This window comes from Apostichopus japonicus, chromosome 9 (assembly GCF_037975245.1).
Source record: "Apostichopus japonicus isolate 1M-3 chromosome 9, ASM3797524v1, whole genome shotgun sequence".
NCBI classification, from domain to species: Eukaryota; Metazoa; Echinodermata; class Holothuroidea; order Aspidochirotida; family Stichopodidae; genus Apostichopus; species Apostichopus japonicus.
This window is the reverse complement of record NC_092569.1, coordinates 32,623,461-32,740,677: the sequence shown is the minus strand read 5'-3', so window position 1 is coordinate 32,740,677 and position 117,217 is coordinate 32,623,461. Positions and strand designations below refer to the sequence as shown.

The window sequence follows — 117,217 nt, the reverse complement described above, 5'->3', positions numbered from 1 at the left end:
GCTCATCATGTTTGTTCATGTTTGCTACAAAATATAAATCTCGATGTTAATATTTATTTCAATCTATTTACGATCTACTCAAATAAGAGTTGTAAAATATATGACTCAGGTATATTTCATCGATAATAACAATAACTGCATAGTGAGTCTCTTTCATCCCAAATAAATTGGTATTTGTTATTGTTTCAATGTATAGATTCGCTTCGTTGTGATAATACTGGTTTTTCCACATCTACACCGGACGTATTTTCATCTCCGTGAATCGAAGGCCGCAGTCGTCTCCACTAATATCTTCCCAGAACATGTTCGTTCCGCGAGTAGAGCCGTCGTATTCTGCATTGAGGTGGGCATCTGCACAATGAACACAGTCGTCACTGGCGACGGGGAAAAACTCGCAATAATAAGAATAAGTAGGGCAGTTAGATCGACAGTAAGAGGAGGAATAATGATCTCTACAACGATGTTCCTTAGCAAACCACCAGGCTCCTCTGTGTACCTCCGCACAGTCGTAGCTGCTCCATTCATCGTAGTCCCGGTCTTTTGTACTGAATTGCTTATTGTTGCTAAAGGACATCGAGTCTTTACCTACAAAGAACAAATCAAATCAACATCGTTCAAAAAAAAAATCGATTTACTGAAACAAACTATAACACGCTGATTCAATTTAAGACATTCTTGTACAAATGCCCCAAATCTAATATATACCGTTCATGTTCTTCTATGTATTTTTGTTAGTTTAAACAATTAATTAAAATTCGACATTTCTATGTAGTTGATTCCATTTATTTCTACGTCATTTGTTTATATATATATATATATATATATATATATATATATATATATATATATATATATATATATATATATATATATATATATATATATATATATATATATATATAGCATCGTCCATAGCTGTATTATCCTCTCTGTGTATTGTTACCTACAGTGGATTTTGTTTAAATCTTTTTCGTGGGTTATCTACTAGTTACTATTTCTTCGTAGGTTATCACAGTCCAAGAAACATTACATTCATGTTATAATGACAATGATGCTCCTCTTCTGTTTTACGTCTCATAAAGGAAGTGAGTCTTAAACTTCTTTGTCAATTAATTTATTCACAATCGGAGGGTATTTGTGGACTGTGAGTATATTCTCTATAGGGTTGATTTATATGATGCAGGAACACATAATTAATGAGTTGGATGTTGAAGTGGGACGTGCTTTTTAACCAATGCTTGGGACATTTTTTTCTCTTGGGCTATTATATCATAATACCAACCTGCTTGATTATTTCACTTATTCCAGGTATACTTCTAGATCCCTTGTGGTAAAACTATATTCCGAATTTAGCATTTATAAAATATGTTCTAAAAATTACTTTAGTAACCGGTAATGTGTATTATTCAATGTTACAACTAAAGAAATGAACAATGCAGAAAGCGTTTCTGCCAGTGACGAATGTTTAAAAATCATTTGATACCATTTAGGCCGATTCAAGGTGGCAAGAGTAATAATTTAAAGCTTTCTATACTTGTTTTATATATCTGACAGTGCAAAACGTTTCATTAAAGAGGCAAGGCATTTCGTTCGTACATATTATTAATCCCTCTGATGAGCAGACAGATACCCTGCCCTCAAACGACTGTAACTATCTGACTAATGTGTAGAATAACATCAGACGCATATCGGAAGTTTTTATAAATGCTAGTGTGGCCTTCCATACCCAACAACGACTGGGTGAGGCATTCTGTTTTAATTCGAACAGTACAACCCAAAGTATCACTGGCATCCGTTCACCACATTGACATATTCCTGTACAGTGCCACACGTTAGTTGACGTCCCGTGGTCGCATGTTAAAGGTTAATAAATCACAATGAAGGATAAAGGTTAGCTGAGAAATGTTATTTGTCTCATTTATCAAAGCTGCGTTAAATACCGTTTGGTTCCAATCAATTACATAGACACTTAATCTATCCATACGTTTTGTTGGACCCTTTTTTTGTAATACAAGTGTTAAAGGACTGAAATATAGAGAAATAAAGCGTAATACAAACCAGCATCTCCACTGTATGATCCAATGGACAGACGATACTTGTCCGAGTTGTCACTGATACTGAAGGAAGAATAGAGGGCGTAGTATGGTGTAGATCCTGAATTTCTTAAATCAATACGTAGCTCGTATGTCTTCTGGTTTGTTATGTCGTGAATGTATTTATTTCCAAGCCAATGGTCTTCACTAGGATTACCGAAACCATTTTCATACTCAGACCAACCACGATAAAAAGGAACTGCTGCGCTGGATCGTCGTTGAAAAACCTAAAAAAGAAAATATGAAATAATCACTCTGTGACATTTTGAGGTACACCTAATGAAGAATTTGATTCAAGAATAGAGAAAATGGCCCCTGACCCCCCCTCCTCTACTCCCTCCATCACCCCTTGCTCTAACAGTTAGTACTGAAATTTAACATGAAAATGATACGACTATGAACTAGAAAATACTCAAAAAATAAAAAAGTATTTGTCACTTATAATATTCATGTTAGGATGCTTGAAGAGTCGCATGTTATTTCCAGGGCAGGCATTGTTCACTCTGACACTTATTGTCTTCATTATTCCGACTGGGAGAAGTTTGCCAACGTGCCTCTTCTCTCTTAATTTGTATCTGGACAATCAATTTGAATTCTATAGAAGGGCAACCACCAAGATAGATTGTCACCTCAGTCGTTTCACTTCCAGTAAGTAAAGATGTTAACATTCAGGATGCGCTCCTGCTTTGATCAACTCACCGTCCATCCTCCTCCGTTACTTTCCATCTCGCAGTAAACCTGAATGCCGTTGGGCCAATTATCAGGGTAAACGGTGTAAACTCCATCACGGGTATCATCAGTAAGAAGATCTTTGCAATCTTTTGGTATCATCTCACGTGTACACTCTACCCCGTCCCCTTCGTAGCCATCATTACAGTAACATCTACGGATGCCGTTCCTCTCATCACAGGTTGCGTCGTCGCTACACTGGTAATTCTCTTCTAAAGTAACTTGGTTATTACTACAGTTTGATCTTCTTGTACAGTCTGAATTAATGAAAGACTCGCCGTTCTGGTTTTCAAATAACAATAGAAAAATGTATTTAACAAACGAAGGAGAAGATACTATAGCATCATTATTAACTCTTAAGGACAAAATAGTCAAGCATTTCTAAATAAGTAATTCAAAGAGTGATAAATAATCAAGGGTCTTGACCTATTGAAATAAGCAATGATGAAAGAGAAAGAAAAAGTTAGAGAAAGAATAAAATATTAAAGACATGTTAGAGAAAGAATGTGAACAATATTGACCGTAGTCACAGTACTGACCCTTAAGACACCTTCCTTGTCAGCAGCAAAACATCCGCATTGTTTCTGAGGAATGCAATTTCCTTCATGAATCATATATTCACCGACACAAGCACATCTCTCTGGTTTTGCAAGAGAGGTTGAAGAGACGCAGGTCTCAGGGTCCTGGCACGTCCTCTCACATGTTTCGTTGGTGAATATTTCGTTAGTCGGACACCATTCAATGTTTGAATCTGTATAAAGAAATCGTTTTTAATGAATATGCGGTATAAAAGTTGTATTTCTATCATGTGAAAGAAAACATTGCTCAAAAAATCAAAAGATTAAACAAGCAAAAGCGAAAATAATTATAGCAAGTCAGGCAATAAATCTTCTACTACTATAGTTACGACCTCCTTATAGTGTAAATCTCTGTTTAGTTTTGATGAAGTCACTTTAGAAAATATATTATTTCTTTCCTCGGCATAATTATTATCACTATGTTTTCTCCTTTCCTAACCTTCATGTCTGCGTCAACAAAGTAACGACAAAATTTGCCTATAAATATTATTCAGTTAGTTCATGCTCTGGTCATATTACTTTGCTCACGCAGTAAAACGGATATACAGAATAGGGTAATTGTAGATACCACCTTCTATCTATGCCAAGATGACTTACAAATACAAATGTAGTTTGGTGAGAAACAAGCAAAACGGAACAAATCAAAGCCATATATATTGACCGTATGATCAAATTCAACGCTATTAAAAGAGAAAATGTGCTTTAAGTAACCTCGAAATGAAAGAGTCGGGTCAAATTGTAGTTTATTTTATTTTGACTTACTTGGTGTTCCTCGGTATGAACCTAAACTTGACAGTGCATATTGCCCCCATTCATCAGAAATACGAAAGTTGTCATATGTTACGTAGTAAGACTGTCCCGCAGCATTCTGAAACTCCAGTCGTAGTTGATACTGTTTTTGGTTCGTTAGAAAAGCTACTTTCTCATTTCCAAGCCAAACCTCACTTCGTGGAAACCCGAAGCCGTTTCTGAAGTCCTCCCATGTTCGATTGAAGTTTATAGATTCCATTAGTCGTCTTTGCAAAACCTGTTATATTTATGAATGGAAATACAGGTGAAATAAATAAACACAATAAACTCTTGTCTTGTATAAGGATTCCTTTGTTATTCCTTGTCTTGAAGTCTTCAAGCACTTCCAAATACGTAAAAAACATTTACCAAATGACGAGAATTGTCGTTGGTTTAATTAAAACCATGAAGTAACATTAAACTTCTGACTTTCACAAATTTAATGATTTTTCTTCTTCCCATAGATTTTCTTAAATGTGAAATGGTGAACAATTGATTCGCATGCACATCTCTCCCGGCTTTCTTCGGTAATGTGATTCTATGAATTATAAGTGATCTAGACCGTTGCCACAGAAAAGTGTTAACTTTGATAATAACTTCTCAATTTAAATCTTACCGTCCATCCTCCATTTTCAAGATCATTATCACAGTAGGCTTCAAATGGTTCAGAGTAGCCATCTGGTTTAATAAGGTACACCCCAGATATATTGTGGGTAGAGGAGCAGGCATTCAATACTTCTTTGCAATCCCTCGGGTACTCGGGTTGTTGAAAAACGAAGTATGAAGAACCTATGTGTAAATTGAAGTAAACATGTCTAATTGTCCACTGAAATGAAGGTTTGTGCATACATATTTCTGCCTGCACATGCGTTAGTATGTTAGATAGGTATTTAGAAGGCCTCAAATGTTTTTCATCTCAAATGTAAATGAGGATATTTTAAATCTACCGGAAGTCAATGGCTTCATGTAACGGTAGCTTACAACAGTTACTCGACGACTACTTCAGTATTAGATATCAACAAACACAAATATGTTTGTAATATTTCTCTGTCAATTAAAAATAATATTTACAGTCCAGCTTTTATAATTGACTGCATGGGTTTGTGAATAACTAAGGACTGGGTAGAAATAACCGCTGACGTACACCTGGTAAGAGAAGGCAAACATAGGTTTGAAACACTGCTGCAAGATTGTATACAGGTGAAAAATTGCTGTTGCAATTGTGATTTAGATTACAACAAAACAAAGAATACATCGTTCAGTAGTAAAGATTCCCGTCACAACATGTTTGGGAATTTGTTATTATTGTAACAAAACCAATCAATCCATCAATGATACGTCAATTTTATCTGTCAAACCATATTAATTTAAATAGACTAACCTGATGATTGGCTCACGACGCTGGCGATGACCTGTTAAAGAATAGAACTGAAAATGTTACAAAAATAGGAAGAACGAAGCATCGCCGTAGTACGTATTATTTTACTTTAATCTACATTCCGTACACTGGAGATATTGATAATTTGATCTGTATTTCTCTTCATAATCTATTTTTATTTTTCAACCTTGTTTTGCTGCTTCAGAATTTACTGAAAAAGTTACGAAAATGGGGAACGAGAGGTATCTATTGCAACTATGTCACTGAATATACTATTAGGCAGAATGTCAATTGATCTAATAAAACAATATCATGACAAGAATATTAACCTCAGTTTCAAGCCTTCTTCGTACTTTACCGTGTTACTTGAAAAACAGTCCAGTACGTAATATTTAACTTACTTCAGCTTTCGCACACTGAAGAGCTCTTGTTTTTTCCTAATAATACTTTAATTGTATTTTCTAATCTCGTTTTGCTGCTTTTGGCAGCTAAGAATCGTTGAAATCACACAATGCTTGTAATATTCAATTACGATTTCTAAAGAGAAATTACCTTTGACCTACAAAGGCGTACATAAAGCTTGGCTTTTATATTTTCTACAAATTGATGAGCACAGCGTTTTGTTTGGACAGAGAAGCACAAAGAGAGACAAAAACGTTCTTTAAAAAAAACATAACCTAAATCTGTTAAATTGTTTCTTTGTAGACTGACTGCCTATTTACATAGCTTTTCCGCTTTCCTGCAGCGGGTTTTGGCTATTCTTAGGATCTCAGGTAATATGAATTAACAAAAAATGCAATTCGTAATATGGGCAACTGTTTGTTTGTGTGTTTAAACTGTGGATAAGACTATTTTTTAAGATGCGAGACGTCAATTGATAATTTAGGTGAGTATTTGAAACGCTGATTACTTTTATTAGCGATACAACATATTTTATCAAAAAGATGGGAAGAGCTGGCAGTTTTGAAGAAGATAAAACGAATTAAAACCTGAGATCAGACATATATTCTTTGATTGAATGTCTCAAATCTTGGTAACATATCACGGATGGAAATTGTCCATATTCTAGAATATCTATCAATTGAACGATTAAATTAAACTATTGTTAATGTCTATAATATTCATCATCTAATACTACTTATACGGGTAGTTCAAGAATCTATATTGCAGATTGCGGAACATGAAATATGGAGAGAGAAAGAAAATAAAGAATCAGTACATTTGGTGATTAAGTAAATGTTAGTATTGCTCATATCCTGAAGAGGTCTTTGTATCAATTATTAAACCGATTGCTAAACTTGACCAAGATGCAGATGTTGTAAATGTCTCTAATTCATTGAATGTGTTTTATTTGTTTGTGACTCTTACCATGGACTACCGTCACGTTATTTCATTTAGTTTAACAAAGTGATAAGTTCTGTAGCTTCATAAAATATTTATTAGAACAATCTTGTACCTGAGTTGGTCACATATTTTACTGTACACTGGGTTCTTATTTATCCAACCGAATTGTGGAATTATTGCGATAAAATAAGTTAAAAGCGAACATTTTGAGCAATCTATGTGAACTTGATCACAAAGTATTGGAATGTATTGGGAACAATTATCCAGTTTTTCTAGGTGGAGGCAACGATATTGCACAACAATTAGTTCTTAAAGATTATATTGTGTGATCCCAAATTAAAGATACTTCGGAACTTAAAATAATTTTCCCGTCGATGTCAATACATTAAATTACAACAACAAAGATCATTTTCTATTATGACGTAATTATTATAAAAAACACATATGAAATCAAATATGAAGTTGAACGAAATGAGCAGAATTTCAGGAGTCTGCGGAGTATGATATATTGTAGAACGATAATTGTAACTGAAATTGTGATAATTGTTGTTAATTCAAAAATAGATCAAAACGTCTGTATACACTTGTGTAAAACTTATTAATTTAAGAATTAGGTCCCTTTCATATCATGATACTTGAGGATCTGCATGAATGCAATATACTCATTTATCTTTGCAAATTATTTCTGTCTTTATTGTTACTATTAGTACATTTCGAATGAATTAAAATCTTCTATTTCAGAATTGTTGTGATGGCTACTGATCACGCAATCTTCTTTTTTACGTCCGATAAAATAATTGATCATTTGAAAGGTTCATATAGCTTGAATTAAAAAGCCACACTCTTTGGAATTCAACAGGGCTTATAACGAAACAGGAGATACTAAGTTCAAAGTTTGCCAACTGTCTTAAATTAAGGGTAACAAATAAGGATAGAGTGAGTTACTTTGTCGGATCACATTTTGTACCAAGTTCTAGTTTAGTTATTATGTAGCAATATCAAGTATCATGAGAAAACTATTGACAAAAATATCAAAAATATATTGTTTAGTAACTTACACAAACAACATATAAGTACACTACGGCTTTGATATATACAAGGATTAAACTTTTATTTAAATCTAAGACTACTTGATAAGTGTAGCATTTATGGCGGATTACGTTACAGTGTCGGCATATATAGAATAGTGTAAAATTCCAACCCCCTTGAGATTCCAATGCCTTGAGCGCAGGCCTTTCTCTCTATGTTAGGACGCTATAATGATGTGTGGACATTTAGATCTTTAACTTCAATCTTCACAATCATTCTATCGTCCGCTAACGATATACTTGTGTTCATGTAGTTCGTTAACTATGAATTATATAAAATGATGTCGAGACAAGAGAACCTACAAATTGGAGTGTTTTGGGATAACAGTTCTAGCAGAAAAACCCCCTGATAACAGCACTGAGTATACATATTTACGTGTTAACGTTACTATTCATAACTGCATTGGAAAAAAATCACACGAAAGTAAAAAAAAAAACTTGGCTCGCTGGTATTTATGTTGGAAATTCTATCCACAAAACAGGAACTGAGTAAAATGTTTTTGCTTACGTGAAAAGTGTATAATTATTCAGTGCAATGTAAATAAAGTAAGGGAAGATAATATAATATATAATTTAACTGTGTGTGTGTGTGTGTAATAGCTAAAAAATATTGAATCTTATATGGTATTACCATGACAGCTACGTTAAACATGGGCATTTTCATTGAAATTGTCATTGAAATCTGTATGAGTAAAGACAAGTCATGTGACTAGTAAATTAAATACGGGAAAACATAAGAAAGATGAAAGAAGGAAATTTGCATTTTCGCGATGAAGAAACTTTATAATGATGAACTTTTCTGATTATAGTTTAGCTATGTCTTGTAGTAGGGAGACGTGGAGTGAAGACGTCTCACCCTTCTGTGCCTCTTGGTACGTTAAGATTAAGATGTCTTGTACCAAGCATAATAAACAGATGATACATTTACTGGAAGTATATTCTTTGAGAAGTAAGATACAGGATTGGTTATTTGATACAGATAAGAGAAACATCCTGACATTTTTATGAAGTGTACTTATTTGTGTATCTTTCCTAAAATAGAGAATAATTATTGACTCAAAATTTTACGCAGTAAACCGACAAATATGGTATAAATTGGTAAGCATGTCCATGTCAGAGTTATTTTGCTATTTAAGCATCATACGCCATATTTATTCGAGAAGTAGTATAAAACTATTATTTAGCAATATTGATTACAGCATTGAAAAAGGAGGGGTAGAGAAATAATTTTTAAAACTGGAATTTTGGTTTGCACAATTGAACACGTTTTTCAAACCTCAAACATTAATAGCACATCTAATATAAATTCTTTTTTATTTATTTTTCTTCCTTTTCCCTCCACCCCCCCCCCCCCATTTTTTATTTATTTTTGCCTTGTAAGTTAAGTTAAGGTAATACGATTTCAAATTTACTCAAGCACTTTGAAAATGAGAGCGTGGTTTTGCTTCTGGAACAATGGTTGATTGAAGTTAGTAAAAACATCGATATTATTTTATAATATATTTTGTACAGTATACGTATATTGTTAAGATATTCTCTCTTCAGACTTTGACACAAGACACTTTTTAGAATGACATTTATAATTCCACTTTTAAACTGTTTATAGTTTCTTCATTTTCCCAAATAATGAAGTTCAACATAAGAGAAGGTAGGCAGTCCTGCTGCATATCGAAACTTAATGATTTTCTTCAGTAACAAAAGTAAGGAAAGAAATGGTCTAATATATAACCTTTGAAGTCGACTTCACAGTTATTAAAAATTTAAAATATTGTGACTTTCAAACATCATATGAAATTCAAACTATGAGAGCAAAAGTTGTATGTGAGAATCGAAGAATAAAAATTCTTGAAAGCTAACTTACCATGTTTAATTCAAGAAAACTCCATAACATCAAAACTGCCAAGACACTCTGCCAACATTTTCGTCCTCCAAGTTTTTCCATGATATTGAAAAAAATCTTGAGTTTAGATAACGAGGTTTAGCTGTTGACGAGGAATGAAACGACAATGAAATATAACATCTAGCCAACGTGATTCAATAAAGTTTGAAATAATTCTACTACGGACGTCAATGGAAGCAATTCGCTATCAAACTGTCACAATAATGACACTGCGCATGCTCTGATCCGTAGCGAATACATTTAATCAGTACGTTCCTTACAGTTATCGGTTGAAAGCTGTTCCGGATTAAGTTTATACAAAGGTCGTCTTATCGTGTGTCATGCTATACAATTATTAATGAATCATTGTGCAGAGTAGACTTCTTCCAGGATATCTAAGGAACGCGGAATTTGAATTCATCTGTCACTTTAATCGTCTAGAAGTTTACCAATTTAAATGTTGTTTTTGTTCAGTTGATAGTACATCCAGTTCTTTTCTTTCTAAAATGCATTCATCGTGTTCAATAATCAAAACATCTTAATTCTCAATCAATTTTGATCGTGTTTTAATTTCGTACTCTTAGAAGTTAATCCTAGATCTTTGAATTGTTTGTAGCCCATGTTTAATACATGTAATCTCTTTTAATATATATATGAAGTAATAATTCGTGTCATACCGGGTTTTATAATTTATGCAATATGCAATTTATTTTCTGATACATCTTTCAAGTTGCAAACGTCGCTAATGTGAGAAACTTAGAGAAGAAAAGAGTATGAAAAGGAAGGCAACCTGTTTAGTTAGAAGACGTGGAAATGTATAACCTCCAGGTATTTGTCAGACAATTACTATTTGGTAGAGGTGCGGATTTATGATAGCCAAAAAAAGTGTTACTTGCGACGTTTGTTTTCAATCTGACAAACAGTTTAATGTTTTGTTTCAAATGTGGCAAACAGGAGATCGAAACTTCACGACGAATTTAATGATGCTGACCAGAGCTTTTCAAAATGTTCGGTCTGTCACAGAATTAGGTTGGCAAAGTTTAAATTTTTTGACCTTGAACGAATCCTCCGGGCACTCCATCCCTTCCCCCGCAATCATACTACACCTTCCGTAATAACAGGAAGAAATGTTCATTTTTATTTCCCTAATCACTTTGATGTTATTTCAATAACATTGCAACTGACAAGAACTTTGATAATAAGGAGGTCACTGCGCATGATCTGTGGCTTAGCTGTCACTGAGTTCAGTTTGTCAATATGACCCTTGTAGATATCTATTAGTAGCTGTTTCAGTATGTATATCTTTCATGTCAAAATCATCTGAATGTGTCAACTTCTGTTCACTTAGTTGATAGCTTTGATTCAGAGACGAAGTTTTTAAACGACATTAATAAGCGGTGAATATCAATGTCCCTTCCTTAAGAAGAAATCACCTAATCGCCATCATTATCAACGCACCTTAAAAAGCTTAAGTGAATTTTACATTTACTATTTTGGGGAGTTGTAATATTTTCAGGGCTTTATGGTGGAGATTTAAACATGTCTAAGTGTGACATCACAGAGCCGTTCGTTTTGGTGTTTTTTGCTACATTTTCAAACTAGGAAGCTTTTTTTTTTAAATTTCATTTTCTAGTTGTAACATACTGTTTGAAATTCGATACTTATTTTGTCCCCCAATGTTCTACCTCATAGTCTTTTGGTTAAGAAGTATTCGTGGTGATGAAAAGAAGATATCAATCGTTAAATATAAAATCCTTCTAGCGATGCACGCGAAGGAAACAAGTATTCTGGATAAGAGTTGAATGTCCTACAATTTGGGACTACTCTCATGTAACTGCTAAGAATGTTTTGATATTGTTTGGACCATATTACCTCTCAGAGGTAGAATAATTAGAGTAATAAAGTGAACTGAGCTGAACCCACAATATTGAGATGTTTATCTTATTTACAGGAAGGAGCTATCTCAGAGTATGCGAGTTCATCGCTATCACAAATTTTCCTTAACGTTTATCCCTCAAATATTCCTGGAAGTTCTTATCATGTTTCATTAATTGCTAAACCAGTAAGCTTATTATATTGGGTTATATAATATATTGTTTTATTTGGCAAGATTTCCTCGATTCTGTTCGTTCCCTTTCGTTCCCTTTCGTTCCTTTTCGTTCCTTTGCCCCAAGCGGATGAGCAAAGTTGTCTGACGCCACTGTTTGGAGATCAACTAATATCAAGCTTTTGCAATTATAACGCATATTGCACAGACTGATCCAGCCTGTGCCAGAACAAAACAGAGAGTTCAAACAGAACTCTCTGAGCAAAGACATACGGTATCCATTGTAATTGCGAAATCCTAAAACACACAACAAAGTTGTACACCGACTATGACGTTACATGGTGTCATTGCAAGCTACACTTCAATCTAATTAGCTGCTCATCTCATTAAACATGTTCCTAGTTAGATTTTAAGAGCTCTAAAGTATTGTTTAATGTTATTAGCTGTATTTGATATATATGTTTTATAACTGTCTTATTAATGAACAATAAACATGAAGGTGTGCATTAATTCAAATAATCAACTTTCAGGTTTTCAATTAGGACATTTTCACATTGCATTTAGATCTACAAACAAATGTGACGGTTGGTCGGAAGTTGCTTGGACCCATTGTCTGATTGATTGAATATTTCAATTTAAAATTGTAAACTTATTAATCTATGATCGTTTTTACTGTGTTAGGGAAAGCTATAAAAACTCAATGAAATTTTCAAATGAAATATGTTAATATAGGAGGAAATTATGCAATTACTAATTATTTCATTGCAATAAAGTATATCGGGTTCTGTGGGGAAATTAATTAGTGGAACTTAAGCATGACAATTATTTGAATTTGTGTTCCTAATTAAGCATCCAAATGTATTTGATCGTTTGAATGTAGATATACTTTCATGTGAAAATTGAACAAGTTATTACTGCAAATTTTGTTTATTCATTTCCAATGATCTCCAAACATACCGAACGCGCAATGAACTATTTGTGACATGTAATTAGGCCGAAATACCTCCACAAAGTTTTTTTAAGTACAACGCCGACTTATAATTGTTAAAGATATATGGTAAGCCATTTAAGTTTTTATTTAAATAATATAAAAAAAGGTAATTAATTGATGTATTGATATCATCCAAAGTAAAAGTAAAACGCCATACTCATGCGAAATTGTCCACGTGTTCTGCCGTCAGATTTTGTTTATCATAATTGAAATAATATTCTTGTCCGATAGATATGTTTATATGTGGGATATTTTCAGGTCATGGATATTAAGCTGCATAATACCTCTATTAGAGAGATTATTGATAACCGGTGTCGTTGGTTATCGAAGTGTAACTTTTACATATTATAAAAATTGTAAGGACATTTATCCATTGTGTCTGTGGGAAGTGCTACGGCTCTGAGTACGTATAACCACCATGGGCTACACAGTATGTCCTGACTCTGTGACTAAACAAGGATCGGCCATGGGTACGAACAACCACCATAGGCTAAACAGTGTCTCCTGACTCTGTGACTACACAAGGATTAGGGGAGATTTAGGTCTGCCATATGATTGGATTATGTTTCACAATGTAAGCATTCAGTCTCAGTTAATAATCTAGGAGACGGCAACATTTGCAAGCTATGTTGGTGAAGTTTATCTCTTGACCATAAGGAGCAGTGTCAGTCACGTGACCTACATGGTGCAGTTTGTAACACCACAGCACATATGCTGGTATTCTCGCTTACATCAATAATTGTTGTAAAGTTCGAATCGGAAACGGCACCTCGTCAAGCGGGAAAGTTCGTTGATTTTGTTAACGTTATGTTACTTGTTCAGTTTGATAGAACATTTAGACTGACCTTTGTGTTAAAAAACAGACCATTGACTCCTTACTAAATAACTCAGTCTTTTAATGTTCTGTTATACTTGTTCTTTTCCAGCCACGATATTTTGATGCCGAACTTAAAATGACATAATACACACATATTACTGTCATGCAGTATTCATCATATACGTCGCCCTCTATTTCTGTAAGCTAAATGTCCCTGTTCGTAGTAAGTTTTACAGGTCACGTGACGTCTGCTCACCAGCTCAGTTGAATCAGATCTCGAGAATTGTGAATCAGTCTTCGCTCCCGTTCTGAATCGTTCGGTTCGGTAGTAGCTTTGAATGCCTTATTTGAGGTCTCGGTATTGAGTCCTCGTTTGTAAACATTTTCATTTACGTGCATGCTTTTCCATTTATTACCGAGGTCTTCATATATATGTTTTGTCTGTATCGTAGATGATTGTAGTTAAATAAAACGAAATTCAATCAGCGCTCGTTCTTTACTCGTTTATCTATGTGTTATATTATCCATGTAATAGTGAGATTCAAGGCATGTCTATCCTAACACACAATTATTCAAGCCACATTTGTTTCCACCAGCAGTCCTCAGTAGGGAATATTTGGGCGCCCCCGGAATCTTGTTACGTCATACACACATACTACATTAAATATGTTGTTACGTCATACTGATATAAAAATTAAAGTAGTTATGTCATAACTAAAACTAACTTCAGCTGGGACCAAACCATATGTGTGCAGTTGTTTCGCAACAGCTACTCCGTATTACAATAACCTCGCTCGTACGATCTTCGCTGCCACTTTTAAGAAAACCACTCAATAGTTTTTTTTCTTTCTGATAGACGCCTGCAGAAATACAACACGTAACGATAAATTTAATACAACATACATTCGATTGTATTCGTTATGGTTGCTGCAAAATTTAAATCTCGATGTTAATATTTATTTCAATCCATTTAACTACTAAAATAAGAATTGTAAAAAAAATGAACAGGAAAATTTCATCAATGATCTAGAATTAATAACAATAACTGCATAGTGAGTCTCTTTCATGCCAAATAGTTTGGTATTTGTAATTGGTTTAACGTTTCGTAGATTCGTTTCTTTGTGATTATACTGGTTTTTCCAGATCTAAACCGGACGTATTTTCATCTCCGTGAATCGAATGCCACAGTCGTCTCCACTAATAGCTTCCCAGAATATTTTCGCTCCCCGAGTAGAGCCGCCGTATGCTGCATTGAGGTGGGCATCTGCACAAACAACACAGTCGTCACTGGCGACGGCGAAAAAATCGCATTAATCAACATGAGTGGGACAGTAATCAGTTCGACATTTGAAAGAGTCATACAGATCTCTACAACGATATTGCTCAGCAAACCACCAGGCTCCTCCGTGTCCCTCCGCACAGTCATAGCTGCTCCATCCATCGTTGTCCCGGTCTTTTGTACTGAACTGTTTATTGTTGCTAAAAGACATCGCATCATTACCTACAAAGAACAAATCAAACATCAACATCATCATTATTGATTCAATTTAAAGCATTCTTGTACAAATGCCCCAAATCTAATATATACCGTTCATGTTCTTTTATTTTTGTTAGTTTACACAATCATTAAAATTTATTTGTGGACTGTGTGTAACATTCTCTATAGGGTTGACTTAGGTGATGCAGGAACACATACTTAATGAGTTGGATGTTGAAGAGGGGCGTGCTTTTAGCAATGCTGTTAGCAATGCTGGTGACATTTTTTTTTTTTTTTGCTCTTGGGCTATGATATGAAAATAGCAACTTGCTTGATTATTTCACTTATTCCAGATTTATTTCTAAATCCTCTGAGGTAAAACTATATTCCGAATTAGCATTTATGCTATATGTTCTAAAAATTGCTTGAATCACCGGTATTCAATGTTACATTTGAAGAAATGAACAATCCAGATAGCGTTTCTACCTGTGACGAATGTTTAAACATCTCTAATACCATTTGGGAATATTGAAGGAGTCAAGAGCAATAATTTAAAGTGTTCCGTACTTGAAAACGTTTCATAAAAGAGGCAAGACATTTCGTTCCGTACATATTATAATCCCTCTGATGAGCAGACAGATAGCCTGCCCTCAAAGGGATATAACTACCTGACTTTTGTGTAGAATAACATCAGACGCATATCGGAAGTTTTTTTGATAAATGCTTGTGTGGCCTTCCATACCCAACAACGACTGGGTGACGCCTTCTGTTTTAAGTCAAACAGTACAACCCAACGTATCACTGGCATCCGTTCACCACGTTGACATATTCCTGCACAGTTTCATACGTTAGTTGACGTCCCTAGATTGCATGGTAAAGGTTTGTGAATCACAAAGAACGATAAAGGTAAGCTGAGAAAAGTTATTTGTCTCAATTATCAAAGCTACGTTAATACCGTTTGGTTCCAATCAATCACATAGACACGATATGTATCCACATACTTTGTTAGAAGATTTATCACTAATACAAGTATTGGAGTGCTGAAATATAGAGAAATAAAGCGTAATACAAACCAGCATCTCCACTGTATGATCCAATAGACAGACGATACTTGTCCGAGTTGTCACTGATACTGAAGGAAGAATAGAGGGCGTAGTATGGTGTTGATCCTGAATTTCTTAAATCAATACGTAGCTCGTATCTCTTCTGGTTTGTTATGTCGTGAATATATTTATTTCCAAGCCAGTGATCTTGACCAGGATTACCGAAACCATTTTCATACTCAGACCAACCACGATAAAAATTAACTGATACGCTGGATCGTCGTTGAAAAACCTAAAAGAGAAAGAATGATAAAATCACTCTGTGGAAGTTTGACGTTAGTCTAACAACGAATCTGAATCAGGAATACACAACGGTCTCCTGATCACCTTTTCCATTGCTCCTTGCCCACACCTTCAATAATAGGAGACAAATTAAGAGAAGAAAATCTGTGAGATAACTATGAATTAGAAAAATCGTCAAACTTTAACATTATTTGTCACTTGGCTATTTATGCTACGATGCTTTAAGCGTCGTATAATGTTGTTGCTAGGGGTAGTTTCGTACACTCTGATATATTTTCATTATCTCCCACTGGGAGGAACTGTCCAACCTCTATCTTCTTCTCTTAATTAATATCTGGACAATCAATCTAATAGAAGACGAACCCCGAGATAAATTGTCACCTCAGTCGTTTCACTTCCACAAAGGAAAGATGATAAAATTCAAGATTCTCTCCTGATTTGATCAACTCACCGTCCATCCTCCTCCGTTACTTTCCATCTCACAGTAAACCTGAATACCGCTTGGCCAACCATCAGGGTAAATGGTGTAAACTCCGTCACTGTTAGTACCCTCAGCGTGTAGATCGTAGCAATCTTTTGGAACCACCTCACGTGTACACTCTACTCCGTCCCCTTGGTAACCATCATTGCAGTAACATTTACGGTCATTTTTCCTCGTATCACAGGTTGCATGATCACTACACTGGTAACTCTCATCTATCAGACGGTTGTTCCTACAAGTTGATTTTCGTGTACATCTTGAATTAGCGTAAAACTGGCCCTCCTAATTTAAGATATTCAGCGAAAAATAGATAAATAAATGAATTAGGCATTTGCGGTTGTCACAGTGGGAAGTGCATGATTTCAACGGGGGTAGCCAATGCTACCCACCATCGACTAATCTAGGTATGGGCATGAACCTTTATGAAGGTTTTAGGAGGTTTTTGAGCCAACTCCGAAGTAGGGACCTATGGATCCGCTGTATAAAAAGAAAGTCGTCAATTGTTGCATTAACAGGCTTATTGCGACTACACATTAGGCCTACAAATTTTTCTAACCGCAAGACTGTGGTACAAAGTATCCCAGACTGTTTATGTAAGGCTTATAAGGTATACACGTCCGTAGGAGTGGTCTTATGCTTCCTGACTAAATGTAATTCATCCCTCGACTGACAGTTTTGACTGGACTGGCGACGGAAGTGGGGTTCGTGGTCCCTGTCCAACCACGATGCGCAATGAATTTAGAATGAAGCGGTGAAAAGGCCCTGAAAGAACAGTACTGACCTTTAATACACTTCTTTTGGCAGCAACGAAGCAGTTGTGGGTGCACGTCACTCCGTCCCCTTGGTAGCCATCATTGCAGTAACATTTACGGATACTGTTCTTCGTATCACAGGTTGCGTGACTACTACACTGGTAACTCTCATCTACAAGCCGGTTGTTCATACAAGTTGATTTTCGTGTACATCTTGAATTAGCGTAAAATTGGCCCTCCTAATTTAAGATATTCATCGCAGAATAAATAAATAAATAAATGAATTATGAATTTTCGGTTGTCACAGTGGGAAGTGCAGGATTTCAACGGTGGGTGGCCAATGCAAAATTCACATCGAATGATCTAGGTATGGGTATGAACCTTTATGCAAGTTTTATGAAATATTTGAAGCCAACTGCGAAGTAGGAAGCAAAGGGATCCGCCATAAAATAACGTAGGTGCAAATATTGCATTGTACGGCTTATCGCGACTATACTTTAGGCCTACAAATAGTTCTAACCGCAAGACTGTGAAAAAAAAGTATCCATTGAATTTTTGTGTCAGGCATATAAGTGAATGCACACCCGTAGGAGTGGTCACGTGATATCCGACTAAACGTAATACATCCCTCGATTGACAGTTTTGACTGGACTGGCGACAAACACAAATGGGTCAATGGCCCCTGCCAAACACGATGCGCACGCTACTCGGTTATCTGTAAATGTAATGTGATTATCGACAATTATGAGTAGTAAAGGTTACCTTCTAATTATATGGACAATGATTAAGAACAAAGCATTATAAAAATGACCTGAAAGAACCGTACTGACCCCTAATACACTTCCTATGTCAGCAACAAAGCAGTTATGGCGGCACGTCACTCCGTCCCCTTGGTAGTTTGGATTGCAGTAACATTTACGGACACCGTTCCTCTCAGCACAGGTTGCGTGACTACTACACTGGTAACTCTCATCTACAAGCCGGCTGTTCTTACAAGTTGATTTTCGTGTACATCTTAAATCAATGTAAACGTGGCCCTCCTAATTTAAGATATTCAGCGAAAGGAAAAACAACAACTAATAAATGAATTATGAATTTGTGGTTGTCACAGTGGGAAGTGCAGGATTTCAACGGTGATCTCATCGACTAATCTAGGTATGGGCATGAACCTTTATGAAGGTTTTAGGTGGTTTTCGAAGCCAACTGCGATGTAGGGGCCTGTGGATCCGCTGTATAAAAAGAAAGTCGTCAATTGTTGCATTAACAGGCTTATTGCGACTACTCATTAGGCCTACAAATTTTTCTAACCTCAAGACTGTGGTACAAAGTATCCCAGACTGTTTATGTAAGGCTTATAAGGTATACACATCCGTAGGAGTGGTCTTATGCTTCCTGATTAAATGTAATTCATCCCTCGACTGACAGTTTTGACTGTCAGTCGAGATGTCAGTTAAAATGTCATCGCCACACTGATAATTCTCTACTAAAGTTACTTGGTTATTACTACAGTTTGATCTTCTTGTACAGTCTGGATTGATGAAAGACTCGCCGTTCTGGTTTTCAAATAACAATAGAAAATTTAGTTTAACAAACTAAGGACAGGGTACTAGAGTATCATTATTAATTCTTAGGAGAAAATAGTCAAGCATTTCTAAATGAGTAATTGATAAAGTATTAAGGGTCTTGACCTATTAAAATAAAAAGACATGAATGAAAGAAAAAGAAGAAAATGTTAGAAAAATAAGAATATGTTAGAGACATGTTAGAGAAAGAAGAAGATGTGAACAATATTGACCGTAGTCAAAGTACTGACCCTTAAGACACCTCCCTTGTCAGCAGCAAAACATCCGCATTGGTTCTGAGGAATGCAATTTCCTTCATGAATCATATATTCACCGACACAAGCACATCTCTCTGGTTTTACAAGAGAGGTTGAAGAGACGCAGGTCTCAGGGTCCTCACACCTCCTCTCACATGTTTCGTTGGTGAATATTTCGTTAGTCGGACACCATTCAATGTTTGAAGCTGTATGAAGGAATCGTTTTTAATGAATATGCGATATAAAAAGTTGTGCTTCTATCATGTGAAAGAAAACACTGCAACATTTGAATCGAATAAGAAACGATTATTTCCATCAACGGAGCTCATAAAATCAAAAGATTAAACAAGCAAAAGCGAACATAATTATAGCAAGTCAGGCAATAAATCTTCTGAAACTATAGTTACGACCTCTTTATAGTATAAATCTCTGTTTAGTTTTGATGAAGTCACTATAGAAAATATATTATTTCTTTCCTCGGCATAATTAATATCGCCTCATGTTTTCTACTTTCCAAACCATCATGTCTACGTCAACAAAGTAACGACAAACTTTGCCTATAAATATTATTCAGTTAGTTTATGCTTTGGTCATATTACTTTGCTCACGTTTATAAAACAGATATAGGGAATAGGGTTATTGTAGATACAACCTTCTATCTATGCGAAGATGACTTAAACATACAAATGTAGTCTGGTGAGAAACGAGACAAATCAAAGCCATATATATTGACCGTATGATCAAATTCAACGCTATTAAAAGAGAGCATGTGCTTTAAGTAACCTTGAATTGAAAGAGTCGGGTCACATTGTCGTTTATTTTATTTTGACTTACTTGGTGTTCCTCGGTATGAACCTAAACTTGACAGTGCATATTGCCCCCATTCATCTGAAATACGAAAGTTGTCATATGTTACGTAGTAAGACTGTCCCGCAGCGTTCTGAAACTCCAGTCGTAGTTGATACTGTTTTTGGTTCGTTAGAAAAGCTACTTTCTCATTTCCAAGCCAAACCTCATTTCGTGGAAACCCAAAGCCGTTTCTGAAGTCTTTCCATGTTCGATTGAAGTTGATAGATTCCATTAGTCGTCTTTGCAAAACCTGTTATATTTATAAATGAAAATACAGGTGAAATATATTAACACAATAAACTCTTGTCTTGTATAAAGATTCCTTTGTTATTCCTTGTCTTGAAGTCTTCGTTGTAGCACACTTCCAAATACGTAAAAAACATTTACCGAATGACGAGAATTGTCGTTGGTTTAATTAAAAACATGAAGTAACATTAAATTTCTGACTTTCACAAATTTAAAGATTTTTTTCTTTACTTGCCATAGATTTTCTGAAATGTGAAATGGAGCGCAATTGATTATAAGTATTCACAGATTCGCATGAACATCTCTCCCGGCTTTCTTCAGTAATGTGATTCTATTAGTTATAAAGTGATCTTGAACGTTGCTACATGAGAGCTTTTACTATGATAATAACTTCTCAATATAACTCTTACCGTCCATCCTCCATTTTCAAGATCATTATCACAGTAGACTTCAAATGGTTCAGGGTAGCCATCTGGTTTGATAAGGAACACCCCAGATGTATTGTGGGTAGAAGAGCAGGCATTCAATACTTCTTTGCAATCCCTCGGGTACTCGGGTTGTTGAAAAACAAAGTATGAAGAACCTATGGTAAATTGAAGTAAACCTGTATAATTGTCCACTGAAATGAAGGTTTGTGCATACATATTTCTGCCTGTTCGTGCAGCGTTAGTATGTTAGATAGGTATTTAGAAGACCTGCATAATATTTTCATCAATCAAATGTAATGAGGATATTTTAAATCTATCGGAAGTCAACGACTTCAGGTAACGGTAGCTTACAACAGTTACTCGACGACTAGTTTAATATTACATATCAACAACACGCAAATCTGTTTGTAATATATCTCTGTCAATTAAAATTAATATTTACAGTTCAGCTTCTATAATTGACTCCATGGGTTTGTGAATAACTAAGTGGGTAGAAATAACCGCTGACGTACACCTAATAAGAAAAGGCAAACATAGATTTGAAACACTGCTGCAAGATTCTACACAGGGGAAAAGTTGCTTTTGCAATTGTGATTTAGCGTACTCTAAGACAAAGAATATATCGTTCAAGAGTAAAGATTCCCACCACGACATGCTTAGCAATTTGTTATTACTGAAACAAAACCAATCAATCCATCAATGATACGTCTATTTTATCTGTCGAACCAAATTAATTTAAATAGACTAACCTGATGATTGGCTCACGACGCTGGCGATGACCTGTTAAAGAATAGAACTGAAAATGTTACAAAAATGGGAAGCACGAATTATCACCGTAGTACATAATATTTGACTTTACTCTACATACCGTACATTGGAGGTTTTGATAATTTGTTCTGTATTTCTCTTCATAATCTATTTTTATTTTCTAACCTAGTTTTGCTGCTTCAGAATTTACTGAAAAAGTTACGAAAATGAGGAACGAGAGGTATCTATTGCAACTATGTCACTGAATACGATTAGCAGAATGTCAATTGAGCTAATAAATCAGTATCATAACAAGAATATTAACCTAAGTTTCAAGTCTTCTTCGTACTGTACTGTATTACTTACACTGAAGAGCTCTTTTCCCCCCTAATAATACTTTTATTTTTTTTTTGTATTTTCTAATATTGTTTTGCTGCTTTTGGCAGCTAAGTATGGTTGAAATCACACAATGCTTGTAGCATTCAATTACGAGTTCTAATAGGAAATTATCTTTGACCTACAAAGGCGTACATAAAGCTTGGCTTTTATATTTTCTACAAATCGATAAACACAGCGTTTTGTTTGGACAGAGAAGCACAAAGAGAGACAAAAACGCTCTTTAATAAACATAACCTAAATCTGTTAAAATGTTTCTTTGTAGACTGACTGCCTATTTACATAGCTTTTCCGCTTTCCTGCAGCGGGTTTTGGCTATTCTTAGGATCTCAGGTAATATGAATTAACAAAAAATGCAATTCGTAATATGGGCAACTGTTTGTTTGTGTGTTTAAACTGTGGATAAGACTATTTTTTAAGATGCGAGACGTCAATTGATAATTTAAAGTATTTGAAACGCTGATTACTTTTATTAGCGATACAACATATTTTATCAAAAAGATGGGAAGAGCTGGCAGTTTTGAAGAAGATAAAATGAATTAAAGCCCGAGATCAGACATATATTCTCTGATTGAATGACTCAGATCTTCGTAACATACCACAGATAGAAATTGTCCCTATTTTAGAATATCTATCAATTGAAAGTTTAAATTGAACTATTGTTAATGCCTATAAAATTGATCATCTAATACTACTTATATGGGTTGTTCAAGAATCTATATTGCACATTGCGGAACATGAAATATGGAGAGAGAAAAAAAATAAAGAATCAGTACATTTGGTGATTAAGTAAATGTTAGTATTTGCTCATATCCTGAAGAGGTCTTTGTATCAATTATTAAACCGATTGCTAAACTTGACCAAAAGATGCAGATGCTGTAAATGTCTCTAATTCATTGAATGTATTTATCTGTTTATGACTTTTACCAAGGACTACAGTCACGTTATCTCATTTAGTTTAACAAATTGTTTAGTTTTGTAACTTCATAAAATATTTATCAGAACAATATAGTACCTGAGTTGGTCACATATTTTACTGTACACTGGGTTCTTATTTTTCCAACCTAATTGTGGAATTATTGTGATAAAATAAGTTAAAAGAGAACATTTTGAGCAATCTATGTGAACTTGATCACAAAGTATTGAAATGTATTGGAAACAATGTTCCAATTTCTCTAGGTGAAGGCAACGGTATTGCACAACAAATTAGTTCTTAAAGATTATATTGTGTGATCCAAAATTAAAGATGCTGAGGAAATTAAATTAATTATTCCCGTCAATAAATTAAATTACAACAAAAAAGATCATTTTCCATAATGTCGTAATTATTATGAAAATCCACATATGAAATCAAATTTGAAGTTGAACGAAATAAGCAGAATTTCAGAGTCTGCTGAGTATGATATATTGTAGAACGATAATTGTAACTGAAATTGTGATAATTGTTGTTGATTCAAAAGTAAATCAATACGTCTTTACACACTTGTGTAAAACTTATTAATTTAAGAATTAGGTCCCTTTCATATCATGATACTTGAGGATCTGCATAAATGGAATATACTCATTTATCTTTGCAAAATATTTCTGTCTTTATTGTTACTATTAGTATATTTCGAATGAATTAAGATCTTCTATTTCAGAATTGTTGTTGCTGCTGTTGATCACGCAATCTTCTTTTTCACATCCGATAGTATAATCGATCATTTGATAGGTTCATATAGCTTGAATTAAAAGCCACACTCTTTGGAATTCAACAGGGCTAATAACGAAACAGGAGATACTAAGTTCAAAGTTTGCCGACTGTCTTAAATTAAGGGTAACAATAAGGATAGAGTGAGTTACTTTGTCACTTTGTCGGATCACATTTTGTACCAAGTTCTAGTTTAGTTATTTTGTAGCAATATCAAGTATCATGAGCAAACTATTGACGAAAATATCAAAAATATATTGTTTAGTAACTTAAACAAACAACATATAAGTACACTACGGCTTTGATATATACAAGGGTTAAACTTTTATTTAAATCTAAGACTACTTGATAAGTGTAGCATTTATGGCGGATTACGTTACAGTGTCGGCATATATAGAATAGTGAAAAAAAATTCCAACCCCTTGAGAGATTCCAATGCCTTGAACGCAGGCCTGTCTCTCTATGTTAGGACGCTATAATGATGTGTGGATATTTAGATCTTTAACTTCAATCTTCACAATCATTCTATCTTCCGCTAACGATATACTTGTGTTCATGTAGTTCGTTAATTATGAATTATATAAATGATGTTCGAGATACGAGAACCTACAAATTGGAGTGTTTTTGGATAACAGTTCTAGCAGATCAACGCCCTGATAACAGCACTGAATATACATATTTATGTGTTATCGTTAGTATTCATAACTGCATTGGAAACAAATCACACGAAAGTAAAAAAAAACTTGGCTCGCTGGTATTTATGTTGGAAATTCTATCCACAAAACAGGAACTGAGTCAAATGTTTTTGCTTCGTGAAAAGTGTATAATTATTCAGTCCAATGTAAATAAAGTAAGGGAAGATAATATCATATATAATTTAACTGTGTGTGTCTAATAGCTAAAACAGAATATTGAATCTTATATGGTATTAACATAACAGCTACGTTAAACATGGGCATCTGCATTTGAAATCGTCATCGAAATCTGCATGAGTAAAGACAAGTTATGTGACTATTAAATTAAAGACGGGAAAACATAAGAAAGATCGAAGAAGGGGATTTGCATTTTCGCGATGAAGAAACTTTATACCGATGAACTTTTCTGATTATAGTTTAGCTATGTCTTGTAGTAGGAAGAAGTGGAGTGAAGACGTCTCATCCTTGCGTGCCTCCTGGTACAGATAGCGTTAAGATTAAGATGTCTTGTACCAAGCATAATAAACAGAGGATACATGTAATGGAAGTATATTCTTTGAGAAGTAAGATACAGGATTGGTTATTTGATACAGATAAGAGAAACGTCCTGAAATTTTTATGAAGTGAACTTATTTGTGTATCTTTCCTAAATATGAGAAATACTTGACTCAAAATTGTACGCAGTAGACCGAAAAATATGATATAAATTGATAAGCATGTCCATGTCAGAGTTATTTTGCTATTTAGGCATCATACGCCATATTTATTCGAGAAGTAGTATAAAGCTATTATTTAGCAATATTAATTACAGTTTTGAAAAAGGAGGGGTAGAGAAATCATATCTAAAAACTAGAATTTTGGTTCTCACAGTTGACCACGTTTTTCAAACCTCAAAAATTAATAGCACAATACATATAATTCTTTTTCATTCAATCTTTCCCTCCAACCCCACCCCACCCCCCTCCCATTTGTTTTGCCTTGTAAGTTAAGTTAGGTTAAAACGATTTCAAAATTATTGAAGCACTTTGAAAATGAGAGCGTGGTTTTGCTTCTGGAACAATGGTTGATTGAAGTTAGAAAGAAAAACATCGATATTATTTTATAATATATTTTGTACATTATCCGTATATTGTTAAGATATTCTCTCTCCAAACTTTGAAACAAGAGACTTTTTAGAATGAAATTTATAATTCCACTTTTAAACTGATTATAGTTTCTTCATCTTCTCAAAATAATGAAGTTCAACATAAGAGAATGCAGGCAGTCCTGATGCATATAGAAACTTAATGATTTTCTTCAGTAACAAAAGTAAGGAAAGAGATGGTCTAGTATATAACCTTTGAAGTCGACTTCACAGTTATCAAAACTTTAAAATATTGTGATTTTCAAACAACATATGAAATTCAAACTATGAGAGCAAAAGTTGTATGTGAGAATCGAAGAATAAAAATTCTTGAAAAGTAACTTACCGTGTTTAATTCAAGAAAACTCCATAACATCAAAACTGCCAAGACACTATGCCAACATTTTCGTCCTCCAAGTTTTTCCATGATATTGAAAAAAATCTTGAGTTTAGATAACGAGGTTTAGCTGTTGACGAGGAATGAAACGACAATGAAATATAAAACATCTAGACAACGTGATTCAATAACGATTGAAATTATTCTACTACGGATGCCAATGGAAGAAATTCGGTATCAAATTGTCACAATAATGTCACTACGCATGCTCTGATCCGTAGCGAATACATTTAATCAGTACGTTCCTTACAGTTATCGGTTGAAAGCTGTTTCGGATTAAGTTTATACAAAGGTCGTCTAATCTTATGTCATGCTATACACGTATTAATGAACTTTTGTGCAGAGAAAACTTCTCCCAGGATAACTAGGGATCGCGGAAGTTGGAACTCATCGGTCATTTCAATTCGTTTAGAAGTTTACTCATTTTAATGCTTTTCAGTAGATTAGAACACCACGCTCTTTTCCTTCTAAACTATTTCATCGTGTGCAATAATCAATACATCGTAATCATCAATACCTTTTGATTGTATATGAATTTCGTTTTCTCAGTAGAAGGAAATCATAGATCTTTCAATTATTTACTTTTCAACACACCTTTTGTGAAGTTATTGACGGTTGTATCCTCTATTTAATAAATATATTCCGTATCTCTTCGTGGCATACAGTGAGTATTCATTTTGGAATCGGCTTTTAAATTTATTCAATATGCACTATATTTCAGATACATTTCATTAGCAAATTGGAATAATAGCTTTCTACTGTAATGTGTTTCGTTTCTCACATATCGTCCAGTATATGTCGAAGAAACATAGATGTTGCTTACAGTTCCACGTCAGTCCATCAGTTGCAAACGTGGATATTGTGAGAAACGGGAAGAACCAAATCTTATTGGTCTATTATAAGTCTGAAACAAGAAGGCAAAATGTCGAATTTCATCTGGCGTCATAATTGTTCAGTTACGTATTTAGATAGTAGATTAGGAAATGTGTAACCTCCAGGTATGTGTCAAAAAATTACGATTTGGCAGAGGTGCAGATTAAAGGATAGCAAAAAAAAAACAATTAAATGTTACTTGCGATGTTGTTTTCACTCTGACAAATAGTTCAATGTTTTTTTTTAATTGGGCAAACAGGAGAGCGTAACTTTAAGACTGATTTAATGAAGATGACTAAGAGCTGTTCGAAATGTTCAGTTATTGAATTAGGTTAGCACAGTTTTTTTATTTGGACCTTGAATAAGTCCTCCAGACCCACTACCTCTTCACGCATTCATACTACATCTTACGTTATAACAGGAACAGACGTCGGTTAAATATCCTTATATCTTGTTGATGTGTTGAACGATTTCATCTACAACCCACCGCTAAAACTACATATTAGTGTTTCATATCATATTTGTTAAGTCATAGTTTCGACGATGATCTTAACTTTTCTAGCCATGATGTCTTGAACATGTAACTTTGAGTGGCGTCAAATTTGTATATACGTAACTAAATGACGATGGTTTACCCATATGTCACGCTGGATATTTGCATACATCACACTGAGTTCAATACTGTTAACGTTTCAAGTAGGTCAAAGGTCAGTTTAGGTCGGATGAGATGAAATGTGAAATCTCAAGAAAACCATATCAGACACGCTTTATCCTTATTTGAATTTTGTATTTATAGGCAATAGTTTTATATAAAATGAATAATGATGACCTCATATATTTTGGAATATATTAATATTGTTCTCTAGTTTTGATTTTAAATGGACGCAATGTGCATTAAAGATGAGGGTTAGTATATCCTTAGTTTTTTTTTAGGAATAGTGGCCTGAGAAATGTGTCTCGTTAAGTACGAAACCAAAATTGACTGAGGCTTCGAGGTCTATGTACCTTGTAGGAAAAAAGAAAATTTTGAGGAATTATGATACTTCGATATGATACCAGTTATGGGTATGAGTGACAGAGAGATGTTTGCTGCATCTTGAGTCGGAGAGTGCTTGACAAGAGAGCAGTTTCTATATTACTTAATTCACAGTTGATATAGCACAATTAGAGGGAGGCATGCATCTCTTCCTCTGAAACACCACCCCATCACAAATACAGTTGTTGGGATTTGTTGGGATTACACATATCCTCAGCTCTTACTGTAAACCTAATAGCACATGCTACCTATCAGATTTGTCAGCACAATCCAATATTTACTGTCACAGTGTTACAAAGTGTTAAGATTTACAGTAGTTACTGTAATCTATGTGTGAATCGATTGTGACATTACTCTAGTAGTCATATGATCTGCTACAACTTCTTTTATAACTAGAACAACTGTAGTTTTATACAAACATATGTCATTGTAGTGCGTGGTGAACGTCAAAGTTAGTCAGTATGTCATATTCAATGGACGGTTCTTTGTTACTGCAACCCCTTTGAATTTATTTCGTTCACGGAAAAAACAGTTCGGCGTTTGGTCTTTAACGCAGACTAAAGCTAGGCTATATTGTGAATTGTTTATAAACAGTACTCTAGGTAGCACGAGCCTGTAATATAATAAAGACTAAAAGCACCACAACCACAACCACGAAGTACACCTGTTTCGGAAGTGACAGAGAAAACACAGATCTCCTGGACACTGATTGGTCAAATTGATGTATCCTCGCCTAGTTAGCGACATTTTACAAACATAAGGTGCTTTGCAAAATTTGCAAATCTGAGCCTGGATTTTCTCCAATCTGTGAATTTGAGGTTGTAATGAAGAGTGCATGTTCAGCTGACCTTCACCATCCCGCCATGTAGGTGATGGATTGGGCTAGTATTCCCAATATTGTAGCTCGCATGTGCACTACAAAAGTAACATCTGATTGCTCACACCAAGAACGGTCTGTTTGTTTTTTGTTTTTTTTGGCACTGCATTAGCGGAAGTGCCCGGTGATTAAATTGGTCATGTGATTACACGAAACTAGTTTGTTTCTATTCATTCTTTGCCCCCTCACTCTTTGATAACTTCCTACATCACTGAACCGAATTTAATGATGTTACATGTTGTATAAGTAGTCGTTCCATTGACTTATACAATAAACTCGTCACATTCCAAGCCCAAGAAGCTTAGATATCTTTCGACTTGCATTCCTTACCCACAGTATTATAGCTGATTGGTTGATCTATAAATACACCTACAAATTTCCATATCATGACCGTTTAGATTTTGAGCTAGAAGAGAAGTAAATCGAGCCCACTGAACCCTAGTCCTTCCTACTTCTCGCTTGGGTTACTATCCACTTTCAACCAAACAATTTGTAATTTTTGAAATCAACTTTGATCCTCCTAATGTTCACACCACCTGTGCCTTGATTTAAACTCTTTATCTTTAAGGCACAAAAAAAGAAGAGTGATGATTGCTGAAATATGCCAAAGCAATAACTATTTTATTTTCGACGTTTAACCTTCGAGCAAATGTTCAATACTGTAATTGTGGTACGATACCCACAGAAAAAGATCTACTCCACGCGTTATCAGGAAGGATACATTAAATAACATTTAATATGTTCACCAGTGATTATATGCATTTATTTGCTATATGTCAACGGCTACAACTGATGGTGAGTGTTATGTAATTTTGTCCAGAACAATATCTTCCTTTATCTGTATAAAATATGTTATAAAGCCCTCCTTTGTATTTCAGGAATGTAATCCTGCCGAAGTATTAGGTTATGCAGCTTACTCGCCTCCTACCTTAATAATGTGTTGCTGCAAAGTGTTTTGGTTTCTTTATGTTACGTAACCACGACTTAGCAAGCTCCTTCTTTGGCATACTTAGAAAGGATGGCATACAGAGATATTAAACAAACATACGGATGCCACATACTGACTTGAATTAGGACAAAGTTTAGAACCGACTACCCATTTCCAATTGAAGAAGTTGGCCCTTTGAATGTTTAGAAAAGGGATGTCATTTTTATGATTTCTTTCATGTATTGGCCGTACAGGCATCAATATTAAAGTATAGCTCGTTCAAAATTATATTATATATTGAGGAGAGGAAATGAATACAAAGGTGCACATCTACAATTTAGTAACATGGACATGACATGAGCGCAAATACGACATAACTAAATTCCAGTCTATACGAGCAAAAACATATTAAAGGTATGAATATTTCAGTTTACTTATTTTTACAGAAGGTATATTGCATGCTTCAGGAAAGTAAGAAAGAATTGAGGAGAATAAAAGTATATTCTCTGTATGACATTGTGGATGTCAATACATAGTAAGAGATTGGCTATATCTTGGAAGAGAACGGCTGGAGGAAGTAATTGTTAACAGTTTTTATAAACATTGATTGTCTCGTGTTCTTGACCTTGAACTCCCAGTTGGAAAAGAAGAGAAAAAGAAGAGAAAAAGAAAAGAACACGATAGACAACTTTGCACTCGTCTAGCTCGTTAATATTTCTTTTATTTTTAACATCATATAACAAATTTGCATGAAATTCGAAATATTCTGTTTGAAGTGATAATCTAGAAATTTGACTTTCGATTTCAGAGTTATGAATTTGAGTTAACATTCAAATGCAAACTGAATGTTACTATTAATTGTACACTACATCGCATGTACTAAACAAATAAAATACTTGCGGTCGTAGTATTTTATATTTACCCAACTTTTTATTAGAAACTTTGCAAGTTGAGCTGCACGAATTTTTTTTTCATTTCAATAAATTATCTTCATGTTGGGTTGTGATTTGCCAATAAATAGTCGTTTGTTTAGTGATATCACTCGATTCTGCACATCTACACAGGTCGTATTTTCATTTCTGTGAACTGAAGGTTACAATCGTATCCAGGAAGACTTTGCCAGAACATGTTCGTTCCTCTAGTAGACCCGTCGTATTCTGCGTTCAGGTGAACATCTGCACAATCGGCACAGTCGTCACCACCGACAGGGAAACCATCGCAATAATAATCATAAGTGGGGCAGTAAGTTCTACAATAAGAAGAGGAATAATGATCTCTACAGCGATAGTCCTGTGTAAACCACCAGGCTCCTCGATGCCGTTCAGCACAGTCATAGCTGCTCCAGCCGTCGTTGTCCTGGTCTTTTGTACTAAATTGTTTATTGTTGCTATCGGCCATAGCATTATTACCTACAAAGAAAGAAAGTAAGATACACAATATCCGTTTTGCCACGGTTAACTGGAGCCACCAATCACATAATTCAACTTAATACAAGCTGAGAAGGAAGTAGAAATTATAATTTAGTTCATTTCTATCATTGTTCCTGTATTGTATGGTAATCAATAATCGTTTTCAACATATTTAATGTTATCTAAAAATTGTTCATAATGATAATGAAATGAACATTAAATGCAAACGTCAATTTATTACATTTACTTCTAAAAATCTTAAAGATTGTATTATGTGTCCAAAAAGCAAGTGAATCTAAAGTATTTTTCATCATCCGAGGCCATTTTTGCATAATTGTATCTGAAGCTGTCTCGGTCTACTCGAGTCAAGTATGTAACAATCAGAGTATAGGGCAGGTTTAGCTTTGAAATGAAATGTCTTGTTTTTGTCCAATTGCTTATCATAAATATACAATTGTATTATTAAGACAGTGTAAGTATGACCTGAAAATATCAATGTTTAGCAATTGCAATCTTTTTTCTCAAACACATTAAACGATTATTTATAGACAGTAAGTTGCATAAGTTTAGTAATTTGTAAATAAATCAATTATGTGTTTTCATTATATGTCGTGTGGTCGTAGTTTTGTTGAGTTAATGAGTTAAAATATTGTGTGATTAAATAGATGAGAATATGATATATAATATATATTATGAAAGTGTGACGTCAGATATTTTTTCTACTAGTTTGTGTGTTACATTAAACGAAAGAGACACGATTAATCCTCCCCGTTTCTTATAATCCTCTTCTTGTGTCATTTGTTGCACTCAGACATACACTAGCTCTGAAAGGAGTGTACTTGCTGTATAAACCTACACGCAACTATATAGATTATTAAATATATGCTAAATTGTCGTTTCTATTCAGCCTCTCAGTGCCTCAGATGTATGCTAATTCAAACAGAGGCACACTTTAAAGTTAGAAGTTAAACATTGATTGTTGGATGTCACTGCAAAGTTTCGTACCTTGTTGTACCAAATAAACATACATTTTCCTTGGAATAAAGTACTTTTAACCTTATCTTCAAAAATTATAAGACTGTCCGCCAAGATATCTAGGCACTTTTCCAATAGACAAAATGTATTTGTAGTGCTGACTTCCCGCCCAAATTATCCACACCCTCTCTGGGAAATTCCCACATTAAATGCTCGTTATTAAAAAGAATTTATTCGAAGGAAGTGTGTTCTTTTGATCGTGGCTGTGCACTTTCTATTTAATATGTCCTTACAATTAAGCTTAACTGGGATTATAAGATGGACTTCCTGCATTTGTAAGCCAAACGTGTTTATCAAATACAAAGAGCACAAACATTCTTGGTAAGGACCTTCAAGCTGGAGCAAGTAAGAGAAACTAAGGGAAGAGAACATTATCATATCTTATTGATACCCTAAACTTGGTTCAGCTAGATATCTACTAGCTTACAAAAAAGAAAATATTTATATCAACAGCACCGACACCAATTGTTGGCTACTTGGCAATTACTACTGACAGAGCCTGGACGACGGAGCGTTAAGAATTAAATCTAGTTCAACGTTTAACTACCTAACTTTCAGTTCGTAAAAAATGTGTAGCTTAAAGTATATTTTAATGGAAGTTGTTGTGAGGATGCGAAAAGATGGCATATACAAACCAGCATCTCCGCTGTATGATCCAATAGACAGACGATACTTGTCCGAGTTGTCACTGATACTGAAGGAAGAATAGAGGGCGTAGTATGGTGTAGATCCTGAATCTCTTAAATCAATACGTAGCTCGTATGTCTTCTGGTTTGTTATATCGTGAATGTATTTATTTCCAAGCCAGTGGTCTTGACTAAGATTACCGAAACCATTTTTATACTCAGACCAACCACGATAAAAAGGAACTGCTGCGCTGGATCGTCGTTGAAAAACCTAAGACAAAAAGTATGAAATAATCACTTTGAAACATCTTGACGTTATTCTAACAACGAATCTGAATCACAAAAACACAATCGCCTCCTGATCACCTTCTCCATCACTTCTTGCCCCACCTTCAGTAATAGGAAACAAATAAGGAGAAGTAAATCAGTGAGATAACTAATATGTAAAATCGTTAAAATTTAAATATCTTTGTCACCTTAATTTTTATGCTACGATGCCTAAAGAGCCGTATGTAATGTCGTTTCTAGAAGAGGTTTTGTACTCTCTGAAATATTATCTTATCTTATTATTCATATCTCCAACTTTAAGAAAGTGGCCAACGTTTCTTTTATTCTCTTAATTTCTATCTGGAAAGTCAATATAATCTCAACAGAAGGCGAACCACCAAGAGAGATTGTCAGTCGTTTCACTTCCACAAAGAAAAGATGTAACAAATTCAGGATGCGCTCCTGCTTTGATCAACTCACCGTCCATCCTCCTCCGTTACTTTCCATCTCACAGTAAACCTGAATACCGTTAGGCCAATTATCAGGGTAAATGGTGTAAACTCCATCCCTGGTACCCTCAGTAGGAAGATCGTTGCAATCTTTTGGGATCACCTCACGTGTGCACTCTACCCCGTCCCCTTCGTAACCATCATTGCAGTAACATCTATGGACACCGTTCCTCTCATCACAGGTTGCGTCATCACTACACTGGTAATTCTCTTCTAAAGTAAGTTGGTTATTACTACAGTTTGATCTTCTTGTACAGTCTGAATTGATGAAAGACTCGCCGTTCTGGTTTTAAAATAAAGATAGTAAAATGTCTTTAACAAACAAAGAAAAGGTACTAGAGTATCAGTATCAATTCTTATGAGAAAATAGTCAATCATTTCTAAAATTGTAATTGATAAAGTATAAGGGTCTTGACCTATTGAAATAAAAAGACATGAATGAAAAAAAAAATGTTAGAAAAATAAGAATATGTTAGAGACATGTTAGAGAAAGAATGTGAACAATATTGACCGTAGTCACAGTACTTACCCTTAAGACACCTCCCTTGTCAGCAGCAAAACATAAGCATTTGTTCTGAGGAATGCAATTTCCTTCTAGAATCATATAATCACCGACACAAGCACATCTCTCTGGTTTTGCAAGAGAGGTTGAAAAGACGCAGGTCTCAGGGTCCTCACACCTCCTCTCACATGTTTCGTTGGTGAATATTTCGTTAGTTGGACACCATTCAATGTTTGAATCTGTATGAAGGAATCGATTTTAATGGGTATGCGATGTATAAAAGTAGGTATTCTATCATGTAAAAGAAAAACAACAATACTTAAATCGAATAAGAAACGATTATTTCCAACGGAGCTCTTAAAATCAAAGGATTAAACGAGCAAAAGCGAAAATAATTATAGCAAGTCAGGCAATAAATCTTCTGATACTACAGTAAAGACCTTTTCATAGTATAAATCTCTGTTTGGTTTTGATGACGTCACTTTAGAAAGTATATTATTTCTTTCCTCGGCATAATTACTATCACCTCATGTTTTCTCCTTTCCAAACCATCATGTCTGCGTCAGCAAAATAACGACAAAATTTGCCTATAAATATTATTCAGTTAGTTTATGCTCTCTTCATATTACTTTGCTCACGTAGTGAAATAGATATACAGAATAGGGTAATTGTAGATACTACCTTCTATCTATGCCAAGATGACTTAAACATACAAATGTAGTCTGGTGGGAAACGAGCAAAAAGGAACAAATCAAAGCCATATATATTGACCGTATGATCAAATTCAACGCTATTAAAAGAGAACATGCTTTAAGAAGCCTTGAAATGAGAGAATCGGTCACATTGTCGTTTATTTTATTTTGACTTACTTGGTGTTCCTCGGTATGAACCTAAACTTGACAGTGAATATTGCCCCCATTCATCAGAAATACGAAAGTTGTCATATGTTACGTAGTAAGACTGTCCCGCAGCATTCTGAAACTCCAGTCGTAGTTGATACTGTTTTTGGTTCGTTAGAAAAGCAACTTTCTCATTTCCAAGCCAAACCTCACTTCGTGGGAACCCGAAGCCGTTTCTGAAGTCCTTCCATGTTCGATTGAAGTTAATAGATTCCATTAGTCGTCTTTGCAAAACCTGTTATATTTATGAATGAAAATACAGGTGAAATATATAAACACAATAAACTCTTGTCTTGTATAAGGATTCCTTTGTGATTCCATATCTTGAAGTCTTCGTTGTAGCACATTTCCAAAAACATCTAAACATTTACCGAATGACGAGAATAGACGTTGGTTTAATTAAAAACATGAAGTAACATTTATCTTTTGACTTTCACAAATTTAATGAGTTTTTACTGAAATTGCCATTGCTTTTCTGAAATGTGAAATGAAGAACAATTGATTATTAGTATTCACAGATTCGCATGAACATCTCTCCCGGCTTACTTCAGTAATGTGATTCTATAAGTTATAAAGTGATCTTGAACGTTGCTACAGGAAAGTGTTAACTATGATAATAACTTCTCATATAAATCTTACCGTCCATCCTCCATTTTCAAGATCATTATCACAGTAGGCTTCAAATGGTTCAGAGTAGCCATCTGGTTTAATTAGGTACACCCCAGATGTATTGTGGGTAGAAGAGCAGGCATTCAATACTTCTTTGCAATCCCTCGGGTACTCGGGTTGTTGAAAAACGAAGTATGAAGAACCTATGTGTAAATTGAAGTAAACATGTCTAATTGTCTACTGAAATGAAGGTTTGTGCATACATATTTCTGCTTGCACGTGCGTTAGTATGTTAGATAGGTATTTAGAAGGCCTGCATAATGTTTTTCATCAATCAAATGTACATGAGGATATTTTAAATCTACCGGAAGTCAGTGGCTTCAGGTAAAGGTAGCTTACAACAGTTACTCGACGAGTAGTTCAATATTACATATCAACAAACACAAATCTGTTTGTAATATTTCTCTGTCAATTAAAATTTTTAAGATTTACAGTTCAGCTTTTATAATTGACTGCATGGGTTTGTGAATAACTAAGAGGGTAGAAATAACCGCTGACGTACACCTGGTAAGAGAAGGCAAGCATAGGTTTGAAACACTGCTGCAAGATTGTACACAGGTGGAAATTTGCTGTTGCAATTGTGATTTAGATTACTACAAAACAAAGAATACGTCGTTCAGTAGTAAAGATTCCCTTCACGACATGGTTGGAAAGTTGTTATTATTGTAATAAAACCAATCAATCCACCAATGAAACGTCAATTTTATCTGTCGAACCATATTAATTTAAATACACTAACCGGATGATTGGCTCACGACGCTGGCGATGACCTGTTAAAGAATAGAACTGAAAATGTTACAAAAATAGGAAGAACGAAGTATCACCGTAGTACGTATTATTTTACTTTAATCTACATTCCGTACACTGGAGATTTTGAGAATTTGTCCTGTATTTCTCTTCATAATCTATTTTTATTTTTCAACCTTGTTTTGCTGCTTCACAATGTACTGAAGAAGTTACGAAAATGGGGAACGAGAAGTATCTATTGCAACTATGTCACTGAACATATGATTAGGCAGAATGTCAATTAATCTAATAAAACAATATCATGACAAGAATATGAACCTCAGTTTCAAGTCTTCTACGTACTATACCGTGTTACTTACAATACAATCCAGTACGTAATATTTTTCTTACTTCAGCTTTCGCACACTGAAGAGCTCTTGTTTTTTTTCCCCAATAATACTTTAATTGTATTTTCTAATCTCGTTTTGCTGCTTTTGGCAGCTAAGAATCGTTGAAATCACACAATGCTTGTAGCATTCAGTTACGATTACTAAAGGGAAATTAACCATGACCTAGTTTGGCTTTTATATTTTCTACAAATTGATAAATACAGCGTTTTGTTTGGACAAAGAAGCACAAAGAGAGACAAAAACGCTCTTTAAAAAAACATCAACAAAACTCTTAAAATGTTTCTTTGTAGACAAACTGCGTATTTACATAGTTTTTCCGCTTTCCTCTAGCGGTTTTTGGCTAGTCTTAGTGTCTCAGGTAATATGATTTAACAAAAAATTCAATTCGCAATACTGTGGATAGGCCTATTTTAAAGACGAACTAACCTTTTTAAGATGCGAAACGTCAATGAAATATTTAGGTTATTATTTGAAACTCTGATTACTTTTATCAGCGATACAACATATTTTATCAAAAAGATGGGAAGAGCTGGCAGTTTTGAAGAAGATAAAACGAATTAAAACCTGAGATCAGACATATATTCTCTGATTGAATAACTCAGATATTCGTAACATTCCACGAATGGAAATTGTCCATATTTTAGAATATCTATCAATTAAAAGTTTAAATTGAACTATTGGTTATGTCTATACTGTTTATCATCTAATACTACTTATACGGGTTGTTCAAGAATCTATATTGCAGATTGCGGAACATGAGAGAGAATATGGAGAGAGAAAGAAAATAAAGAATCAGTACATTTGGTGATTAAGTAAATGTAAGAATTTGCTCATATCCTGAAGAGGTCGTTGTATCAATTATTAAAGCGATTGCTAAACTTGATCAAACGAAGAAGATGTTGTAAATGTCTCTAATTCATTGAATGTGTTTTATTTGTTTATGACTCTTACCATGGTCTACCGTCACGTTATTTCATTTAGTTTAACAAATTGTTAAGTTTTGTAACTTCATAAAATATTTATTAGAACAATCTAGTACCTGAGTTGGTCACGTATTTACTGTACACTGGGTTCTTATTTATCCAACCGAATTGTGGAATTATTGCGATAAAATAAGTTAAAAGCGAACATTTTGAGCAATCTATGTGAACTTGATCACAAAGTATTGGAATGTATTGGAAACAATTTTCCAATTTCTCTAGGTGAAGGCAACGGTATTGCACAACAAATTAGTTCCTAAAGATAATATTGTGTGATCCCAAATTAAAGATACTGAGGAACTTAAAATAATTATTCCCGTTGATGTCGATAAATTAAATTACAACAACAAAGAACATTTTCCATTATGACGTAATTATAATAAAAAACCACATATGAAATCAAACTTGAAGTTGAACGAAATGAGCAGAATTTCAGGAGTCTGCTGAGTATGATATATTGTAGAACGATAATTGTAATTGAGATCATGATAATTGTTGTTGATTCAAAAATAAATCAATACGTCTGTATACACTTATGTAAAACTTATTAATTTAAGAATTAGTTCCCTTTCATATCATGATACTTGAGGATCTGTTAACTGAGGATTATTGTTACTACTAGTACATTTCGAATGAATTAAAATGTTCCATTTCAGAATTGTTGTGATTGCTGTTGATTACGCAATTTTCTTTTTCACATCCGATAGTATAATCGATCATTTGATAGGTTCATAAAGCTTTTGAATTAAACAGCCACACTCTTTGGAATTCAACAGGGCTTATAACGAAGCAGGAGATACTAAGTTCAAAGTTTGCCGACTGTCTTAAATTAAGGGTAACAATAAGGATAGAGTGAGTTACTTTGTCACTTTGTCGGATCACATTTTGTACCAAGTTCTAGTTTAGTTATTTTGTAGCAACATCAAGTATCATGAGAAAACTATTGACGAAAATATCAAAAATATATTGTTTAGTAACTTACACAAACAACATATAAGTACACTACGGCTTTGATATATACAAGGGTTAAACTTTTATTTAAATCTAAGACTACTTGATAAGTGTAGCATTTATGGCGGATTACGTTACAGTGTCGGCATATATAGAATAGTGAAAAAATTCCAACCCCTTGAGATTCCAATGCCTTGAACGCAGGCCTGTCTATCTATGTTAGGACGCTATAATGATGTGTGGACATTTAGATCTTTAACTTCAATCTTCACAATCATTCTATCTTCCGCTAACGCTATACTTGTGTTCATGTAGATCGTTAATTATGAATTATATAAATGATGTTCGAGATACGAGAACCTACAAATTGGAACGTTTTTGGATAACAGTTCTAGCACAACAACGCCCTGATAACAGCACTGAATATACATATTTACGTGTTAACGTTAGTATTCATAACTGCATTGGGAAAAAAATCACACGAGAAGTAAAAAAAAAGCTTGGCTCGCTGGTATTTATGTTGGAAATTCTATCCACAAAACAGGAACTGAGTAAAATGTTTGCTTTCGTGAAAATTGTATAATTATTCAGTGCAATGTAAATAAAGTAAGGGAAGAGAATATAATATATAATTTAACTGTGCGTGTCTAATAGCTAAAACAGAATATTGAATCTTATATGGTATTACCATGACAGCTACGTTAAACATGGGCATTTGCATTTGAAATTGTCATTGAAATCTGTACGAGTAAAGACAAGTCATGTGACAAGTAAATTAAATACGGGAAACATAAGAAAGATCAAAGAAGGAAATTTGCATTTTCGCGATGAAGAAACTTTATACTGATGAACTTTTCTGATTATAGTTTAGCTATGTCTTGTAGTAGGAAGAAGTGGAGTGAAGACGTCTCACCCTTCTGTGCCTCTTGGTACAGAGAGCGTTAAGATTAAGATGTCTTATACCAAGCATAATAAACAGAGGATACATTTAATGGAAGTATAGTCTTTGAGAAGTTAGATACAGGATTGGTTATTTGATACAGATAAGAGAAACATCCTGACATTTTTATGAAGTGTACTTATTTGCGTATCTTTCCTAAAAAAGAAAATAATTATTGACTCAAAATTTTACGCAGTAGACCGACAAATATGTTATAAATTGGTAAGCATGTCCATGTCATTTAGCAATATTAATTACAGTATTGAAAAAGGAGGGGTAGAGAAATAATATCTAAAGACTAGAATTTTGGTTCGCACCGTTGAACACGTTTTTCAAACCTCAAAAATGAATAGCACATTAGATATAATTCTTTTTCATAATTTTTTCCCCTTTTTCCTCCAACCCCCCCCCTCCATTTTTTTTTATTTGTTTTGCCTTGTAAGTTAAGTTAAGTTAAGTTAAGTTAAAACGATTTCAAATTTACTCAAGCACTTTGAAAATGAGAGCGTGTCATTCCCTTCTGGAACAATGGTTGACTGAAGTTAGAAAAAAACATCGATTTTATATTTTAATATATTTTGTACACTATACGTATATTGTATAGGATATTCTCTTTTCAGAGATTGAAAAAAGAAACTTTTTAGAATGACAGGCAGGCAGTCCTGATGCATATAGAAACTTAACGATAGTTTTCGGTTAGAAAAGTAAGGAAAGAGATGGTCTACTATAAAACCACTGAAATCGACTTCACAGTTATCAAAACTTTAAAATATTGTGATTTTCAAACCACATATGAAATTCAAACTATGAGAGCAAAAGTTGTATGTGAGAATCGAAGAAAAAATTATTGAAAAGTAACTTACCGTGTTTAATTCAAGAAAACTCCATAACATCAAAACTGCCAAGACACTCTGCCAACATTTGCGTCCTCCAAGTTTTTCCATAATATTGAAATAATTCTTGAGTTTATATAACGTGGTTTAGCAGTTGACGAGGGATGAAACGACAATGAAATACAACATCTAGCCAACGTGATTCAATAACGATTGAAATTATTCTACTACGGATGCCAATGGAAGCAATTCGGTATCAAATTGTCACAATAATGTCACTGCGCATGCTCTGATCCGTAGCGAATACATTTAATCAGTACGTTCCTTACAGTTATCGGTTAAAAGCTGCTTCGGATTAAGTTTATACAAAGGTCGTCTTATCGTGTGTCATGCTATACACTTATTAATGAATTATTGTGCAGAGAAGACTTCTCCCAGGATATCTAAGGAACGCGGAATTTGAATTCATACGTCACCTTAATCGTCTAGAAGTTTACCAATTTAAATGTTGTTTTTGTTCAGATGATAGCACATCACGTTCTTTTCTTTCTAAAATGCATTCATCGTGTTCAATAATCAATACATCTTCATTCTCAATCAGTTTTAATCGTAATTGAATTCGTTTTCTCAGCAGAAGTACATCCTAGATCTTTGAATTGTTTGTAGCCCAAGTTTAATACATGTAATCTCTTCTTTATTTATATATGAAGTAATAACTCGTGTCATACCCGGTTTTTAAATTTATGCAATATGCCATTTATTTACTGATACATTTCAAATGTAAGCAAATGCAATTAGAGCTTTCTACTATTATGTATTTCGTTTCTCACATATATTTAAATATATGTCAAAGTAAAATATATGTGATTATAGTTTCGTGTCAGTCCCAGTCATCTTGCAAGTTGCAAACGTCGCTAATGTGAGAAACTTAAAGAAGGCAATGTAATTGGTCCCGTCAAAGTATGAAAGGAAGGCAACCTGTTTAGTTAGTAGACGTGGAAATGTATAACCTTCAGGTGTGTGTCAGAAAATTACGATTTGATACAGGTGCGCATTTAGGATAGCCCCAAAAAAGTTTTACTTGTGATGTTTGTTTTCAATCTGACAAACAGTTTAATGTAGTTTTGTTTCACATGTGGCAAACAGGAGAGCGAAACTTCACGACGAATTTAATGATGATTACCAGAGCTTTTCAACATGTTCTGTCTGTCACAGAATTAGGTTGGCAAAGTTTATTTTTTTGTCCTTGAACGAATCCTCCGGGCCCTCCATTCCTTCCCCCGCAATCATACTACACCTTCAGTAATAACAGGAAAAAAATTTCATTTTTATTTCCCTATTCACTTTGATGTTATTTCAATAGCATTAAAACTGACAAGACACTTCGATAAAATGAAGGTCACTGCGCATGATCTATTGTTTAGCTGTCACTGAGCTCAGTTTGTCAATATGAATCTTGTAGATATCGATTAGTAGTTGTTTCAGTATGTATTTTTTTCATGTCAAAATCATCTGACTGTGCCAACTTTTGTTCACTTAATTGATAGCTTTGATTCAAAGACGAAGATTTTAAACGACATTAATAAGCGGTAAACATCAATGTCCCTTCCTAATCACCATCATTATAAACGCCCCTTAAAAAGCTTAAGTAAATTTGATATAACTATTTTGGGGAAATGTGACGTTTTAATGGCTTTATGGTGGAGATTTAAACATGTCTGAAATGTGACATCACAGAGCCATTCGTTTTGGGTTAAGTTTTTGTGCATTTTCAAATTAGGAAGGTTTTTTTTTAAATTTCATTTTCTAGTTGTAACATACTATTTGATTTTCGATAGTTATTTTGTCCCCCAATGTTCTACCTCATAGTCTTTTGGTTAAGAAGTATTCGTGGTGATGAAAAGAAGATATCAATCGTTAAATATAAAATCCTTCTAGCGATGCACGCGAAGGAAACAAGTATTCTGGATAAGAGTTGAATGTCCTACAATTTGGGACTACTCTCATGTAACTGCTGAGAATGTTTGATATTGTTTGGACTATATTACCTCTAAGACGTAGAATAATTAGAGTAAATAAAGTGAATCCTGAATTGATCCTGAATTTCTTAAATCAATACGTAGCTGGTAAGCTTTCTGGTTTGTTATGTCGTGAATATATTTATTTCCAAGCCAGTGGTCTTGACCAGGATTACCGAAACCATTTTCATACTCAGACCAACCACGATAAAAATTAACTGATACGCTGGATCGTCGTTGAAAAACCTAAAAGAGAAAGAATGATGTAATCACTCTGTGGAAGTTTGACGTTAGTCTAACAACGAATCTGAATCAGGAATACACAACGGTCTCCTGATCACCTTCTCCATCACTCCTTGCCCACACCTTCAATAATAGGAGACAAATTAAGAGAAGAAAATCTGTGAGATAACTATGAATTAGAAAAATCGTCAAACTTTAACATTATTTGTCACTTGGCTATTTATGCTACGATGCTTTAAGCGTCGTATAATGTTGTTGCTAGGGGTAGTTTCGTACACTCTGATATATTTTCATTATCTCCCACTGGGAGGAACTGTCCAACGTCTATCTTCTTCTCTTAATTAATATCTGGACAATCAATCTAATAGAAGACAAACCCCGAGATAAATTGTCACCTCAGTCGTTTCACTTCCACAAAGGAAAGATGATAATATTCACGATTCTCTGACTGATGTTTCTGGGATCGCGAGAAACTCCGTCGAGGCCCAGTGAATTTCGCGTTACAACGGACCGAGAATCGTCGTCGAGTCATTAAGGTCGTGGTCGCTGAGGAATATCGCCGTTGGAAGAGACCAGCGTGTTTTAAAGTGTTTCCTATTTCGTTAAGTTTGTGAGTAATTAACTATATATTTTTAATTACCACTTGTCGTTTTTAGTTCAAACTCCATTGTTCAATATAGTTTACGTTCTCATTCAATTTCTCTAGACTGGTCAATTTGTCTGTGTTTCTTCCAGAGGCGAACCCTGACCTGTGTCCCGTTAAAAATTACCCACCTAAAAATTATCGGGACCTCTCGCATTCCAACGTAAAATTATTGATATATATATATATATATATATTGATATATATATATATATATATTGATATATAAATATATATATCTATTGATATATATATTGATATATATATATATATATATATATATAGATATATATCTAGTGATATATATATATATTGATATATATCTAAAGACTATTGATATATATATATATATATATATATATATATATATATATATATTAATATATAAATGGTACCCAATGTTTTGTCAGTAGTTCCACGGCAACCCTGATAATGGCTTCATTTAAATATGTAAGTAAATAATATGTGAGTGTGTGCCCTAGAAACCAAGAACCATTACAAATCCATTTTTATAAAATTGTTAATTTCCATCCAACTAATGATATGTTTTTTTTGGGGGGGGGGGGTCAGTGTTGGCTACGAGATATTCAAAATATTAGGAAAAATGGTAAGTTTCATTTACTTTAATTGTTTATTCTTTTGTGAGACTTATACAATAATCAATTTGTAAAGTTTCAAACAACAGTAAGCTGGTTAACATAATAATAACATAACTTAATAACTTCGCATTCCCATAAAAATGAATTATTTGTCGAATCGTCCCGTTTGTAATTTGGTTGCATTTTCTTCTTTCTTGTCTATGGCACGTCCAGCTGTCCGATGCTTGAAGATCTGTATCGATCTTTTTTTTACTTTTCTTAGTAAAAACAGTTCTTTTGGACAGTGTGTTATTTATACAGTGTTTTGTCTACACAGGACGTATTTTCATATCTGTGTATTGTAGGCTGCATCCGTAACCGTTCAAACTATAACTATGCCAGAACATGTGCGTTCCTCGAGTAGAGCCGTCGTAGTCTCCGTTGAGATTTGAATATGTGCAACCACGACAGCAGTTGCCCTCAGGGTAATAATAGCAAGAGAAATCACTAGTACGGCAATAACTATAACAAATGTTATAATAATAACCGTACCACCAGGCTCCTCTGTGTCCTTCCGCACAGTCGTAACTACTGGATCCGTCGTTGTCCTGGTCTTTTGTACTGAATTGTTTATTGTTGATATAAGACAAACCATTATAACCTGCAAGAAACGAGAAAGAGTAAATAAACCGATCAATTTATAAACTTTGAAAGAATCCAACACCAGATACAAGGTAGAAGGCAGTGCGTTTTTGTCCTACCAAGATAAAAACGTTCGCTTTTGATTTCATATTTATTTATCGGCATTTATTTAAAATAGTATTTATTCATTTACTTATTTGATTGTTATTTCTAAGTTCACAACTGAGCAGTTTCCTACTCTTTCAAAACTCTAGTTATAAATTTCTTGTGTGTGTCGGTGTTAAATCTTATAATTTGTTGAATAATATTATGTTTAATTTAATTTGCATCACCAAATTTTCATTTCTCCTCTTTTTAGCCCATTGCTTATTTTTTTCTTGTACCATATATACATAGGGTAACTTAGGCTCTCTTCGAACCTGGACAAGGAGGGTAGGAGATGGGGGGGGGGGCTGTGTGATGCAGCTTCATATATCATTCAAATTAGGAAAACAAGGGTTTCATTGAAAGATCTAGTCCTGAGTAATCTAACTAATTTAACATGTTATTATTACGCACAAAATAATAATTGCATTTTGCTGCAAAAGCCATCTCCACAAAAAACAAAAATCAAATAGACGGCATAATTTTTTCTGTCCATAACATGTTTGCAATATAATATTTGGCCGGCTCCAAGTTCCCTGTTTTACTGTATACAGGGTATACAGGGTGTTATTGCCATCGATTGTTCAATTCTTTACCCTTTAACTATAGCACTTTGTAATCTTGTATCTTTCAACCTGAGCTGATGCGTTGGACTATGAACGTAGGCCTAGATTGAAATTACACTATACACAGATCATAAAATAAATACGTTTAAGTGAAGAATAGAACCGACATTGTATAAAGTGATTTGACTATAAATGAAGTAGCTAATATTTAAGGTTTCGACAAAGTAACCAAAATTCGATGTATTATATTTATGAAAATCTTGAATGATTATCGGCATTTTATTTTTTAGTTCTTTTCAACATGTACAATCTTGTCTCGTACGTATCACTTCTTCGGACAGACTGATTGATTGATCAAAATATCTCGAATCTATACAGACTAATATTTAAAAATACATATTTTCTAATTCCTCTGTTTCAATGTTCTAATATATATATATATATATATATATATATATATATATATATATATATATATATATATATATATATATATATATATATATATATATATATATATATATATATATATATATATATGCATCAATGATTAGAACATCAATTACTCACCTGTATTTCCACTGTGTGATCCAACTGATAGTCGATACTTGTCTGCCTCGTCAGTAATGCTAAAAGTCGAATAGACGGCATATTTCGATGATGAGCCGGAGTCCCTTAGATCAATACGAAGCTGGTACGTTTTCTGGTTGGTGATAGAGTATATATATTTGCTACCTAGCCAGTGGTCTTGATTTTTATTACCGAAACCGTTCTTGTAGTCTGACCAACCACGATAAAAGTCAGTGGAGGCACTCGATCGTCGCTGAAAAACCTATGAAATGGAAACAAAAAAGTAATCCAACTAAATAATCTACTAATCCTTAAGAGCAAGCAATCCTAAGCCATAAAATACTTTAAAAAGATATGCATTCTGTGAAGGTGAAATAATTCGCAATAGTATTTTGTTTCTTGATATTTTTTCCCTAAAATGGTCAATTTAATCTCAACGAGATCTGCAGTACATCAAAAGGGAAAAAAATGTTTTATGTGAGGAAGGGAAGAATTTAAATCATTAAATGTTTGAGAAACTCACCGTCCATCCTCCTCCGTTACTTTCCATCTCACAGTAAACCTGAATACCGCTTGGCCAACCATCAGGGTAAATGGTGTAAACACCATCACTGAGTGTACCGGAAACATAAAGCTCGTAGCAATCTTTTGGAGCCACCTCACGTGTACACTCTACTCCGTCCCCTTGGTAACCATCATTGCAGTAACATTTACGGTCATTGTTCCTCGTATCACAGGTTGCATGATCACTACACTGGTAACTCTCATCTATCAGACGGTTGTTCCTACAAGTTGATTTTCGTGTACATCTTGAATTAGCGTAAAACTGGCCCTCCTAATTTAAGATATTCAGCGAAAAATAGATAAATAAATGAATTAGGTATTTGCGGTTGTCACAGTGGGAAGTGAATGATTTCAACTGGGGTAGCCAATGCTACCCACCATCGACTAATCTAGGTATGGGCATGAACCTTTATGAAGGTTTTAGGAGGTTTTTGAGCCAACTCCGAAGTAGGGACCTATGGATCCGCGATATAAAAATATAGTCGTCAATTGTTGCATTAACAGGCTTATTGCAAATACACGTTAGGCCTACAAATTTTTCTTACCGCAAGACTGTGGTACAAAGTATCCCAGACTGTTTATGTAAGGCTTATAAGGTATACACATCCGTAGGAGTGGTCTTATGCTTCCTGACTAAATTTAATACATCTCTCGACTGACAGTTTTGACTGGACTGGCGACGGAAGTGGGGTTCGTGGTCCCTGTCCAACCACGATGCGCAATGAATTTAGAATAAAGCGGTGAAAAGGCCCTGAAAGAACAGAACTGACCCTTAATACACTTCTTTTGGCAGCAACGAAGCAGTTGTGGGTGCACGTCACTCCGTCCCCTTGGTAGCCATCATTGCAGTAACATTTACGGTTACTGTTCTTCGTATCACAGGTTGCGTGACTACTACACTGGTAACTCTCATCTACAAGACGGCTGTTCATACAAGTTGATTTTCGTGTACATCTTGAATTAGCGTAAAATTGGCCCTCCTAAATTAAGATATTCATCGCAAAATAAATAAATAAATGAATTATGAATTTGCGGTTGTCACGGTGGGAAGTGCAGGATTTCAACGGTAGGTGGCCAATGCAAAATTCACATCGAATGATCTAGGTATGTGTATGAACCTTTATGAAAGTTTTATAAAAAAAAAATTGAAGCCAACTGCGAAGAAGGAAGCAAAGGGACCCGCCATAAAAAAGGTAGCTGCAAATATTGCATTGTACGGCTTATCGCGACTATACTTTAGGCCTACAAATAGTTCTAACCGCAAGACTGTGAAAAAAAGTATCCATTAAATTTTTGTGTCAGGCATATAAGTGAATGCACACCCGTAGGAGTGGTCTCGTGATTCCCGACTAAACGTTATACATCCCTCGATTGACAGTTTTGACTGGACTGGCGACAAACACAAATGGGTCAATGGCCCCTGCCAAACACGATGCGCACGCTACTCGGTTATCTGTAAATGTTATGTGATTATCGACAATTATGAGTAGTAAAGGTTACCTTCTAATTATATGGACAATGATTAAGAACAAAGCATTATAAAAATGACCTGAAAGAACCGTACTGACCCTTAATACACTTCCTATGTCAGCAACAAAGCAGTTGTGGCGGCACGTCTCTCCGTCCCCTTGGTAGTTTGGATTGCAGTAACATTTACGGACACCGTTCCTCTCAGCACAGGTTGCGTCACTACTACACTGGTAACTCTCATCTACAAGCCGGTTGTTCCTACAAGTTGATTTTCGTGTACATCTTAAATCAATGTAAACGTGGCCCTCCTAATTTAAGATATTCAGCGAAAAGAAAAACAACAACTAATAAATGAATTATGAATTTGTGGTTGTCACAGTGGGAAGTGTAGGATTTCAACGGTGATCTCATCGACTAATCTAGGTATGGGCATGAACCTTTATGAAGGTTTTAGGAGGTTTTCGAAGCCAACTGCGATGTAGGGGCCTGTGGATCCGCTGTATAAAAAGAAAGTCGTCAATTGTTGCATTAACAGGCTTATTGCAAATACACGTTAGGCCTACAAATATTTCTAACCGCAAGACTGTGGTACAAAGTATCCCAGAAGACTGTTTATGTAAGGCTTATAAGGTATACACATCCGTAGGAGTGGTCTTATGCTTCCTGATTAAATGTAATTCATCCCTCGACTGACAGTTTTGACTGTCAGTCGAGATGTCAGTTAAAATGTCATCGCTACACTGATAATTCTCTACTAGAGTTACTTGGTTATTACTACAGTTTGATCTTCTTGTACAGTCTGGATTGATGAAAGACTCGCCGTTCTGGTTTTCAAATAACAATAGAAAATTTAATTTAACAAACTATGGACACGGTACTAGAGTATCATTATTAATTCTTAGGAGAAAATAGTCAAGCATTTCTAAATGAGTAATTGATAAAGTATTAAGGGTCTTGACCTATTAAAATAAAAAGACATGAATGAAAGAAAAAGAAGAAAATGTTAGAAAATAAGAATATGTTAGAGACATGTTAGAGAAAGAAGAAGATGTGAACAATATTGACCGTAGTCAAAGTACTGACCCTTAAGATACCTCCCTTGTCAGCAGCAAAACATCCGCATTGGTTCTGAGGAATGCAATTTCCCTCATGAATCATATATTCACCGACACAAGCACATCTCTCTGGTTTTGCAAGAGAGGTTGAAGAGACGCAGGTCTTAGGGTCCTCACACCTCCTCTCACATGTTTCGTTGGTGAATATTTCGTTAGTCGGACACCATTTAATGTTTGAATCTGTATGAAGGAATCGTTTTTAATCAATATGCGATATAAAAAGTTGTGCTTCTATCATGTGAAAGAAAACACTGCAATATTTGAATCGAATAAGAAACGATTATTTCCAACGGAGCTCATTAAATCAAAAGATTAAACAAGCAAAAGCGAAAATAATTATAGCAAGTCAGGCAATAAATCTTCTGAAACTATAGTTACGACCTCTTTATAGTATAAATCTCTGTTTAGTTTTGATGAAGTCACTATAGAAAATATATTATTTCTTTCCTCGGCATAATTACTATCTCCTTATGTTTTCTCCTTTCCAAACCATCATGTCTGCGTCAACAAAATAACGACAAAATTTGCCTATAAATTTATTCAGCTAAGTTTATGCTCTGGTCATATTACTTTGCTCACCTAGTGAAATATATATACAGAATATGGTAATTGTAGATACCTTCTATCTATTCCAAGATGACTTAAACATACAAATGTAGTCTGGTGAAAAACGAGACAAATCAAAGCTATATATATTGACCGTAGATCAAATTCAACGCTATTAAAAGAGAACATGTGCTTTAAGTAACCTAGAATTGAAAGAGTCGGGTCACATTGTCGTTTATTTTATTTTGACTTACTTGGTGTTCCTCGGCATGAACCTAAACTTGACAGTGAATATTGCCCCCATTCATCAGAAATACGAAAGTTGTCATATGTTACGTAGTAAGACTGTCCCGCAGCATTCTGAAACTCCAGTCGTAGTTGATACTGTTTCTGGTTGGTTAGAAAAGCAACTTTCTCATTTCCAAGCCAAACCTCACTTCGTGGAAACCCGAAGCCGTTTCTGAAGTCCTTCCATGTTCGATTGAAGTTAATAGATTCCCTTAATCGTCTTTGCAAAACCTGTTATATTTATGAATGAAATTACAAGTCAAATATGTAAACACAATAAACGTCTATGAATAAGGATTCCTTTGGTATTCATTGTCTTGAAGTCTTCGTTGTAGCACACTTCCAAATACATCTAAAACATTTACCGAATGACGAGAATTGTTGTTGGTTAAATAAAAAACATGAAGTAACATTAAACTTCTGACTTTCACAAATTTAAAGATTTTCTCCTTAACTTCCCATAGATTTTCTGAAATGTGAAATGGAGCGCAATTGATTATAAGTATTCACAGATTCGCATGAACATCTCTCCCGGCTTTCTTCAGTAATGTGATTCTATGAGTTATAAAGTGATCTTGAACGTTGCTACATGAGAGTGTTAACTATGATAATAACTTTTCAATATAAATCTTACCGTCCATCCTCCATTTTCAAGATCATTATCACAGTAGGCTTCAAATGGTTCAGGGTAGCCATCGGGTTTAATAAGGTACACCCCAGATGTATTGTGGGTAGAAGAGCAGGCATTCAATACTTCTTTGCAATCCCTCGGGTACTCGGGTTGTTGAAAAACAAAGTATGAAGAACCTATGTGTAAATTGAAGTAAACCTGTATAATTGTCCACTGAAATGAAGGTTTGTGCATACATATTTATGCCTGAACGTGCGTTAGTATGTTAGATAGGTATTTAGAAGGCCTGCATAATGTTTTCATCAATCAAATGTAATGAGGATATTTTAAATCTATCGGAAGTCAACGACTTCAGGTACCGGTAGCTTACAACAGTTACTCGACGACTAGTTCAATATTAGATATCAACAAACACAAATCTGTTTGTAATATTTCTCTGTCAATTAAAATTAATATTTACAGTTCAGCTTCTATAATTGACTACATGGGTTTGTGAATAACTAAGTGGGTATAGAAATATCCGCTGACGTACACCTGGTAAGAGAAGGCAAGCATAGATTTGAAACACTGCAATTGTGATTTAGCGTACTCTAAGACAAAGAAGACATCGTTCAAGAGTAAAGATTCCCACCACGACATGCTTAGCAATTTGTTACCGTTGTAACAAAACCAATCAATCCATCAATGATACGTCAATTTTATCTGTCAAACCATATTAATTTAAATAGACTAACCTGATGCTTGGCTCACGACGCTGGCGATGACCTGTTAAAGAATAGAACTGAAAATGTTACAAAAATGGGAAGCACGAAGTATCACCGTAGTACATAATATTTCACTTCACTCTACATACCGTACACTGGAGATTTTGATAATTTGCTCTGTATTTCTCTTCATAATCTATTTTTATTTTCTAACCTGGTTTTGCTGCTTCAGAATGTACTGCAAAAGTTACGAAAATGGGGAATGAGAAGTATCTATTGCAACTATGTCACTGAACAGATGATTAGGCAGGATGTCAATTGATCTAATAAAACAGTATCATGACAAGAATATAACCTAATTTTCAAGTCGTGTTGCTTGAAAAACAATCCAGTAAGTAATATTTACTTACCTCAGCTGTCGTACACTGAAGAGTTGTTGTTGTTTTTCTCATAATACTCTTTTTATATTTTCTAATCTCGTTTTGCTGCTTTTGGCAGCTAAGTATCGTTGAAATCACACAATGCTTGTAGCATTCAATTACGATTTCTAAAGGGAAATTACCTTGACCTACAAAGGCGTACATAAAGCTTGGCTTTTATATTTTCTACAAATTGATCGACACAGCGTTTTGTTTGGACAGAGAAGCACAAAGAGGCAAAAACGCTCTTTAAAAAACACAACCTAAATCTGTTAAAATGTTTCTTTGTAGACAAACTGCGTATTTACATAGCTTTTCCGCTTTCCTGCAGCGGGTTTTGGCTAGTCTTAGTGTCCCAGGTAATATGATTTAACAAAAAATGCAATTCGTAATATGGGCAACTGTTTATATGTGTGTTTATATTGTGGATAGGACTATTTTAGAGATACTCTAACTTTTTAAGATTCGAGACGTCAATTGATAATTTAGGTGAGTATTAGAAACGCTGATTACTTTTATTAGCGATACAACATATTTTATCCAAAGATGGGAAGAGCTGGCAGTTTTGAAGAAGATAAAACAAATTACAACCTGAGATCAGACATATATTCTCTGATTGAATGACTCAGATCTTCGTAACTTATACCACAGATAGAAATTGTCCATATTTTAGAATACCTATCAATTGAAAGTTTAAATTGAACTATTGTTAATGTCTATAATATTTATCATCTAATACTACCTATACGGGTTGTTCAAGAATCTATATTGCAGATGGCGGAACATGAAATATGGAGAGAAAAAAAAAATAAGAATCAGTACATTTGGTGATTAAGTAAATGTTAGTATTTACTCATATCATGAAGAGGTCTTTGTATCAATTATTAAACCGATTACTAAGCTTGACCAAACGATGCAGATGTTGAAAATGTCTCTAATTCATTGATTGTGTTTATCTGTTTATGACTCTTACCAAGGACTACAGTCACGTTATTTCATTTAGTTTAACAAATTGTTAAGTTTTGTAACTTCATAAAATATTTATTAGAACAATCCAGTACCTGAGTTGGTCACATATTTACTGTATACTGGGTTCTTATTTATCCAACCCAATTGTGGAATTATTGCGATAAAATAAGTTAAAAGCGAACATTTTGAGTAATCTATGTGAACTTGATCAAAAAGTATTGGAATGTATTGGAAACAATTTTCCAATTTCTCTAGGTGAAGGCAACGGTATTGCACAACAAATTAGTTCTTAAAGATAATATTGTGTGATCCCAAATTAAAGATACTGAGGAACTTAACATAATTATTCCCTTCGATGTCAATAAATTAAATTACAACAACAAAGAACATTTACCATGATGACGTAATTATTAAAAAAATTGCCGACTGTCTGAAATTAATGTTATCAATAAGGAAAGAGTGAGTTACTTTGTCGGATCACATTTTGTATCAACTTCTAGTTTAGTTAGTTTGTAGCAATACCAAGTATCATGGAAAACTAATGACGAAAATATTATAAAATATATGATTTAGCAACTTACACAAGCAACATGTAGGTGGCCTACAGCTATAATATATGCAAGGGATAAAATGTTATTCAAATCTAAGACTACTTGATAAATGTAGTATTTATTGCGGATTACGTTACGGTGTCGGCATATGTAGCATAGTGAAATATCCAATCTCCCTTGAGATTCTAATGCCTTAAATGCAGGCCTCTCTATGTTAGGACGTCATAATGATATATTTGGACATTACATCTTTAACTTCAACCTTCACAATTTTTTAATCTTCCGTTAGCGCTATACTTGTTTTAATGTAGATCGTTAATTATGAATTATATAAAATGATGTTCGAGATACGAGAACATACAACATTGGAGTGTTTTTGGATTGTTTATAGCAGAACAACGCCTTGATAACAGCACTGGAAATATATATTTACGTTTTAACGTATGTATTCATAACTGCATTGAAAAATTTAACCATATGTAGAAAAATTTAACTTGGCTCGATGATATTTATGTTGGATATTCTATCCGCAAAAAACAGGAACTGAGTAAAAACAAATCTTACTTGTGGAGTGTAGATTCAGTATCACGTAAATTAACATAAGGGAAGTGAAAAGAGTAAATGGTTTAGCTTTGAGTCTCTACTAGCTAAAACAGAATATTAAATCTGATACAATGTTAACATGGCAGCTACGTTAAACATTAGCATTTGCATTCGAAATTGTCATTGAAATCTGTACGAGTAAAGACAAGTCATGTGACTAGTAAATTAAAGACGGGAAATCATAAGAAAGATCAAAGAAGGAAATTGGCAATTTCACGATTAGGTAACATTATAATTATGAACTTTTCTGAATATAATTTAGCTATGTCTTGTACCAAGTAAAATGAACAGATGGTACATGTAATGGAAGTTTTTTCTTTGAAATTGAAGATAAAGGATTGAATATTTTATACAGATAACTGGAACAGAGTGAAATGTTATGAAGTTTACTTATTTGTTTATCTTTTCCTAGAGAAATGAATATGAACTAGAATTATTGACTCGAAATATCATGAAGTCAAACGATGAATATGAGATAAATTGGAAAGAATGTTCATGTCAGAGATATTTCGGTATATTCTCATAGTTTACTGGAGAAGTGAGATAAAAATATAATTGAATCAATTTGATAAATTCATTGAAAAAAGGAAAGTGAGAGATATACAAGGGAATCTTTTCCAATTATACTTCACTTTGAATATATGTGTTAAATAATGTCGTATTTAAGTTCGCACTATTAAACACGTGTTTCAAACTGCAATCTTTACTAGCAATTAGGAGATACTATTTTCGTCTTCCACCCCTCCCCCATCCCCCCTCCGTTCTTTGTGTTCAAATTTAGTTAATACGATAGCAAATTTACTCTAGTACTATGGAAATGAGAGCGTGTGATTTGCTTCTGGAACAAGAATTGATTCAAGTTAGAGAGAAACATTTCTCCTTTCAAACTTTAAAAAAAAAGCATAACTTATTAAAATGAACTTCATGCTTTTTCACTATTTTACACTATTTAACTGATGTTTGTTTCTTTGTCTTAAAACAAGGAACATGGGTGAAGGCAGGCAACTCGATAAATATAGAAGCTTAAGGATGTCTTCAAAGTCAGAAAAACGATTTAAATAAAACTCCTGAAATCAACTTGGCAGTATTCAAAAAGTTATCATAATATTATTTTCAACAACATATGAAATTGAAAATATCAGAGCAATATTTGCATGCGAGAGTCTCAGAAACAGTATTTATTTGAAAAGTGACTTACCATGTCTGATTCAAGAAAACTCCATAACATCAAAACTGCCAAGACACTTTGCCAACATTGTCGTCCTGGAAGATTTTCCATGATATCGAAATAATTTTTGAGTTGAGGTGAAAGTTGTGAACCGTCGACGAGGAATGAAACGACAATGAAATACAACATCTAGACAAGGTGATTCAATGAAAATTAAAATTATTCTACTACGGATGCCAATAGAAGCAATTCGGTATCAAATTTTCATCACAAGAATGTCACTACGCATGCTCTGTGGCTGACCTGATCCGTAGCGAATACATTTAATCAATGCGTTCCATTACAGGTTTTGGTTAATAGCTGTTTCAGCTTATCGTATCATGCTATACATTTATTTATGGATAATTGTGCGGAGAAGAATTATTCCAGGACATTTAAGGAACGCGGAAGTTGAACTCATATGTATTGGTTACATGTTTAGAAGTTTACTCATTTAAATGTATTTCGGTAGATAAGAGCAGTAGACTCTTTGCTTTCCCACACTCTCTCATCGTGTTCAATAATCGATACATCGTATAATTATCAAAACCTTTTGATCGTATCCTATTCGCATTTCGTCTTCCTAGTAGAAGTAAAGTCGTAGATCACTTGTCAATCCACCTTAGAAAGTCTTTTATTGACTCTTCAATTCCCGCATATGTAATACTTATATGACGCAATAATTCGTGTTATACCGGGAGTATTCATTTTAGTATCGGCTTTTAATATTATGCAATTTATTTTCAAGTTCATTTGCAGTGAGCAAAATGCAATAAGAGATTCCTACTATAATGTGTTTCGTTTCTCACATACCATTCATTATATTTCAAAAGTAACATAGATGTTGTTCATAGTTCCACGTCAGTCTAAGTCGTGTCGCAAGTTGTAAACGTATGAGAAACGAGAAAGAACCAAATTTAATTTTCATGTGGCGTCATAATGCTACATTTACCTATTTAGTTAGTAGACGGGCAAAATGTATAACTAGATATTACTGTTTTTATATCAATTTTTGGAACGTCATAGTTTCGACAATACTCAAAACTTTTCTAGCCATGAAAGCTTGAACATGTAATTCCATGCGACGCCAAATGTGTAAATACGATCAATTAATTACGATGATATACCCAAAAAATCACTCTGGACTTTTATACATATCCTACATAGTTTTTAGAGCTTCAAGAAGGTCAAAGATCAGCTCAAGTCAGTTCAGATCAAACGTGAAAAAATTTGAATGTTCAAAATCTCAATAAAACCAACGGATAGTGTAAGGAAGTAGATCCTAATGATTATGGGAAATGGTCGTGTCGAAGTCAACATAGATATAACGTGCCAATATATGAAATCTCAACAAACGGAGAAAGTTATTCAGTTATATTTCATTCCATGTTATTTTTAATCATATTTAAAAGGCAACAGTAACAAAATTAAATTCTCCGATCCTCCTATATTTTAATACATTTTATTTTTTCATATATTTTGTTACTTCAACTGGGCTCAATGGGCATTATTGATACGGGTAAATATATCTTTCAAAGTGTTTGTGTAATACCGGATACAAGAGATAAGTATGCGACCTGAGAAATGTGGGGTCTACGTGACAAAGACATCCCAATCTTTCGAGTCGTAGGTGTATCGTTAAGGACGCGAAACCAACATTGACTGGTTCAGTTGTTTCAATTTAACTGTCTGTCTTTATACCTTACAGGGAAAACGAATACCTTTGAGGGAATATGCTTACTCTATAGTTGTGGGTGTGAGTGAATGTTGGTATGTAGACAGAAAGGTATTTGCTGTATCTAAATTGGAGCAGAGCTGGAAAGAGAGCAGTTTCTTTACTATGTGTTTAACACCTGTCATGGCAATATAGAAAGGTGACCAGACGTCCCCGATTTTCGGGGACAGTCCCTGATTACAGTGTGCTGTCCCCGATGAACAAGTGTCCCAGGAAATGTCCCCGATTCGTCAAAATGTTCAGGAATTTCGAAAATATCCCACATTATAAGTAAAATAATTGTAAAAAAAAAACAAATTTATTCAAGTGTGCAGTCGCAGAACGGAACTAAACAGTATTTCAGGTGGGCTAGTGTAAAGTAGAATATGCTAGATCGATCTAGCTTAGCACTCTTTCGTAAAGTAAATAAATTTCATCTAAGAAAAGGCTACATTTTTGAAAATAAAATTGATTTAAAAAGTGCTTCTAAGTATCACCATTTTACATCTAAGCACCTTAGGCACTAGAAAATTTTCCAAAGGGGAGGGGGACACCCCCTCCCCTTAGACCCCTCTCCCATATCAGTTACGAAATAAATGTCCCTGATTCCAGTCAGGCAAATATGGTCACCTTACAATATAGGGGTCTCAAAACACACCCCACCCCACTCACCACCATATGCGTTGGCTGTTTCAACCACATTTACCAAACAAAATGGAAGAAAATTGTATAGTACAAGTTTTCTTGAAAACTAACAAATACATAAGTTTATTTCTAAAACTGATAAATTTCCTTCGAAATTCGAAATATTCCACTATTTAAGTTGTCGTCAAGCAATTAAAATTCTATGTTACCAACGGTTATATTTACATGTAAGCACTTCCACCGGGTAAAATTGCATTTTGGAGAGACAGCACTTCCTTTTCGGTTTTAAATGACACCTATGAAAAGACAGGTAGGTTCTTGACCACCAAGGCTTGATAATCCCAAAGTCTTTTCTAGCAACATGTTGAATAACTAAGTTACAAATTAATGTGTTGATCAGATAATCGAGGTATAAGACTTCAGATGTGAGACGCATTGCGTTTTACATCGTGAGACATTCACTGAGCAGTACTCCGCACCGTATGTTGCCAGATATACAATTAGGGAAATCCCTGGATAAACTGTGTCCGTCTTTGATGGTGGGGGGGGGGGTGCTGAAGGAGTTTAGCCTTATGTTTCATTTATTAAAGAGACTATAAGTCATAACGGATATAAGTTAAATCTTCTCGTTCGGCAAGACGTTCGAGAGCAGAGCTTTTTTTACTTGGGCCTTTCATAATGGGGTCATTAGGCATGTTCGCATCGCTTGACATTATTGTTACATATTCACTGAATGAATACTGTACACATTATTATAATTGCACTTTACAGTTTTTCAGAACAAGAGGTCAATTTCGATATTTAATCCTAAATTTTCCGGAATCTCACTCCCTGCAGATCTGTTTTGTCAGGAGGTTAATGCCATGTAAATAATTCATATAAGGTGTCAGGGGGTTATTGATATATATTTTGAGTCAATAATCATCAAGTCGAGGTATTTATACTGCAATCCGAACCACATCCAGTTAGGACAATTTGTTATTCTATACTGTACTGTCATGCCCCGATCCAAACGCTTGTATTGTCAGTATGAATACAATCTTCATACTGCCCATACGAGTGCTCTGGAGCATGATATTCGATGACCGTATATATAGTGGTATTAGCATCAAACAATTGTCTAAACTGGCTGGTCCTTACAGTAGTACAAAGCTGCCTATATTCACATATGCTCATGCACATGAATATTCATTCAAGTTCTTACGCCAGTAAGCTGCTACATATGCCCACATGTATCCATATTAATATTCATTCATGATATTACTTAGGATATTAAGTCATTATTTAGGAGTGTTAGCACAGTGGTTAGTAACGCCAGTGCCCTTCAATCATAAGGTCCCAAGTTCGAGTCACTCCAAGATTAATGTATGTCGTCCAGTTACAGATTTGTTGACAATTCATTATCATGGACGTTAAATATGACTTAGGTCAGCATGCGGCTTTGATAATCCAATGAGGCTTCTTCGCGAGTTCCTGCTTGCAGGAGGACCTAAAATACATACATATTACGACAGTATGCTGCCTATGTCCACATTTGCCCATATCAATATTCATTTCCGGCATGTTCTTACGCCAGTAATTAGCTGCTGCTTACCGTCGCCCATAATGTATGCATGTTATATTTATTAATGTGTTGACGACGTTATTGGTGCTTTATAAGCTTAAAACACTTGAAGCCCAAGAGTGTTAAGATTAATGTAGAAAAAAAGAATATATTGTCCTCTCTCCCACTAAAGTGTTAATTTGGTTTTGAGACGGTTAAATTATGGCTCAATGACTTGTACGATCATGGCCCTATAGCATCACGAAGGAAACATAAACATGAGGTGGAGGTGAAAATGACAGGTGCAGGAAAGATTTCCGAATACTTACTGTTAAAAGTGTCCTGGAAAGTAGTCCCAATAAAACGAGAGTAGCCTATTAATGCAGCTATTGGTCGCTAAGTGGTTCATATCAACCATATCACTGCAACATGTCAGTATTAAATATTTTGTAGCAACATGCTGCAAGTATTATATGTACAAGTTTTGAATGAATATAAGTAAAGGAACTCTGTAGTCCCTATATGGTTAAACTTATCATCAATTAATATATTTCAGTGTTGTGTTTCTCTCTCCTTCTCCCTCTCCCTCCTTCCCTCCTTCCCTCGATCCTTCCCCTCCCCCCTCTATCCTTAGTTTCCCCCTCCCCGTATCCCCCTATCATTCTAACATATCTGAGATAAAACGACAAGTAACAACCTATCGAAAATGGAGATAATAGAAAAAAGTAATAGGAACAGATTCATTTCTAATATTACACATTAATTGATAGTTGCTTTCTTGAGTTGTATTTACAACAAATATAATTCTAACTATATTTGGTTCGTACTTAATCCGAATGAGGGTAACTTGAAGAAATACAAAATGAGGAAATTGTTTTATGCTTTAGTAGGTCAAATCACATCCAAACAAGAGCCATTGTAAACTATCAATTGAGAGTTATTTATTTGCGACGTACAACAAATAAACATATTATAAGCATCTTGGTGAAGGTTGCTTCGAGTTCCAAAGTATAGGCCTATAGGCTACTGATCACCCGATATGCAGGGATAGAGTTATCTGTTAATGTACAAAGTGACTAATAGGCCGGTGTAACGTCCTGTAAATGGAAACCATCATACGTGTTAAGAATAACTAAAGATTGTTACACTTACAAATTTTGGTTTTGAACATATCTCTTTTGCCCCCGATATAAAAATGCCCGTGCAGAGCGACTGAAGCTAGGAAGTGTCACTCACTCAAGTTCATTTACAGAAAGTTATAACTTATGTGGCACGTGAATTAGGCCTACTATAGCTGTAGGTTAGTTATCCGTATCGGGTTAAGGTGGTGTTTTTTAGACCATTGAAATAGTATGTTTTGTGCCAATATTGAGTGTGTACGAGAAAAGTACAAGAACATGGTAACTTCTCTTCAAAATTCGCTTATTTAAATATGATGCGAATTTCTACGTTGTAATGCTTCATATAGGCCCAAGGTTACCATTAAATCATTTGTGTGATAGTTGTAAAATAAACAAAATATCCCGACTGAAGCATTTTTACTCGACTCATGTGGCGATCGCCGGAGGGGTTTATCCACCCCCCCCCCTCCAGTGGCGTCACCAGACTTTTCAGTCTGGGGGGGCACAGGGGGGGCACCAGCATTTGATGGGGGGGCACTTAGGTGGATACGGATCAACGTCCTGGGGAGGGGTCTAAGGAGAGGGGGTGCCCCTCCAGGCGCGGCGGAACGGGAAAATTATTGGGGGGGGGGGACTAATGTGTAGAGACTATCTAAGCGGAGCGCCACCATCGGTTGGCGCGGAGCGTACAAGAAAATTTTGGGTTTTTCAAACCCCCAGATGGCCGGAAACGGCTCTTCCCGAGTGTTTTATGCTGCGAATACCTAGCCCTAAAATATGGGTCTCAAGCCTGCAATTTTTCAGATTGCAAGCCCCCAAGCCCCCCCCGGTTCCGCCGCCACTGCCCCCCCTCCCCTTTGGAAAATTTTCGCATACGGAGGATGGGCTAGATGCAAAATGCTGCCACATTTGATGCTAAATTCGATCTGAAGATATCTCCAGAAATTGCTCTTTTTGAGGTAATGATTTTAACAAGGCGCAGAATTTTGCGGAGGATATGAACCACATGCTGTCGATATTATGCCTAACCCTATCAATAGAAGCTACATTTGTTGAATTAATGTGTGCATGACCCCGACTCCTTTCTTGTCCTTCTCGTTTTCGCCCATTATCTATTAAGATGTAACAGGTTCCAGCATCGTTATTGGCTCCTATCAGGGATCTCACCATGCAATCCAAAGTTTGATCACACATCGAGTATGGCTCAGTATGCAGGTGTGAACATTCGCCATTTGTTCCTACAAGCATCTGACCTCAAATGACCTCTGCACCCCTTACACAACAGGGTTAATATATGGGTCCACAAATATAGGCAAGTATGGAGCCTGCGGACCCTCACATTCTCACATTTCGTCAGCTCTTAACCTGTCAACCTCAGACCAAGGCAACATATTGCAGTACCCTCCCTTCTCACAGTCATGTAGCTCGCGAAGCGGACTTGTATATCCGCTGGTATGGCGTGAGCACTGACACATTCAGTGTAAATATCGACACCTGTTGTGATGGCGCGGGTTACGACTTCGATACCCGACGTTCAAGGATAAACTTGTTAATTTTTTCGTTTTTCGCAGCTCATTTGAAGAAAATACGAATTACTGTGCTTCTTTGTCCTTATGAAAAACCAACTCAGATGATGGGAGTTGAATATAACAAAATATATATATATTTTTTAACCAACCCAAATCTCAGATGGGGGGGCACCCGGGGGGGCACTAGGTTTTCCAGGGGGGGCACGTGCCCCCCCTGGCCCCCCCTTGGCGACGCCACTGCCCCCCTCCCTTCATTCACACTATACATAGCAGCTCCCTGATTGAACGAACATGGCCACGGTGATCTCTTGAAGACGTGTGTTGCGGCATGCCTCTTGGACGAAGCCGTTGAGAGAGTTAATTAATTGTTTCAGTTTTGATGCCCGTTTTCCTTTATTTTCCGAGCCCTTCAGTTCGGTTCGGAGAACGGTTGTAGAAAGATTCTGCTGAAATAGTCTGCTAGCTTCAAGCTTCATGGTCTGCACGGACATTTGCACTTTTGTCTATTTGTATCACCCATGTGGGTTGGGCATTACCGGTACACCTAGCGCTGTTCTACTTAATTGTAGTCTGCTCAAGTGAACCTGAAATTTGAAACAAGCACACAAACAGGAACGAATACTGAAATCAAAATGGCCTTCGACTACAGATACTTGTCGAAAGATCACCTGAAGGGGTTTGATAAGTATAAGGTACAGGCCTAATACTCACATTGAAAGCCTTTTTTTAGCTCGATTAGTGTTTGGTCGACAATCAACGTTGACTTCATCATTGATAGATCAGTGATGGCAACCAGGTCTAACGTTAGGCTAGGCTACGCTACTCTTAATGTTAGCCTTAACCGTTTTTTATAGGCTAGGCTTAGGTCTATGCCGAACGTAAATATTGGCTAGGGCCTATAGGCTATGCTATGCTTACAAAGTTAACTTAACATAGTAACTGGTTTTTAACCTAATTAAGGAACTCAGACTCATTCAGTCGTCAGGTAGTCGTAGCACAAACACTTGAACTTAGTTACTGAGTTAGGCTAGAAAGACAGTGAAGTTCAACAGGAAGACTTGGATAATTAGCAAATGGTCTGAAAGATGGCAACTTAGGTTCAACGTAGATAAGTGTGGTATTATGCATTATGGTAAAAAGGAAGTTAAGACAACGTACAGCATGGAAGGAGGAGGTATAAGAAAAAATCTAGATGTACCAGAAGAAGAAAAGGACCTTGGAGTGACCTTTGATCCATCCTTGAAATTCAGCAAACGTGAATATTATCGCCAACAAGGCCAACAGGATTGTTGGCGTGATCAAGAGAACATTTGACCATAAGGATGAAGAGATCTTTAAGCCACTCTACAAGACACTTGTACGTCCTCACTCAGAGTATGCCAACTGTGTGTGGAGTCCAGTTTTGGAAAGGGATATAACTACAATTGAAAAAATTCAACGACGCGCAACCAAGATGATTCCGTCACTGAAAGATTTACCGTATGAAACCCGTCTTCAACGGCTCAACCTACCTACTCTTGCATGTAGACGCCTCAGTGGTGATATGATACAGCTTTATTAAATCATGCATGGGTTGAATGATATTAGAAGAACACCCTGTTCACAATGGAGGATTTGAAAACTGATTTAAGAGGGCATAAAATGAGGATCCACAAGGAGCATGCACATCTCAACATCTGCAAGTATAGCTTCACCCACCGTGTCGTTGACACCTGGAACAAATTACCGATGTCAGCAATGAATGCACCAACCATTAACAGCTTCAAATAAGAGGTGGATGCATATCTTACTACATAGTTCAACAAGTTCAGTTATAGCCCCAGCAGGTGTTAATCCTGTTGAGTCTTCCCCCAGCCATCCAGCTAGTTTAAATCTATCAGCAAAATAAGCCATTGCAGTGGTGTTTTTGATAAGTTTTGGGTGGGCATGAAAAGACTTTGTCTTACCAAGGAGCCTGAAAAGGTCTACAGGTGAATGCTAGTTCTAGCCAAAAGTTAAACTGTAATAGCCAAAACTTAATAGTCACCATTTCAAGTTACAATTTACAACATGTTCATATCCTGTTATTAATTGACATGTTATGTTTGAAATTGAAAGAAATAATGCTTTTGGAGCCGCTTTATCATTTAGATAATAGACTTGGCCTAGACTAATGTTTCATTACTGGTCTACTTACTCCTGAGTCCTAGGCTTGGGCTACAGTGATAAGTAACCCTTTAAACCGACCCATTCACCACATTCATCAATCATAAGGCCTTTGGTGTGCACTGCTAACTCTCCTCTCAACTGTATGCACGTCAAAAATGGCCCAATGAAAGTCACCAGAAAGAATACACCCTTGGCCACTCACTCCCTTTGAACTAACTTGTTAAGAAAGAATTGGCAATATGTTACGGTTCCAGCCTACGTGAACCCACACGGATTTCAAAATTATGCCAATTAGCAAATTTATACTAGATCCTTGAAAGTGCAAATCAGCTTTTGATTGGAACAGCCCTTAAACAATGTTTGCAGAACATGTACAGTAGGGCAGCCAGCTACATACCCAATGTTTTTGACTGACCCTGCAAGCTATATTAGAAGGCCCATCTATTGGCATTTGCGCACAACTTCATATGTGTAAAGAATACAACAGAACAACAGATTTCGTGCATCCATGCTTGTTTTATTTCTTGAAGTTCTACTGTATACCATAATGCAATAGCCACAAATTCATTAACCAACATTTTCAAGGCGATATAAAATGTCATTTTGAATTGCAATGGGACGATGTAAGAAGGAGGTTGAATTTTGTTACGGGCAGGATGGTGGCAAGTGATAACTTAAATATCCTGTCAATGCTATGGAGTAATTGGATTACATTGTCGTTATTTAAAGCTTAGTTTTGTAGCTTTCAAAATATTTTCTCCTCTTTTCTTTCCAATGCTTTTCTACAAGTTTTGTAATTTTTTCTCCTGATCATTCTCTTCTCTCTGCAGTATAGTTCAATCGACAACTCCCCGTTGTCAATTTACATCATGCATCCATTTTGGAATAAATGTGTTCAGGTAGGTTCCACTTCAGGCCTGTTAATAATAGATTATATGTGTTGTCGTTAATGTACTAACATTGATTTCCCTAAAGGTTGAGAGAAATGTTGCTTTGTTCGCCAGGTATCATGATTTAGAAATGAGGGCTGCCATTTTGTCTAAATTGTTGAGCCACTCCAAGGTTGAACCTTGTTTCCCTTAGTTTCCATCAGCATCTTGTTATTGAAGCCATTGCCAATTGTAATGTACACGTAAAGGTACAGACTTTGACATTTTAACCAGTAACAAAGACAAATACTGTACCACATCTCTCAGAGATGACAAACAAAGAACAGTAATTAATAAAGTGATGAATCAAGAAAACATCACAGTTATAATTGCTTCATTGACGTGCACCGTAAATTCATCACTTTCCGAAACACTTTCGAAACTGTAGGAGACTCTTGACCATGTTCCAAGAATTCTGTAATACTGATTATTTCTGTGTTCTGCAGCTGCCATATAACTGCAATAAATAACCTTGGCATGATTTTGAAACATAGGGTAAGCTTAATGTAAAAAATGTATGATAGATTTTTAACACAGACTTTAAAGAGAGGATATTCATAATAAGACTAACCTTTCTTTTCAGTTTGTTCCTATGTGGGTTGCGCCAAATCTGTTGACATTCCTGGGTTTGCTGTTGATTCTCCTTCTCTACCTGATCCTTGCATACCTTGACTGGTGGTACTATGCCTCCAACAGAACAGTACTCGAGTACCCGGCCATTGCAACATCTGTCTGGTTCTTTTGCGCTGCTTGCCAGCTGGTTTCACATACCCTTGGTAAGTCGTAGTCATTCAGTACCCCGCACTTAATTCAGTCAATTATTTATCATATCGAGGTGCTAAGAAATAATGGTGAAGTCACAAAGATGTATAGTAACGTTTGTTCCATAACACCTCACTGGTATAATGAGGCTTGAAAATGGCAATTTACACAGAAGTAAAATAGTAAATTACTCCCTAATATTAATATTTATGATACTTTGCATTGTAATTGAGCAATCTACAGGTTCAACACAATATACAAGTAAAGCATATGGTGTCATTGTAAAGTGTAGCTTTATATCAGTATACAAATGATGCTAACATATCTTCAGTCTGAAAATACTACACTAGCTTACAAACATTTATCAAGATATTTTTTATTTAATATTCATAATTTAAGTCCATTTATATAATTTTGTTCTTATTAATACTGCATACTATTCACACAAAATAAGGTCATGATTTTGGCACTGCAGAGTTCAACAGGACATACTAAAATTGAGATTAAAAGTACCAGTCAATATTTAGTCATTTTAAGAAACAGTCATTTTAAGCGCATTGAGCAACCTTTAGGCTGGACTCTGCGCTATATATAAGACTAATTATTATTATTATTTCACAAATAAGGTGAGACATAGATTTCATGAAGTGGATACATTTTGACCTGCTCCAAATGCAACACATGTACAGTATACCTTATGTTAGCTTGCTCACCAGAATTTTGATGTGTATCGTAAGTGCTGCTTGTTCATTGTTTACCCATTGGCATGCAGATGTATGCAAGTATTGCTTGGTATAAACTGAAAAATTTATTGGAATTTTCTTTACTCAGTCCAGTATAGGTTTCTTCGGGTAGAATGATTTCTCACTGACTACTTTCATGACATATCTAAATGTAAGTAGTAACATGGGTGAAACAGGCACATGAAGACTTGATCAAGTCTATTTACTTCGCTCCTCTCTAACCTGTCTCCACTCCACATCTGCACTTTCCCATCTACCTAACTACACGTTAGAACGTTTTAGCGCTGCGCCCTCCCTCCCTGGGCACCGCCCACTTACACCTTCCAGATCTACTGTACCACCAGGAAGAAAACAACATGTTTTGTGAGAAAGATTTTCTTGGCATTATCCAGTAAGTTTGGGGGAATTCCTGTACTTTTTGACTGCAGTGAAGTACAACAGTAAATACCTACATGTCTAGCCTGCATATATGCAGGTGCACCATGGTATATATGATTCTGTTAGTTACTCATTTCACTGCCTACTTTCATGTCATCTAACTTCAAGATGGAATCGATGGTAAACAGGCCCGAAGAACTGGATCTAGTACACCACTGGGGGAGCTGTTTGATCATGGGAGTGACAGTGTGGTCGCTGGACTTCTGCCATTGGCCCTCTACTCAATCTTTGGAAAGGGCATGGAAGACTTTGGTGGTAACGGATGGATTTTCTTTGGGATTGCTTGGAACATCATCGGTCAGTTTGTCATTTCCCACTGGGAAAAATACTTGACCGGTGTCCTATTCCTGCCTTGGGGGTATGACTTTGCACAGCTTGTAAGTATCAGGAAATATCGTAAACAGTGCTCAGTGCCTGGAGAATTCTATCTTCCATTGTTTTATTTGTACATGTATTAGACTACATAATCAGAAAAAGAACCGTCAAGAAAAGTCAGTAGGAGTAAAATTATCTAATTTGTAAATATGGAGCATGGAAGATAATTAGAAAAGGGAAATATGTGTCTAAGCAACACTAGTGACTTGTAAGAAGCAAAACTTTCATATGTGTGCAAGGTGAAGTACTTCAAGAAGAAAACACAACTTATGTAAAGCAATTTCTCTCTTTCAAGATAGAAAATACCCTTTACCAGTGAATTTACCAAGTATAATTATCTAGCTACAGATTAATAATGTTCTTGTATCATTGTGTGCTCATAGATTGAGGACACAGTCTAACTCTCATATTTAGGGATTCATAATGTACAATTCAAAATGTACATCCAGATATCTGTATTTCATTTCTTTTCGTTTACAAGTAAACAAATGAAAACGGTGCGCAAAGTAAAAAGCTGTATGCAAAAAAATTAAGGTTGATATACAAATCCAAAGATTGTTTTTGATTTCCCAGGCCATGGGTATTGTCTACATGATGACTGGAGTCTTCAGCTAAGAGTTGTGGAAGGAATATACATACTTTGTACAATAAATGATTCTCTGATACATAACAAGTGTTTTTGATTTCCCAGGCCATGGGTATTGTCTACATTTTGACTGGAGCTTTCGGCTATGAGATCTGGAAGGGAAATACATACTTTGGCTTTCAGTTCAATTATTTATTCCTAGTAGCAGTATTTGGTGAGTGAGGGCTTAGCCCACAGTCATTTTCATCAATATAATAAATGGCTTAAGTAAAATTTGATGGAAAAAGTTATGTCTCTGTAACTCTTCAGTTTGTTGTGTTAGGTGGTTCTTTCATACTACCTATCAGCCAGAATAGTGAGTCATCAGAACAGGGTTTATTGCAGATTTTATAGAATTTATTCTAAGGAGACGAATTCTGATTTCTAGTTATGAAAGAAGCTTTCACCAAATGAAGATTCCCAAACGTGCTTCTTCCTTTAATAATTCAACAACAAACATCGTTAAGAATATAATTTTGTGGTTGTTATAAAATGTGAGCTTCAACTGTAATTATGTTTTGTAATGAATAGAAGAAATTCCTCAGGACTGGTTGATACCAAACACACAATTACCTGTGAGTACAATGTTAAGGACTGTCTTACAGTTGCATGTATAATACAGTCATCGATGTACACCAGTGTCAACATTTTGTCACTGCTGCGATTGTTGCAATGTTTTGACCTGTAGATGAGCTTTGGATTAGTGAAACATGGAATTTGTAACTTCAAATCTAAGTTGAGGACTGACTTGGTTTGCATTCTTGAATGTAATTCATCTATCTACAGTTTGTAGAATATTGCATCAGGGACATTTTAAGATACCTCATGAATGTTTTCTTTCACTATTTATTGAATCATGATCATTGTCATTCTTTCTCTTTGCAGTCGGTTTCTTCCTGCAAGCCCTACCACAAAGTATTTATAATATATACAAGTAAGATGCATTATTTGGCACTATTTTATTAGTTTAATTTTATGAAGCTCCTTAAAATCCTTTTCAGGGAATTATTTATCCAGTAGTAAATAGTTTGTAAGGCGATCCCGTCGACTCTCTTGCTCGTAGGTCATGTCAGGGAATTATTTAATATCCAGTAGTAAATAGCTTGTAAGGGGATCCCGTGGATTCTCTTGCTCGTAGGTCATGTCAGGGAATTATTTAATATCCAGTAGTAAATAGCTTGTAAGGTGATCATGTGGACTCTCTTGCTCGTAGGTCATATCAGGGAATTATTTAATATCCAGTAGTAAATAGCTTGTAAGGCGATCATGTGGACTCTCTTGCTCGTAGGTCATATCAGGGAATTATTTAATATCCAGTAGTAAATAGCTTGTAAGGCGATCCTGTCGACTCTCTTGCTCGTAGGTCATATCAGGGAATTATTTAATATCCAGTAGTAAATAGCTTGTAAGGCGATCCCGTGGACGCTCTTGCTCGTAGGTCATATCAGGGAATTATTTATCTAGTAGTAAATAGCTTGTAAGGCGATCCCGTGGATTCTCTTGCTCGTAGGTCATATCAGGGAATTATTTATCCAGTAGTAAATAGCTTGTAAGGCGATCCCGTGGATTCTCTTGCTCGTAGGTCATATCAGGGAATTATTTATCCAGTAGTAAATAGCTTGTAAGGCGATCCCGTGGATTCTCTTGCTCGTAGGTCATATCAGGGAATTATTTATCCAGTAGTAAATAGCTTGTAAGGCGATCCCGTGGACTCTCTTGCTCGTAGGTCATATCAGGGAATTATTTATCCAGTAGTAAATAGCTTGTAAGGCGATCCCGTCGACTCTCTTGCTCGTAGGTCATATCAGGGAATTATTTATCCAGTAGTAAATAGCTTGTAAGGCGATCCCGTGGATTCTCTTGCTCGTAGGTCATATCAGGGAATTATTTAATATCCAGTAGTAAATAGCTTGTAAGGCGATCCCGTGGATTCTCTTGCTCGTAGGTCATATCAGGGAATTATTTAATATCCAGTAGTAAATAGCTTGTAAGGCGATCCCGTGGATTCTCTTGCTCGTAGGTCATATCAGGGAATTATTTATCCAGTAGTAAATAGCTTGTAAGGCGATCCCGTGGATTCTCTTGCTCGTAGGTCATATCAGGGAATTATTTATCCAGTAGTAAATAGCTTGTAAGGCGATCCCGTGGACTCTCTTGCTCGTAGGTCATATCAGGGAATTATTTATCCAGTAGTAAATAGCTTGTAAGGCGATCCCGTGGACTCTCTTGCTCGTAGGTCATATCAGGGAATTATTTATCCAGTAGTAAATAGCTTGTAAGGCGATCCCGTGGACTCTCTTGCTCGTAGGTCATATCAGGGAATTATTTATCCAGTAGTAAATAGCTTGTAAGGCGATCCCGTGGACTCTCTTGCTCGTAGGTCATATCAGGGAATTATTTATCCAGTAGTAAATAGCTTGTAAGGCGATCCCGTGGACTCTCTTGCTCGTAGGTCATATCAGGGAATTATTTATCCAGTAGTAAATAGCTTGTAAGGCGATCCCGTGGATTCTCTTGCTCGTAGGTCATATCAGGGAATTATTTAATATCCAGTAGTAAATAGCTTGTAAGGCGATCCCGTGGATTCTCTTGCTCGTAGGTCATATCAGGGAATTATTTAATATCCAGTAGTAAATAGCTTGTAAGGCGATCCCGTGGACTCTCTTGCTCGTAGGTCATATCAGGGAATTATTTAATATCCAGTAGTAAATAGCTTGGAAGGCGATCCCGTGGATTCTCTTGCTCGTAGGTCATATCAGGGAATTATTTAATATCCAGTAGTAAAGAGCTTGTAAGGTGATCCTGTGGACTCTCTTGCTCGTAGGTCATATCAGGGAATTGTTTATCCAGTATTAGATAGGTTGTCCTGTGGACTCCCTTGCTCTTAGCTCATCCAGTAGTATCACCTTGCAAAATGCTATGAAACTTGGTCACACTGCCTGAATGCCATTGTACAAGGTGAAAGATGTATGTACAGCAGCTTTTCTACACAGACACCAAAGTATTTAGTATAAGACACAAAGTGCAGAGGCTCTCTTAAATGCTACACTGAATATGAACACTAAATCAAAGCATATCACAACTTCACAGGTTGTTCAGAAAGGTACTCCTCACGTGGCAAGCGCAGCTCAATTTCTCATCGCCAAATTGAAAGGTTCACTCGCCAAATTTTAAAATATAGAACAATATTAGATGAGATATTAATGACTTTTGAAGAACAAGATATTGCAGAAGTTTTTACTGTTTTTTGCATTTTTTTATGATGCTGGACTGATTGCCAAAACTTTGTTGTCAATCTTCAATCTATCTTTCAGGAGCTACAGAGATGGAACGGGCAAGGGCAGAAGCTTCTATGATGCAGCTGAACCTATGTTTCCTGTATTGCTGCTGTTTTTGACTTCCTTTGCGTGGGGACTCTTTTCACCTTCAGATGTTATGGAGAGAGATGTCCGGACATATTGTTTAACCTTCGCACTGGTGCTATCTAACATTACGGTATGAATCTTTGCTTTTAAAACCACAAACTATATTGCTCATCTGTGGATGAACTGTTGCAACAAGACAGGGACAATTGCCTTCTTTTGTTTAAATGTCTATAGGTTTGAGAAAGAGTCATCTAGTTTCATATTTCACAACATTTATAACCAATTTACATTCTACGATATTTGTTATCAGAATTTTTTCTACCGGTTTACTTTTAAAGGCCCCTCACCTTTTTCTAGTAATTGGAAAACATTCTTTAAAATCAGTATCATAATCATAAATTTTGAAGTTTCTTTTACTGCAGTTTCTTTCAAAATGGTAGTAACTCAAAGATAGTTACCTTAGTCCAAAAGCACGCTGCTTTTATTGAACGAAAACCCAACACAACTTGACTGCCTTGACATAGTTTATTCATGAAGACCCAGAGAGGTACAACTGACTCCCCCCACCCCCCCCCCACCCTCCAACACTGAGTAACTGATAAGCGTAAACACTTTCTGTTTCTGCTAAAGGCTGATGCTTGTTCAGGGCACATGCAAATATAATACTCAGAGATTAGTCTGAGATTTTTTAATTTCTGAGATATGTTAAAACTGCTGTACCCTTCCTCCCCCAGTCAGGAAAATGCTTCAAGTTGAGTTCTCCTGACTGAAGTTGACACAATGTCAAATTTGAAAAACCTTCAACAGCTGCCACAGTAACCAACAGTTTCCATGTTGAGACTGTAAAGCTGAGTTCTGTTACATAATAATGTGGGCAGTGTCTATTCAGTCTGTTATTATTGGTTGCTATGGTGAGTTGCCAGTGTGCATTCAGTCTGTTATCATTGGTTGCTATGGTGAGTTGCCAGTGTGAAGTCAGTCTGTTATCATTGTTGCTATGGTGAGTTGCCAGTGTGAAGTCAGTCTGTTATCATTGTTGCTATGGTGAGTTGCCAGTGTGAAGTCAGTCTGTTATCATTGGTTGCTATGGTGAGTTGCCAGTGTGAAGTCAGTCTGTTATCATTGTTGCTATGGTGAGTTGCCAGTGTGCATTCAGTCTGTTATCATTGGTTGCTATGGTGAGTTGCCAGTGTGAAGTCAGTCTGTTATCATTGGTTGCTATGGTGAGTTGCCAGTGTGCATTCAGTCTGTAATCATTGTTGCTATGGTGAGTTGCCAGTGTGAAGTCAGTCTGTTATCATTGGTTGCTATGGTGAGTTGCCAGTGTGCATTCAGTCTGTTATCATTGGTTGCTATGGTGAGTTGCCAGTGTGAAGTCAGTCTGTTATCATTGTTGCTATGGTGAGTTGCCAGTGTGAAGTCAGTCTGTTATCATTGGTTGCTATGGTGAGTTGCCAGTGTGAAGTCAGTCTGTTATTATTGGTTGCTATGGTGAGTTGCCAGTGTGAAGTCAGTCTGTTATCATTGTTGCTATGGTGAGTTGCCAGTGTGAAGTCAGTCTGTTATCATTGCTGCTATGGTGAGTTGCCAGTGTGAAGTCAGTCTGTTATCATTGGTTGCTATGGTGAGTTGCCAGTGTGAAGTCAGTCTGTTATCATTGGGTGCTATGGTGAGTTGCCAGTGTGAAGTCAGTCTGTTATCATTGGTTGCTATGGTGAGTTGCCAGTGTGAAGTCAGTCTGTTATCATTGGTTGCTATGGTGAGTTGCCAGTGTGCATTCAGTCTGTTATCATTGGTTGCTATGGTGAGTTGCCAGTGTGAAGTCAGTCTGTTATCATTGGTTGCTATGGTGAGTTGCCAGTGTGCATTCAGTCTGTTATCATTGTTGCTATGGTGAGTTGCCAGTGTGCATTCAGTCTGTTATCATTGGTTGCTATGGTGAGTTGCCAGTGTGCATTCAGTCTGTTATCATTGTTGCTATGGTGAGTTGCCAGTGTGCATTCAGTCTGTTATCATTGGTTGCTATGGTGAGTTGCCAGTGTGAAGTCAGTCTGTTATCATTGTTGCTATGGTGAGTTGCCAGTGTGAAGTCAGTCTGTTATCATTGTTGCTATGGTGAGTTGCCAGTGTGAAGTCAGTCTGTTATCATTGTTGCTATGGTGAGTTGCCAGTGTGAAGTCAGTCTGTTATCATTGGTTGCTATGGTGAGTTGCCAGTGTGAAGTCAGTCTGTTATCATTGTTGCTATGGTGAGTTGCCAGTGTGCATTCAGTCTGTTATCATTGGTTGCTATGGTGAGTTGCCAGTGTGAAGTCAGTCTGTTATCATTGGTTGCTATGGTGAGTTGCCAGTGTGCATTCAGTCTGTAATCATTGTTGCTATGGTGAGTTGCCAGTGTGAAGTCAGTCTGTTATCATTGGTTGCTATGGTGAGTTGCCAGTGTGCATTCAGTCTGTTATCATTGGTTGCTATGGTGAGTTGCCAGTGTGAAGTCAGTCTGTTATCATTGGTTGCTATGGTGAGTTGCCAGTGTGAAGTCAGTCTGTTATCATTGGTTGCTATGGTGAGTTGCCAGTGTGAAGTCAGTCTGTTATTATTGGTTGCTATGGTGAGTTGCCAGTGTGAAGTCAGTCTGTTATCATTGTTGCTATGGTGAGTTGCCAGTGTGAAGTCAGTCTGTTATCATTGCTGCTATGGTGAGTTGCCAGTGTGAAGTCAGTCTGTTATCATTGGTTGCTATGGTGAGTTGCCAGTGTGAAGTCAGTCTGTTATCATTGGGTGCTATGGTGAGTTGCCAGTGTGAAGTCAGTCTGTTATCATTGGTTGCTATGGTGAGTTGCCAGTGTGAAGTCAGTCTGTTATCATTGGTTGCTATGGTGAGTTGCCAGTGTGCATTCAGTCTGTTATCATTGGTTGCTATGGTGAGTTGCCAGTGTGAAGTCAGTCTGTTATCATTGGTTGCTATGGTGAGTTGCCAGTGTGCATTCAGTCTGTTATCATTGTTGCTATGGTGAGTTGCCAGTGTGCATTCAGTCTGTTATCATTGGTTGCTATGGTGAGTTGCCAGTGTGCATTCAGTCTGTTATCATTGTTGCTATGGTGAGTTGCCAGTGTGCATTCAGTCTGTTATCATTGGTTGCTATGGTGAGTTGCCAGTGTGAAGTCAGTCTGTTATCATTGGGTGCTATGGTGAGTTGCCAGTGTGAAGTCAGTCTGTTATCATTGTTGCTATGGTGAGTTGCCAGTGTGCATTCAGTCTGTTATCATTGGTTGCTATGGTGAGTTGCCAGTGTGAAGTCAGTCTGTTATCATTGGGTGCTATGGTGAGTTGCCAGTGTGAAGTCAGTCTGTTATCATTGGTTGCTATGGTGAGTTGCCAGTGTGAAGTCAGTCTGTTATCATTGGTTGCTATGGTGAGTTGCCAGTGTGCATTCAGTCTGTTATCATTGGTTGCTATGGTGAGTTGCCAGTGTGAAGTCAGTCTGTTATCATTGGTTGCTATGGTGAGTTGCCAGTGTGCATTCAGTCTGTTATCATTGTTGCTATGGTGAGTTGCCAGTGTGCATTCAGTCTGTTATCATTGGTTGCTATGGTGAGTTGCCAGTGTGCATTCAGTCTGTTATCATTGTTGCTATGGTGAGTTGCCAGTGTGCATTCAGTCTGTTATCATTGGTTGCTATGGTGAGTTGCCAGTGTGAAGTCAGTCTGTTATCATTGGGTGCTATGGTGAGTTGCCAGTGTGAAGTCAGTCTGTTATCATTGTTGCTATGGTGAGTTGCCAGTGTGCATTCAGTCTGTTATCATTGGTTGCTATGGTGAGTTGCCAGTGTGAAGTCAGTCTGTTATCATTGGGTGCTATGGTGAGTTGCCAGTGTGAAGTCAGTCTGTTATCATTGGTTGCTATGGTGAGTTGCCAGTGTGAAGTCAGTCTGTTATCATTGGTTGCTATGGTGAGTTGCCAGTGTGAAGTCAGTCTGTTATCATTGGTTGCTATGGTGAGTTGCCAGTGTGAAGTCAGTCTGTTATCATTGGTTGCTATGGTGAGTTGCCAGTGTGAAGTCAGTCTGTTATCATTGGTTGCTATGGTGAGTTGCCAGTGTGCATTCAGTCTGTTATCATTGTTGCTATGGTGAGTTGCCAGTGTGCATTCAGTCTGTTATCATTGGTTGCTATGGTTTCATTCACTTGTTTGTTGTGTTTTTACAGTGTCGACTTATCATCAGCCAAATGACAGATACGAGGGCGCCATCCTTTAATTGGCTGCTCCTGCTCTACACGGTTTCTGCCTTTGTCTGCTGCATAACGGATTTGGGTCATCAAGAACTCTACGTCCTGTACGCAGTATTTCTCCTAATATTAATCATTCACATGCATTATGGAATCTGTGTGGTAAGTTAATAACAACAGTACTGTTCCAAAGTTAAAAATTTTGTGAGGAGGTCAAATAAACATTATTTAAAAATGTCGATATTGGTTCTTTTCGAACTTGGAAGATTGTAGGAGAAGAAGCTTACATTTCAAGTACATCAACTTGCTATAAGTTTGATAACATTAAAGGAAATACTGGTCTTGTTTTAAAATGTTAGTTCAGAGAAAAATTTGTATTTTAGACTGATGGAAGTAGAACATGTTCTATGCATCCTGGGGATTTTGCAAGTTATTCAGACAGCATTAACAAGATATTGATAATTGAAATTGTCACAGATAGAACCAAATAATATTAAGCTGAAGCAAGCAGGTGTGTTGTAAGAAAGTTGCACACTAACAGCAAAATTTTGGTTTCTTCTTGCTTGTTTACTTTATTGTTCTGAGCTTTGGATTGGCTGGGATACCAACTGTACACAAAGAGGGTGTGAAGATAACAATATATAACATTGACTGAAGTGTGTTTATATTAAGATGGATTCAAATTTTGGAATGAGGAAATAGAAGTGATAGTTAAAGATAAATGTAAAAGAAATTTTTCAGTGTCCTGCTATGACACCACACCTGTTTGCTTCAAGTTCACTTCTGCTACAAAATGAGAGAGTTGATTGCAAATCTGACTATGCTAAGATCGGGCATGTTCATGAAGGATTCATGAAAATTAATTTTCCACAGTTCACCTGTGATGACTCTATTTTTCATTTAATTTGAGTTTCCCTATGCCTAGAGTTGGTTTACAGGTAGAGTGAAAGTGGTGCTGTGTCTTCAAGAAATTCAGAACACGGCAGAAAGGAATCTTCATTTGGTTAATATTTGTGTATCACTATTCACAATTGTATCAACAAAAGAAAGAATCAGTTAATTGTCGCTTCTGTTAAAATTAACACCCTGTTCGTTTTTCTTTTCTTCTTTTATCTCCTATTTCTCAACAGGTTCGCCAGTTGTGCGTTCACTTTGGGATTTATGCCTTCAGTTTACAGAAGAGGCCCAAGAGTCACGTCCAGTGAACGGACGATACCATCTTTCCCTAAAATGACAAATATAAAAAGTGCAATTTGAATATCTGGTTCGAGAAAAGACCGACGATGGACCGGGCCAGCATTATTGGCGGGACATCTCTTAACAGGACCTTGATTGATTTTGAAATTGTTGTAATATTTGTTTTATCTTTTGTTTTAAATGTATTGTTGTTGTCTTCCATTATTGTGCAACAGAAGCAAATGTCTTCAAAGACAGAAATCTTCCTTTTTGCAAAATGGTCAGTTCTTTTATAGTAGTTGTTAGATCACTTGCACATGTCTAGATCAGGAGACTGTAAAACTGAAAGGGGTCCTCCAACACCTAATCAGTGTATTTGAACAACACAGATGTCTCTAAGCAGGACTTGAACAAGAGTCATTGGTTGGTGTGATTTGGTTATGTTAGTGACTGGATTAGGAAATGGTTGGCCCCTCCTGAATCTGGCTAAATCCGCTACAGCCATCCTTTAAGATATTGAGAACAAAATCAGCTGAGCGCAGAAAATGTGACAGCAGTTGTCTGGACAAAAAGTGCTTTGTATTGCTTTTGGTAAAATCTGTGGAGGTATTTCGTGGTGAAACTCAAGCAAATGTAGTATATTTCGATAACTATAATTATTCTAGTTCCATTTCAAATAATTAAAAGAAAAAGATGTGCCAAATTTGCTCAAAGCTTGCACGCAATACTAGTATGAAATACGGAAAGAGAAATGCAGTAATTGATCCGTAATTATTTACATAACATTTTGATGACAAAGTATTAGATTTGGTGTATTAAAATCATGATTTGTTTTCTACTTTGGTATATTTTAAATAGCTGCAGTTTTATACTGAAATGGAAGCCAACCTGGAAAAATCATAGAGACTGCTACCAGAACAAATCGAGTAAAATTAGTGAGAAAAGCAAACCAACACCAACATTTACTCCATGACCTGTTAACTTGATAAAAAGTTCTGGAAGGTTAAGTTATTGAACAACATAGATTTATAATATGTCACCTATATATATATAGTTCTTCTACAGTAATGTTGTTTTTGTTATCAAGTTTCTTTTTGGAGAGTGATATTTACATTAAAACTGTCCACCGGACTTGACCATTGTTGACTACGATTCGAAACAGATCCAGGGGCTGTGTGGGTACAGATCCAGGGGCTGTGTGGGTACAGATCCAGGGGCTGTGTGGGTACAGATCCAGGGGCTGTGTGGGTACAGATCCAGGGGGGTGTGGGTACAGATCCAGGGGCTGTGTGGGTACAAATCCAGGGGCTGTGTGGGTACAGATCCAGGGGCTGTGTGGGTACAGATCCAGGGGCTGTGTGGGTACAGATGCAGGGGGGTGTGGGTACAGATCCAGGGGCTGTGTGGGTACAGATCCAGGGGCTGTGTGGGTACAGATCCAGGGGCTGTGTGGGTACAGATCCAGGGGGGTGTGGGTACAGATCCAGGGGCTGTGTGGGTACAGATCCAGGGGCTGTGTGGGTACAGGTCCAGGGGCTGTGTGGGTACAGATCCAGGGGGTGTGTGGGTACAGATCCAGGGGCTGTGTGGGTACAGATCCAGGGGGTGTGTGGGTACAGATCCAGATCCACAGGGTTTGTGGGCACAGATCCAGATGCAGGGGGTGTGTGGGTACAGATCCAGGGGGTGCGTGGGTTCAGATCCAGGGGGTGTTTGGGTACAGATCCAGGGGTGGAGTGGGTACAGATCAAGGGGATGTGTGGGGAATTTACACACTGCTTTTCTCCCCTATTCAATCTCACACAATGTTCATAAGACACACCTTGTGTTTAGACTTAATTATGACCTAATATATAGTCTAACTATGCCTCAAGAGTGCACCATATGACATTTACCTTTTATTTTGGGGACAGAGAGAATGCTCAGGATCCACCACCCCAACCCCACCCCCCAGAATAGGCCAAACTGGGTGTCTCCACTAACCCAAGTTTTATTTAAAAAGAGTGTTTGCATTTGATAATGCAGGTATCAAAAAGTGTCTGGGTGACAAAATGTTGAGAATTCAACTTATTTTTTGTTCTCATGAACTATTAGTTATTATGTCATTAACCATCACGTGATGCAAAAAGGTAAAAGGCTGGTGTATTTAGTTTGGTTGCTATGCAATCTTGTGTTGAGAAAAACTCTGTAGGTTACACAACATTGAATTCTACCGGTAGTGAATAGAGAATTACAGCATGTTCTATGGTAATTTATATTATGACCAAATAATATGGAAGTTTGATCTGAGATAATTCTCGTTAGATAATTGTAGGGATTGACTTATGTAGTGTATTTTGAATGTGAGAATGTTGACATTAATCTCTCATCATGTAGTGATATGATTCAACATGATGGGAATTGTTTTTTTTTTATTGGTAATGATGAGAAAAGATACTCATCATGTATTAATAACATCTAGGTTTGAAGTGTTTCATATTATGTATGATATTTGGCTCAGGTATATGTAGTGTCAATTGCATTGAAGATTGCAAGAGAGAGAAATATGTTAGATGCCAAAAAAATGCCACCAAAATATGGTTGCATGAGAAAAAATTGGTAGGGGAATGCGTGTCCACGAAGCTTGCTTAATTTTTCCACTATTTATCTCCTTTGGGCAAACTTATGCCTGCAGCTAATTTTTATTGACAAACAAAAAGAGGGACCTTATTTGGCACTCCTGGACCCCTCCCAGGATTCACCCTCGACATGAAGATATATTGGAAGGATGAATTAACAGTTAAAATTACAGGATTTTGTACCAGACCGAAATGGATTTTACTAATGTTCATATTCTATTTTAGTATCTAATTTGGTCATCTTATTTATTATATAAATTCACTCGAGTGGATTGCTTTTTCAATTCAGGTTTTCTTTTACAATTTGACATTAAGCCAATGCCATGGAGTAGTACCATTGGAATGACTAGACACATCTCAGAATTAAATCTTTTCCCTCAAGTCATAATTTTGTCGCTAATATTACAATATTAATTTGTAGAATCTGAAATGCATAGAGAGCTTCTCTATTGGATTGTGTGTATCTGTTGATATTTACAATGTTTTTTTTTATCTTTTTTCCATTTGTTATCTCTGTTTTTCTAGGATACTTACGTTTATGCTGCGATATGATTGTTATTGAATGTAACAGTATTTTATTTGTCATATATGTTCTCTGTGAGTAAAATTGAATGGAACATGAAAGTATCAATTGGGAGTCTATATTCACACTCCTTCTCGTTGATCAAATATGTTTTGTTTCTTCAGTATTGTGTCCTGTGCTTCGATCAGTTGTTTTTTTTTGTTTAGTTTTTTGGGCTCATTTTCTTCTATTTAATAGTATTTTTGTAGTCATTGATTGTTTGTGCAGTGGACAATACAGCCAAGTTGTGGGAATCAGCTTATATAACCAACTGACACTTTTATCCTGCATAGTGTTTATGGAAAGTAATATATATGCTGCGTGTGTGTATGGGGAGGGGGTGTATGTATGGGGAGGGGATTGGTAGGGGGGTAGTGAGGAATTTGGAAATCATGAGATTGCAATTTTGTATGGAATCATATTTCTTTTCACTATAACTCATTTCTTGCATAAATTGAATTCCAATAAGTTTGGGAAGTTTTGTCAGATATAGATCATACATCGTCTGGGGTGAAACAGAGACAATTCGGGTAAATTATTGGTGACTTCACTCCACTTTGGAATGGTTCCACTGGCTACAACTCAGGGAATACCATGTGCAATCTTTGAGCAGTAGAGATATATTGTATAGGTCTAACAAACCTTGACAAAGATTGAGGGGAAGGGGGGGGGGAATAGAAAACTTGTAGAATATGCAGAAAATATTGTAAATGGCAATGTGTTTTAATGGCAGAGTGTGTTTACCTTGGTAAGTGTTGAAATGTACCCTCTTTCTTGAACCTTTGTAAAATTATTATTATTTCATTCTAAAAACTATGTAGTTCATTATCTTCATGGGGGAGGGGTGGTATTGTGTACCAACATGTAACTTCAATGCAATCAAACATTTGTTTCAAGGAGTATGGTAAGCTGTTTTCCAATAACTTACCTGCAAATGGACTGGAGGATGATTGAAAATAAAATTGCAATTGATCAAAAACAGACAACCTTGTTTCAATGACTTTCAGAACCTTTATCAGCAGATAAATTAAAGAAATTCTTTCAATTATAAGCTTTGGTCTTCATTCTCACTTTCATCATGAATTGTGATATTAATCACATACAATTTAAGCAAGTTACGATTTTTTTTTTCAGCTTTGCCCAATATTTTAAATAAAACTTGCCTATCCCAAATTTGTACATCTTTCAATAATTTACTACGTTCAATGCAGAATAATAATAATATTCGAATTATATAGCGCTTTATACCAACCAATTGACTTTTCCCACACAAATAACAAAGTTTACCTTTTAAGTAGAAAATTTTCATATACCAATGATTGTCACATAGGCTAAACCCTCAACAAAATGAAAGGTAGGATTTCTGTATGCCAATGGGCACTGAAGCGATGTCAGTCCTGTCGCTATGGAGATTATACTGCGCTAGTTATCAGTGACAAGAGTGCAGATGGTTTGGAGACAGATATGGGAAGTAAAATCAATCATTCTTCCTATTTCAACTAGCTACATGTCTATTTACGACTGCAATATTCAACTTCTTAGAATTGTCTTCAAGATGCCCATTTTTAAAGCACAACATTTAAAATTACCACAATGTCAACATAATTGCTTAAAGCGCCTCACAGACGTTATATCACCCCTGGTAAATGATGATCTGTTCCATAGACAATCCCTCCAGTCGGCTGCAGTTATATACTGCCCCCATTAACAATTTACCTCACATGTACCCATTTAACCCCTAGGTGGAGAGAGGCAATCAGGGGCGGACTGGGTCTTAAAACCGGCCCAGGCATTTTTCACCTAGACCGGCATCATTGATATACTTACATAGTGATCGCCGTCCTGGGGAAGGGGTTTAAGGGGAGTGGGGGTCCCACTGAGATTTTTTGAAGTTAAGAAATGCCTAGATGCAAAATCATGCTATATTTCTCAATGTTGTAGGTTACAATAATCCTATAAAAAAGACCCAAAAATAATTTTCCAGAAGCAACACTTTATTAAACTGAGAAAATTTAAAAACGTAAACAAAAATATATGTTTTAGACTGGATTTTATTTAGTTTATCAAGCATTTTGTGACAACTCGCTTGAAAAAAAAAGGAAAAAGACCTTAATAAAATTCACTAAAACATATATGTTCAATAACACTAGCACGTGTCATGTATACGAGAGTAGGAGCCTACGCAGTTCGCTGCTCTGGCAGCCACACCATCAATGATATTTTTAGTGTCAAGTTTGGCCAAGATCCCTTTTTCCACAGACATCAACATGAACGCCTCAAGATGTTCTTGTGTCATTGTACAAACACCCTACTGTATGTGGGTCATTTTTATTCATACATAATCTCTCAGGACTTAGCTACTGAGTGATATCCAAATAATCTAATAATATTTTACCTTTTTTACTTCACTTTCTGGAGAACGAGGTGCAGATTTATAAAATATGTATTCTCTGCCAATGCTATGTAAATGTCAGAATGCATTGGTCACCGTTCTTGTATATCTTGTCGTAAAAATATTAGCACGGACGGGTTGCCAATAGCACGTTGTTACAAACTAACAGACTAACTAACATGGTGATATCATGAGCTGATTCCCACAGTTAAAAAAATATTTTTGACACAGCCTGTCTGTATTCTAATTACTACTGTGAAAATGGGCTGTAATTTTTACCAGGCTCCCCAGCCCACCGGGCATTGCCCAAATGCCCAGTCCGCCACTGGAGGCAATTGAGATCAAGTATCTTGCCCAAGGACACAACGTAATGAGCTAGGCAGCAATCGAACCAGCAATCCTTGGATCACAAGTCCGACACCTTAGCCAATTGGCCACCATGCTTCTTAAGAATACTATTTTTTCAAATTGTGAGACAGTCACAGAACCTTCATCTAAATTCTTTCCACGTTGTGCTTTTAACCTCACAGCCTTGGTGGAAATTTTTCATCTCATTGGTCTTTTCTCTTTGGACAGACATGCCCACAGATGCTTTATCTAGGTATGAATATCATGAATAAATGATTCTGAAGAATGGGCAAAGAACCATATCAATTGTTATATGCATGCTTAAGCATGTAATTGTTAAAACATTACCATTTTACCTTTTTCCTGTGCTGGATTGTACAATTGTGAGATTGAAGTAAGTTAAAGGGGCCTCTGTGAACATTGCCTGGCAAGATGTACCATATTTTAATGTTCTGGTTAAAAATGGGGGGGGGGGGGGGTGCAGTGCACATGCATGTGGTAACTTAAGTTTCCTGATGATGTTAATGGGATAATCTGGTGGCACAGGATGTAAACCTTAGATTGAGGTAAATATTCCATTGCTAGCTGAAAACTCCATCTCAATATGTTATCCCTAACTTGAGATACAGTTGATTGAATGTAACTTTTTTTGACTGGCTAAACCTTCAACTTCTCCAGGAAGTTGTATCACAGTCGAGGGTATGTGATATTATCTGGGCAAATGCTTTGTATCTATAACAATCGTATTATTGTTTTATCCTTGAAACCTGACACATGTAAAATTGTTGGCTTTGTTGTCAATATTAACTGTATTTACAACTTCATCAAAATGAATCTGTTTGTGATAAGTATTTTAATTTCTTTCCCTCCGTGGATTCATGGATTGAAATATTGTAAAGAAAAACAAAGAAACAACACAATGGAAGAGTTTTTAAAATCAGTTTGTAAAAGTGTTTATTGAATTGCAAATGGGAAAAAAAATTGTGTAAATGGATAACTGACAATGAGAATTTTATCCATATATATATATAATGTACAATAGAGTTATAAATATGTAACAGATTTTCAATAAATTCTCAAGCAATAAGTATTGTTCAGCTGGCAATGATCAACCCCAAACCACTCTCCCCCCCCCCCTCATCTTTCTGGCCCCCATTACCCAACTTTCATGCCAGCCATTATTGGTGACTGTCCAATCTGGATTATCACTTTCAGATACACATTCATCATTTATTCCTGACTTTAAACATTCAATCACTTCACCTTAAAGACATTCATTTCAAGTGAAGAACAGGTTTGCACTTGGTATTTGGCCGCATGGATGAGGCAACAGAAGTGCCCCCCCCCCCCTGATATGCCAGAAAGCCAAATAATGCTTTACTAATGATCTAATTTCGACAAGCATATTAAAGTTAACCTCAAGACATTTTTCCTGAGACATGTTTTCAACCGCTATCTGGTGCAATCCAACACTCTTCTCTGTTACTTCAATTGCCTGATGAGAATATCCTGTAAATTGCTTCTGATAACTTGAGCAAGTTTCAAACAGTCAAATTTTTGGGTATACTAATGACAACTTTTCATGAAGTCAAAGGCATCCAGTCATTATTTACAATGGAGCCTACAAAGAATCAATGTTTAATTTGGTTTTTTTACCCATTTTTAAACAGAATAGTCTAAGATTAATTATTCATACCTTTTAGGTACTTCACACTTCCTCTAAAAGACAGCTCTTTTGACAACACATGATTACAATCCTTGATTTACTTGAAGCAACACAAACAGGCATCGACAGAGAACCTGCTGGTGTCGATAACTTGAATTTCACGATCACAAATTTAATTTGAGTTATAGTCATTTTTTTGTCTATTTCTTTCCTTCTTCTGTTATCAGTAAATTGATTTTCATGTTGAGTCTTAACATTTTGAGAGTTATCAATGACACCCCAAGAAAAATGTTTTATTTTACTTTTTCTTTTTCAATCATTACCCTATCCACTCATTGCTTATTCAACTTTCTTTAATAATTACCACTTTGACACATTTCTGAGACTGTTTTCAGCATCATAAAACTGATTGAAATAACAATCTTTATTCACAGTATTTGATTAAAAAAAAAAAGAAACCCCATAATTCTCTGTTTCTATGTACAATCCTGACGTCATCCTATTACAAAATGAACAAAGAGAAAACAAATAAGAAATTGTTTATTACGATGATGGCACACAATGGTTTGATATTTAATTTGATCCAGTTTCCCACTTAACACATTATTTGAGGTATTCAACTCCATACCAACTTTCCTGAAACACAATGGCTAAGTAATCCATTTTTCAAGCCACTGCACTGAGATTGTAAAAATTACAATTTTTTTTTTTTTCCTTTCTTCTTTTTTCCTTCTGTTAAGTATTTGGAAAAAAGGCACTTTTCTCATGAAGTTTAAATATATAAAAAAAAAAAAATAAAAAAAAATAAAAGAATTTTTTTAAAGTTGATTTTTCAACTTCACCAAACATAATGGTTATTGCTGGACATATTTTGTTCACCATTTGAACATTCATCAACGAGTAAAATTCATTCAATTCACAAAGTGTCATTGCGTAGATATTTTGACATTAGCATTAATCATAAGGAACTATCAATTTTATGATACTTTTGTATTAATTGAATCAAAACTTGAATAAGAGTCAAAAGTGCCAATCCAGGAGGGTGCACATCATCCCCTGCCCCCCCCCCCCCGCCCCTCATTTTGCCAAACCAAGAAAAACGATTGTTAAAAAAAAGTAGTTATCAGTGCTACCTTGGGCATAGATCTAATAACAGACCATATACCTATCACCTAAATACGCCTCAGAATGCACCATATTGGGGCTGAATTTTAGTTTCTTTCGGGGGAGGGGAAGGTACCCCCACCAGAATGGGAGGTGACTTTATTGAGTTGACAACATGGCCACACCCTTCATCCTCTATAAAATCATTGAAACTCCCTGGAGTCACGATAACAAGCTGTATTAATATCGTGGGTTTCTTCCATAATTTACAACAACTAAAACAAAATGATTCTTTAGGATTCCCTCCTGTCCTCGAGCAATCCCATTGCATTGATTACATCAATTTCAGTGCAATGGGGACAAGTGGCAAACATGCAAACTAAGATTATTATTAATATATTAACCAATTTGTCCAATATCTTGAAATATAACACAACTATTTGTGATTACTTCCTTCCACACACTGTGAAATTTGTGTAAGCGAACAAACCGTGTAACATTTATCTATTTGATAATGCTTTTGCTTTTTATTGCAGTCATAACACATGAATACAAAAGTTGAATATATGGAGCTGCAACTAGTTTATAATTTTCTTAAATTTCAGTGAGACTTATTGAAATCATTCCATCTAAATATGAACATTTATCCAATGGACGTCACATTTATCCGTAAGTGGCTCTTTGCTTGATACTATTCACCATCACATAGCTGACATAGAGGTTCTACCCGTGAACGATACATCAAAATGCATTATTATCCTTTCCTCTTCATAACAACAAATATTGTTTTGGGGGAAATTTTAATAATTTTTCTGAATACCTCAATAATATTTTAAAATCAATCTCAAAAATGGCTATTCCAAGAAGGAAAAGGCATTACATATCATATCTATTCTTTACTGATATATTCCAAAATTGAGGAAAATTTACAAATTTTGTGTTATATTTTTATAATGATGATTAGTCACAATCAAGTAGGTGGCACAGTGTCACATACTGACAGAGTCACATGGCCGGTGGGGTATCAGCTATATACACAGTCACATACTGACATTGTGTCACTGAGTGTCACAGTGTGACACAGAGTTGCTTATTGATGCTTTCGTACATTGACACATTGTCACATATTGACACTTATTGGCAGGGTGTCACAGAGTGAAACTGTCACTCAGTGACTCAGGAAGTCAAACTATTCATCAGATTTATTTACAATTTAAATATTTTTCCCTCCTCTTCTGTGAATATTTGAGTTGATTTAATACACAATATTTTATGAATACTCTGATCAGTCACTACCCAATCGGCGAACGTTATATCTATTCCAGTTGTTAACATTACATATTTTGTTGAGGTACAACACTTAAAAGTTACCGGAATAATGCAAAATGTGAAACAACTACTCAATACTACCTTGCAACCAAAATGCACTCCGCAGAGTAATAAAAACATGTTAACAGAAAACTCAATCTGTTAAGGATAAGGATTGATAAAGTCATAAAGCTAGCCTATCATTTGTTTGTGATATCAAGAATCTGCCAATTTGCTGACTGGTCCAATGGGAGAGGTTGGAGAAGGAAACCTGTCAAAACAAAACAGCCATGTCCTAGTCCAGCTCCTGTTGATGTAAACCCAAAGCAATCTGTGGCCTTGGTTTACTTGTAGGACATAAGTCGGTGTTGGAAACCCAAGACACGCCGAGAGGTTCTCAGAAAGAAGAGTAGTACTCCAGGAATGAGACTTGCAGTACTCAAGTCTGTACTGATATGAATACTTGAGTACATGTGTCCGTACTAGTACTCAGGATGTGGACTAGTACTCATGGAAAGCAAAGTTCAGGTTCTTGTTGTCATCAGGGCTGCTATGTACACATACTTGTACTCCTGGTTTGTGAGTACTCCTGGTTTGTGAGTACTCCTGGTTTGTGAGTACTCCTGGTTTGTGAGAATTCCTGGTTTGTGAGTACTCCTGGTTTGTGAGTACTCCTGGTTTGTGAGTACTCCTGGTTTGTGAGTACTCCTGGTTTGTGAGAATTCCTGGTTTGTGAGTACTCCTGGTTTGTGAGTACTCCTGGTTTGTGAGTACTCCTGGTTTGTGAGTTCTCCTGGTTTGTGAGTACTCCTGGTTTGTGAGTTCTCCTGGTTTGTGAGTACTCCTGGTTTGTGAGTACTCCTGGTTTGTGAGTACTCCTGGTTTGTGAGTACTCCTGGTTTGTGAGTACTCCTGGTTTGTGAGTACTCCTGGTTTGTGAGTACTCCTGGTTTGTGAGTACTCCTGGTTTGTGAGAACTCCTGGTTTGTGAGTACTCCTGGTTTGTGAGTACTCCTGGTTTGTGAGTACTCCTGGTTTGTGAGTACTCCTGGTTTGTGAGTACTCCTGATTTGTGAGTACTCCTCTATTTCAAGGAATTCCACCAAGAATCCTCCCAGACTCTAAGAACGGAAGCAAACACCCCATTTTGCTCCCGGCTGATACATCGATTATGCTTCTGGCGTGAACCAGCTACGCTAACAGTAACATCTGAAACGTCTCCCATTCCTGAAAGTTCTATCACGACTTGGAACTGTCTGGCATCCTGGCTATTTAAAATTGTCGGCATGGCAACGAGGGGTCCTTGAAAAATACACTTGTACTGCCGCCCATACTAGACATAGTTCACTGCGACTTGTATCGTTTATATCTCTGTATAAAGTCATGTACATTATAGGTCTCTATTGCTTATTCAATCTTCAACTGGCTAACACGTCCAAGCGCAAAATCTGTTGCTGTCCGAGAATTACTTGTGCCACCTCATTGTGGTTCTTATTCTGTACGTTGATTCCGTTGACAGCCGTGACGACTTGGCCGACCTTCAGACCGGCGGCGGCAGCCGGACCTCCGGGGTCCACAGCTTTGACAAATACTGGGCCGTCTCCTCTGACAATGAAACCGTATCCGACCGAGTCACCTATGACCTACGAAGAAGACAACCGAAAAACTTATGATATGCGTGACAAAGATGTGTATTGTTGAATGTCTCAGCACTGGGGGATATATTTATCTAGAATCGTAAGGATTTACTTTTCTTGAGCAGTTGACTACTTGTCCACCAAACGAAGTAATGACTGACAAAGTAAGACCATTTCTAAGTGTCTTATAAATGCAAGAAGAGGAAACATAGTTACAAGCAAAGACAACAGCAGAAGTTAAAATAAATTCATGAAACTTTTAATACCAACCTCGACGGTATTTTTATGGACAGCCACCTCACTTTCCGACAGGTCTACCGAGGAGAGACTGTCGACAACCGAGGGTGACTTCCGATGCAATATAGGCGAACATCTGTCACTGCCATCTTCCGAAGCACTGTCTTTGTCCAGATTGGAGTTTTCGTCCGATATAGACGAAAGATTGCTGAGATTTCGTTGCAAGCTGTGGTTCTTTTCTAAAGAGAGAGGAAGTAAAAGAAGCAAGAAAAGGCAATCATTAACCACAGATGGCTTTAATACCAAATTTCTATCATCTTTGTAACTTTACAGCCAATCTTTACTCCAGTCTTATAATTTGTTTCCTTTTTCCCAAAAACACTTGAAAAACCTCATAAATGGCATCTTTGAAACAACTTTAATAATTTGTTCTGAGTAAGTAAGTTCATTGACATCTAAAGAGAGAGAGAGATGGTAATGCCTTTAGCATCAACAATCTGGATGATTATAACTAACACCATCCACCTCTGCAAAGTCACAAACCCCAAAAAATTGCTTGCAAGACACAAAGCAAGTCATCCATATTATCTTTTCTTTGTTTATACAAGTGTTGAAGGCTTTCATCATGAACATTGCAAGGCCTCATCTTCACTACTGATTGCACAGAAACCATGGCCAAAGAAAGTCTCCAGTTTGCAATTATCAAAAGAAAACCTCAGAATTCACATTTAATACGGTCCCTGAAATTTAACCACCCTAACAGAGCCCCCGAGCTGACCTTAAACTTCAATCAGAGAATCATCTCTCATCTCTAAGAAAACATTTGCAATCTTTCATTTGTCTCCAGCCGGAATGCGAAACCCTCGTCAAAGATACCGAATGAAGGTCAAAGTTTAAATGACAAGGAAGTCTCTCGCATTATCGAGCTATCAACAGTTCCCAGTGTTTGTTTGTTTGTTCTTGATATTGTTTTTGTTCGTGTCACATTTTTTTTCAGGAATTAATTACCAATGATTTTGTTTTATTAACCAGACTGATATTTACAACTACAGAGTCTGTCTGGATCAGGCAAAACTCAAACGCAGCTCAGTGTATAACTGATGTGGATTCTTCTCAAACTGAGTTTATTCTTAAAATTTCCTTCCATTTTCCGCCAAGTTTCTAACATAGTTGCACTGGCCATTTTCCACAAACTGGAGGTAACATATTCGATGAGATAAAAATGATAGATCTCTGAAACCATCGGTTGCTTTAATACACTGATCTCGCAACGTTCACAGGAAGAACAAAGATTAATGGTTGATACATCCTCGAGGTTTGAGTTTGGAAACAAAGGATGTTACCTTTTCTTTTTGTCGGGCGGAATGTGTTTTGGGCATAGATTCAACTGTTCCTTAATAGTAAATTAGAATTATTCAAATGGGATTATGACCACCTCATCATAATTCTATTCTAGGCTGAGTGGCATTCCTTTTGCAGAGTTGTAACAAATCACTTCACCTCAAGATCCAAAACAAAAACCGTCAAATTGCTTTCATCTTCCAGAAATATCAGCGAGACATCTTTTCGACACCTATGAATTTGATGCACATTTTTCTGCCATTTGTCGCTCTTACACACGACTGCCAAATGACCAACTAAGCTACATTTACGACACTTCTTTGCCCTATTTTATTCAAAAGTAATAAATTATAAACGATATTATGCTGTTCCTGTCCATTCTCCATCCACTTCTAACATTTGCATACCACTCTGAGCAATCTCATAGTTTAGAGAAAAGACTTCTTCCAGTCACTTTCCCTTTGAAATGTAGTGACTCGAGTTGTTACTCATTATAATAATGTGAATATTGCTCTGTTTTGGTCACACACCAGTGCTTCCTTCCCACCCCCCCCCCAAAGACAGCCAACATGTGAAGATTCCACGGCATCTTACCTGCAATCCTTGGCCAGGATGAGCAGTTTTTACCCATTGGAGATACACTGTCTTGAGGATCAGAGTTCTTTCTGGAGGAATCGGACGATTTCCTCGAGCTGCTGCTGGATAATTTCCGAGATGGAGACGACAGACCGTTAGGAGGAGAACTGCCTCCTCTGTCCTCCTCTCCTTCTGAGAGGACCGGTAAATCTAAATCTGGCAAGTCGGAAAATTTAAGGCTGTCCATGTTTGGATGAAACTGATATAGAAGGCGTTCATCTTTAAAATGGTGGTCTAAGGTACCTATGGAAAGAGGGAAAGAAGGGAAAAAAAGAGTGTTAACGACAAGCCGAGGACAGAATTCATGAGGGGTTAAAACTAACACAGGATGGTGCCAAGGAATATTCCTCCTCCAAGGGTTAACCTAACACAGGATGGTACCAAGGTATGAAATGAAAAGCTTAAATATAATCTCTGTAGTTTTTCAGACAAACTGTACCACATCTCAAAACAACACATTAAATTATATACTAAGAGTAATAGAAGGGACAACACCTTTTCCTGGCAACGTTTCATGAAAACCAGAAACAGAGAAAAATGATCTCTAATTCATTCCAAAAACAAGTGATACTTACTATGTCTTATAACATCATTTTCTAAAAGATCCTTCCCTAACATGACGGCTTGCTGTCTGTTCGAACAAAATCCTTCTTTCATCAGCCAGGCTACAAACTCAGATCCAAAGAAACTCTGTAACAAGAGAGAGCAAGAACAATTAGCAAATATTTATCAAGTTTTTCCTGAAAATACCTTTAAATATACACACATGGCAACACAGCCAGGATATCCATACAATGTTAATAATCCAAAACAAAAAACCCAGCAGAACATTTCCCATTAGTATGTACATGCAGTAAAATATAATTGCACTTCTTCACATACTGTTAGAGTACAGTAGTATACAAACTGGTGCATTGTTAAGTTAAAATGTCATCAAATTTAAGCCCACTAAATATTGTCAGAGGTCATCCGTACATACAGACAAATAGTATGCTAGACATCAAGTTAATGGTCACCCAAAATCAAATTCCAGAAAATACTCTACTGTCAAATGTAGTTTATCCACATGGAAACATTGTAATTGTCTCTTTGAACACCGTTCCACAATATCTGTGAAAAAGTAAACACCATGCACAGAAAGCTCCTGGAAAGTACTTTGAACACCTCTCATACATGTTTCCAGCGTACTCAAATTTGAGGCCAATACTGACAACCAGACTTGTTGTACTGTCAGTATATGAGTCTATACTCATAGCCATCTCCATACCCAAGTACTGGACACTGTTCTACACACTGGTACAGTACACTCATACTCAGGACTTAGTACTCGTACTCAGGACTTGATACTCGTACTCAGGACTTGATACTCGTACTCAGGACTTAATACTCATACTCAGGACTTTGTACTCATACTCAGGACTTAGTACTCGTACTCAGGACTTGATACTCATACTCAGGACTTGATATTCGTACTCGGGACTTAATACTCATACTCAGGACTTTGTACTCATACTCAGGACTTAATACTCGTACTCAGGACTTTGTACTCATACTCAGGACTCTGTACTCGTACTCAGGACTTAATACTCGTTCTCAGGACTTAATAGTCGTACTCATGACTTTGTACTCGTACTCCTATTTACAGCTCTGCTAACTCACAGTCTGCTGGTGAAAAAAAGACAAGTCTTCAACAGCACTCTCTCTCTCCACCTCTCTCTCTTTGGGGACTACTTCTAAACATTATTTGACATGTTTGGCAATGTGATTTCTTTATGTGTGTACCAGTACCAGGAAAGTAGCTCACATAGTTTGACTCACACGACAAGTGGGCTATTGGGCTTTGATCATCTTCATATCATGACAGTAATGTTGACTGCTTTAACCATCAACCAACCATACAGTACACTTAAAGCTCGCTGTAAACGATGTTAGGATAAATTGTTCCCAAGATACCTTATCTTGCCCATTCAACATTTGGTTTTCAGAACGCTTTACCAGAATTAAAGGGAACTCCCAGGGTAATGGGCAGACCTAGACATATTTTCCTGACAAGTTAAGCACGCACACCCTATAGATCTTACAAAAACCTAGCAGGTGACAACATGGCTTATCTGACTACTCAGCCAGACAAGAAATTAATTTCTAAGAGCCTGTACAGGTGTGGAGCTGGAGAGAAACAATGGATGGCCAGAATCCAAACCCTATGAATATTCATTTCTATCCAATAATAATCATAACAATGCAGCCTGGGTAATTGAATTCAGACAAAAGGAATGTCATACCTCTCTGCAGTACTGGTTCTCAATTTACAGTATAATTTATTGTTTCACAGCTTTATTCCTTAGATGTCATTTTCACCTCCATGTTTTACTAGACCCCAAGAAGCCAGTCACATTCCTGTATGTCTAGGCAGTGACATGGAGCTAAGGAGAAAAGGTAACTTTTCCACAGACCTTAATTTACATTTCTCTATAAATCTCTAGTCAGGATCATGAGCCAACTTTCACAGTACTTACTGTACATCCCATGGACTGTACTGTACTACTGTATGCATCAACATTCATAGTACTTACTGAACATCCCATGGACACACAACACATGTAATGTACTGTATGCATCACCTTGTGATAGTTACTTTAATCTTTACAATAGTTGGCAAGGAATGTTGATGAAAAATCACAATTTCTCTGCTATAAGTATTGCCTAAAAGTCAGTATATGATACCAGTCACTGCACACAGCTTTAGGGAAGAACTTAATTTTTGTGCAATTGAACACTTACTCTGCCAGAGGGAGCGCATTCACTTACAGACTTAGGTTAATTTCAAATGCAGAGAGTTCAGACAGAATACTGATTAAACTGTTAAAACGGCAAACCACACAGCTACTAACATCTTGAAAATTCAGCTACCATATCAGCTCTTCACTGAACTAATTAGTACCAGTACCTCTGCACCAGTTAGCATTAAACGTAATACATTATACTGAGCCTGCAGCCCTGCACAATAAGAATTAATAAACAAAAACACTGAAATTAACTAGAGCCGGTTGAACTGTACACATAGGTACTATCATGCATCCCAAGCAACCAAGACACACCTCTTCAAAATTGCAGGGAAAAAACAATATGTCAGGTGGGTGTGGAGTGGGGTGGGATTTGGGGTGTTTAATCAAATATTGTAAAGCAGTTTCACTGTTGGCATGGCGATTTCTTGTACCACTTCTGCCAAATTTACCAACCGTACAGAACCAAGTATTCAAGATGAGGCTGGCAAAGTCTGGATGCCTGAGACTAGAAATAACGTCTAATATTTTGGACCAAACAGAACTTTAGTTACAGTGACTGAACGTATAGTTAATAGTTCATTTGCATCAAGACAATAGTTTGCCCATACTCTCTTCTACATTTGTTAATTTAACGCATGTATGGAAATTTAAATTTTTTTGGGTCAAAATGCTGAAACTTGAGGACAAGTTGGAGTCTTGTGGGATTTTAGTATTGCATCATATATGCAAAATAATATGCAATGCTATCAATAAATTGCTCTCCCAATCTCCCTGAAAAGTCAAACCTCTATATCTAATATTACTCAATGTCTCAGAGAGATTTGCAATGTCTCAGCAAGATTTGCAAAATGAGAACCTTCTAATAAGGCAGTTTTGAATGCCTTTGGCAATTGTAAGTGTGTTAAATATTATATTAGATTTTTCTTTCTTGTTTTTTTTTGAGGGGGGTGGATGGGGGAGGTGGGAGGGGAATTGATGACCTTTGTTGCTGCCTTTTGAGATTTTCTTTCTTTTCCATTTTTCTTTCTTTTGTTACCATGGAAACAGTAATAAAAGAACCTTGTTCATTATCATTTTAGAATTAAGGAGTCAAGCTGAGGGAATAACTTTCTGTTTACATTTTGTAGAGCATTTTTCTCAGATTTATGAATTTTGTTCCTCACAAAAGTGTTTGTTCCTCACAAAAGTGAAAAGTGAAAATAGTATGATTTAAGTACAGACCTGTACAAAACTGCTACTGTACTTATACTTGCATAATTTGTGTTCGCATTTTGCATACCATTTGGCGATGCAGTACCAGATTAATTAATATTCCCTTTTAAGCAGTCACTTCGACTATAATCTAGAAACTATCTGGAAATGTTCAATTTTTTTTCTAAATCCTTCTCACATGTGATACATAGTTACATCACATGTATCTAGGCATTGAAATGCTGACAATCGAATGGAGAATTCATTTATTACTTTTCTCATTAACATAAATTTGCTCTGGTGAAAATCTCTCCCCAGGGAACGGTGTCATATTTTGAGTGATACTCCTAGGTTTCAACAAATTGCCGCCCAGACGCAAGAAGAAGGCTTTATTATAAACTATAAAGTAATTTTTTCTCAGACGTTTCACTTTATCCTTTCCCTTTATATTATTGCATTCTCCTCTTCTCAACCAGCTCTCATACATGAATTATGTCAAACTATGGAAATCCTGCATCCTGTTTTCACCAGTTGCAATTCTGGCTTCAAACTACCCTTTTTACTAGCCTCACTATATCTTGTACTAAAACCCAGTATATTTATCAAGTTACTCTACGGTTGAGTACATTTTTGACTGATTATCATTATATGGTGAGGTGTCAGACGATGTGTTTCCGATAATGCAAGGCAAGGTGGTGACAAAGAGTTAAATAAAAGCTTCCGATAACAGCTCGGAATGGGTACATTCCATCCAGACACCTCCCACACAAAAACAAAAATGCAGTGGTAATCACACAATGGTTTGTTTGTTTGTAAACAGTGGTTTCTTTTTCCCTCAAACAAAACACAAAAACCTTCAAAACACAGATAATTTGCCAAAGAAATAAAAGCTGTACGGATTCATATAGCCCCTTAGTGTCTCAGTCGAAATGTTATTAAATTATTAGGTACAGGGTAATTGATATGAGGGCTTTGTGAGCCGTAACACCCAGTGCATGAATGTAGGTCAATATACATTGACAATTAACCACACCCAAACCTCTGGTTAGTTCCTTCTTTAATCTTTAATAAAAACTGTTTAAGACTATTTCAAATATATATGTAAGATTCTGATTTGGCTATAGAAACCTGACACCCAAAGTGTCCATTATTTCACTATTTACTGTACAGAAACTTACCTTTTCATACGTAATGCCTCCTTCCATGTGGACTTTAAGTAATTGGTAAGGACATCCTCGTACTGATAATCTATAACAGGAGAAGAGAAATGAATTTGTTAGCTTTTACAATGAAGATGTTACTAATTGTACTCTCAACTATAAGCAGGCAGCATGACAACAGTAGGCAGACTGACCTGGTCTGACCCGGTCAGTCTTAAAAGTTTACAAGTTGACACTCTGGATATCACAGAGTGGGAGTGATAAGCAAATAAATCTATCGAGCTTTCCTCTTGGACAATGCCTAATATCTCATTACAAACACAAAGCAAGATAAAATGTGTTCTGAATTGCAAAGTCTCCCTGTTCATAATATAACTTTCCTCAGTCTAAGAGGTTTTTTTTTAGCAGCTACTGTACTACCTCAACTTACATCATATAACAAACTACAAATCTTCAAACTAAACATTTGAACTACGTATCTTTCAGACCAGTCGGACGTTCACAAACGTGACCAGGATTTCCTGCAGCAATGTACAGAATGCAGAACATTTTCTAGTTTCACTTGTAGGTGGTGCATGATGAAACATATTAGGCCACGTTGATCCACTAAGATTTAACAGAACAAAATCCAAAAGCTCACTTAAACATGAAGAAAAAGGTTTATTTTTAGCCACCTGATTGAGATAGTAATCGTGCTGCATTTTGTTTCAAATCACTAAAGCTACTAACAAAGTAGTTAGATAAAATATTTAAATTTAACATAGCCCTTTGGTAGTGAAAAGGAACTGTAATCATACCCTCCAGGAGCTTTGAGTGCTTTTAATGGTTTAAAGTTTCGTTTGTGGACCACAGTCAGAAATATTACCAAAAATAGCCTGGCTACTTGCAGGACGTACTGCAAAACAATTTCTACTCTCGAGAGCGAATAAACTGTTCACTGCATACAGTTAAAGAAGAGGGCATGCCTTTAAACAAATCCTGGCATTTCTTTGTGACAGTTTCTAACTTCTTTCGAGATTTATAGTCACGTTGCAGCAAACCGTTTTTTTTCTTACAGTACTCTGCCGACTGACACATGACGCACGTGTAGGTTATGTGCATACATGTACATAACGCAGTATATATGTATACACTTTAAATGCACAGTCTGTCATCCGTTTAGAAATATTTGACAAGATCTTTAATTGGATTTCTTCATCAGCACTTTGACATCTGGGCACATCACAGTGTCAATTCTCTCGCTGATAACATCCAAAGAGTCATTAGAGAAATGCATTGTGGGAGGATATTTATACAACCATAAAAGTCGAACTTCACGTAGCCAGCCTAACCAATTCAAGTACGGTACTGTATGTTGCACACAAATGTTGCCCTCACTAAAAGTGTATTTGACTGTTTAATTTTTGAAAGATTTTTACAGTTATTCTGTTTTAAGAGGCATGATGGTCTCTTTAATCTCACATCATGTTGCAAGACTTGTGAAAGAGGACAAATTTTGTGTTTTTTAAACAATATTTACTATCTTTCCACAAATCCTTGCTGAAAAAACCTGCTCAGATTTAATTTTTCTTTGTCACAATAAAACAATTACAGGGTTGGGATATATACTCTCACTATCCCTTACATAGAGTAAACTTCTAGGATACTTTTTGGGCTGTTCAGATGGTTGATACAAAAGTAGAACAATACATGGTGAACACCGAACAATGTTTACTGAATATGGGAACTAAAGAGAGAACACACTTTTAGTCACTTTTGGAGTAGCATAAGGAGGGTTGATCATGGACCCAAGAGTGACCCCGTCGCTGTAGGTCTACCTGTAGTGTTGAAATGATTACCGCTTCTTCACCCTAGCCACGGAGAAGCGAGAGTACTGGTATTGTGAGTCCTGGGACAGGTTAGTGAATCTAGTATTTAACCAGTTGTTATGAAAGAAGCAATATTTAGACCTGTATCAATGAACAAAAAGTCACAACAAAGCAACACCCAACCCGCTCAGCAGCTGCACAGAAAGAAAACCCTGACTATAAGAAAGGCCTGCACTGCCAAATACTGGAAATTTACAAATTTGGTGGCATTATTTGATTATGCATGTTATTCACAGCGAGTGGTACCAAATATAATACAAATATACAATTCTCTTTGAATGTGGAGACAATGTCCTACAATGCAAATTTCTAATACATAACAAATGTCTGATTGTTCTTTGCACTATTTGTATTATTCTTCCAAAGGAAAATGTGCTGATCAATATCAAAAGTATGTGAAACATAGTGCAGCATATGTGCAGCACACAACAAACAGATCCCAGCATGCTTCTTATTTATCTCTTTTTCTTTTCCTATTGTTTAAATTGTAAAGATCAAATTCCACCTAGAAGCTGTTTACTCAAAAGACTAAACACTCTTAAGTCATAGGCGATATTACTCATCACATGTTATGACATGTGCCAACTGCAGCCAGTACCCAAAATTTCATTTTATGTAACATAAAAAGTTCAAACTATCAAATTACCATGGATATCTACTGTACAACACTTACGAGGCAATCCAAATTGTCCACCTTTCAGAGAAAAGTGTCTCACACTGCCTGGTACATTCTAATGTAGACATGCATGTAGATAAGCTCTTGACAGCCAATGTTATATATCTGGAATGATGAACTATTAAAAGCCTCTAACAACAGGTGGTAAAATACTCACCACCATGGGAATTCAACAGATTGCCAACTCAAGTGAGATAAAGAGCTGTCTACCTAGATGGATTATCATGTCTGCAATATATCTACATCATTATTAATAAATGATATATATGCTTAATACATAAGTTCATTATCTAGGTGAGTTTCATAAACAGGTAGGCAACTCCTATCATAATATCACTGGAGAGGTAGAAAACTATAATGTACAGTACAGTCAATAAACACTATAGAGTACAGGTTTTCAATCAGCAGAACTCAAGATTTCAGAGCATACCCCCCCCCCCACCCTGCACCAGACCCAAGTCATGGGTTTCGTTACGGCCAATAAAAAAGATCAGTCTATATTTTCTGTACTCAATTTTAGGGGTTACAGTACTTATATGGCACTGCATCTAGCTAATCAGCACACTCTTTCTGTACTAACATTTTAGGGACTGGACATACATAATATACACTTCTAAAAGGCAAATTGAATTATCAATTCTTTCTAAAACAGAAAAGTAAAGTTTCTAACTTGATGGAGGTTCTAGGACTTCATAACCTGTGGTGACTCGTAAGAAGTGAAACTATTGCAACAAGCTACGAACCTTTCATTCATTCTGCACAGATGTAATTGACACAGTATTAACCAAGAGTCGTTCAAATGTTGAAAGCTGCAGATATGTAGAGCTGCTTTATATGTTACTAGTGAAGTAACATCAACAATTTTAATGTTTCAATCACCTTCAAAATTTGAAAGTAATTTAACTTTCAAAACCAAATGTGGCTTAATTACATTTAATAAAACATGCGTTTGAGGATAACCAAATGGACCTGGGAGATCAAAGAAAGTGAACCCCTCCATCCGTCTGGCAAGAACTTTTTGAAACTTTCAGACATGTACCTGCTTTCTTTCTAAACTCTGGGACTGTCTGTGTCCATGCAAGGTAAACATATAGCATCGCTACGTATAAAACTCAAACATCTCGTTAAAGACTTAGAGCGAGTCATATCTTTTTCTAACAGCATTGTGTTGCAATCGGCAATCATTGGTAAAACGCTGACGTAGAGACAGAGACATAAAACCATGAAGGATGACGTATCATCAAATCAAAACCGCTCGTGTTTGTTTTAAAGAGTTGTTGTTTATCGCAGAAACTGAAAGATCGTCATCGGCGGAATTGAATAATACGCCATGCCAGGTAATCCTTGAAGCAAATCACTCCTGACGCAGGCAGAACAAAACTTATCAAGATCTGGTGACGACTCCCACTAAATCTGACTTGCAGAAAGTCATTGTTTATGCAAAAGCTGTGTCAGGGACCGGTGGAAAAGGGAAGATTAGAGGGAGGATTTTATAGACAATGAATATATGCATTAAGATCTGCATTTCACACCGAAAATGAAAGTCTTTTATTATCGTAACGGAAATCTCCCGTCATCGTGGTTTAGAAACTTGGCAAAATGAGAAGAGGCTAAAAATAACTTGATCAAAGGAAATGAAACTTTCCAAATATGAAAGGGTAGAATCTTGATGCAGATATTTATGACGCAAGAAGTTATGTACTGTAACAGGTAATTTAACCGCAGGTCTGTGTCTGCCTGCAGTCCCGAAAGAGCAGTATTTCAAGCAACTTCTATTTTCACTTTTATCTATTTTCAATGTATTTTTCTCTTCCAGTATACTAAAAACTTTTATAAAAAGGAGCAAAACTATGTTGCTTCTTTATCATTTTCCACCATCCCTTATATTTATAACACAACATGGATTAATTTAGTGCTCACTTCATGACTGAGTTAGGACTTTCCAGGTTTTTGTGAGTTCTATTTCTCATAAAATACTGAAGATTAAAGGTATCCTTCAATGTTAAATTGGAAATACTACACAATTTGCTTTTGTGTAGATATTTGGCTGTATTACAACTACTGTATATATCACATATATACTGCAGCAGTTTGCTTAGAACTGCAGTACGATATATATTATTCCCTACATGATGGTTTAATGTGTCATGAATATACCAAATAATTATGTTTGCAATAGCAAATCGTTCTGGGGTTTCTAACAATGTGTCGCGCTCCTCCCATGAAACATACTCCTTTACTGTAACTAAAAAACAGTAAAAAATAATAAAATATTTTTAAGAGAAAAGAGTTTGGAAATATTTTGAATACAAAACTCAAATCTTGGCCAGCTTTGATGGTGGTATTAATGCTAAAATGAACGACTTCTACTACTACTGTGCAATGCGTAAATTAATCATCCACCGCAGGAAAGAAGACACGACGACCATGTCATCACAAACAAGATCAGAAAGGACAACATCGTACTCGTGATAAACTGGAGCAACGATCGTGTCTTTCGACACAAGTTTGAACAAATCATCGACATCCCTAGTACTAAAGTTAGCGACGACATGCTTACATCTCGTGCAAAAAGTTAAGTTTGCTTCCAGAACTTTCCAAAATGAACAAATTAACTGAGAGGGCTGGTATGACTTTAAAGGCTTTGAATCAGACCGCCAGTACTGCCGCTACTCAATCACTTACTTTGAGTAAACTCGTTCTCCTTTGATGAAAGGCTCGATCTCTCGAGTCAACGGTAGCGTGCTATTGTCCATGCTGAACCGGTAAAAGGAATAGTCGTCGTGAAAGTCACTCTCCTCGTCGTTTACTGCTCGGAGAGAGAGAGAAAAAGAGCAAATAAGGGGGAATTGATCTATTAAAATCTTTGTTGCCAAGGAGATACACAAATATAATTTCCATCGGACAAACAGGAAATGATGTCATCAGCTTGAAATAGATGATAATACTTTCAAAAGAAACTCGAGATCCGTAGAGCCTCGAGTAAATGCATTATGCCAGCAAATACTGTTGACCTGATTTTCATTCTATTTCTTTTTTCTTTTTTTTCTTTGTAAACATCATTTGGAGGATCGATCCTGAAATCACAGCAAGCAAAGCAAGAAATTTACTTTTAATAGGTATTTTGTATGAAAAACTTGGAGGCAGTTTGAGATGTAATTAAGATCGACATTGAGTAATAGCAGTCGAAGCTTCAATGTGCATCAAACTTTGTTAAATTCAGCTCAAAATGCTGTCTTAAGGTGTTACAGTGACTGTTACCTTGTAGTATACTAACATGCTAAAGCTACTGTACATAGTTCTGTAAATTTAACTGTAAAGTACAGTAGTAAGGAATAACCTTCTGTGTAGTGTGTATAATATTCAGGACGGCTTAATATACCAACAGTAATATCCATAGTGCTACATTCCAGGGTGTTTTTTGGGTGTTACTAAAACGAATGACAATTGCATTACACATAACGAATGACAATATGTTGTACACACTAAAAAATTGCGTTGACTAAAACGAATGACAGTGAACGAAGTGCGTGGATTACAGATTTAGTAAAGTACAGACAAGATATACAAACGCACCTTATAGTAAGCGAAATTGTAAGTCTGATTTTAAAAAGTAAATTTAACATCATTTTTCCGATATTAATTGTTAGAAACTAACAATAAATATAATCTTGAAACGGCCACAAATTTCAAATGATTTTTTTTTAGGTGGGGGGTGCAAAAGGGACTGGAAAAGGAGAAAATTTGCACCAGTTATGGAGCTACTCTGTAACAGTGGCGTAGGGAAGGGGGAAGGGGGGCAAGGGCCCCTCCCTGGCGGAAATTTCCCCCCAAAAATCGGAAAATCGTTGTTAAAAAAGTTTGGGCCAGAAAAAGGGACTGGCTAAAAATTTCGAAAAAAATGCGCAGAAAACCAATAACCGCATTTACTCCACTCCCTAAATCATTCTATCTCCACTCACCACTGTCCTTCGTTGTCATTTGCTGTCATTCGTTTTAGTTTGTCCCTGTTATTTTACCTCCAATCTAGTTGACCATTAGTATTGTGTTTTAATGGACTATCATACAGTACCAGTAGGATGTATATATGTAGATCTATGTACACTGACCAGACAGAGAAACTCACTCTACTGTACAATATATGCCACCAAGCACTCCTCTCACTCACAATGGGAAATTCTACTGGTAGTCAAAAAACCTCTGGATCTCCATTTGAACTTTCAAGTGAAATACATGCTACATGACATTGTTAAATTTATATATTCCACATCACTTTATACAGCTCGGGAGTTTCAGCAAATTTTTTATTGCCCAGCTGTTTTTTTAGCTAGATATAATACTGTACTGCACATGTGAGCCATGTTTTTCATTTACATGCTATATATATAATTGATGGTAAACAGTAAACATTATCAAGAGTTCAAGACAGTGCACATGGCAAGTCACACAATTTCACAATCAAAGTTGATGTGAACAATGTCCTGATGTAACCCTGAAGAGAGATTAACATCACCAAGGACTTGATCCTAAACAGATAAATGTCATTCGTAGTCTTCAAGATCATGCCATAGCAGACTGGTGCTTTTAAGTGCTGTAAACTGATAGTTTGTTTGCAATGCCGTTAGTGATATCACAGGTTACTGAGTAAACAAACACAAAAACCCTCGATAACCTATACTTCTTCTGCAAGTAAATAACCTGCTTTTACATATTTCAACTTCGCACGCAACTGTGTTTTTTTTCTAGGCAGAGTACAATAGTGCAACATCATAAACTGTTATCTTTATGTAGATCAACCAATCTCCAGTAGGACAACCGGTAAGTGACTGCAACTGTTAGGATTTGCCAAATGGTGCACTCTAAATAAACAACACAAATGACTGCATCCATGAGTGTGTCTTTCTGGCCTACAGAACTATGAAGGTCACACCAAAATGCCATATTAACCCAAGATCTCACCACATGATATTCATCCGTCTCTTTACCATGAAGCTCAATTGAGCCTCCATCGCCATACCATGGATGTAATTTTAGCCTGACAAGGAAGTGCATCTTTCGAACTATGGTAGAATAAACCTCCTAAAAGTTCCCTCTTAATCGATAGGTGATATCATCCAACCATGCACCAATAAAACTGAAAGTAACTTGTTCTAAACATAACATAACTTTTGTATCTTACCACACAGGAAATACCACATCCAAGGGAAATACAGACACTGTTATAGCAACAAACAATTCAGTGTATATCTGAATTAATACTGTAGTCTAAACTTAAGCCCTGCAAACTTAGATATCAGGATCAATGTCATAGAGTTTCCTCAAAATTCCTTCCAGCCTGGTCTCTTGAAAACTGCTCAGTCGTTCAATATCTTTAAATACTACACCCATCCGACCTTATGAATTCCGAGAAGCACAGGTCTGCCCACCTTCATCTTGTTTACATGTTCTTATATACTTCCACAAATTTGCATATTTGGATGGTTACCAGTCTTTTTAATAAACATTTTCTTCCACTAATTGCAGAGTAACCCTCAAACTGACCAAACTTTTCTATTTTCTAGATACAGATCTATTCTGTACAGAGGTACAAGTCCTACAAGCTGGTGAAGATGAACGAAACTTGAAAAGGATTCCTAGAGGTGGGTGAGCCCATTAGCGGCTGCACAATGTTCCATGAGCCACTTTTCACTACACTCTGAAGCAACCATTTATGGCTCGGTGGAGTTTAATTTAGTCCAAGTGCGAATCCTCCTCATGATAAACCACTGAGTAGGAATTAGTCAAGGACGAATAATATACACTCTGAGACATTTTACATTATAAACTGCCGTATGATGTTTGGATGGTCACCAGTCTTTTAATAACATTTTCTTCCACTAATTGCAGAGTAACCCTCAAACTTACCAAACTTTTCTATTTTCTTAAAGCATAATGATTCTGATGAAGACTATACAATTAAGTTATTTTAAGAAGGTTACTGTTCATCTCCAGACACTTTAATTTTTAAAGCTCCTTAGCCAGAATTATTCCAAATCTCTAATTGTTTTGTAATTATTTAAATTCATGAACATTTAAGTTTGTAAAATCTTACAGCTTGCAGAGTTGCTTGGTTGGTACTTTGCTTGGTTGTTTTGGGACTTTTTTATCATACAAATTTGTTTTGTCATAAAAATCTGAAAATAATAAGGCTCTGTACATTGTGTGCGTGTATATGTATATATGTAGTAGTACTCTGCGTTCATCTTTGCAACTGTGCAACACCCTCCTAGTCAATTTGCATCTACCATTGTTGTTAAATATGTAGTGACAAATCTAACTATCAATCATGTTCTGAGCCTCAGAGCTTTAATCAACAAGCTCGGGATAAGAGATTCACATCGGGGGGGTTCAATTCTAGGTGTAGCATCCTACAGCTTTCGGAAATGACAGTTTGGTCTCCGGCTGAGAAATCCTTACCATGATGTATGACCATTTGCCTCATGAGGACATTCATCAGTTTAACTGCAGCAGGCCGGTCTTTAGCATGGCCGTACTGTACCAGCCAATCCACAGCATCTTTACCGATGAAACACTGCGAGTGGGTGCGAAAGTGGTAACGTCGATCTTTGATGAGATGCTGGTCACCGGAATGTAATAGAAGTCTGTTGGAAGAGAACGCAAAAATCCTATAAAGTTACAATGTCAAAAATCTGTCATAATCCTATCAAACCAGAGGTGGGCACAAATTCACTTTCGTACCTAATATGTTCATATACTGTATATACTGTATATGCCACAAGTATATACATACTGTATTTTGTAATAAACTTGAGGATTTACAGTACAATGCCCTCAGTAATCTACTGTACTCAAACAATTGCGACAAAGTGAATCCATGACACTAAATAATTACCTAGATACAGATCTATTCTGTACAGAGGTTCAAGTCCTACAAGCTGGTGAAGATGAACAAAACTTGAAAGGGTTCCTAGAGGTGGGTGAGCCAATAGTCGGCTGCACAATGTTCCATGAGCCACTATTCACTGCACTCTGTATTAAAAGTGAAGCAACCATTTATGGCTCGGTGGAGTTTAATTTAGTCCAAGTGCGAATCCTCCTCATGATAGACCACTGAGTAGGAATTAGTCAAGGACGAATAATATACAGTCTGCTCAGGACATTTTACATTATAAACTGCCGTACGACGGCCTATTAGTATTTATCTGCCTCTGGCTGCACGTGTTAATTTGTTTCATAATCACATTCCATTTCCCAGTAGATGCAACTCTCATTAAGAATATATATGCTTGTGAAATGTTCTTTTTAATATATTCTATTCAATTCATATTTCCTTGCCCTACAATTATGCAATTATGGAGGTGTTCAATATGAATCCAAACTCTGATGAGAATTAACAACAACTTCAGCTGTGATTTGAAAGTATTGAAGATAGCATGGAGCCACCATTGACCTACACACACTTACAGAGAGCTGCTACTGAATATACTAATGTGCTACAGCTACCTCTTACAAATGCTGATATTAACTGTAACTTTGAATGAATCAAATTTGGAAGCATACTGTGTAGGTACTACTGTAGTCAGTACTACTGTACTGTAGTAAGTAGTACTGTAGTAAGTAGTACTGTAGTAAGTACGACTGTAGTAAGTACTACTGTAATCAGTACAACTGCACACACAGTAAGTACTACTGTAGTAAGTACCACTGTAGTAATACTGTAGTAAGTACCACTATAGTAAGTACTACTGTAGAAAGTACTACTGCAGTAAGTGCTAGAGTAGTAATTACTAGTGTAGTAAGTACATAGTAAGTACTACTGTAGAAAGTACTACTGCAGTAAGTACTAGTGTTGTAATTTTACTAGTGTAGTAAGTACCACTGTAGTAAGTATCACTGTAGTAAGTACTACTGTAGTAAGTACTACGGTACCTTAAATAAACAGTTCAATAGGATCAACAGATCTTCCACTTAGTTACAGACATGGAAAGAGCAAAAGAATTTCCAATGTGGATTCCAACTAGTAACCTCTTTGAATCCGATTCAAGCCATAAATTTCTTTGCTCTTTCCATTGTCTAAATAAACTTATTTAATTTCCCAATCATTATGTTTCCAATACTTAATTTGGTACATTATTCCATATATTGTCAGTTCATATTATAATTTGAGCACACAGTCATGGGCATGTATCTGTTGAGCATTTTGGTGTTCCATATACACCTACAGTACAGTGTACCTTCCTTAAAGTCATTTTTAACTTTACCTGTTGTTGCTATATTTGTTACATAAAGTAGCATGGTCTCCACCTGTCAAGAAACCCAAAAATGTGGGTGGGCTACACCAAAGAAATATTACCTAGCCACACTTTGGCCTCAACATAATACTCAACAACCACAGATTGTATCTGTACTTGTGAATCTCCACAAACTGAAATATGACATTATGTATACTCTTCAGTTTTGTACACCTCCATTTGTATATTAACTTAATACATTTATAATTTAACAGCCTTATTTTGTATAATCTCTCACCAAATTCAAATAAAGAGGGCCCATATTTCTTTTCTCAAATGTGTGTGTCCTTTCAGTCAAATCAGGGTCAAGTACACTGTGTGCATATAACCACAAATCTACCACATAATTGTTAATCCCACAAAATATTAAAGACCCCCCCCCCCCCTTTAACAGTTTGGTATGTACAGTATACTGCAGGGCTAGAATAGTGTTCACATTTGACATGTTGAAAAGTAAATACATTCCCCATAAAATATGCTGGAACTACCACCAGGGTGGTCAAACGTGGTAAACATCTTTTACCTTCACTGTAACAATGGTTATCATGATACCATTGTATGCAAATTAGTGATAAATCTCTCAGGGAATTTATAACCTTTCTTTGACTTGTGGTAAGTTTCTTCCATCACTGTTAACTAAGTTCTATATACCAGCCACTATACCTACTATATACTGTAGTATAGGCTAATATAGTATGTATACCTACCACATATATAGTATACAGGTCTGCTGTATATATATATTTATAACGAACAGTTCTGTCCCTCAAATTAGCAACTGACCTAGATTACACATGTCTTTCAGCCTGGCGTTGACAGGACTAAGAACAATTAAATTCTGTCAAAGTAGTATTTGAAGAAAAGAGCGCTTGACCGTTGAAGAAAGACAAACACATATAATCCTCGCAAAGAAATTAAAGTTTGCCAGAGATGATGAGATTAGGAATTACTGCGGAATTGATTGAAAGAGTTTTACAGGTTTGCCAGACTTTGTCCATAGTATGTTTAAACAGTGATGTGAATTAACAGTGTGTGTGTGAGCTCTATAGAAGTACAGCAGCCTTCTTCTTCCTTTTACAGTATATTAAACTGTCAAAGTTCTCTAAACCTAGCAATGATGGCAGCTCAGCCTGTCCACTTGGTATTCCCATGTAAACAAAACTCTGTCAGCTGGCTGTTCCAAGTATCTAGGCAATCCTAGTAATTGCTGATAGCTGTGTGACCACCGGTAATAGTTACTACTGTTCAAGATGGCAATAGGTTTTGAATTTGCCACAATCGGACTGATGGTAACACGTAACAGTCATTCATGTGTACAGTAAAATGATGTAAAGTTTAGGATTATGTGAAGATTTAGCCCACAATCATCTTGTACGTGACCAACAAACTCTCCTAAGATCTAAATATAAATGAATGTAGATATGAAATAAAGCATTGATCACAGAATATTATGTACACAAAAATTATACAAATGCATTCATTTTGTACCATAGTAACATATCAAGGCATCAAGTTGTCAACAACAATTAGCTATCTCCAAAGTCAAAAATTTGATTATGATTATGATTTATTATTAATGTTACTGTTATATTGTCATGAACTTAAAGTAACACTTGAACATGCTTTATATGTGCTGACTTCATCCCCTTGTCATGTAATAACAGCATGATTAACTGCAACCTTTGAACCTAATCATTCTGATTGTGCAGGAATTGTTAATCTTCAAATCAATACAGTATCATGCACTATAAATATCTCTTGTTTTTATTTACTGAATAGCACTGAATGTACTGGGAGTTGTTAAACAACTCCCTGGTACAAACATGCTACTCAAGGTACAGTATAAACAATAAAATAACTACTAAATCTTAGCTGTTTCAGGAAGTTTTCTTCAGGTTACTTCCTTACATGACAAAGACCACAAGTATGATTAGGAGTGGCATTGCTGTCTCCATAAAACTGTTCAACTAATTTGGTATTTTTTAAACTTTTTTGTAAAAAAAAAATTGTCTTTTGTTAAAAAGTCTAAAGGATGAGGTTACCATGGAATTTACATAAAATTAGACAGGTTTATGTAGTATGAAATGTGTTGCACGCCAAATTCATCTACAACATTAGGATGATTGTGCAATATGTGTAAACATCACACATGTATACTAAAACCTAGCTTCAGGCCTGAGGGCCAGACTATGTTAAATTGCCAAGAACTCAAGTTTCAGATCATACTCTTGCTTCATACTTCTGTCACCATAGTTTATGTTTGGTTGTAATGTTTTAAAATAGTTTACCATTCATACATCCACTCCAACGAACAGCATCACCCTAATTGTGACATCCTTACTGATACATACATACATGCATCTGGCAAAGTATGAAATCTGATTAATTTGGACTAAAGTACTAAGGAAACAGAGCTGCAGCTGCACAGTAAATTTACTGTACGATATGCACAGTCAAATTTACTTTATAATATGTACAGTAAATTTACTGTACGGTATGCACAGTCAAATTTACTTTATAATATGTGCAGTAAATTTACTGTACATACTGTACGGTAACCATCCTACTAGCAACCTCTTTGATGACACATAAATTCATACATTTCCAGTACAGACCTTATAAAACTTTGTTTATGTGTACATGAAACCTATCCCCTTGGAGACCCAGCAGGTTTGGACGGTACAATGAGGTGTACAGGTGGACTAGAAGTGCCAGTCAGTGGCAGTCACAGAGTAGTTTAATAGCAGAGGCCCTAGGGAGGGTAGCGTTAATATGCCAGTTGTACTGTTACTTAGTGTCAGGGGGCAGACCCAGTGAGGGTGAGAATTAAATGTAAAGTAGCCAATATATAAAATGACATATATTCAAGAATGATAACAGATTATATTGGCAATTAAAGATCATGTTTGGAGACATATATACTGTAAATACATGTATGTACAGTATGCTATGAAATTATATCTTGTAAGCATTACACAATGTTATACAGGAAGAACAAGAACCACAGACACAGTGGTGAATGTGATGCAGATCTACATTTCCATCATTGCTAAACATGTAATCGACTGTACACAGGCTACAGTACTGTAAGTATGTACAGGGGCAAGACAGAGCTGTGTGTTAGTAGTGTAGAATCAAATACCCAGACCCAGATAAACTCAAGCCTGGTTAATGGGTTTGCCAAGTGTTTAACAGCTGTTTGTTGGTACAGTAATACTGCAACAAGCCAGCCAAATTTTGAAAATATTTCACCTTTGACTTTCTAGATGTTAGCAGATATTGTTAAACATAATCTTCAGTAATATGTGCTTTTTGAACTTTGCAATTTTTTATCAGCTCCCGTTAAGAAGACTTTCAAGGGCCCTTCCAAATGATACAGCAGTTTTAGTTTGTCAGCATGCCAGGAAGCTGCTGTAATCTCCATACTGTACCTTCACCATGAAGCACAGTATGACAATGTCAAAGGTCGCATATGAATACTCCCACATACTTTCCACACTGGGAGCTAACTATCTCTAAATCTACTAAGTCAGTTATCTACACTGTAAGATAATTTGATATTTGTTGAGTTACCAAGGGTTTGATGATAACCCTGTGTGAATACAATGCCAATTTATAACACCATACAGTATGTATGAATCACAAATTAATACCAAGAAGGACATTCTGCATGGTAATTGCTGGTATGAAAACTAAAACAAGACACCTATGTACTGTTAGTATACATACATACATCCAAACTTTGTTGAAGAAAATATGTATAAATACAAATGGCACAGACTACAGAGTTTTGTTTCTTTTATCGTGTTTTCAGTTGTTTCTTTGTTCCTCTCTTTGTTCTGTGCTTTTTTGTTGTCTTTTCTTCATTTTGGGGGGAGGTGGGGTGGGGGTGAGGGGTCCTGCCCAGGCTGGATAAGGACCAGCTCCCTTAAAGTTGTGAGTGTCAGGTAATGGTTACACATGTTCAAACTTATAAAGCATCAATTTAGACCCATCCTCAAAGCGTTTCCCTACATTAGTATGACATTTCTCATTTAAAAGGTATAGTCTTATAATCAGAAACTATGGTAAAGTGAAAGCAGAGATTGGAAACATGGGTCACCAAAGAAAAGATTTTTGGTCAATTCCAGGATTTTGCCAGTTCTACTGTAATTCAGATAATTACATGAACCTAAGAAGACCGGTTGATAAAGAAGACCGATTAGCTTTGATTTAGTTATTTTTGTAATCATCAAACTGTCCATATAGTCCAAGCTACAGGTAGCTTTCGTGTATTCTGAGCATCAATTATGAAGGGTAAGGTGGGGGGGGGGGTCATTGCTTAACCACTGATTCATTGTAGATCCAGGCAGGTGAGTCTAAAAGCTTGCAGAGAGAGCTGCTCTGGTCTGGTGGGTAAAGATCTATCCATACCTCCATGGGATTTATGGAATCACATTTTATCGAGAGTGGGGGAGGGGGAGGGGGAGGGGCAGGGGTATACAGATACAGAAAAACAGGAAGGAGCAATTGACAAGATTTATTTCACCATCTGGGATCAAATATACAGAAACAGAGCAAGAAGATAACACACTAATAAATTGCAAATTGCAGTGAGGAAGGGGGAGAAGTCAAAAATCCTGGAAGGAACTCTCAAAACTTTAGTAAAATCCAAATGAGTTACAAAACATCTCCTTTGTTTTAAAGCTAATATAACTAGTGGAATAAGAAAGGATTTTAACTTAGAGATTTCATTAAACTAGTCAGTCTATCCCTAAAACCAGACAAGACATGCATACAGTGTTTACTTTTTCATTACTATAATTTTTGTGATGAGAAATATTGGCTGGGGAAGAAGGAAGCACCTCAAATAATGTTAAGTACTAGTGTTTGGTTCAGCCGAAAAGTCTGAAACTTTAATAAATTTCACTTTAAACAAAATGCTTGTTTACGGAGGAATTAGAGAAACTTCCAAAGATATATGACCCCAGACATCCTGAGAACATCATTGTAAGTACTAGGCCTACTAACAAACACTGAATTCAAGATGCCCTGAATAACAATTTAGTAATGAATGTTAGTCTTCACATCAGAACCAACAAATACATATTTAGACAGTCAAGATAGTACCTCAGTAATCAGTACCTCCTACGTATATTTACAATGGAATGTAAAAAGTTGTTTTAAACGCCTCCCAAAGTACGGCCTATACCAGAGACCCGACCTCAATGAAAGTTGGTTGGATCGCAGTTGGGTCTGTGCAATTTGAGCGAAATTTTGCTCATGCCCTAACCAAGATTTGACAGTCGGTCCTTGTTGTGACCAAATCGGGCATATCAAACATGTTTGGGTATTTGCTGTGGTGTATGGGGCCATCCTTTCGCAACTGAGGCTGTCCACGACCCGACTGCGAACCGATCCTAATGGATAGCCAATGAGGAAGCATCGTGAAATCAGTTGACAGCTGTAGAATGTCAAATGGCGGGCCCCCATATGGACTGATGAGCAGGCGATTAAACTGTTGGGTTGTCTGGGGTAACCTACAATCCAACGCAGACCAGACTAGGTGGCGGCAACTGTTTCCGACTCATCATTCCAGACGAATAGTCGGGGAGAGTCGCGTCAGATTGGTGCAATTTGCGCCTGCCTGAAGTTCCCTAACTTAGCAAATGTGCATGGCTAGGGCCTAGGTGCAAGTTACGAACCTACTGAACTGAACTAGGCTATACTAGGCCTATACTATACTAGTATTAGTAACCTACCTCAATCGTTCACCTAGGATCAAAATGTTGCCATCAATTTTAGATCCAAGGGATACCGTCGAAATCTTTTTTCCAGTTGATGTCTTCCTCGAACGGCCCCTCATTTTGTTGGTTATCAGCAAAAGTAGTATCGACTAGTTCAGCAGCTCTCCTGTAACGAGAGTATCAACCACCTCTTGCAGGTTCAAAATCCTCATCAAAACAATAACACTATCTTTTCACTACCCTCAAACCACATTCAAAACAACGTGTAGCGCATGTGGATTTAGCTGAGTTTTTCCCTGAAGAAATTGATGACCGTGCAGAATTAAACGCTTTCAGCTAAGAGTTCTGACCAACTCTCCAAAAGGAATGTAATGTGCGGGCCGAGATTTTGGACCGTTTCTCGAAACCAAGACGAAAATATTTGTGTTTTAATCACGATGGGACCTTAGATTTCCTCGCCGGTAGTCAGAAAGAAACAGCTTGAATAGCATGGTGACGTATTCATATCGCGAATATGTATGTCAGTACAGTATAGTCTAGACATATACACAAAAACACAGTACAGGCAGGACACGAGGTTTTACTACAAAATTTTTGACGTCACCCAATTCGCCGACAGACATAGTATGGGGGCGGAACCAATTGGCTGGAAAATTGGTACATGTAAAATGCAGATGAAAGGACAGTGTTGTGCAATCCACCTCATCAATATATGGTCCGGGTTTCAGTTTAATTCGTTTCGAAGACAGGTGGATGGGAGGGATGGGAAAGGGTTCAATGTTCTGCTTAATGGCAGCTGACTAGTCCAGTATTCACTGACAATGGCTTCAAAAAGTTGCTCCATGGCTGAAAGCTAAGCATCGAATGATCTGGCGCGTCACAACTGAAGCCAGTATATATATATATATATTTATATATAGGCCTATACATATAATATCTCCATACGAAAAGTTATGTTGCAGTACGCTTTTGGAAAGAGTGTGTACTATTTTCATTCGTTAAATTAGTAAATTATTGCATAGCAAGGAAAGAGACTGGCAGCTGTTTGAAAAAAATGACAAACATATTCGCCATTGTTAAAAACGCAAATTTAACAAGTCTTGCGGTCAACCTTTGGAAGTTTTGCTTTGAAGGGTAACCTATACTGGAGGAGTTCCTGTGCAAAAGTTTCTGAGCTTAGAAATCGCTTGTCATCCAGTGAAGGTCAAGTTCCTTTTTTTATTCTATTTCAAGGGCGTAGGAACCGGGGGGCTGGGGGCGCCAGCCCCCCCCCCCCCCCAGTGAAAAATATGGGGCGGAAGTATCATTCCGCCCCCCGCTTCGTTAGTCAGAAAACCCCTTTTTCATTTCCAAATGAGAAAAACATCTCATTTGGAGCACCAAATTGCATCTAAGGTCAGGTGAAAATGCAAAATTATTTACAAAATGGAGTGGGTGTTGAAGTGTGCTATATTGCACCAAATTGCATCTGAGGCCACCTGGAAATGCAAAAAATTTCCAACCCTCCCCTTAAACCCCTCCCCCAGGCCGGCCATCAGTCTTCAGCCCCCTCTCCCACTCAAAAGTACCTTCCTACGCCACTGTTCTATTTGTACTAGTCACGTTTGTGCAGAATCAGATTGAGAGGCGAATTTCAGAAGTCAAATTGCATGGCTTGGCAGTATCAATGCTACCATAGGTGACAAGATGGTGTGATGGGCATAATCAAGAGTGGTGTAAAAATGTAGCATGATTGAAACGAAATGCAAGTTATAACTATTTCACCATATGTTTAATGTTTGCTTTGGTACATGGTCATCGCTATTCTTAATTTAACGTGTGTCATCCCAGCCCTGTCCCTCCCACCCCCACAGCTGCCAACCTTTTGAGTCTCCATTTCCCATCTCCCCACCTCACTGATCACGATGTCTTCCCACTCTATACAATATCAAATGTGCGACCATTTTAGGGCCACCACTTTTCCCGAACCCGCGTAAAAGGTATGCTGTATTGGCCCAAATATGCTAAAAATTCAATTATGGTCAAATTTGGTCAAATATTCACATTTGGTCAAAATTATTAACTGTTTTTATTACAACCTTCGAGGGAATATTCCTCACTGGAATATTCAGTCATCTTGTGTGTTCCTTAAAAATGTCTGAGAACAATTTGGAGAGTATAGACCTCCAGTAAAGTACCTTTTGCAAACTTCTAGCAATTATAGCATGCTATAATTTGGGGCCTATACAGACTACCTTTAAGGATTAGCATATCCTTGGCCGGGACTTAGATCGGCCGTGATAAGAAAAAAAACAATGTCTAACAAGATGCCGTGACGTAACAGAGCTCTGACCCGTGTTATTTCCTTACATTAGGGTGACAGTTTAGTCAGACGTGATCCAAATGATTCTGAAAGTCACCCGCGGTAAGTCGCACCAAGCAGCAGCGATATTGATACTTGCGATGCTCAGGTCTACAGTTTGCAGTTTGTGTTCAGCAAATACATTTTTGGACAGGAATCCAACAAGGTATGCGTGCTAGATGTATGATTTGTTACGGGCGGTAATAAACTATACCGGCATGTGGGCGTGGTTTGTATTTAACTGTTTCTGTTTCAATAATACGGATTTGCTCACAGCGCGGCAACTCTTGAGGATTTTCTCGTCCGTTAAGTTTCTAGGAAATGAATGGGCGGTTCCCCAAACAGATGGTTAGCAACCAATGGAAGGAACTTATTATAGGAATGTAATGAAATTACAAAGATAGAAACACGTCACTTATCTACCATGCATGGTCAACAAGGTGTGGACAGCTTCTGTCCAAAGATAGGACAACAAATTCCAAGGTACCGGTGATTCTCAAATGTCTCATTTAACATTTCTATATGAATGTAAAACGTTTCAGTTCCAATTACATACAATTACATACAATAAAGTGACTAATTGGTTGGTTTTGGAGCTCTTTTTTCTTACTTAATGCAGGCCGAAAACACGGAAAGTTTTATCAATATATAATGGCGAAACTGCATGGATGTTTTTGTCAAGGGAGGGTGAAGGTTTTGGGCGTAATCAGCCAATATGCGCCTGGAAGTGTTGGGATTTGTTCACTTAATGTAATGTTTTTTCACAATGGGGGAAATTACCGTATATAAATGAAGGAAAAATTGATAAAATGTTTTGGGCGCATTTCAGCCAATAGTCGCCAAGAAGGGGTTGGGCTTGAATCTTTTTTCACTAAATGCAGGTCGAAAACGCGGATATTTTTTATTTTCTACAATGGAGGAACTGGAGAATTTTGTTTAGGGAGGGTGAAAAGTGTTTTTGGTACATTTCAGCCAAAATTGGACAGGAAGGGGTTAATGTTCAGAGGTTTTTGTTTTTCACTTTAAGGAAGGTCGAAAACTCAGAAATGTATATATTTTTACTGTGGCAGAAATTCTCTAAATGCATGCATGAATGAAAAAACGTTTTAACATTATTTCAGCCAATATGCGCCTGGACTGGGTGGGGCTTGAGGTTTCTTTCACTAAAAGTATAGGTCGAAAACCCGGAAATATATATTATTAACAATCCGAAATTATAATATATTGTCATTGGAGGTAAAAAGTGTTTTAGGCACATTTCAGCAAATACGCGCCAGCAAGGGGGGCTATATATATAAATGTATATATATATTCTGTGACATGGAATATAGGTCTACAAATTGTGACCTGTAATCCGAGTAGAATAATATTTTTTGCAAATATGCTAACTATTCATTGAGTTAATTCCTATAACAAAATTATTTCCAATAAATATTTCTAAAAAAAAACTTTAGCTCTTTTGTAAACATTTCAGCGTTTTCGACATGCATTTAGTATTAAAAAATCCTTTACCCTTCCTGCCAGCACCCCCTACTTGCGCATATTGGCTGAAATGCGCTCAGAAACATCTTCACCGTGCCTTCCGTGACAAAATCCTCTAGTTTCGCCATTGTACAAAAAACTTTACGCGTTTTCGACCTGCATATAGGGAAAAGCCTGAACCCACCTTCCCACACCATTGCTGGCGCAGATTGGCTGAAATGCGCCTGCCAAAAGCACTTCTTTCCCTCCCTGAGCAAACTCATCTAGTTTCGCCTTTGTTAAAAACATTTCCGCGTTTTCGACATGCATTTAGTAAGAAAAACGCCTTCACCCCTCCCACACCCCTTCCTGTCACATATTGGCTGAAATGCGCTCATGAAACATCTTCACCGTGCCTTCTGTGACAAAATCCTCTAGTTTCGCCATTGTAAAAGAAACATTTTCGCGTTATCGACCTACATTTAGGGAAAAAGCCTACAACCCCATCACCTTCCTGGCGCATATTGACTGAAACGCGCCGAAAACTCTTCACCCTCCCTTGACAAAAAAAAAAAAAAAAACACATTTCCGCGTTTGGACCTGCATTTAGTATTAAAACAAAAAGCCTGAGCCCTTTCCAACCCCACCTGGCGCATATTGGCTGAAATGCGCTGATAAACTTCTCCACCCTCCCTTGACCAAATAATCTATAACTCATCTATTGTAAACGTTTTCCGCGTTTTCGAACTACTGTACATTTAGTGAAATAGCTTTAAACCCGCACCCCTTCCTGGCGCATAAAGGCTGAAATGCGCCCAAATGACTTCGTCACCCTTCCTTGACAAATTTCTCTCGTTTCCGTGCTTTCCGCGTTTTCGACCTTGCTATATAGCAAGCTAGGGCGATAATGCGGAAAGCGCGGAAACCGATATCGAACCCGGTATCTCGATAACCGAACTCTGTTGATCAATTTCCGCGGTTTCCGACCTGGCCTGTAAATTTGGTCATTTGCCGTTTAGTTCCATTTCTGTGTATGAGGGGACCACCGAAGCTGAAGTTCTCTGCCACACACCCTAAGCCCCCCCCCACCCCCAAGGTCTAATTCCGGTACAGAGTGTAGTACCCATACTTAGCCTTATTAGCACAGGTTGTACGATATTAGAGTCACGCTATACAGCTCCAATGTGAAGGTAAACGCCATGCACTCCCTAGAGTCTGGACCTCCGTTACCCCACTTCCCCTCCTGCAGCATACAGTGATCAGTCATAACGAAATTTCGGTACTAGCCGGTAAGCTTGAGAAACTATTGTAATACTTTTACTGATCAGTCTGTGGGGCAAAATGTGAAGGTAACTTGATGTGGCCCTGGTGTGATTCATGTGCGAGTACGAAGTCGGTGTGACTTGCGA

At 36.4% G+C, this 117,217-nt stretch overlaps 6 protein-coding genes across 9 annotated transcripts; 1 reads left to right on the top strand and 5 right to left on the bottom strand.

Moving 5' to 3' along the window:
• Nucleotides 1–215: 215 nt before the first annotated feature.
• On the bottom strand, nucleotides 216–10,012 carry LOC139973173 (uncharacterized). The gene is made up of 8 exons (XM_071979660.1): nucleotides 9,861–10,012; nucleotides 5,571–5,601; nucleotides 4,806–4,978; nucleotides 4,163–4,427; nucleotides 3,362–3,573; nucleotides 2,793–3,104; nucleotides 2,059–2,320; nucleotides 216–585 (listed from the first exon to the last, which is right to left on the bottom strand). Exons 1-8 carry the CDS (start codon nucleotides 9,939–9,941, stop codon nucleotides 233–235), a joined length of 1,689 nt encoding a protein of 562 aa, XP_071835761.1. The 5' UTR covers nucleotides 9,942–10,012; the 3' UTR covers nucleotides 216–232.
• A 4,609-nt stretch (nucleotides 10,013–14,621) lies between these two features.
• Nucleotides 14,622–26,270, bottom strand: LOC139973172 (uncharacterized). The gene is made up of 9 exons (XM_071979659.1): nucleotides 26,129–26,270; nucleotides 21,881–21,911; nucleotides 21,114–21,286; nucleotides 20,443–20,707; nucleotides 19,603–19,814; nucleotides 17,819–18,028; nucleotides 17,008–17,319; nucleotides 16,284–16,545; nucleotides 14,622–15,234 (listed from the first exon to the last, which is right to left on the bottom strand). Exons 1-9 carry the CDS (start codon nucleotides 26,207–26,209, stop codon nucleotides 15,044–15,046), a joined length of 1,737 nt encoding a protein of 578 aa, XP_071835760.1. The 5' UTR covers nucleotides 26,210–26,270; the 3' UTR covers nucleotides 14,622–15,043.
• Nucleotides 26,271–30,588: 4,318 nt separating this feature from the next.
• Nucleotides 30,589–40,827, bottom strand: LOC139973174 (uncharacterized). Its single transcript, XM_071979661.1, has 8 exons — nucleotides 40,680–40,827; nucleotides 36,549–36,579; nucleotides 35,780–35,952; nucleotides 35,111–35,375; nucleotides 34,269–34,480; nucleotides 33,711–34,022; nucleotides 32,973–33,234; nucleotides 30,589–31,302 (listed from the first exon to the last, which is right to left on the bottom strand). Exons 1-8 carry the CDS (start codon nucleotides 40,758–40,760, stop codon nucleotides 30,950–30,952), a joined length of 1,689 nt encoding a protein of 562 aa, XP_071835762.1. The 5' UTR covers nucleotides 40,761–40,827; the 3' UTR covers nucleotides 30,589–30,949.
• Nucleotides 40,828–44,180: 3,353 nt separating this feature from the next.
• LOC139973171 (uncharacterized) lies at nucleotides 44,181–95,358 on the bottom strand. 4 transcript variants are annotated; one of them, XM_071979656.1, is made up of 11 exons: nucleotides 95,355–95,358; nucleotides 55,112–55,220; nucleotides 51,402–51,432; nucleotides 50,671–50,843; nucleotides 50,003–50,267; nucleotides 49,171–49,382; nucleotides 48,186–48,395; nucleotides 47,388–47,597; nucleotides 46,577–46,888; nucleotides 46,054–46,315; nucleotides 44,181–44,792 (listed from the first exon to the last, which is right to left on the bottom strand). In XM_071979656.1, the coding sequence occupies exons 2-11, from the start codon at nucleotides 55,190–55,192 to the stop codon at nucleotides 44,461–44,463; spliced, it is 2,088 nt and encodes a 695-aa protein (XP_071835757.1). In that variant the 5' UTR covers nucleotides 55,193–55,220; nucleotides 95,355–95,358; the 3' UTR covers nucleotides 44,181–44,460. The 4 variants fall into 4 exon arrangements, with proteins under 4 accessions (XP_071835757.1, XP_071835756.1, XP_071835758.1 ...); XM_071979655.1 differs by lacking the exon at nucleotides 95,355–95,358 and having other exon boundaries at nucleotides 55,112–55,265; XM_071979657.1 differs by lacking the exons at nucleotides 47,388–47,597; nucleotides 95,355–95,358 and having other exon boundaries at nucleotides 55,112–55,265.
• LOC139973894 (ethanolaminephosphotransferase 1-like) lies at nucleotides 62,179–77,655 on the top strand. The gene is made up of 9 exons (XM_071980779.1): nucleotides 62,179–62,364; nucleotides 64,651–64,719; nucleotides 65,333–65,525; nucleotides 66,801–67,069; nucleotides 67,759–67,867; nucleotides 68,578–68,626; nucleotides 71,007–71,187; nucleotides 75,263–75,445; nucleotides 76,414–77,655. The coding sequence occupies exons 1-9, from the start codon at nucleotides 62,305–62,307 to the stop codon at nucleotides 76,486–76,488; spliced, it is 1,188 nt and encodes a 395-aa protein (XP_071836880.1). The 5' UTR covers nucleotides 62,179–62,304; the 3' UTR covers nucleotides 76,489–77,655.
• On the bottom strand, nucleotides 87,452–112,547 carry LOC139973175 (DEP domain-containing mTOR-interacting protein-like). The gene is made up of 8 exons (XM_071979663.1): nucleotides 112,022–112,547; nucleotides 104,446–104,630; nucleotides 100,675–100,798; nucleotides 95,464–95,533; nucleotides 90,884–90,998; nucleotides 90,267–90,551; nucleotides 88,365–88,570; nucleotides 87,452–88,100 (listed from the first exon to the last, which is right to left on the bottom strand). Exons 1-8 carry the CDS (start codon nucleotides 112,123–112,125, stop codon nucleotides 87,876–87,878), a joined length of 1,314 nt encoding a protein of 437 aa, XP_071835764.1. The 5' UTR covers nucleotides 112,126–112,547; the 3' UTR covers nucleotides 87,452–87,875.
• Between the last annotated feature and the right edge of the window lie 4,670 nt (nucleotides 112,548–117,217).

Coding starts and splice junctions, on each gene's coding strand:
- LOC139973172 (XM_071979659.1), bottom strand. CDS start 26,209: ATGGAAAAACTTGGAGGACGAAAATGTTGGCATAGTGTCTTGGCAGTT. Junction 19,815..20,442: donor TTCATACCGAGGAACACCAA/GTAAGTCAAAAT, acceptor TCCTTCATACAG/CTTCAAACATTGAATGGTGT. Junction 15,235..16,283: donor ATCATACAGTGGAGATGCTG/GTTTGTATTACG, acceptor TGTTCTTTGTAG/GTAATGATGCGATGTCTTTT.
- LOC139973175 (XM_071979663.1), bottom strand. CDS start 112,125: ATGAGGGGCCGTTCGAGGAAGACATCAACTGGAAAAAAGATTTCGACG. Junction 90,552..90,883: donor AAATGATGTTATAAGACATA/GTAAGTATCACT, acceptor CTCTTTCCATAG/GTACCTTAGACCACCATTTT. Junction 88,571..90,266: donor ATCCTGGCCAAGGATTGCAG/GTAAGATGCCGT, acceptor CTCTCTCTTTAG/AAAAGAACCACAGCTTGCAA.
- LOC139973174 (XM_071979661.1), bottom strand. CDS start 40,760: ATGGAAAAACTTGGAGGACGCAAATGTTGGCAGAGTGTCTTGGCAGTT. Junction 34,023..34,268: donor ACAAGGGAGGTGTCTTAAGG/GTAAGTACTGTG, acceptor TTTTAAAACCAG/AACGGCGAGTCTTTCATCAA. Junction 33,235..33,710: donor GTAACGGAGGAGGATGGACG/GTGAGTTGATCA, acceptor TTTTTGTCTTAG/GTTTTTCAACGACGATCCAG.
- LOC139973171 (XM_071979656.1), bottom strand. CDS start 55,192: ATGGAAAATCTTCCAGGACGACAATGTTGGCAAAGTGTCTTGGCAGTT. Junction 49,383..50,002: donor TTCATGCCGAGGAACACCAA/GTAAGTCAAAAT, acceptor TCCTTCATACAG/ATTCAAACATTAAATGGTGT. Junction 47,598..48,185: donor ACATAGGAAGTGTATTAAGG/GTCAGTACGGTT, acceptor ATCTTAATTTAG/GAGGGCCAATTTTACGCTAA.
- LOC139973894 (XM_071980779.1), top strand. CDS start 62,305: ATGGCCTTCGACTACAGATACTTGTCGAAAGATCACCTGAAGGGGTTT. Junction 67,070..67,758: donor GGTATGACTTTGCACAGCTT/GTAAGTATCAGG, acceptor TTGATTTCCCAG/GCCATGGGTATTGTCTACAT. Junction 67,868..68,577: donor ATTCCTAGTAGCAGTATTTG/GTGAGTGAGGGC, acceptor TTCTCTTTGCAG/TCGGTTTCTTCCTGCAAGCC.
- LOC139973173 (XM_071979660.1), bottom strand. CDS start 9,941: ATGGAAAAACTTGGAGGACGAAAATGTTGGCAGAGTGTCTTGGCAGTT. Junction 5,602..9,860: donor GTTTTCTTGAATTAAACATG/GTAAGTTAGCTT, acceptor ATTCTTTAACAG/GTCATCGCCAGCGTCGTGAG. Junction 3,105..3,361: donor ACAAGGAAGGTGTCTTAAGG/GTCAGTACTGTG, acceptor TTTGAAAACCAG/AACGGCGAGTCTTTCATTAA.